This window comes from Dendrobates tinctorius, unplaced genomic scaffold (genome assembly GCF_039654945.1).
Source record: "Dendrobates tinctorius isolate UK_male_01 unplaced genomic scaffold, ASM3965494v1 ptg000113l, whole genome shotgun sequence".
Lineage (NCBI taxonomy): Eukaryota > Metazoa > Chordata > Amphibia > Anura > Dendrobatidae > Dendrobates > Dendrobates tinctorius.
Window position 1 is genome coordinate 16,757,089 of NW_027361781.1, and position 130,412 is coordinate 16,887,500.

General features: G+C 46.3%; 1 protein-coding gene and 2 non-coding genes across 12 annotated transcripts; all 3 read right to left on the bottom strand.

Moving 5' to 3' along the window:
• Positions 1 to 56,095: 56,095 nt before the first annotated feature.
• UBAP2 (ubiquitin associated protein 2) lies at positions 56,096 to 121,376 on the bottom strand. 10 transcript variants are annotated; one of them, XM_073589818.1, is made up of 27 exons: positions 121,214 to 121,376; positions 119,363 to 119,440; positions 117,972 to 118,082; positions 117,655 to 117,808; positions 117,489 to 117,566; positions 111,350 to 111,407; positions 111,162 to 111,265; positions 110,818 to 110,867; positions 104,032 to 104,099; positions 103,718 to 103,904; positions 102,394 to 102,595; positions 99,055 to 99,329; positions 97,574 to 97,743; positions 89,077 to 89,293; positions 86,389 to 86,428; positions 85,333 to 85,525; positions 85,088 to 85,154; positions 84,815 to 85,016; positions 82,982 to 83,073; positions 82,603 to 82,650; positions 61,849 to 61,927; positions 60,238 to 60,452; positions 60,036 to 60,135; positions 59,839 to 59,961; positions 58,559 to 58,626; positions 58,273 to 58,464; positions 56,096 to 56,887 (listed from the first exon to the last, which is right to left on the bottom strand). In XM_073589818.1, the coding sequence occupies exons 1-27, from the start codon at positions 121,304 to 121,306 to the stop codon at positions 56,792 to 56,794; spliced, it is 3,360 nt and encodes a 1,119-aa protein (XP_073445919.1). In that variant the 5' UTR covers positions 121,307 to 121,376; the 3' UTR covers positions 56,096 to 56,791. The 10 variants fall into 10 exon arrangements, with proteins under 10 accessions (XP_073445919.1, XP_073445913.1, XP_073445916.1 ...); XM_073589812.1 differs by having other exon boundaries at positions 58,222 to 58,464; positions 82,603 to 82,653; XM_073589815.1 differs by having other exon boundaries at positions 58,222 to 58,464; positions 82,603 to 82,653; positions 89,092 to 89,293; positions 110,818 to 110,870.
• LOC141101031 (small nucleolar RNA SNORD121A) lies at positions 98,787 to 98,869 on the bottom strand. The gene has a single exon (XR_012234860.1). It is a non-coding gene; the product is annotated as a small nucleolar RNA SNORD121A (small nucleolar RNA).
• On the bottom strand, positions 101,957 to 102,039 carry LOC141101030 (small nucleolar RNA SNORD121A). Its single transcript, XR_012234859.1, has one exon. It is a non-coding gene; the product is annotated as a small nucleolar RNA SNORD121A (small nucleolar RNA).
• Positions 121,377 to 130,412: the final 9,036 nt, after the last annotated feature.

The window sequence follows — 130,412 nt, forward strand, 5'->3', positions numbered from 1 at the left end:
TGCTGATTCTATGATTCTACATATCAAACAGGCGGGAAGCTGTAAGACGAAAAGCTGTAAGAGCCTTTTTTGAGGCCTTAGGAAGCGTCACAGAACCCGGAAAGAATAGTGGTGCAGATTTTGGAGATCTGCTGAGCAATCTAATATATAAAGCTCAAGTGTGTGTATGTGTGTGTGTGTGTGTGTGTGTGTGTGTGTGTGTGTGTGTGTGTGTGTGTGTGTGTATATATGTGTGTATGTCCGGGATTGGCATCCGCACCGTCGCAGCTACAGCCACAAAATTTGGCACAGTCACACATCTGGACCCCGAGAGTGTCCTAGGCTATGTTGTGAGGCGAAATTTTAACCCCGCGCATTCCAATTAACCAAACAATTTTGCCCCTATCTACATAATGGGGAAAAAGTGTGTGTGTTTCAAGCCCCGCCCCTCATTATGATGTCATAATGGTTGCCATGACGACGCTGATGTCACCATAGGTTGCAAGCCCCGCTGCTCATTATGATGTCATAATGGTTGACTATGGAATGGAGGATGTGTGATGGGTATATGGGCACTGGACTATGGGATGGAGGATATGTATGCTGGGTATTTGGGCATGGGACTATGGGATGGAGGATATGTATGATGGGTATATGGGCACGGGACTATGGGATGGTGGATGTGTGATGGGTATATGGGCACGGGACTATGGGATGGTGGATGTGTGATGGGTATATAGGCACTGGACTATGGGATGGAGGATATGTATGATGGGTATATGGGCATGGGACTATGGGATGGAGGATGTGTGATGAGTATATGGGCATGGAACTATGGGATGGAGGATGTGTGATGGGCATATGGGCACTCGACTATGGGATGGAAGATATGTATGATGGGTATATGGGCACGGGCCTATGGGATTGTGGATATGAATGATGGGTATATGGGCACGGGACTATGGATGGAGGATAATTATAATTTGCTATAACTAACCACAGTTAGTTACTATGCCCGGGCAGCGCCGGGCTCTTCAGCTAGTGTCTGATAAATTCTCGAAAGGCATGCCAAAGAGAATTGTGCCCCAAAGTTTAGCCCAGCTCGTAATGGCCTTCTTGACTCAGCAATTGGCAAACATTGGCTTGAGAGCCGATGCAGCCGCATCAAAAGAAGGTTTTTCATCGGATACAATCTTTTGCAGGTACTGGAAGTACATTACATCTGCATTGGGTAATGTGGGTTTCGCCAGTTGTGAAACTGGAGTGTCTACTACTGATTATGACAATCAACTTTCTAGCTCATTTTGCAGGCAGGGATACATGATGTTTAAACATTTTGGGTTTGGAAACTACTTTTCTTAGAATTTCAAATCATTAGGAAAATCCATTGTCAATATGAGCCAGTATGGAAAAAATACTTGGAACTCCATGAGGACGCTGAAAATAAATGATCTAACAAGGAGGCATCAACTTCAGTAATATTCAGGCTCTTCTTTACAGCCGTTGTAAGGCTTTGTCAACCATGGAGGTCAGCATGAGAAGCCTGTTCCTTATTCAAGTTAGTCTAACCAGGGCATTTCTGCTTGGAGATGTCCTCTACTCTGAACAAATAATCTGAGCATTGTACTACATTGGGAGATGGCAAAGAGGTAATAGATGCCAATGGCTGGCAACAATGGGAGGACCTCTTCAGTTTTCAGGATTTACCACATGATCCTCACGCGGGAGATAACCGCTTCAATATATGAGAGACATGTCCATGATGGATTTAGACACCTTAAGGAGGTTTGAAACTTCAGACACCATTGAGCGGCCCCATAACCTTGCCCTGAGGTTCTCACACTGTAATGCAACATAGACTGATGTCACTTCCTCTGATCCCAGTGCTTGGGCTACCGAATCTTTAATTCTTTCTTAGACTGTGTACACAGTAATCACTACTGAACACTGTAGTGCATGCAACGGAATACGGCATGACGCTGGCTAGTGCCAGCTTCGGAACAGTCAATGTGTCAGAGGTGGGTCACTTTGTGCTCCAGTCCCTCTACTATGATGTTTGTAATGTTTTCCATGTGATATATCTGCAACAGTTCCAGTGTATTCTATGTGTTGTATATACACCTTCCTCAGTGTATCCTATGTCATGTACAGTATATACACCAGCCTCAATGTATTGTATGTGATGTACATACAGCAGAGTCCCAGTTTCTCCTAAATGATGTATATACAACAGTCTCAGTCACCTGTGATGTATACAGTAGTGTCTCAGTGTCACCAATGTGATGTATATAGCAGTCTCAGTGCCTTCTATGTGATGTGTAGACAGCAGTCTCTGTCTCTCATGTGATGTATATACAGCAGTCCGAATGTCTCTTATGTGATGCATAGACCTCAGTATCAGTGTCACCAATGTGATGTATATAGCAGTCTCCATGTCTTCTATGTGATGTATAGACCGCAGTTTCCATGTCTCCTATGTGATGTATATACAGCAGTCTGAGTGTTTCCCATGTGATGTGTAGACAGCAGTCTCAGTGTCTCCTATGTGATGTACATACAGCAGTCTCAGTGTATCTTATGTGATGTATAGACCGCAGTCTCATTGTCTCCTATGTGATATATATATACAGCAGTCTGAGTGTCTCTAATGTGAGGTATAGACAGCAGTCTCGGTGTCGCCTCTATGATGTATATACAGCAGTCTGAGTGCTTCTTATGTGATGTATAGACAGCAATCTCGTTTTTTCCTATGTGATGTATATACAGCAGTCTGAGTGTATCTTATGTGATGTATAGACAGCAGTCTCTGTGTCTCCAATGTGATGTATATACAGCAGTCTGAGTGTATCTTATGTGATGTGTTGTGAATTCGCTTTCTGGCCTCCCTCTGGTTATTGCTGAAGGTAGTGGAGCTGGTCAAATTGACAGAGGGGTTGCGAGTTCCCTTTCTGGGCTCCCTCTGGTGATTACTGGAGGTAATGGAGCTCATCTGATTAACAGAGGCTTGCCACCTGATAATGAGGACGACGATTGGAGATCTGGGGTTTCAGACAGGGATTTAAGACAGCCGACTCCCTCTAACCCTGCTGGTGATTTTCTTCCTGCCTCCTGAGGTCTTAGTTTCCAGCTCAGTCCCTGCATGTTCAGCTAAGTGTTCATTTGCTATTCTGTTTACATTTGATCTGGTTTTGTCTATCTCAGTTTCGTATGGGTCAGCCAGCTCCGGCTGGGGCTGTGCTGAATCACCATCCATATGTTACTGCTTGTGCCAGTTTGTTTTTGTCCCTTATTAGAGTGGCCTCTTTTTGCTCTGCTTTCAGTATATACCAGAGTGCTGATATAGTGGGCGAAGTCGTGCGACTTCAGTATTTTTTGCATCAGTCGTGTTGGACTTTTTTGCAGGGTTTTTGCATGATTGCAGACAGTGTTTTTCCTTTCCTATCCTGTCTAGTCAGTGTGGGCCCCATCATTGCTCAGTCTATTTTCCTGCCTGCGTTTGTGTTTTCATCTTGTCTCGCCGACAATATATGTTTGGGGGCTATCTATTCCTTTGGGGTCTGCTCTGGGGCAGTTTAGAGTTCCCCTTTCTTGATTTAGGCTTAGTTAGCTCTCTGGCTGTGCCGAGGCGTCTAGGATCATTGTAGGCACGCTCCACGGCTACTGCTAGTTGTGTGGATAGGATTAGGGGTCTGCAATCCGCTTAGTTACCAACCTCTCTGGTTTTCTGTGGCTTAGCATGGGCTTGCTCTCCTCCTCGGTGACCCAATCATAACAGAATCACCAGCCTAACCGCAGACTCTAGGGTACTCAAAAGAAGGAAAGAATTGTTAAAAAAAAAAAAAAAAAAGTGTCAGATTTTTTTATATATTTTTTCCTGTTTTTCTCTGGGGCAGTAGGAGGATTTTTTCTTTAATGGAGATTAAACAATTGTCCGATCGTTTTGAGCAGCTCGCTGCTGAAGTGCGAGGAATTTCTGCCTATCTCACTCAATCATCTGCTGTTGAACCAAAAATCTCTACTCCTGATATGTTTTCTGGGGATCGGTCTAAATTTTTGAATTTATGAATAATTGTAAACTATTTCTTGCCTTGAAACCTAACTCATCGGGGAGCTCTGTGCAACAGGTTAAGATTGTCATTTCCCTGCTGCGCGGCAATCCCCCTCCGGGCCTTTTCTTTGACACCCGGAGATCCTATTCTGGCCAATGTGGATGCATTTTTTCAAGCCTTGGGGTTGTTGTATGATGAACCTAATGCTATTCATCAAGCTGAGAAAACCTTATTGACATTGAACCAGGGTCAGGATTCTGCAGAGTTATATTGTCAAAAATTCTGAAAGTGGGCGGTCCTTACTACATGGAATGACGGTGCCCTAGCAGCTCTCTTTCGGAAGGGTTTGGCAGAAACCGTAAAAGATGTTATGGTGGGATTTCCTGTTCCTTCTGGTCTTGACGATTCTATGTCATTGGCCATTCAAGTTGATCGGCATTTACGTGAACGTAAAACTACACGAGAGGCGTTGCCGCCTTTTGAATGAACATCTGAACCCATGTAACGTGATAGAGTTTTGTCTAGGGAGCAACATCAGGAGTTTAGAAGGCGTAATAAGCTGTGTTTTTCTGTGGGGACACCTATCATACTATTTCTGTCTGCCCTAAACGAGGAAGCCATTTTGCTCACACATTTGCTGTGAGCAGTGTACAGCCTAAGTTCCTTTTGGCAATTACCCTGATCTGCTCCTTGTCTACATTTTCTGCTAAGGCTTTTGTAGATTCAGGAGCAGCTTTGAATGTGATGGATTTAGACTTTGATAAACGTTGCGGACTCCTATCCCTTTGAGGGGTATTGATGCTACTCCTTTAGCGGAGAATAAACCCCAGTTTTGGACCCAGGTGATATTGCGGGTCGCCCCGGACCACCAAGAAAATTGTAAATTTTTGGTGTTGCACAATTTGCATGATACTATTGTTCTGGGTTTTCCCTGGTTGCAAGCTCATAATCCTGTTTTGGATTGGAAATCTGTGTCTGTGGTGAGTTGGGGTTGTCAGTGTGTTCTTAGTGACACTTCTGTTTTCTCCACCTCTCCTCAGTCTCATGATATTCCTGATTATTTGGCTGATTTTTCTGATGTATTCAGAGAGAGTAAGTCTGCGTCTTTATGACTGCAATTGAGTTAATGCCCGGGTGTAAATTTCCCAAGGGTCAGCTTTTCAACTTATCGGTACCCGAACATGATGCTATGAGATCTTATATCAAGGAGTCGTTGGAGAAGGGTCATATTAGATCATCCTCTTCACCTTTAGGTGCTGTTTTTTTTTGTGGCCAAGAAAGATGGTTCATTAAGGCCATGTATTGACTATCGTTGCAAGAGAAAAAAAAAGTGTTCAGCTCACCTTCATGATCTGATAATGAAGACAAATCCTGTAAATTATCTGTAGATACATCGGATGTATCCGGGTCAGAGGAGGAAAAAGTGTCTTGATTTTTCTGAGAGGAAAAAAAAAGTGCGGGTTCGTTTTTTCAAGATAAATTTAGGGAAAGAACCAGATCTTTCCCATCTGCCCCAATCATAACTTTGATTGTTTGCATAGTCAAATGCATCTCTGTTAAATTTTTTCTTTTTTCTTCGTTTTCGTCTGACAGCAAAACTATGTGTTTTTTGGATCTGTGTTTAGTAGGAACACCTTCTTGTACTATTGCCAGTTCTACTTATCGAAAAAAAAACTGCAGGAAACGCCATTCTGCATGCAGACAGTTTCCACCCTGTTCACACTATTAATTCAATCCCTGTTGGTGAGCTCATTCGAGCAAAACGCAATTGCAGTAACTCTTTCTCTTATGAACAGGAAAGTGTCTGCATTCAGAACAGACTGAGGAATCGCAATTATCCCAAATGGTCTCTTCATAGAGCACATAAAATTGTGGAAGAAAAACCCCGTGATTCTCTTTTAATTGTTGAACCAAGTTCACATGATGCATCTTTGTCTAATGAAGGAAACAGATCTGACTCTGGATCTAACTCTAGGTCTAAGAACAATAGCCCCACTCTAGTGCTTACTTACAGCACTTTTTTTAAGTCCATCTCAGATATAGTATCTCGCAATCTGAATTTACTCAGAAGTGATGATACTATGGACAAAATTCTAGCAAATGGGATTCAAATTGTTTCCGGAAGGGCTCCCACACTCGGTAATTTTCTGTCACCTAGTCTCCTCAGATCCAATAGGCGCACTAAAACAAATTGGCTGACAACCAAGGGTTTTTTTAGATGCGGTTTTTTTTCCATGTAAAACCTGTTCACACTCAACTAAAACGCTGTCTTTTTCTAATTGTTTAACCAAAAAAAGTTTTTTTCATTAACGATTACTTGAATTGTAACACAGATCATGTAGTGTATGTTATAGAATGCAAACAATGCAATTTACAATATGTAGGTTCCACCATCAGAAAATTAAAGGAACGTGTCCGAGAACACATCTACGATATTATTAACCCTACGGTGCGCAGCATATCTAATGCTTCCAAACACTTTATTATGTCACACAGTAGAGATTTGTCTTTTGTCAATGTTTTTGCTATTGAACAGGTAAAGAGACACATTCGTGGAGGAAATAGAGAAAAACAACTACGGGACAAAGAAGCCTTATGGATTCTTCTTCTAGATGCATCTGTTGCCACTGGATTGAATTTACGGAAAGAACTCATGTTGCATTATTGATTGTGTTTGTTTTATTTGATGGTTTTAAATATGTATCACATGTTAATTAGTGCCACCTGTGTGTACTAGTTATATTCTCACACCCCTTCCCTTGGAGCTATACTGAGTTTAAGAACTTTTCGTTCGAAACGAGTACAGTGTCTCCTCCACCTTGCCTCCGGTTTTCCGGTCGAGTTTATGCATTTTTGTATTTTGCATACCTATTTTATGGATATCTAAATAAAATGTTTTGGATTTTACCCTTTTGAGCTGGACCGTCTTTTCCATATATTGACTATCGCTCCCTTAACAAGATCACTGTTAAATATCAGTACCCGTTACCTCTGTCTGATTTATTCTCCAGAGTTAAAGGTGCTTGTTGGTTTACCAAGCTTGACCTCAGGGGGCATATAATCTTATTTGCATCAAGCATGGGGATGCATGGAAGACGGCGTTTAATACTCCGGAGGGACATTTTGAGTACCTGGTGATGCCTTTTGGGCTCACTAATGCCCCTTCTGTCTTCCAATCTTCCAATCTTTTATGAATGATATTTTCCGGGACTTTGTGGTCAAGTTTTCGATCATTTATCTGGATGATATTTTGATCTTTTCCAGTGATTGGGATTCTCATGTGGAACATGTCCGGACTGTGTTCCGGATTTTAAGGGAAAATTCTATGTATGTTAAGGGATCGAAGTGCCTTTTTGGTGTACAGAGGATTTCATTTTTGGGATTCATTTTGTCCCCGTCGGCTATTGAAATGGACCCGGCCAAGATACCGGCCATATATGATTGGGTTCAGCCCACTTCTTTGAAGGCTCTCCAGAGGTTTTTGAGTTTTGCTAATTTCTACCGTAAATTTATAAGTAATTTTTCTGGTATTGTCAAACCACTGAATGATCTGATCAAAAAGGGCGCTGATGTGGTGAATTCGTCTCCAGAGGCAGTCTCGGCATTTCAGGAGCTTAAGCGGAGATTAACTTCTGCTCCAGTTGTACGGCAACCTGATGACTCACTCCCATTTCAGGTGGAGGTAGATGCTTCTGAGATTGGTGCAGGAGCCGTTTTGTCCCAAAAAGATCCGGTGACTTCTAAGATGAATCCCTGTGCCTTCTTTTCTCAAAAATTCCCCCCATCTGAATGTAACTGACGTGGGGAATCGGGAATTGTTGGCCATGAAATGGGCATTTGAAGAGTGGAGACATTGGTTGGAGGGAGCTAGACATGAAGTTGTGGTCCTCACCGACCACAAGAAATTGATTTATCTTGAATCAGCCAAACGCTTGAATCCTAGACAGGCTAGGTGGGCCTTGTTTTTCACGCGTTTTAATTTTGTGGTCTCTTTTCTTCCAGGCACTAAGAATGTTATGGCGGATGCCCTTTCTAGGAGTTTCTTTGTGGATTCTCTTATTGTGACCGAGCCTATTACCATCCTAGGTGAGGGGGTAGTTCTTTCTGCCATTTCGCCCGATTTGAGACGCACCCTTGAGAAATTTCAGGAGGACAAACCTGAGCGTTGTCCTATGGGAAAATTGTATGTCCCTGACCAGTGGAGGAAGAGAGTGATGTCTGAATTTCATTGCTCCGCGTTGGCTGGTCATCCAGGTATTTTTGGTACCAGAGATTTGGTGAGTCAATCTTTTTGGTGGCCTGCCTTATCTCATAATGTCAGGAATTTTGTGCAGTCCTGTGGGAATTGTTCTCGGTCCAAGCCCTGTTCTCGTTCTAGTGGGTTGTTGATGCCCCTGCCGGTGCCCAGGAGGCCATGGACCCATATCTCAATGGATTTTATTTCCGATCTTCCTGTCTCTCAGAGAATGACTTATCTGGGTGATTTGTGATAGATTTTCTAAGATGATCCATCTTGTACCACTCCCAAAGTTGCCATCTTTGGTGCCCTTGTTTTTACAACAGGTGGTTCGGTTGCACCGGATTCCTGAGAACATTGTGTCGGACGGAGGAGTCCAGTTTGTTTCCAGATTTTGGAGAGCTTTTTGTTCCAAATTAGGAATTCAGTTATCTTTCTCCTGTGCATTTCATCCTCAGACCAATGGGCAGACTGAGAGAACAAACCAGACTTTGGAGTCCTATTTGAGATGTTTCATATCTGCTGATCAGGATGACTGGGTCTCATTTTTGCCCTTGGCCGAATTCGCGCTAAACAATAGAGCTAGTTCTGCCACTTTGATGTCGCCCTTTTTCTGTAAATTTGGGTTTCATCCTCGATATTCTTCAGGGCAGGTGGAATCTTTGACCTGGCCAAGTGTGGACACTGTGGTAGAGAGAATGCAGCAGATTTGGGTCCAAGTGGTGGATAAGTTGTCCCTCTCTCAGGAAAAAGCCCAACGGTTTTCCAACCGGCATAGGACCATTGGTCCCCGGTTTAAAGTGGGTGATATGGTTTGGTTGTCGTCAAAGAATATTCCTATGAAGGTTGCGTCTCCAAAATTGAAGCCAAGATTCATTGGACCTTATAAGATTTTGGAGATCCTTAATCTTGTTTCTTTTCGATTGGCTCTTCCAGTTATGTTTAAGATCCATAACGTGTTTCATAAATCTTTCTTGACGAGGTTTGTGGAGCCAGTAGTTCCTATGGCGGCACCTCCTGACCCGGTATTGGTTTAATGCAATGTGGAATATGAGGTAGAGAAAATATTGGATTCTCGTTTGGTTAGACGGAGACTCCAGTACTTGGTCAAATGACAGGGTTATGGCCAGGAGGATAATTCTTGGGTCTCTGCTTCTGACATTCATGCCAAAAGATTGGTTCGTGCTTTTCACCGGGCCCATCCTGGTCGGCCTGGTGGCGTGGATGAGGGTTCGGTGACCCCTCCTCAAGGGGGGGTACTGTTGTGAATTCACTTTCTGGCCTCCCTCTGGTTATTGCTGAAGGTAGTGGAGCTGGTCAAATTGACAGAGGGGTTGCAAGTTCCCTTTCTGGGCTCCCTCTGGTGGTTACTGGAGGTAATGGAGCTGATCTGATTAACAGAGGCTTGCCACCTGATAATGAGGATGACAATTGGAGATCTGGGGTTTCAGACTGGGATTTAAGACAGCCGACTCCCTCTATCCCTGCTGGTGATTTTCTTCCTGCCTCCTGAGGTCTTAGTTTCGAGCTCAGTCCCTGCAAGTTCAGCTAAGTGTTCATTTGCTATTCTGTTTACATTTGATCTGGTTTTGTCTATCTCAGTTTTGTGTGGTCAGCCAGCTCCGGCTGGGGCTGTGCTGAATCACCATCCATATGTTACTGCTTGTGCCAGTTTGTTTTTGTCCCTTATTAGATTGGCCTCTTTTTGCTCTGCTTTCAGAATATACCAGAGTGCTGATATAGTGGGCGAAGTCGTGCGACTTCAGTATTTTTTGCATCAGTCGTGTTGGACTTTTTTGCAGGGTATTTGCATGATTGCAGACAGTGTTTTTCCTTTCCTATCCTGTCTAGTCAGTGTGGGCCCCATCATTTGCTCAGTCTATTTTCCTGCCTGTGTTTGTGTTTTCATCTTGTCTCGCCGACAATATATGTTTGGGGTCTATCTATTCCTTTGGGGTCCGCTCTGGGGCAGTTTAGATTTCCCCTTTCTTGCTTTAGGCTTATTTAGCTCTCTGGCTGTGCCGAGGCATCTAGGATCATCGTAGGCACGCTCCACGGCTACTGCTAGTTGTGTGGATAGGATTAGGGGTCTGCAATCCGCTTAGTTACCATCTCTCTGGTTTTCTGTGGCTTAGCTTGGGCTTGCTCTCCTCCTCGGTGACCCAGTCATAACAGTGATGTATAGACAGCAGTCTCGGTGTCTCCTATGTGATGTATTTAGCAGACCTCTTACTGCTTTAGTTCTATAGATGTCACGTGAGCAGTGATTTCCCATCTTGAAGAACATGCAGTGAATTATTCATCTGTGTTTGGTACAACTTACTACTTTGAGCTGTTCTTTACAAAACTTATCATTGTAAAAAGGTGATTGCAGACCAATCGATGCAAACCTGGACAAGCAGTTGTGAGTACCAACATCATCAATACCAACTAACATCACACCTCATCAGAGAGAAGCAATTCCAGCCATCATATTAGGGGTGAGTTAAAGATGAAAAAAAATACGTTTTTTCACTCGTCCCTCTATTATTATTTTTTTTTTAAATAAAAAGAATATTATACTCATAAAGATACCTTTGCTATGTTACTTTCTAAGCCAGCAGGTCCTCACACAAGCAACTCACAGCACAGGTGCGGAGAAAATGGAGAAATTAATTTCTGCATTGTCAGAGTCAGTGAATGTTGGACTGCACTTGGATGACATCCAAGTGCAGTCTGATGTTTTGCATGCACCCCTAGACTTCAATGGGTGCACGTGATCCACTTTATGGAGCCACTCGCAGCATGCTCTGATTTTTTTCTCATGCAGCATTGGTATAAGAAAAAAAAAAACAGATCTGCTCTGACCTATAGTATAACATCGGTCCAAATGCTGTCCAATAAACCAAGTCCTTAGAGCTGGAACCTCTCAAGAAATAACTTCTGAGTCCAACTATTTAAATCTAGCCTGTGGTGCAGTGACCACTCTGACAGCTAGGGGGGCGCTGTATGGGTCATGCACATTGTGGCAATAGAGATAGGAAGAGCTGCAGGATGCTGAATGACCTTTATGTATCCCAAAGTGGGTGGCCTTGGGATGAAGGCTTGATTATGTGTTGATCAGCAGAGGTATTGCTGATGTTCAGTTACAGTGTATTAGGGAAGCCTTCAAGTGGCTGGTGAGACGGGTGGGACCAGTCGCCTACAAACCCACCCAGGGGTGTGTGTCTAAAATGCCTATAGTAAAGCCTATGTGTGTATGGTTGTAGGACCTGCGATGAGGTCATAGCCATGTGATCCGGTGGGCGTGGCTACGGACCATATAGGGTGACCAGGGTAGGTCACATGAGTGAGTGCCTGGATCTGGTTGGAGCACGTGTGGAAGGTCCCGAAGGCCGACATGCTAGAGTGTCTGCTGCCCTCCTGAACAGCACATGCTGAGGCCGTGGACCTGGTGAGGCCTGTGTATATTTGCCTGCTTTGTGTGGGATAGTCCCCAGGAAGGAATGGGCGTCCTGAATGAGAAAGCAACTAAGAAGGTATCCCGGACAGGGTGAGCTTACTGTGTTTTAGGCAAGAGCCTGCATACCGGACATAACAGCCTGTGTGACCCCAGGGTTACCAGAGCGGAGCTCTGTCATGAACGTTATGCTGTTTGATATGAAAAGCAGCGGCGTACCATCAATAGTAGCAGGCAACGCAGCTACTATGGGGCCCAGACAGGTGAGGGGGCCCGGATGGGTGAGGGGCCCACTACGGCTGCTGCGGTTTGGCAGCTGTGCTGTGCTGACACAGTACTATCTCCTTTAATTAAATGTAAGCGCCGGCCGCTGTATACCCCCTGGCCCCTTGAAGCTCCCCTTTCCTTGTTTCCTGGTCAGCAGTTGGCTGAAGTCTATGGCTTGATTTGCATAAGAACACCACGCCTCTTGGCAGCCAGAGAGCAGCACACGTGCATTGCAGGAAGCAGAAAACATTCATGTCATGAGCCTCTCTCACTCAGGGAGAGGGACACACACAAGACGGTGAGCCCGGCTGGGGGTGGATGTTTTTTTGTTAAATGTGTCCCCTCACTGTGCTGGCAGCCTGGCACTTTACATTTACAATGGCTCTGGCTGCACTTTCCCTTTAGGGAGGGGGCCGGCTGCACGCACTGTGGAGGGTGGAGGGGGCCCTGCATGCACTGCAGGGGTGTGTGTGTGAATGTGTGTGTATATATATATACATACACACACACACCACTGAGCCACCAATGATTTATTCTGCCTTGCTAAATGTCTGTGATATATATTGACAATCAATCAGCTACTTGCTGGCCAATAGCTGATAGCCCATTTTGGCATTTCTTATGCTCACAGGATGATCAGTATAGATTGTTTTGTGTGCATAGATTATTATTGTTCTCAGCAGCACTTACTGGTTACAAAGAAGGATGTGTTACTGAGTGGGATTATTTTTAAGCCAGATTGGAAATCATTTTAGTCAAGCATTGTTTTGTTCATTGTTTGGGTGACCGGCTGTCTGTTTACACACCGATTATTGGGCAATAAGCAGTTCGAGGAATCCTGCAGTGTAAATCCAGCGCTCTACAAAAAGTGACCCTATGTATTCCAGGATGGTTGCAGGCAGTCACACCGCTCAGGGATCATCCCAAGTTACAGTTCTATGTGTACGCTTGGTTGGTAATGCTTTTGTAGATGTGTGATTTTAGAATAACCTGAAATAAATAATCTTACATCATAACTTCGTATTTTCCACCAGATAAGACTACGTGTTCAAGACACATTGTAGATACAGATTTTTTACTACCATCTGCTATGTAAGGAAATGCAGTTTTAAATATTTCATAAGTTTATGCATCTTCTAATATTCTTACCATTTTAGGCCATTTCTTACCGTGGCCTTTCAACAGTCATAGCCCAATATAGAAACAAAATGAGAATATACCCTGCTATAAATAATAATAGTACATATAAATAACATAAGGTACTTAGTAAACACTGTTTTTGATCAAAAAAGCAGAAAAGTCATCGCACCATGACAAGGTATAGCCCAGTTGGTGCACCTATGCTATGTATATCTACTATTACTATTTACTTAACTACAGCAGGGAGTATACGCATTGTGCTTCTATCTTGGGTTTTTTCAATTCAGTGCATGTTCAAAAGCAGCAGCATCATGGAGGCTGTTATACAGCAGTAGTAGGGTAGCTGTGATTGAATCCAGCCATGCAAGCAGCCAAATTACCGTATTTTTCGCTTTATAAGACTCACTTTTTTACTCATACATTTGGGGGGAAAATAGGGGTGCATCTTAGAAAGCGAAATCACCTTACCGGCTGCAGTGGAGCAGGGTGCCAGAGATGTGGACGGGGTCAGGACGGACTGTTTGGAGGCAGCGGCTGTAGGCCTCATGTTGTCAGCCTAGTTCTGCACTGGAGGTGTCCGGTGGTGCAGGGACTCCGCCGACATCTTGTGGCAGCCGGAGCCCAGCACCTTCCATTCTGTCCTATGCAGTGGACCCCAGGAAAATGGCCGCTGGAGGTGGCGCATGCTAAGATTGTGATCTCGGCGCATTTAATAAATGCAGGAGACAGGTTGAAGCAGGAATGTCTGATAAGTGGAGAAGGAAGCATGTTTCTGATTAAATATATTCGTGTTTCCTATTTTTCTGTACTATTGATTTATGCAAAGTATATTGGTTAGACAGTGACCATATATACAACACAAAATATATACGGTATGTTCCTGAATCCACACTACTTTAGTTGGTTCAATTTCTAAAAGAATCCATAACAATGTTCTCATGTTCTCACTTATAGAATCATAGAATCAGATTGGGCTGTCACATTGTAGAAGGATCATCTTTATTCTCATTTGCACAAGGAAAGACTAGAAGCAATGGGATGAAACTGAATGGGAGGAGACACAATTAGATATTAGAAAAAACTTTTTGACAGAGTGATCAATGAGTGGAACAGGCTGCCACGAGAGGTGGTGAGTTCTCCTTCAATGGAAGTCTTCAAACAGAGGCTGGACAGACATCTGACTGGGATGATTTAGCGAATCCTGCTTTGAGCAGGGGGTTGGACCAGATGGCCCAGGAGGTCCCTTCCAACTCTACGATTCTATGATTCTATGAATTTTTTTCTTTTTATACAACAGCAGGAGCTTTTGGACACCATTGACTTAAATTAGAACCTGGCATTTGCCATTTTCTTGGGTGGTTTCTGTCATTTTTACAAGTTTAATAGTGCAACCTGCTGCTCCTATTCATATTGTGAAATGCATGAGGCTGCCAATAAAGACTGACCTAAATCTTTGAGTCTGTGTGAATAGAGCGTTATAGACTATAATTATTGAATATAGACACATTCAGCTTTTATCCCAGTGTAAAGTATGCATTTATATATAATCTCACCCTTCTTGCCCTACAGATCAAGCGTTATCTGCTTACCATGTCCATTTACCAACATCAAAGTGGCGCTCAAAAGCGTAAAAAAAAAGGGAGGAAAGCCAAAAAACAGGGAAACTCTCTAAAATTAATCATTGATAAACAATGATACAAATAAAATATAGAGCAATTATAAGAGGTTTCACAAAAATAATAATAACATGATAAATGATACATAATGGTGGAGAACATACACTTATAGACAATCATTTTATATGAAATCCTAAGAACTGGAAGCAAAAGCGAAGACAAAAATGAAAAAGAAGAGAGAGGAAAAAAAAAAAAAAAATTATTTTTTCCAAGTTTTTTCTCCTTTCTCCTTATTTCTTCCCTCTCTTCTAGTCATCTTGGATGAGTATGAACAAAGTCCCATAGTGGTCAATCCCGATATTGAAGACATATTCCTTTCTCAAAAAGTTTTTCCAGATAAATCATTGTGGAAATGTCCAAACCACCGCAGGCAAATGTGAACAAAGTCCTGCAACAATTTGCTCCCAACATTAAAGACAAAATCTCCATAAAAGTCTTCCAAACCGAATGTGATCACAATGTCAAGTGATCATGGATAGACATAGATAAAATCCTATAGCACTTAATTTAAGGATCATTTCCATGATTAGAAAAAACCAATAATGTTTTCACGTGTATACCTATAAAATGCAAAAATAGTTGGTTATAAGCGAAGTCATATTAGTGAGCACTGCCATGAAATATAGTGCCAAAGTTGATCATAAAAAAAAAAAAAGGAAAAAAAAATATTTTCTACAGTCACTGCACAACCACACATATTGTCGTAGTGATTGAAACTCTAGCACCTGAATATATCAATACATAATCAAGTTCACCAAAATAAGCTGCACGATAAACCCAGTTAGATGATCACAGAATTTAAATGGATTTATGTTAAAATCAAATAATGACAGTGCAAGGCTTAATATAGACATAATACCAAACAAATTGTTATTGCGATAACTAATAATGCAACATAATATCTCGTCTAAGATTCAATCCTTGTGGGACTCTGGTGTCCAATTGAAAAATCCACCAAGCCTCCCTATTTCTCAAATCATTTAGATTGAAACCATGTCTAGATTTTTTATGAAGTTTTTCAATCGCATATGCAGAAAAAAATTCAATTGTTTTGTCATGTATTTGAACAAAATGTTTAGAAGCCTGTGATATATTTTTTACCGGGTTGTATTTAACAATATCATGGAGATGCTCCTTAATTCGGGTACAAACTGAACGTTTTGTACTACCAACATATTTAAGATTGCATTTGGTGGGTTTATCGTGCAGCTTATTTTGGTGAACTTGATTATGTATTGATATATTCAGGTGCTAGAGTTTCAATCACTACGACAATATGTGTGGTTGTGCAGTGACTGTAGAAAATATTTTTTTTTCCTTTTTTTTTTTTTTATGATCAACTTTGGCACTATATTTCATGGCAGTGCTCACTAATATGACTTCGCTTATAACCAACTATTTTTGCATTTTATAGGTATACACGTGAAAACATTATTGTTTTTTTCTAATCATGGAAATGATCCTTAAATTAAGTGCTATAGGATTTTATCTATGTCTATCCATGATCACTTGACATTGTGATCACATTCGGTTTGGAAGACTTTTATGGAGATCTTGTCTTTAATGTTGGGAGCGAATTGTTGCAGGACTTTGTTCACATTTGCCTGCGGTGGTTTGGACATTTCCACAATGATTGATCTGGAAAAACTTTTTGAGAAAGGAATATGTCTTCAATATCGGGATTGACCACTATGGGACTTTGTTCATACTCATCCAAGATGACTAGAAGAAAGGGAAGAAATAAGGAGAAAGGAGAAAAAACTTGGAAAAAATAATTTATTTTTATTTATTTTTTTCCCTCTCTCTTCTTTTTCATTTTTGTCTTCGCTTTTGCTTCCAGTTCTTAGGATTTCATATATAATGATTGTCTATAAGTGTATGTTTTCCACCATTATGTATCATTTATCATGTTGATATTATTTTTGTGAAACCTCTTATAATTGCTCTATATTTTATTTGTATAATTGTTTATCAATGATTAATAACATGAACCATAAAAATTATAAAAATTATGAATTTAATGACTCATAAAATATATTTGTCATCATATATATATTCATTTAGAACAAATCTCAGTTGAGTTTTTTGTTATATATAATCTGAAAGAGCATTATATGTGGTTCCAGTAGACACTTTTTATTTTATTTTCATGGTTTTTGTTTTTTCACTTATTAATTTTTGTATAATCCAGCATTATCTGCTGACACATATGTTCCCACTTGCACTTAATTTCCCCTACTGAAGAGGGGGGTATATAGTGGAACGGGCAACATTCACTAGTTGTTATGATTAAGGGCGTTTAGCCAGAAACGCGTCAACAATGTTCTGTTGTCTGAACAGCACTCAATAAATCACCAGAGCACTTCAGCTGGATCATTTCTTCTTTTATTACTGCTGTGCGGCCAGGGCAGGGCCGGATCCGAGTCTGAGGTGCGGTGAGGTCAGACGTGGGTGAGCTGGTCTTTCAAACCAAACTCTCTGCAATAAATTTAAACACTGAAAATGTTGAAAGTTTGCCAGAAAGTCCCTCAGCTGCAGAATCCATAGTGCAGGAATCTTTACAGTTCAATGAACCAACTACTTCACAGGAAATGCTATGCATCACAGAAGTAAAAACTCCAGAACTTTTGGAGAGAGAGGCAGATGATCGTGTATTTTCTAAAAGTGACATGGCCGATGATGTAGGATTTGATACACGCGATATAAATGTTACCCTTGCTTCACACAAATATAAGACAGATAGAGGACACTTCCCTGTAACAATTACTGATGCTAGTTTGAAGAGAATTATAATTTCCCATGGCCCTTGTAGACCTCCTGGACCTTTCCCAAGAGATAATGATGAACAGAAAAGATGCTTTTCTGAAACATATTATCAAAGAGTAACCAAAAATGGCCTTAAATTTCCCATTACTTGGCTCTGTTACTCTCCAAAATTAAATGCAGCATACTGTGAACCCTGCAGGTTATTTGGTGACCGCCAAAAATTGGGCGGCATATCTCCAGCTTGGGCCAAAGGTATAAGCAATTGGAAAAGATTATCTAACAAGATACAGGTTCATGAAAGTGCACAGACTCACATTGAAGCTTGTGTTGTCTAGGATCAGTGGCGAAGGAATGAAACAATTGACCAAGAGAGTGAAAAGCAAATTCGTAAAGAAAAACAATTCTGGAGACAAGTTTTAAAAAGAATAGTTAATGTCACTTTAACAATGGCAAATATTGCCTTTCGCGGTCATAGAGAAAAAATTGGGAAACGCAACAGTGGTTACTAGCGGAGTATGATCCTCTTCTTAAGCAGTTGCTACAGTTACCTGAACGCACAGCAAAATATCTAAGTCCGCAAATTCAAAATGAATTAATTGGAATATTATCCAACCAAGTTAAAATGAGATGTTATTAGACGTTAGTAAAGCTAATTTTTATTCATTGATTATGGACACTACACAAGACATTGCAAAAGTGGACCAGACGAGTCAGATGATCAGATATGTGTCTGTAGAGAGAGATACAAATCTGAGAGCCACAAAAGTCTCTATAGTGGAAAGTTTTCTTGGCTTCCAAGCTGTGCATGACCAAAGTGCTACTGGTATAGAAAAAGAGATCTGGCATGCGTTGAGAGCCATGGTCTTTCATTAGATAAGTGCCGTGGTCAGGGCTATGATGGAGCTGCCACAATGAGTGGTATCTATACTGGCGTGCAGTCTCAAATTTTACAAAAAGAAGGAAATGCACTCTATATTCATTGTGCAGCGCATAATTTGAATTTAGTGCTTCAGGATGCTGTTTCAGAAATTACTGAAATTTCCAGCTTTAGCAATGTTCTTCAAAGTGTCTAAGTTTTTTGGGGAAAGCGTCAGGCGTTGGGAAATGCTATCTTCATTCACAAGCCAGTCTTCTGTGACTTTGAAAAAATTGTGTCCAACCTGTTGGTCTTCACGATGCGAAGCATTGCTTGCCCTACGTTTTCGCTTTCCAGATGTTTTGAAAGCATTGTCAAAACTCATCCTTGTGTCATCCAAAAAGAGTGAAAGAGATGAGGCAGTGAGACTCAAAAAGAAAATGGAGTCATTTCAATTTGTTTTCTTGATTGTGCTTCAGACTAAAGTATACCAGTGTATTAATGCTGGGTCTCTAAGGCTCCAAGCTCAAAGCATGGATTTATCTAAAGCAACACATTTAATTAAAAATATATCTGAGGATCTTTCAAACTATAGAAACAATTTTGAAATGGCCAAAGAAACTGCTGTTTCCTTGGCAAGTACTTGGAAAATTCAACCGCAATTTGCTGAAAAATGAATCCCAAAAAGTAAAAATTCATTTTGATGAAATTTGTGTTGACGAGAGATTGGAAAATCCAGATCAAGAGGTTCAAAGTAAATGTTTTTTAGAACTGCATAGATATAATTATAAATCAGCTGGGAAACAGATACAAAGGAATGAATGAGGTTGTTGAGAGATTTTATGTAATTCAACCAGCGGTTTTAGCTTCTGTATCAGATGAGGCGTTGTTTGAAGGAGCGTCAAGTTTGTAGCAAAAATATGAAAAAGATCTATCCACAGCTTTTCCAGGACAACGTCTTAGCTTTAGATCTGCACTTAAAAATGAAGTACAGAAGTCCCTGTCGGTGAAAGAACTTGCAGATTTGCTAATAGTGGAGAGCAATGTGCTCTCATCTAATTTACCAGTTGTGTGCATAGCTTTTCTTTTGTTCTTGACTCTACCTGTCACTGTGGCTTCTGCAGAAAGGTCCTTCTCAAAGCTGAAGTTGATTAAAAATTATTGGAGAAGCACAATGTCTGAGCAAAGACTTTCTGGCCTTGCAATCCGAACAGGCCCGGATTGGCAATATAACCAACCGGGCATTTTCCCGCTGGGCCGCTGTCACGTGGGCCGCGGGCGGCAGCGACCGATCATCTGGCCGCTTGCCAGCTGCTGCGGCCACTGTTGCTCCTGCCGCCGGCCCTCTGCAGCATGGCGGTGATAGTTTCAAGTTCCTCCCGCACTGCAGGGAGATAAGCCGCCACGCACCCCATCCTCGCCTTAGCATGAGACTCCCTCCCCCCCGCAGCCACTCACAGCGTCGCACTCGCTTGCCTGCTCGCTCTGTTCGCAGGACCTGTGATGAGGTCACAGGAGGGGAGGAGTCAGGGGGTCACATGATCAGGAGCCTTTGTCCAGACCCCCCGATCATGTCACCCCTGACTCCGCCCCTCCTGTGACCTCATCACAGGTCCTGTGCGCTCAGCCTTGCCTCTACCGTCTGTAAGACTCTGCTTTGCTGTTGTCATGGTGCTGGTTGAGGTAAGTATCTGTGGGGTCAGGATTTACAGTGTGGATGTAGCAGAGCTGTGTGTGTATGAGGTGTACGGAGCGGAGCCGTGTGTACGAGGAGGAGCTGCGCGTGTACGAGGTGTACGGAGCGGAGCAGTGTGTACGAGGTGTACGGAGCGGAGCCCTGTGTGTACGAGGTGTACGGAGAGGAGCCACGCGTGTACGAGGTGTACGGAGCGGAGCAGTGTGTACGAGGTGTACGGAGCGGAGCCGCGTGTGTACGAGGTGTACGGAGAGGAGCCGCGCGTGTACGAGGTGTACGGAGCGGAGCCGCGCGTGTACGAGGTGTACGGAGCGGAGCCGCGTATGTACGAGGTGTACGGAGCGAAGCCCGTGTGTACGAGGTGTACGGGGCGGAGCCGTGTGTGTACGAGGTGTATGGAGCGGAGCCCTGTGTGTATGAGGTGTACGGAGCGGAGCCCTGTGTGTATGAGGTGTACGGAGCGGAGCCCTGTGTGTATGAGGTGTACGGAGCTGAGCCGTGTGTACGAGGTGTACGGAGCTGAGCCGTGTGTACGAGGTGTACGGAGCGGAGCCCTGTGTGTATGAGGTGTACGGAGCTGAGCCGTGTGTACGAGGTGTACGGAGCTGAGCCGTGTGTACGAGGTGTACGGAGCGGAGACGCGTGTGTACGAGGTGTACGGAGAGGAGCCGTGTGTACGAGGTGTACGGAGCGGAGCTGCGTGTGTACGAGGTGGACGGAGTGGAGCCGTGTGTGTATGGAGTGGAGCCATATGTGTATGGGATTTACGGAGCGGAGCCAAGTGTGTACAAAGCATACAAAGCAGGCTTTTCCCACAGACACAGGAGTACACAGCGGAGCCCCGAGGAGCATTTTAAAACACACACATGATGTTCCACCTGAAGTGATGTGCTGGAAGCTGACCGGTTATGAGATAATTTCTTGAGGCGATTGTGACGGAACCAGGAATGCTTCAGATCCATCACCGTGTCCTCCTCCGACAGCGCAGACAGCAGAATCGCCTTGGAATCGGGGATGCCGGCCATGTGAGCGGATCATGATAGGTCCTGCACCGGGAGGCTCAGGTGGGCACTACAATGGGAGCCGGGCTGCTATAGTATCTTTGTAGAATCTTTCTTTATTTCTTTCTTTCTCTGTTCTTTCATTCTCTGTTCTGTCTTTCCCTCATTTTCTTTCTCTCTCTGTTCTTTCTTTCTTTTTCTTTCCTCTCTTTCTCTCTGTTCTTTCTTTCTTTTCTTTACTTCTTTCTTTCTCTCTCTGTTCTTTCTCTGTCTCTCTCTGTTCTTTCTTTCTTTCCCCTCTTTCTTTCTCTCTCTGTTCTTTCTCTGGTCTCTCACTGTTCTTTCTTTGTCTCTCACTGTTCTTTCTTTCTTTCCCCTTTCTTTCTCTCTGTTCTTTCTTCTTTCTCTCCGTGTTCTTTCTTTTTTCTCTCTCTGTTTTCTCTCTTCCTTAGTGCCAGTCAGTGTGCCCATAATGCCAGCCACTGTGCCCTCAGTACCAGTCAGTGTGATCAGCAGTGCTGAATGGGTGCGATTAGGTGTGGACATGGGTGTGACTAGTTGTGAAATGGGTGTGGCTGGGCGTGGCCAAAATTTGCAGCGGCGCGGTCTTTGTCCATCTTTCTCTTCTTCAAAAGATGGGAGGTATGATAGGGGCGGCTATGACCAGGGGGTCTGGTTGCCCAATAGAGAGCAGTTCTGCCAGGAATTCTGTAATCATGCATACAAAAGGGGACAGAGATTTGGGAGGAGTACTGTACCTAAAAGCAATAAATAGGACTGAGCTGAAATACTGGGCACAGCTGTGACTACATGTTATATAGTCGTGTTAATCTCCTCTCACTTCTTGTAAACTACAAGTGTACAAAGATATTATATAGTCACCATGTGACTAGTGGGCCTGTGTAACTTCAAATGCCAGGGCTGAATTTTAGTCCCAGTTCGGCCCTGAATCCGAAGCATAGAAAATGCAAGGGCAAAAAAACTGGACATAGACGGTATTATTGACACATTTGCAGAAAGCAAGGCCAGTAGACGTCAATTCTAAAACATATTACATGGCGTGAGTATGCAAGTTGGAACAAGTTGGAAACATTTTATAGAAATGGGTGACTTTACTAGATCATGTACAGTCAGATTTTAAGCAAATACATGTGTTTGACCTGTATTTACTTAAAGGGAATCTGTCAGCAAGTTTTTGGTATGTAATCTGAAGACAGCATGAGTTCGGGTTAAAACACAGATTTCAGGGATTCCTTTATCAATCTCCATATTTTGTTTAAAGGGCCTGTCACACTAAGCGATATCTCTAGCAATATCGCTATAACGTCACTGGTTTTTGTGACGTTATAGCGATATCACTAGCGATATCGCTGTGTCTGATACTTACATCCGACCGCTCCCCCTCTGGTTATTGCTGATCACGCGAGAACGTCCTGGACCGTTTCTCGTCGTCAGCTTCCTGCTGGGCTTCCTGCTGTGGAGACGAGCGACGTGTGGACGCGGGTGGGAGGACGTCAGGATCGCCTCGTCTGACAGGTAAGTAGCGACCCCCGACCCCTGCGATGTCGCTGGTGAGATCTGCCTGTTTGGCAGCTCACTAGCCACCACTTAGCGATGCACCAGCGATCCTGACCGCGTCATATCGCTGGTCGGGATCGCTGGTGCATCGCTAAGTGTGACAGTACCTTTACTGTAATGATTCTTTTAGTACCAGGAGCTTATCATTGCTGTGACATAGCTTTCTCAGCTCTGCTGTATTGCTAAATCTAAAAGAACAGATTGTGTCAGAACAGCTGCACCCAGTAATCTAAAGTGGGAGTCACACATAGCAATCTCGCTAGCGAGATCGCTGCTGAGTCACAAGTTTTGTGACACAACAGCGATCTCACCAGCGAGATCGCTGTGTGTGACAGCGATCAGCGACCGGCCCCCCTGCCGGTATCGCTAGTCGCTGCAAGAAACCTCTGGACGTATTTTTCATCGCTGGTCTCCCGCTGGCCAGCACGCATCGCTGCGTGTGACAGGCGGGAGACCAGTGATCAGCTGTAAAAAATAATAAAAAAAAAATATATATATTGTTATTCTCACCTTACGACGTCCCGCGCAGCCATCCCGCCTCTTTCCACGCTCCCAATCCCAGTGATCCTTTGCACGAATGACCCCCAGACATCGCGCTTCCGCGAAACCGTGACCTTCTCGCGGTCATTCTCGCAAAGGATTACTGGGACCGGGTGCGTGGAGAGAGGCGGGACGGCTGCGCGGGACGTCGGAAGGTGAGAATAACAATATTTTTTATTTTAATTCTATTTTTTACATGAATATGGCATCAGCGCTAACGAACACAGCGATGCCGGGCGCTCGGCGTTGCTGTGCTAATCGCTGGTGAAGCTGTCTGTGTGACAGCTCACCAGCGATCACATAGCGACTTACCAGCGATCCTGACACGTTGATATCGTTGTCGGGATCGCTGGTAAGTCGCTATGTGTGACTCCAGCTTAAGTGATACATCCTTGGTTTCAGAGTCTCTTTGCCTACATCATGCTGCTATCAGTCAGATGAGGCAGCAGAAACCTGCTAACAGATTCCCTTTAACCCCTTCACTACCAAGGGTGGTTTGCACGTTAACTACCGGGCCAATTTTTACAATTCTGACCACTGTACCTTTATGAGGTCATAACTCTGGAACGCTTCTATGGATCCCGGTGATTCTGACATTGTTTTCTCGTGACATATTGTACTTCATGTTAGTGGTAAAATTGCATTCAAATAACTTGCGTTTATTTGTGAAAAAAACGGAAATTTGGCGAAAATTTTGAAAATTTCGCAATTTTCCAACTTTGAATTTTTATGCCCTTAAATCACAGCGATACGGCACACAAAAAACTTAATACATAACATTTCCCACATGTTTACTTTACATCAGCACAGTTTTGGAACCAAAATTTTTTTTTGTTAGGAAGTTATAAGGGTTAAAAATTGACCAGCGATTTCTCATTTTTGCAACACCATTTTATTTTTAGGGACCACTTCACATTTGAAGCCACTTTGAGGGGTCTATATGATAGAAAATACCCAAAAGTGACACCATTCTAAAAACTGCACCCCTTAAGGTGCTTAAAACCACATTCAAGAAGTTTATTAACCCTTTAGGTGCGTCACAGGAATTTTTTGAATATTAAAAAAAAAATGAACATTTAACTTTTTTTCACAAAAAAAATACTTCAGGTTCAATTTTCTTTATATTACCAAGGGTAACAGGAGAAATTGGACTGCAAGACTTATTGTGCAATTTGTCCTGAGTATGCTGATACCTGATATGTGGGGGGGAACCACTGTTTCGGCGCATGGCAGAGCTCAGAATGGAAGGAGCGCCGTTTGACTTTTTAAATGCAAAATTGGCTGGAATTCAGATCGGACGCCATGTCACGTTTGGCGAGCCCCTGATGTACCTAAACAGTGGAAACCCCCCCCAAGTGACCCCATTTTGGAAACTAGACCCCCCAAGGAACTTATCTAGATATGTGGTGAGAACTTTGAACCCACAAGGGCTTCACAGAAGTTTATAACGTACAGCGGTACAATTAAAAAATCATATTTTTTCCACAAAAATGATCTTTTCACCCCCAATTTTTATTTTTCCAAGGGTAACAGGACCCTAAAAGTTATTGTGCAATTTGTCCTGAGTACGCTGATACCCCATATGTGGGTGTAAATGACTATTTGGGCGCATAGCAGAGCTCGGAAGGGAAGCAGCGCCATTTGACGTTTTTGGCTAGAATTGAGATCGGACACCATGTCACGATTGGAAAACCCCTGATGTACCAAAACAGTGGAAACCCCCCACAAATGACACCATTTTGGAATCTAGACCCCCCAAGGAACTTATCTAGATGTGTGGTGAGAACTTTGAACCCCCAAGGGCTTCACAGAAGTTTATAACGTACAGCAGTACAATTAAAAAATCATATTTTTTCCACAAAAATGATCTTTTCACCCTCAATTCTTATTTTTCCAAAAGTAACAGGACCCTAAAAGATATTGTGCAATTTATCCTGAGTACGCTGATACCCCACATGTGGGGGTAAACCACTATTTGGGCGTATGGCAGAGCTCGGAAGGGAAGCAGCGCCATTTGACGTTTTTGGCTGGAATTGAGATCGGACACCATGTCGCGTTAGGAAAGCCCCTGATGTACCAAAACAGTAGAAACCCCCCACAAATGACACCATTTTGGAAACTAGACCCCCCAAGGAACTTATCTAGATGTGTGGTGAGCACTTTGAACCCCCCAGTGCTTCACTGAAGTTTATAACGTCCGGGCGTGAAAATAAAAAAATCGTATTTTTTCCACAAACATGATCTTTTAGTCCCCATTTTTTTATTTTCCCAAGGGTAACAGGAGAAATTGGACCCCAAAAGTTGTTGTCCAATTTGTCCTGAGTACGCTGATACCTCATATGTGGGAGAAAACTACTGTATGGGCACACGTCGGGGCTCGGAAGGGAAGTAGTGACATTTTGGAATGCAGACTTTGATGGAATGGTCTGCGGGTGTCATGTTGCGTTTGGAGAGCCCCTGATGTACCTAAATAGTGGAAACCCCCCACAAGTGACCCCATTTTGGAAACTAGACCCCCTAATGAACTTATCTAGATGTGTGGTGAGCACTTTGAACCCCCCAGTGCTTCACAGAAGTTTATAACGACCGGGCGTGAAAATAAAAATATCGTATTTTTTCAACAAACATCATCTTTTAGTCCCCATTTTTTATTTTCCCAAGGGTAACAGGAGAAATTGGACCCCAAAAGTTGTTGTCCAATTTGTCCTGAGTACGCTGATACCTCATATGTGGGAGAAAACTACTGTATGGGCACACGTCGGGGCTCGGAAGGGAAGTAGTGACGTTTTGGAATGCAGACTTTGATGGAATGGTCTGCGGGTGTCATGTTGCGTTTGGAGAGCCCCTGATGTACCTAAACAGTGGAAACCCCCCACAAGTGACCCCATTTTGGAAACTAGACCCCCTAATGAACTTATCTAGATGTGTGGTGAGCACTTTGAACCCCCCAGTGCTTCACAGAAGTTTATAACGACCGGGCGTGAAAATAAAAATATCGTATTTTTTCAACAAACATCATCTTTTAGTCCCCATTTTTTTTATTTTCCCAAGGGTAACAGGAGAAATTGGACCCCAAAAGTTGTTGTCCAATTTGTCCTGAGTACGCTGATACCTCATATGTGGGAGAAAACTACTGTATGGGCACACGTCGGGGCTCGGAAGGGAAGTAGTGACGTTTTGGAATGCAGACTTTGATGGATTGGTATGCGGGTGTCATATGCGTTTGGAGAGCCCCTAATGTACCTAAACTATTGAAACTCCCTACAAGTGACCCCATTTTGGAAACTAGACCCCCCACGGAGCTTATCTAGATGTGTGGAGAGCACTTTGAACCCCCAAGTGCTTCACAGAAGTTTATAACGCCTGGGCGTGAAAATAAAAAAAACATTTTTTTCCGCAAAATTATATTTTTGCCCCCAATTTTTTATTTTCCTAAAGGTAACAGGAGAAATTGGACCCCAAAAGTTGTTTTGTAATTTGTCCTGAGTAGGCTGATACCCTACATGTGGGGGTAAAACACTGTTTGGGCACATGGCAGAGCTTGGAAGGGAAGGAGCACCATTTGACTTTTTCAACGCAGAATTGGCTGGAATTGAGATCAGACGCCATGTTGCCTTTGGAGAGCACCTGATGTGCCCAAACAGTGGAAACCCCTAATTATAACTCCAACCCGAACCTCAACACACCCCTAACCCTAATCTGAGCCCTAGCCCTAACCCTAGCCCTAACCCTAGCCCTAACCCTAACCCTAACCCTAGCCCTAACCCTAACCCTAGCCCTAACCCTACCGGGAAAATGGAAATAAATACATTTTCTTTTAGTTTTATTATTTTTCCCTAACTAAGGGGGTGATAACGGGGGGTTTGATTTACTGTTTATGGCGGTTTTTATGTTTGGCGGCTGTCGCACGCTAAAAGACGCTTTTTATTGTAAAAATAGTTTTTGCATCACCACATATTGTGAGCTATAATTTTTCCGTATTTTGACCCACCGAGTCATGTGAGGTCTTATTTTTTGCGGGACGAGTTGACGTTTTTATTGGTACCATTTTCGGGCACGTGACATTTTTTGATCGCTTTTTATTCCGATTTTTGGGACGCAGAATGAACAAAAACCAGCGTTTCATGAATTTCTTTTGGGGGGGTGCGTTTACACCGTTCCGCGTGCGGTAAAATTGATAAAGCGGTTTTATTCTTCGGGTCAGTACGGTTACAGCGATACCTCATTTAGGTCGTTTTTTTATGTTTTGTCGTTTTTTTGCAATGAAAACTATTTTATATAAAAAATAATTATTTTTGTATCGCTTTATTCTGCGAGCTATAACTTTTTTATTTTTTTGCGGATGATGCTGTATGGTGGATCGTTTTTTGCGGGACAAGATGACGTTTTCAGCGGTACCATGCATATTTATATGCGTCTTTTTGATCGCGCGTTATTGCACTTTTTGTTCGGTGGTATGATAATAAATCATTATTTTTTGCTTCGTTTTTTATTTTTATTTTTTAAGGGGTTCGCTAAAGGGGTTAACTAATGGGACAGTTTTATAGGGCAGGTCATTACGGACGCGGCGATACCAAATATGTGTACTTTTATTGTTTTTGGTTTTTTTTATTTTGAAAAAATGGATTTATTGGGGAATATTTTTTTTTTTTTTACTGATTTATTTAGCGATTTTTTTTTAATTATTTTTAACACTTTTTTTTTTTTTTTTTTTACTTTATTACCTTGTCCCAGGTGGGACATCACTGTCCTGTGACAGATCGCTGATCTGTCACATCACAGATCACTGTGACAGATCAGCGATCTGTCACAGGCACTGCTGCAGACTTCCTCATGCCTGCGCTTTGCAGGCAGTGAGGAAGTCAGCTCCCTGCAGGCCCCCGTCGCCATCTTGGATCCGGGGGCCTGTAGGGAAAGAGCCCCCCGCAGCAGCGCTGCACATTGCGCTGCCGTGGGGGGCTCAGGGAAGCACGGAGGGAGCCCCCTCCCTGCCGATGCTTCCCTTTAACCCCCGGTACACCGCGATCGCGTTTGATCGCGGTGTGCAAGGGGTTAACGTGTCGGGGGCGGTCCGTGACCGCCCCTGACACATTGTGCCGGGTGTCAGCTATGATAATTAGCTGACACTCGGCCGCGATCAGCGGCGCTCACCACGTGGGCGCCGCTGATCGCGATGACGTAATATTCCGTCCATGGTAATTAGGTCCATGGACACATGGACGGAATATTACGTCAATTGTAGGTAAGGGGTTAATGTTATACCGGGATAAATGGAGAAAAAAAATTGAGTGTTTCATTTTTTGCATGGACTTTTGCTATTGATGTTAAAGCCCACATTATTTTATCCAGTCACATAAGATTCGAGTAGAAAAAGTTGGAGATTCCCTGGTTTAAACTATTTACTAACATATCCTTGCCCAGAGATGTGTACGGCTGTAGTAAGAGCCTATCATCATGCTCATGCATTATCTTTTTCACTATTTTGCCATGTCATATGTAATATAAGTTGCGAACTGCAGTTTTAACATGCCTTTTGTTGCATGTGACAAAATTGTGACAAAGATGATCTTTAAACACAAACCCATTCATCCATATGGATCTCTTCATGGTATTAATCTGTAGATGTGATTTACTAAACACATTTTTACATAAAATATTAATAGTTGGCTGTGAAGTACAGAAAAGCATAAACACCCAGCCTGCAAAAAAATAAAAATTTCCGGAATATTGATTTAAAGTTGAAAAATATTTGTTTTAGGTCTAAAATAAAAGCTTTGTCAATTAAGGCCTGTTTCACACTTACGTTTTTTCTGGCCGTTGAAATCCGATAAAAATGGCGGAAAACGGATCCGTCTGGGTACGGATAAACGTGTGGCACCGGACCGCTACGGTTCACGGATCCGCGGTAGGATGAAATTTAAAGGAGCCGGGACATCATCGCGATGGAGGCAAGGAGATCATGCGATGGAGGACGTCATCGCGATGGAGGAAGGCGAGGAGATCGCGCGATGGAGGAAGGCGAGGAGATCGCGCGATGGAGGAAGGCGAGGAGATCGCGCGATGGAGGAAGGCGAGGAGATCGCGCGATGGAGGAAGGCGAGGAGATCGCGTGATGGAGGAAGGCGAGGAGATCGCGTGATGGAGGAAGGCGAGGAGATCGCGCGATGGAGGAAGGCGAGGAGATCGCGCGATGGAGGAAGGCGAGGAGATCGCGTGATGGAGGAAGGCGAGGAGATCGCGCGATGGAGGAAGGCGAGGAGATCGCGCGATGGAGGAAGGCGAGGAGATCGCGTGATGGAGGAAGGCGAGGAGATCGCGTGATGGAGGAAGGCGAGGAGATCGCGCGATGGAGGAAGGCGAGGAGATCGCGTGATGGAGGAAGGCGAGGAGATCGCGCGATGGAGGAAGGCGAGGAGATCGCGCGATGGAGGAAGGCAAAGAGATCGCGCGATGGAGGAAGTCATCGCGATGGAGGAAGGCGAGGAGATCGCGCGATGGAGGAAGGTGAGGAGATCGCGCGATGGAGGAAGGGAGAGAGAGATTCAGCGATCCAGCGATCCAGCAGCCAGAAGGAATTGCGGGTTAAATCTGTAGATAAACACAAAATGCGGATCCGGACAGAGAAAAAACGTTGCATGGTCCGTTCGGTGATGTCAGCGGATGCCAAAATTTTGGCAGATCCGCAGACATACGGATGCAACGGACGTCCATCAGTCAAAATCCGCCGATAATGCAAGTCAATGGGGAAAAAAAGATCCGCCAAGAAAAATGGCGGATCCGTTTTTAAAGCAAAACGGCGGATTTTGACTGATGGTGACAAACGGATGTGTGAAACAGGCCTAAGAGGTTTGTGGTGATAGGGTATACCATCACTGTACACACAAGTGGTGAAAAAAAATACAATGGCAAATACTAATCTGTCAATTCTATTATAGATTGGAATAACTACTGTTTGAAAGTTTTGTTTCTGGATCATTTAAAAACAAGTTTAAAGTTTGATTTTTGGATACAAAGTCTCATTTGCACTGGGGAATTCACCAGCTATTACTGTAAGTATTCTGAGTTTAACATAACATACATTTCCTGTTTAAAAATAAAAAAAATATCTATTTTTCATTTTAAGGTTGTTACACTGTTAATTTTCACCCTACAGGCACTATTTGCAATTGGCTTTGAACTAGTGTCTCCCATACAAATTATTTTAGCTCTTCCTTGGGTAGAACAGAGGTATGAAGGAAATTATATAGCAGTACTGAGCATTGTAGCTGGGAATTCAGCTTTGGTATAAGCTAATAAACCTGCAGGAGAATGTTTTTTGTGCTTCCTCCTGGCTTTGCTCCTCCTCTCTCTCCTAATTTGTGAAATTATTGTGCTGATCAAGACTGACTTGAACAGTTATTAAGAGTAAATGAGTTTGAGACGGGGAGGGGAAAAATTGACTCATAAGAATAGAATGAAACTATATATTATATTCCTGAGAAGATATTACAAAGTTTCTTACATTCACGTATACTATTGATTTAGGCAGTTTTTTTGAAGGTACACTTGTTATGTAAAGTAATTATTTTATATCTGTTTTGCTGTTTCAGGTTGTCCTGCTTAGGCCTGTTTCACACTTCAGTTGTTTCAAATCAGTCAAAATCCGCCAAAAAGTGAAAATGGCGGATCCGCTTTTTTGGTTGCGGATCCGCCATTTTTTCCCATTGAGATACATTAGTGGTGGATTTTGGCGGATGGTCGTCCGTTACGTCCGCTATTCGTCGGATCCGCCATATTCCTGGCGGATTCTGTCTGAGGTGGACGGAGCTTGCAACGTTTTTTGCACCGTCAAAATGGCGGACAACGGCGGAATGGGCGCCTATGGGCGGCGGACCCGCTATTTTGCGGAATCCGCCGTCGGAATCCGCTAAATCGCACTGAGCATGCTCAGAAAAAAAGATACTTTTCCAGACAGTCCCAAAACTATATAAGGTGGGCTAATTAATCATTGGGCCCATATGCAAAAACATGTAAATCAACAGCCGCGGAGACACCATCACATGTTTCTCAACGCAAGCAATGACTAGCCAGGTCTTTCACCGGGAAGGAACAACCACGGGAAGGGCAGTCTCCAATGAAGGAAACCACCTATGCCAAAACATGGTATCCATCCACAGACAGCTGTTTCGGGGTATTGCCCCTCATCAGTGTGGAGTAGGAAACTGGCTATTTCCCATAAGGGATGGGGGCATTGCTCTAGCAGTGTTGGATGTTGATCTCCATGAGGTCATTCATCCTCATTTTTCACAGTCTTTACTAGGCACTGCTCCTACTAGCCAGTTTCCTACTCCACACTGATGAGGGGCAATGCCAGCACCTGCCCAGCTGCCCAGCAACAAGCCAGGACAGTGAGGCCTGCTACCAAGCCACCAAAGCCTGCAATTGTGTGAGCATTAAAACTATTTGTGTGGGGCATGTCTGTGTGTGTCTGTGGCTTGTCTGCCTGTGTGTGTGTAGCCTGTCTGTGTGTGTGTGACCTGCGTGTTTATGTGTGTGTGTGGTCTGCCTTCCTGCATGTGTGTTCATGGCCTCCCAGTGTTGCATGTCTGTGTGTGTGTATTTTTATTATGCTTTTTTTTCATACTTTAATTTTTTTTTCTGTTGCATGTGTACTGCATTTTATTTTCATACTGCTGTAATTTTATTTTAATATTTGCAAGTATGCTGGGATTGTGTTCTGTGTGCATTGTATGTGGTGTAACTGGTATTGTATGTGGTGTAATTAGGCCCAGACATCCGGCACCAGCCACACTGAAGACACAGAGCCAGACATCCGGCACCAGCCAGACTGATAGAAGGAGACCGAGCTAGAGCTATAAAATCTGCCTGCCCAGCTGTAAGACTTCCACCTGCAAGACCCATGGAGCATGTCTGTGGCTTGTGTGTGTGTGTGGCCTGTCTGTGTTTGTGTGGCTTGTGTGTGGTCTGCCTTCCTGCATGTATGTTCGTGGCCTCTGTTATGAATGAGTCACCGGAGGAGGAAAAAACAAAAATACAAGCTAAGTCCAGAAAACCGGAGAGGTTGGTAGCTAGCGGATTGCAGACCCCTGATCATATTCACAACAACTAACAGTAGCCGTGGGGTGTTCCTACGGTGGTCCTAGACACAGCCGGAGAACTAAATAAACCTATCCTGACCCTGGCTCAATGCCAACAGGGCTTTCTCAGCTTGATCAATAGCATTAGGTTCATCATACAACAACCCCAAGGCTTGAAAAAATGCGTCCACATTAGTTAGAATAGGATCATCAGGTGTCAAAGAAAACGCCCAATCCTGGGGATCGCCGCGCAGCAAAGAGATGACAATTTTATCCTGCTGCGCAGAGCTCCCCGATGAGGTAGGCTTCAAGGCAAGAAATAATTTACAATTATTCTTAAAATCCAAAAATTTAGACCGATCCCCAAAAAACACATCAGGAGTAGGAATCTTTGGTTCAGCAGCATGTGAATGAGCAAGATAGGCGGAAATTCCCCGCACTTCAGCAGCCAGCTGCTCCAAACGATCAGACAATTACTTAATCTCCATTAAGAAAATTCCTCCTACGGCCCCAGAGAAAAAAGGGAAACATAAATACATAAAAAAAAACTCTGATACTTTTTTTTTCACAATTCTTTCCTGCTATTGAGTACCCTAGAATCTGCGGTATGGCTGGTGATTCTGTTATGAATGAGTCACCGGAGGAGGAAAACACAAAAATACAAGCTAAGTCCAGAAAACTGGAGAGGTTGGAAGCTAGCGGATTGCAGACCCCTGATCCTATTCACAACAACTAACAGTAGCCATGGGGTGTTCCTATGGTGGTTCTAGACACCTCGTTCACAGCCGGAGAACTAAATAAACCTAAAGAAAGAAAGGGGAAATTGTTATGATCGAGTCACCGTAGGAGGCAAAAACCAGAAATGCTAGCTAAGTCCTGAAAACCAGAGAAGTTGGCAACTATCAGATTGCAGACCCCTGAACCTATCAACACAACTAGCAGTAGCCGTGGGGGGTTCCTACGATGACCTAGACCCCTCGATCACAGCCGGAGAGATACATAGGCCTAAAGAAGGAAAGGGGAAATCTAACTGCCCCAGAGCAGACCCCAAAGCAATAGGCAGCCCCCCACATATAATGACGGTGAAGCAAGATGAAAACACTTACACAGACAGAAAGACAGGCTGAGCAAAGAAGGGGCCCAAAAACTACCTAGATAGGAACAGATAGGAAGGCTGCTGTCTGCAATCTGCCAAAACCCTATCAGAGACAAAAGCCAACAAGCTGATATAAAAATGGCCCTGAAGCAACTAAGCTTCCAAAACTAAATCAGCACTCAGGTACATTCAGAAGACAGAGCTCATGGGACACTGCACACTCCAGCAGGGAGTGGCAGAATCCAAAAAGCAAGAAAAACAAAAACAAATCTTAGATGCAAAAAGGCAAAACAGAAAACTTAGCTTTAGGAGAGCAGGAATCAGACTGGAGTCCAAGAGTCCACAGAGAAATCACCCGCAGGGCAGAAAGGGCGTAGGCTGCCTTAAATCCAGTCAGTGACTCCACTCAGCCAATCGTCCTCATCAGTCCCAGGTGTCTGATAATCAGGCTCACTACCTTCCTTCACCAGAATAGGGAGTTCACCAGGCCTCAGTGACGGAGGGGAAAATGAACTCACAACAGGAAATCTAAACTGCCCCAGAGCAGACCCCAAAGCAATAGACAGCCCCCAACATGTATTGACGGTGAAAACAGAGGAAAACACAAACACAGAAAGGCAGGCTGAGCAAACGATGGGGCCCTCACTAACTAGATAGGACAGGAAAGAAAAGCAACTGTCTGCAATCACGCAAAAACCCTGCCAAAAAAAATGTCCAACACGTCTGATAGAAAAGGCCCTGAAGTCACTAGACTTCAAAATCACTGTATCAGCACTCAGGTATATTCTGAAAACAGAGCAAAGAGATCAACTGATCAGAGACAAAAATGGAGTTCAGCCAGTCCCAACCAGGGCTGGCTGATCACAAACACTAAGTAAACCAGACAAAATCTCATGGAACAACAGCAGAGCAAAAACTTAGCTTTAGTAGACAGGACTAAACTGGAGGCCAGAGCTCAGAGCAGAGAGGATCACCAGCAACCCAGCAGGGCGTCGGCGGCCTTATATCCACTCAGAGATTCCGGATGTCCAATCACACTCCACCTGTTCAGATGACAGGTTTTTCCCATCCAAATCAATTTCACTACCTTCTTTCACCAGCAGAGGGAGTTCATCGGACATCAAAGGTGAAGGAGAAAATGAACTCATAACAGTACTTCCCCCTTGAGGAGGGGTCACCGAACCCTCATCCACGCCACCAGGGCGATCAGGATGGGGCCTATGAAAAGCACGAACCAATCTTTCGGCATGAATATCGGATGCAGAGACCCAAGAATTATCCTCCTGGCCATAACCCTTCCACTTAACCAAATACTGGAGTCTCCGTCTAGCCAGACGAGAATCCAGTATCTTCTCAACCTCATATTCCACATTACCTTCAACCAATACAGGGTCAGGAGATGCCACCACAGGAACTACTGGCTCAACAAACCTCTTTAACAGAGACTTATGAAACACGTTATGGATCTTGAATGTAACAGGAAGAGCCAATCGAAAAGAGACCGGATTAAGAATCTCCAAAATCTTGTAAGGTCCAATAAATCTAGGTTTAATCTTTGAAGAAGCCACCTTCATAGAGATATTCTTTAATGACAACCAAACCATATCACCCACCTTAAACTGGGGACCAATGGTCCTATGCCGGTTGGAAAACCGCTGGGCCTTTTCCTGGGAGAGAGACAACTTATCCACCACTTGGTCCCAGATCTGGTGCATTCTCTCCACCACAGTGTCAACACCTGGACAGGCAGAAGACTCCACCTGCCCTGAAGAGAATCGAGGATGAAACCCAAAGTTACAAAAAAAAGTGACATCAAAGTGGCAGAACTAGCTCTATTATTTAAAGCAAATTCGGCCAAGGGCAAAAATGAAACCCAATCATCCTGATCAGCAGAAATAAAACATCTCAAATAAGATTCCAAAGTCTGGTTTGTTCTCTCCGTCTGCCCATTGGTCTGAGGGTGAAACGTAGAGGAGAAGGACAACTGAATTCCCAGCTTGGAACAAAAAGTCGTCCAAAATCTAGAAACAAACTGAACTCCTCTGTCAGACACACTATTCTCAGGAATCCCATGCAAGCGAACCACCTGTTGCAAAAATAAGGGCACCAACTCTGAGGAAGATGGCAACTTAGGGAGTGGTACAAGATGAACCATCTTAGAGAATCTATCACAAATTACCCAAATAACAGTCATTCTCTGAGAGACAGGCATATCAGAAATAAAATCCATTGAAATATGGGTCCATGGCCTCTTGGGGACAGGCAAAGGCATCAGCAACCCACTAGAGCGAGAACACGATTTAGATCGGGAGCAAGTCCCACAGGACTGCACAAAATTCCTGACATCACAAGACAAGGCGGGCCACCAAAAAGACCGACTCACCAAATCTCTAGTACCAAAAATACCTGGATGACCAGCCAATACGGAGCAATGAACTTCAGACATTACTCTCTTCCTTCACTGGTCAGGAACATAAAATTTTCCAATGGGACAACGCTCAGGTTTGTCCTCCTGAAACTCTTCCAGAGCACGTCTCAAATCGGGCGAGATGGCAGAAAGAACTACCCCCTCACCTAAGATGGTAGCAGGCTTGGTCACAATAGGAGAATCAGCAAAGAAACTCCTAGAGAGGCCGTCTGCCTTGACATTCTTAGTGACCGGAAGAAAAGAGACCACAAAATCAAAACGTGTGAAAAACAAGGCCCACCTAGCCTGTCTAGGATTCAAGCGTTTGGCTGACTCAAGGTAAATCAAATTCCTGTGGTCAGTAAGGACCATGACTTGATGTTTAGCTCCCTCCAACCAATGTCTCCACTCCTCAAATGCCCATTTCATGGCTAACAGTTCCCAATTCCCCACATGATAGTTGCGTTCGGATGGGGAGAACTTTCGGGAAAAGAAAGCACAGGGATTCATTTTAGATGTTACCGGATCTTTTTGGGACAAAACAGCTCCTGCACCAATCTCAGAAGCATCCACCTCTACCTGAAACGGGAGTGAGACATCAGGTTGCCGCAAAACCGGAGCAGAAGTGAACCTCCGCTTCAGCTCCTGAAAGGAAGAAACAGCCTCTGGAGACCAATTCAGCACATCAGCACCCTTCTTAGTCAAATCAGTCAATGGTTTGGCAATACCAGAAAAATTAGCCATAAATTTACGATAAAAATTAGCAAAACCCAAAAACTTCTGGAGGGCCTTCAAAGAAGTGGGCTGAACCCAATCATAAATGGCCTGTACCTTGGCCGGGTCCATTTCAATAGTTGACGGAGACAAAATAAATCCCAAAAATGAAATCCTCTGTACACCAAAAAGGCATTTTGATCCCTTAACATACAGGAAATTCTCCCTCAAAATCCAGAACACAGTCCGAACATATTCCACATGAGATTCCCAATCCCTGGAAAAGATCAAAATATCATCCAGATAGATGATCAAAAATTTATCCACAAAGTCCCGGAAAATATCATTCATGAAGCACTGGAAGACAGAAATGGCATTAGCGAGCCCAAAAGGCATCACCAGGTACTCAAAATGTCCCTCCGGAGTATTAAACGCCGTCTTCCATTCATCCCCATGCTTAATGCAAATAAGATTATACGCCCCCTGAGGTCAAGCTTGGTAAACCAGCAAGCACCTTTACCTCTGGAGAATAGATCAGAAATCAGGGGTAACGGATACTGATATTTAACAGTAATTTTGTTGAGGGAACGATAGTCAATACAAGGCCTTAATGAACCATCTTTCTTGGCCACGAAAAAAAACCCAGCACCCAAAGGGTGAAGAGGATGGTCTAATATGACCCTTCTCCAACGACTCCTTAATATAACATCGCACAGCCTCGCTCGGGTACAGATAAATTGAAAAGTCGACCCTTGGGAAATTTACACCCAGGGCTCAACGCAATTGCACAGTCATAACTCCTATGAGGAGGCAAAGACGCAGACTTATTCACACTAAATACATCATAAAAATCAGCCAAATAGTCAGGAACATCATGCGACTGGGGAGAGGTGGAGAAAACAGGAGCGTCACCAAGAGCACACCGACAACCCCAACTCACCACAGACACAGATTTCCAATCCAAAACTGGATTATGGATTTGCAACCAGGGAAATCCCAGAACAATGGTATCATGCAAATTATGCAACACCAAAAATCTGCAATTTTCTTGATGGTCTGGGGCGACCCGCATTACCACCTGGGTCCAAAACTGAGGTTTATTCTTTGCCAAAGGAGTAGCATCAATACCCCTCAAAGGGATAGGCATCCGCAGAGGTGTCATAGGAAACCCACAACGTTTAGCAAAATCCAAGTCCATCAGGTTCAGAGCTGCTCCCAAATCCACAAAAGCCTTAGCGGAAAATGTGGACAGGGAGCAGATCAGAGTAATTGCTAGAAGAAACTTAGGTTGAACACCACCCACAGCAAATGTGTGTACAAAACGTTTCTCTCGTTTAGGGCAGACCGAAATCATATGAGAGGCATCTCCACAGAAAAAATACAGCTTATTACGCCTTCTGAACTCCTGACATTGTGCCCTAGACAAAACTCTATCGCATTGCATAGTTTCAGACATTTGTTCAACAGGTGGCAACATTTCTCGTGTACTTTTACGTTCACGTAAACGCCGATCAACCTGAATGGCTAATGACATAGAATCGTCAAGACCAGAGGGAACAGGAAATCCCACCATAGTATCTTTTACGGTTTCTGACAAACCCTTCCGAAAGAGAGCTGCCAAGGCACCATCATTCCAGGTAGTAAGGACCGCCCACTTTCAGAATTTTTGACAGTATAACTCTGCAGAATCCTGACCCTGGCTCAATGCCAACAGGGCTTTCTCAGCTTGATCAATAGCAGTAGGTTCATCATACAACAACCCCAAGGCTTGAAAAAATGCATCCACATTAGTTAGAATAGGATCATCAGGTGTCAAAGAAAACGCCCAATCCTGGGGATCGCCGCGCAGCAAAGAGATGACAATTTTAACCTGCTGCGCAGAGCTCCCCGATGAGTTAGGCTTCAAGGCAAGAAATAATTTACAATTATTCTTAAAATCCAAAAATTTAGACCGATCCCCAAAAAACACATCAGGAGTAGGAATCTTTGGTTCAGCAGCATGTGAATGAGCAAGATAGGTGGAAATTCCCCGCACTTCAGCAGCCAGCTGCTCCACACGATCAGACAATTACTTAATTTCCATTAAGGAAATTCCTCCTACGGCCCCAGAGAAAAAGAGGAAAAAACATACATAAAAAAAACCTCTGACACTTTTTTTTTTGCAATTCTTTCCTGCTATTGAGTACCCTAGAATCTGCGGTATGGCTGGTGATTCTGTTATGAATGAGTCACCGGAGGAGGAAAACACAAAAATACAAGCTAAGTCCAGAAAACTGGAGAGGTTGGAGGCTAGCGGATTGCAGACCCCTGATCCTATTCACAACAACTAACAGTAGCTGTGGGGTGTTCCTACGGTGGTCCTAGACACCTCGTTCACAGCCGGAGAACTAAATAAACCTAAAGAAAGAAAGGGGAAATCTAAACTGCCCCAGAGCAGACCCCAAAGCAATAGACAGCCCCCAACATGTATTGACGGTGAAAACAGAGGAAAGCACAAACACAGAGAGAAAGACAGGCTGAGCAAACGATGGGGCCCTCACTAACTAGATAGGACAGGAAAGAAAAGCAACTGTCTGCAATCACGCAAAAACTCTGCCAAAAATAACATCCAACACGTCTGATAGAAAAGGCCCTGAAGTCACTAGACTTCAAAATCAGTATATCAGCACTCAGGTATATTCTGAAAACATAGCAAAGAGATCAACTGATCAGAGACAAAAATGGAGTTCAGCCAGTCCCAACCAGGGCTGGCTGAACACAAACACTAAGTAAACCAGACAAAATCTCATGGAACAAAAGCAGAGCAAAAACTTAGCTTTAGTAGACAGGACTAAACTGGAGGCCAGAGCTCAGAGCAGAGAGGATCACCAGCAACCCAGCAGGGCGTCGGCGGCCTTCTATCCACTCTATCCAATCACACTCCACCTGTTCAGATGACAGGTTTTTCCTATCCAAATCAATTTCACTACCTCCTTTCACCAGCAGAGGGAGTTCATCGGACATCAAAGGTGAAGGAGAAAATGAGCTCATAGCAGGCCTCCCAGTGTTGCATATCTGTGTGTGTGTGTGTGTGTGTATTTTTAGTTGGATTTTTTATTCATATTTTAATTGTTTTTCTGTTGAATGTGTACTGAATTTTATTTTAATATTTGCAATTGTGCTGTGATTGTGTTGTGTATTGTATGTGGTGTTTCTCTTGTATATCAGTGTTTTTTTATTTTTCATTTATTGTGGTATTTAAAATAAAGAGCAGAGTAGCTCCTATTTGTATAAAAAAATATAAACTAAAAATTTTTTTTTAATAAAAACTGTTTTGAAAAACTCTCTGTAGCATCATTTTAAAACCAGGTAAAATTAAGTATGGTTATGTACCAAAAAGGTACATTAATTTTTGGGTTTTGGTATACAAGTGTGGTTATACTCTCAAGTGAGAGATTGGAATTTACACATTCAAACACTTAGGTTTACTCTCGGTGAGAGATTTTCATGGAATTCACACATGCAAACACAAAGTGTGGGTATACACAGGAATTACACACCTTCAATCACTGTGGTTACACTCTCAGTGAGAGTTTTTCAGGGAATTCACACATGCAAACACACAGTGTGGGTATACACAGGAACTACACACCTGCAATCACAGTGTGGTTACACTCTCAGTGAGAGTTTTTCAGGGAATTCAAACACATGCAAACACAAAGTGTGGGTATACACAGGAATTATACACCTGCAATCAGTGTGGTTACACTCTCAGTGAGAGATTGTAAGGGAATTTACACACATGCAAACACTTAAAAATGTGCGTATACTCAGTTTCAGGGAATTACACACATTAAATACCAATGAAGATTTTTTTTTTGTTATTAAAATTTTGTTTACACTTTCATATCATTTCAGGAAGAACCGCACACATGCCAGTATGCAGCAGACGCACCACGCTGCAGCAAACCCACCAACCGCAGCAGACCCACACAAAAGAGTGAAATTTGCTCAGTAAGTATAAAGGCCTGAAAGCTTTGGTTATCCTTTGTATAGTAGCTTAACAAGTGTCTTTATACTTGCAGATCACTTCAGGAACAACTGCAGAACAGCAGCAGCAGCCACACCGCAGCAGACCCGCAAGCCAGACCGCAGGAATGCCTTCTTCTGAAAGCTCCCCCTCACATCATCAGCGAACTGAGGTAAATAATTTTTTTTTTTTTTTTTACTCTTATTTACATTTTTTTTTTAACCCTATATCCATGTATTATGTTTTCACAGGAAGCTGATTCAGAGGAGCTTCCAGGAGGAGATATGCAGGGTGGAGAGACGCAAGGAGGGGGCGCGCAGAGTGTAAGTTTAGCACATACAGACATACATAATGCCACACCCAACACAAACATTCATCACAGCGCACACACAATAACTACGCATCCATCCAAACCAAAAATTTTTTTTTTTTTTTTTTTACAGTCTACACAATCTGATGCCTGCACAAGAGCGACTCCCAGGACATCCCAGCGTCGTCGAGGTGATGCCTCTGGTGGTTGGCAAACGGTAAGTAACCCTATTTGGATAATTGAGTAATGAACATCATGTGTTTGAATTGAATGTAATTTTTTTTTTTTGTTATTTTTTTTCTTCACAGGTTTCACAGCGTGCTCCCCGGAGACCAATTGAGGAGGGTCTCATAATAGACACTGACAACCTCATCCATGAGGTTGAAACACGGGAGCCGCTGTGGAGCATGGAAAACCGTTTGCATGCTGACCAACCGACCACCCGACGGCTCTGGGATGAGGTGTGTTCCGTGGTTTTAGAGAACTGGGAGGAGCTCGATGCGAGGGCCAGGGATTTAGTGCGTAAGTATTAAAATTTCAGTAACTTATATTCCAGCATGTGAAGTATTGAATACTAACCACTTTGGTTTTTTTTCTTCACAGGTGGCAGGGTTATCACATGATGGTGGTCGCTCAGGGATCGCTTCAAGAGGGACTTCAACAAGGAAATGCAGGCTCCGAGTGGATTGGGAGGACACCGGGGAGCCCAGTATAAAAACTACAGAGCCCTGGGGTTCCTCCGGTCGACGATGGTGTCCAGAAGGTAAATATTCCACAAACCATTTCTGTAGTACAAATGTTTACATGTTTAACCATTTTTTTTTTCAGCACAGTTAAATTAAATATCAATATCTTTAATATATTTTTTTTCTTTTTTTTTAGCACCGTCTGCAGCACTCGGGAACCTGCATCTGAGTTGCCTCCCTCTGGAGTGATCCCTTGTGAGACCGCCCCCGGTGACCACACCGAGGTATCCGACCCCTCTCTACCTTCCCTCTTGTCTCATCCCTCTATCCCTTCCACCAGCACTGGAGCAGCAGGGCAGACTTCATAAAATGAAGCTGCTGGTGACGACTTGTACCCTGTTCCCCACCCCTCAGACACTGCCGCAACATCTCGACTAACTTTTGGTTCTGGCCGGCAGTGTCTGAGAGGTCAGGAAAGGATGACCTTGTCTGACTGAGTCTGAACTCATCTGTCCAGCATAGTTTCCACACTCCTGGACAACAGTTATCTTCTGGGTTGACCATGATCAATCAAAGTATCATGGAACTCAGAAGATATGTGGCGCCCCTGAGGCTTCAGTCGCCACAGAGGTACTGCACATTCTCCTAAGGTGTGGTGCCCCACCATCCAGGTAGGGTGGGAACTCTCTTCCACATTCCAACACCTGCACCCCACACACAGGATAGTTCAGCAGGGACCCATCCATGCTTTAAGCTGGAAAGGTCATAGGATGCCTTTTGTGGTCCCTGGCTTCGTAACACGAGAGGTGCTGGGGAGGCGGGTGGAGTTAGATATAAAAGAGAGGGAAGGTGTAGGATTTCAGGTCAGTCCGCAGAAGAAGGCAGGCGGAGTAGGAGAGGACAGCCACTCAGTGAGGAGTGGGGATCCCTGGAAGAAGGGATGGAGGAAGGAGTGCTGCAGCTGCCCCAGTGAACTGGGCCAGCTGGCACAGGAAGGAAGAGAAGGAGAAAGAGACGTAGACTGGAGACTACAGATTCCATAAGAGAGATAGAACAGATCGGAACGAAGGAGAATAGAAGGACGGTGGGAAGCAGGTTGAGAAAGAGAGAGAACCCTTCCAGTCCAGAGCGCAAAGGCCGGGGCCCGGTCCCCGAGGTTGATTGGATCTTTATGTCCGGCAACAGACACCGGAGGAGTAGTGAGCCACTAACGCCTTACTCCCATCATAGACTTGGGACACAACAGCAATTGAATTGAGAGCCGGGACGCAGTGAGGAGTCCCCGAAGCAGGCTACACCTGTCTGTCATACAAGTAGAGACTAGGAACACCTAGAGAGAGGCATTCCAGGGTAACTAAGTACTGGAGTGCTTCGCACCTAAAGGCGCATTGGAGGAGTCGTTCAGTAAGGTACATATTGGCGGAGTGTGGAGGGGAGAATCCTATCCTGCCTGGAGGTTGGCTGGGGCCCTGACCTGAAGAACACAGTGTGGAGGCAGGCAGTGGTGTGAGCTGCAAACAGTGAGTAAAGCTTTGGAACCGCATACTCTGGTGTCCTCCAGTTATTCCAGCACCACTACACCTGAGTCCCAGCACCTATACCATTCTGTGCCTCTCCTCATCCATTACACCTACACTGCCTGGGACTACAGCCCCACCTGTGGGGAGCTACACCATCTTTGCTGCACCACACCATCAGTCTCAGTGGATCTGCATGCGGCGTTAGCTTAACATCTTGCTAGCCAAACACCACAGGTGGCGTCATGAACATCACCGCCATTGATATTGGGCGCCCAGGGCCACGGACCGGGTCACCGCTGCTGTGACACATTCCCCCTTACACCAGCCCGGTACCGAGTACCCCGCTGCCCTGGGTGTGAGGGGCGACCCAGATACATGGAACAGATGAATTCAGAGTCAAACCAGACGCCGAGACATATTTTTTTTTCAATCAGTTGTCCTGCAAATGGAAGGTTTAAGTACTCACCAACAGATGCATATGATGCAAGCCTGTCACAATGCTCTAGTGGAAGTATTGTCCCAAGCATCCCAACCTCCCCCTGTCCATCCTCCCTCTGTCCATCCTTCCCCTGTCTATCCTTCCACCGTCCATCCTTCCACCGTCCATCCTTCCACCGTCCATCCTTCCACCCTTCCACCGTCCATCCTTCCACCGTCCATCCTTCCACCGTCCATCCTTCCACCACCATCCATCATACAACCATCCTTCCTCCTACCACTCCCTCTCCTTTCTCTAGTTCCCCATTCCGTTCTTCCCAGTACCTTCCTTCCCCATTGCATTATACCCCAATGCCCTCACCATACCCACCCCCACACACACCTTCAATGTTCCCACAAACCTCGTCTGTCCATCCACTCCCGTCCCAACCTCGTGTTTTCAACCCCCCTTCCACTTCTGATTCTCACCAACTCCGTTCCCAGTCCTCCACCCCACCCCCATCCACAGTCTCTGTTTTCATTTTTATGGCCGTTAACAGGACTCTCCATTTGGCAGTTAAAATCCCAAAAGTGCACTCCACCACTCTTCACGCTCTGGTCAATAGATAGTTATATATTTTTTTGCAGTGTGTCAATCCACAACTACCATATGGCTTGAGTATGTGTTTGGACAGCTGAAATGCGTCGCCACCAACGCACACAAATGGCATTGGTGGGCCTGTTGTTCCAGGGAGTGGTTTTGGAAATGGGAAGTAAAAATTGTCTCCATACAAACGACGGCCCATTGCGGACATCTTGAAGACCTGAGAGTCATTTGAACGCCCATACGCACCAATGTCCACAGCAATAAATTTGCAGTTGGCATCTGCAATGGCCATAAGTACAATGGAGAAGAATTTTTGTAGTTGTAAAATTAAGATCCAGATCCGATGGGTTTCACAATCCTGATATGCTTCCCATCCACGGCACCAATGCAGTTTGGAAACTGACAGATTTGTTGAAAGTTGTCGGCAATCTCCAGCCACCTCTCCTGTGTTGGCTGTGGGATGTATTCCTCGTGTAGACAATCCCACAATGCCCGGCAGGTCTGTTGTACAATTCCAGATATAGTTGAAATTCCAAGCCGGAACTGGTAATGGAGGGAGGTGAAGGATTCTCCAGTTGCCAGGAAACTTGTAAAAAAAGGGAAAAAAGTAAAATTAATACAAACTACAAGCCATAACATAACAATAAGAGTCTGCAGAATCTGAAACCTTTTAAAAAATAGATAACTTACCGAAGGGTCACAATCAAACGCTCCGCAGGTGAAATAGAAAACAGCATGTAGGTGTCCCTTTTCCGGATTTGTTCTCCAACACGCTCCACCAGTAGCTCAAACAAGTCCTGCCTCATGCGCACATAGTTGAAGAGCTTGTCCGGATTATCCGTCAATTCCAGGTATAGTGTAGAAAACACACCACGGGTAAACCTCTGCGCATTTATTGGATGAATCCACTTCCATAGTCTCCTCAGACGCAGGATTCGCAGTCTTCTTTTCTCCCTCTAGAGAGCAATAATTGCCAACCGATTGCAGTGAAGATCAAATTCCACACAGAAGCTGTTAATACTCGCAATAACGCTTTCCATCGCTGCCTCTAGCTCTACAACCTTTCAAAGATTTTGTATTACAACACCCTAGATATAGTTTTCCCTAGTTTCCAGTATCCAATCACATTTGGGAGCATTCTCCAAGAGCCAATCATATTTGAGAGCATCCCATTTTGGAGGTGTGGAAAAACGGATCCGCAAGAAAACGGATCCAACGGATGGAAAAAACGGATGCCAGCGGATGGGACGGATCCGCTTTTTGACGGATCCATACAAAAATCCGTATAGCGGATCCGTAAAAAAACGGATCCGTACCATCAGCTTGCATCCGTTTTTACACATTTTTTGCGGATCCGCCATTTTCACTTTTTGGTGGATTTTGACTGATTTAAAAAAACTGATGTGTGAAACAGGCCTTAATCTTCTATTTTGACTTTTACAAGGAATATATCAAATTGGATGTAAGTGTTTTACTTTTTCTTTTATTCAAATGAGAAAAAAATCAAAGACTAGCTATAAAATTAAATGTTAGACCTATAACATGCATGCCTGGAGTTAAGAGCACCTGTTGATTTTTTTTTTTTCGGGGTGGGGGCCCATGCAGACTTTTGCTATGCGGCCCCATGATTTCTATGTACGCCCCTGATGAAAAGCCTATTGCTGTTTAAGGTTTATGCTGCCTAATAAACCACATAGACTGATTTATGTTGAAAAACCCATGCCGGACCTGGTTAATCGGCTGCCAAGAGAGTGTCCCCAACATGAACACTGGGCGCTACCTTACAATTGGTGGAGAATGCTAAGGGCAGTGTTGTAGCCTTGTTGCTAGGGGCAATGGATGAGTTCTGCAAAACTCGGTTGCTAAGGGCAACGGTTCCAAGAAGCACATGTTGCAGGGCTGGCGACTCTGAGCCAGGAGAGTGGACGGTCTTGAAAACCATGTGGTATGCTGACCGGGGTCAGTGAGAGATTTGTAGGACACCTCTGCGGTAGAGGGGTCCGAGAACCTGAGTGGCCGGCGGGTGACGGTCTTGAAAACCATGTGTAATGCTGACCGGGGTCAGAGAAAGAGTCTGTTGATTGCTTGTGGGATACCGCTGTGGAAAAGAGGCGTCCGGGAACCTGTGTGGCCGACACCAGCAGGTAACGGACAGGTGTCCGTGTTGTACTGACCGGTGTCAGTGAGAAAGACTGTGTACCTGGATGGTTCAGCGTGCAAGGTCCTGGAGGGTCAGTGTTGGGAGATTCTGGAAGAAGAATCGGATCCCTGGAGCACGTGCAGCGACCTTGGACCTGGTGAGGCGTGGGTGTTGGACAGTCTCAGGTGGAGATGGATATCCTGAATAGCACCTGCTGAGCCCCTGGACCTGGTGAGACCGGTGTGTTGGGAAACCCTGGGAGGAGGGTCGGATCCCTGAATAGCACCCGGTGAGGCCTGTGTGTTGGACTGTCTCAAGAGGAGATGGACGTCCTGAATAGCACACAGACAGGCCACGTGTGTTTTGTGTTGTTTTTTTTCCTCCCTCTCAAGTCAGCTTGCGGTGGCTCAGTGGGGTTACAAAGGTGACAAGTGGCTTGCTGTAACTCGGCAGGGTTACGAAGGTGACAAGCGGCTTGCTGTAACTAGGCAGGGTTACGAAAGTTGCTGTGGATCGGTGGGTCCACAAATACAGTGCAGCAGGAGCTGCAGTGATGCCAGCAGCTGTTTGTGAGCAGCAGCCGGAGGTGCCGGTGATTGGCGGCTACAGCAGGAGCTGTGGCAGTACCAGTAGGAGCTGGTGTGGTATCGTAAGAGGACATTAGAGTATTTGTCTTTCTTAAAGGGCCAGTATAAGCCAAAAGACAAACTGTATAGTGTGAACTTTGGACTAAGAAGGTCTGTAGAAGGGACACGGGGAAATCCCGAAAGGGGGCGGTGACCCAAATCAGGGTGGTAACCCAGAAAGGGGTGGAGTCCCAGGGGGAGGCAAAATCCTGAAAGGGGGCGGTAATCCAAAAAGGGGTGGAGTCCCTGGGGGAGGCAGAGTCCAAAAAGGAGATAGTGGCTCAAGAGGGGGAGGGGCATCCCAACGTGAAGGGGATGGGACAGATAAACTATTGCCAGGAGCAAATGTCCTGTCTGTCCAATCTGCCTGGTGAACTACCCAGCTGGCACAATGCTACGAGGGTGTGGCCTCCAGATAAATAACAAAGACATGGTTGGTCTGGTCGACCCTGAGAGCCCGATGACTCTACTGAGGGTTACTGCTGAGATACCCGGCAGAAAGGTTGTAATCACGTGCAACCACGGGGGCACTAAGGATTGTCCAGTGGCCAGGGTAGTCTTTGGGACAGGCTGGGACATTGCGGGACAGGATGTCGCGATAGTCCCGAATCTGTCCTGTCCAATGGTTATAGGCCAGGACTCTAGACTGTTCTCTGGCTTGTGGGAGAGGGGAGTTCCTCTACAGCAGGGGGATGGAGACCTTTCTACTGTTGGGCTAGCAGACATTGAGATGGTGATGCCTCTTAAAGTAAACAGGTTAGATGTAGAAGTGACCGGAAGAAGGGGTACGCCTGCCCAACTTATGGACCTGATGTCTCGTGACATGACTGATGGTAAGCTGGTAGATAAGATGGCTGGAGCGTACACACGGTTAGAGGGTAACTGGAGGGTTCACTCGGCTGATCGGGGTGACTCGGACTCTAGGGGTGACTGTGGCTCTGAGAGAGAAAGGGGCACAAAGTAGATGAGCTAGAGAAGGAAGTCTCTGAGCTCAAAATTCACCTGTCAATGTGGCAAATTCTGAATAAGACCCTCAGAGAAGAGGTAGAAGTGCTTAAAGAAACAGTACGAGGTCTTCTGCAGGAAAGAAGGTGGTGGACGAAGAATTACAGCAGCTGAGCCCGAGAGATAACAAAACGGAACTGCCAGTGCCCATCTTGGCAAGCGGTCTCGAAGAGGTGAAATCTTATGCAGATGTTGAGCTAAGAGCTGAAGAAGACGGTCACCCGGTCGGGACAAATGTAAACCTGGAGCCATCTGTCCAGGAAGAGAGCGAGCCCAAGATCTTCAAGTGTGTGATCGACGTACCCAAAGACGTGCAAGAAGCCTGTACCAGTGAAGGTGTGCATGAGGCTTTTAAAAAGGCGGTCCAAGCATGTAGTGTGAACTGGGCACCAGAAACAAAACAGTTGGTGGTATTATCAACCAGGGAAGACACAGCAAAGCGGGTAGCTGTCCTGACAGATATACATCTGCAATTTCTCCACGCTAAACAGATGTTCATGTGGAGTAATCGGAAAGCTGCTCGACACCTAGAGCTGGCAAGAGAGCTAAGGATCGGCTGGGTTTGGGGGAAGACGTAATTCCGGTGCCCAAATATCTGATCGAGTCGTTGGAAGGCTCGGGAAGGTGATGCAAGACCTTGTAAATATCTCCGGTGTGGCAAGGGTGAGAATCCCTCCTGATGGTGAAGTCCAGGTATCCGGTGAAGGGGGCATGATTCCCATCATTGTGGTTGGCTCGATGGAAAGCCTGAGGAACTTCCGGATGCTCCTGGAGTATCGAGTGACATACCTGCAGGAGATGGAGCAGTTGAGACTGGACCGACTGCGGATTAATAAAGAGGTGCGGAATATCAGGTGGCGGCCGCCTTCAACCCAAGATGTAAGGACCCGAAGGGTCCCTCCAAGTAGTGAAATGGCAGGTGGCCGAAGACTGTCAACAAGGCAAGGACATCAAAAATCTGCAAGTGGCAGTTCGACTGGCAGTACGTGGCTGAGAAACCTTAGCTCTAGTACGATACTCAATGGGTCAGACTCAGGCCGGACAGTTGACGCGACTGTAAGGGAGACTTCTGACTGTACCCACCGGGAGAGCCGGCCCATGAGAGAAAGGTCGGGTGACAGAGCGTACTGCAGAAAGGTGGAGACTAAAGAGTGTCCGGTCACGCAGACGGACGTTGACTGGATGGCCAAAGCCCAAGGCCGATATACTGACCGCTGGGGGCGGGGGAGGCCTAACGTAGATATGATGCCGTATGACAAAACAGACAGAGAAGGTACTCTCGACTTGTAGGACAAGGTGACATGGGTGCCCAGTCTCGAGATCCCTGGATGATGTCATGTGTTCAACCCCACAAGTTTGAACAGAGGGGGGAGGTATGTGGTGCAGTGACCACACTGACAGCTAGGGGGCCCTGTATGGGTCATGCACATTGTGGCAATAGAGATAGGAGCGGCAGGATGCTGAATGACCATTATGTATCCCTAGGTGGGTGGCCTTGGGATGAAGGCTTGATTATGTGATCAGCAGAGGTATTGCTGATGTTCTGTTACAGTGTGTTAGGGAAGCCTTCAGGCGGCTGGTGAGATGGATGGGACCAGTCGCCTATAAACCCACCCAGGGGCGTGTCTAAAACGCCCATAGTAAAGCCTATGTGTGTATGGTTGTAGGACCTGCGATGAGGTCATAGCTATGTGATCCGTTGGGCGTGGCTACGGACCATGTAAAGTGACCAGGGGAGGTCACATGAGTGAGTGCCTGGATCTAATTGGAGCACGTGTGGAAGGTCCCAAAGGCTGACGTGTTAGAGAGTCTGCTGCCCTCCTGAACAGCACATGCTGAGGCCATGGACCTGGTGAGGCCTGTGTATATTTGCCTGCTTTGTGTGGGACAGTCCCCAGGAAGGAATGGACGTCCTGAATGAGAAAGCAACTAAGAAGGTAACCTGGACAGGGTGAGCTTACTGTGTTTTAGGCGAGAGCCTGCGTACCGGACATAACACAGCCTGTGTGACCCCAGGGTTAACAGAGCGGAGCTCTGTCATGAATGTTATGCTGTTTGATATGAAAAGCCTGTTGCTGTTTATGGTTTATGCTGCCTAATAAACCACATACACTGATTTATGTTGAAAAACCAGTGCCGGACCTGGTTAATCGGCTGCCAAGCGAGTGTCCCCAACATGAACACTGGGCGCTACCTTACAAGCCACAGGGTCAAACTTTTGGGCACAGTCTCATGTTTTTATATTGTAAACAAATAGAGAACTGATCAGTTGGGAAACTAATGTATTGTAAGGCAAGAATATCAGATTTTTTTTTTTAATGAGTTTGAGTGCCAAAAGATCACATGACATTATATAACATAAAAAAGGGATGCAAACGTAAGAAAACACATTTGGATCCATCTTCCATAAACTGCAATGTTATAGAACTGATCAGTTTTTTTCAAAGGATAAAAAAATAAACAAGTTTTTCACATTCTGTAAAAAAATAAATGTGTATAAATGTAAATCAAACAGACGGGAATTTGACATGTTTTCTCTATTCCATGTAACTACAAACATTCATTTACTTTTTTCTTTTTACAGGCCAGTGTCTGATGAAGAAACACTGGAGGTTCAGGATAAACTATGCATTTCTGGGGAAAACAGTAAAGACTTTCTAATTTTAGATGAGTTCTCAGAATATTTACTTACAGGAACAATTCCATCAGAAGAGGAATCTCTAGAATCACTGCTCCATATAGTTGAATAAGGGCGTGTTCACACAATGAGATAATGTTGTGTCATTTACTGCGTTTCTACAGGTTTAGATCACAGTAAAAAGTTTTTTTTTTAAATACAAATGTACAGTATAAACTGTCAGACAAGGGATCTGATACAAGACCTGAATATCTTTTCTTTTTATAAGGAGAGCCTGTTATTTCCTGTAGTGTCAGCGTTCCAAACAAGAGAAGAATTCAGAGACAAAAGTAGACTGATTCCCGACAAATCAAAGTCCTGCCCCACTCAGCCCCACTGGCCCAGACAGGTGATTGTTGGGAGGACCTTAAAAATCTGGCTCTTTCCGATTTCAGACTGACAATCCTTTTAAAGGGAACCTGTCACCCCCTCCAGGCGTTTTTAAGTAAAAGAGCCACCTTGTGCAGCACTAATGCTGCATTGTCAAGGTGACTCTTTTACTTAGCGCCCCTTCCACCGCAGAAATAATCGTTTTTAAAATTGTTAAAAAATACCTGAAATTTGACAAGGGGGCAGGTCTTTCCCCCTCTGACAGACGCCTCGCATCCATCAGTCATTTCGTATTTGGCGCCGCCTCCTCAGTGTTCTCTTGAAATGTTGGCGCCTGCGCTGTACTATAGTTTCGTGGGCATGCGCAGTTTGCGCTGCCCGATGTGACCGAGCGCTGAGATCACATCCTGGCCTGGAAAGACGCCCCACATGTCCATCTCATCGGGGAAGCTGCAGGAATCTGTGGACGCATAGTGGGCATGGGATTTCTTGAAATGCCATCCACTATGCTGTAACATCGTGCCGCTGCGGGTTGGACACTGCGGATGTATGCAGCACCCATGCCACAGCGTTTATGGACAGTGGTAACATACCCGTAGAGTACTTGCCTGTCACTGATCCTTGGAAAAAGGATATAATTCCTTATTCGTGTCCTTCCAGGGGGCTAGAAAGGGTCTTGGGGTTTCAAGAAGCACTTTAGCTATATGGAATAGGGAGGCTATATCATTAGCTTATATGTCAAGTGGCAATGTCGGGGTCGTAAACGACAATGAATCCTCATTCACCAGTCATTCCAAATCATTGTGCGAGCGCAAAACATCTGGTACCGATTAAGAATGACTCAGACACGCAGCTGATTCAGTCTTAGCTAATGTCCCGCATCCACACCTGTCAGGAGCAGTACAACAACTGGCTTTTATTTACAAATACACAATACTATATTGAGTGTTAGGGGAAGGTGTGCATTAGGCGGGGTTTATGCAGTATACATCTAGTGTCCAGTCTCTCTCTGATTCGTCAAAACGTCTCCCGATGGTTACTTCTTCTTCACATTCCTGAGTTATCTTTTTTAGGAGAAATGAAACTTAACTCTTTAGACACTGAATTTAAGTGAAAGTGAACACTGGCAGCCATCTTTAATACAGTTACATTTGCATTAGCAAGCAATTAGGAAAAACTTATTGTTTCACAGTATAAAAATATAAAAGTTATATAAGAAAATATATTTTCACCTTGACAGCAAGACATCGCCAGAAGGTCTGATGGCTCACTCCACAAAAGCCATGGCAGCCTCCTGGGCAGAAAGATCGGATGTCTCAATCGAGCAGATATGTAAGGCAGCTACATTGTCTTCCCCTTCCACCTTTTATTAACATTATAGGCTGTATACGAGTGCCTCTTCTGAGATCACATTTGGGTTAAGGGTGCTTCAGGCTGTAGTCCCTCGCTAAATTGCTTACCTCTGTAATTCTCTCATGGGAGACCGAATAAAGTCTTAGTTACTTACTGATAACAGTATTTTTCGGAGCCCAGGACAGCACCCTTATATTCCCTCCCTTCATGTGGGGGTGAGTACTTCTTCCACTTGTAAGTATTCACAATTGTGAAATAGTCTGGTGTTAGGTGTATTGTATGTTTTTGCTATTAACCATGGGAGGTCCTCTTGTGCTCTGTAATCCAACTGATGCATGGGAGAGGTGCAGCCCTTTGATGTCTGTAGGTTTCCTGTCTTAGAAGGGCAAACCCACTCTCGTGGTGCTGTCATGGGCTCCAAAAAATACCATTACTGGTAAGTAACTAAGGGTACCGTTTCACTTAGCGATGCACCAGCGATCCCGACGATACGACCTGGTAGGGATAGCTGGTGGGTCGCTAAATGATCGTTAGTAAGCTGCCAAACAGGCAGATCTCTTCAGTGATGCAGCAACGATCCAGCGATCAAACACAGCAATGCTTGCTAGCCAGTGGGTAGCCGACGACAAAAAAAACGGCCCAGGACATTCCTGCACAATCAGCGATATCCAGCAGGGGGGCCGGTCGCTGCTGCTGCTGCATGTCACATGTGGTGAGATCGCTGTTGCGTCACAAAATCGGTGAGGCATTAGCGATCTCGCTATGTGAGACGGGGCCTTAAGACTTTTTTCCTTCTACATTGCTTTCCTATGAAGCACCTACAGGGTTAATAAACTTCTTGAATGTGGTTTTCAGCGCTTTAAGAGGTGGTTTTAAAACGGTCTCACATAAGCCGCACAAAGTAATTCAAATGTGATGTGGTACCCTAAAGATTGTATTTGTAAATTTTTTGGGATAAATGTAAAATGCCGATAAACTTTTTAACCTTTCTAATTTACTGACAAAAAAAAATTATGATTGGGAATTTTTTTTTTTACTATTTTGTATGGTATAACGATCTAATTTAAAGGCAAAAAAATTCAATGTTTGAAAATTGCAAAATTTTCTAATTGTCAAATTTTCATAAATGCAAATCATATGGACCAAAATTTACTGCTAAGGCTGGTTTCACATTTGCGTTGAAACAACGCTGCGCCCTGCGTCATTAAGCCCCGCCCCGAGCCGGCTCCCTGCCCGCCCCATCCGGGATCACCGCCTACTTTCGCATTTGCACGCATGCGATCGGCGCACCCTATCTTTAGCATAGGGTGCGCAGATCATGCGCTGCCAGTGTGAAAGTAGCGTGCTGCGCACTTTTGACGGTGCGCCGTGCGCGCCGAAATGCAACATGCTGCATTTCGGCGTGCACGGCGCACCGTCAAAAGTGCGCAGCACGCTACTTTCACACTGGCAGCGCATGATCTGCGCACCCTATGCTAAAGATAGGGTGCGCCGATCGCATGCGTGCAAATGCGAAAGTAGGCGGTGATCCCGGATGGGGCGGGCAGGGAGCCGGCTCGGGGCGGGGCTTAACGACGCAGGGCGCAGCGTTGTTTTAACGCAAATGTGAAACCAGCCTATCATGAAATACAATGTGTCATTTAAAATCAGTATTAGAATCACAGGGATATGTTGAAGCATTCCAGAGTTATTACCTTATTAAAGGGACTCAGGTCAGAGGTTGTGGAATTGCAGCCATTTTTCTACAAAGCTTCCACATTTCAGGAGCTCAAAAGTAGTTTGACAAATTAACTTTGCTATAAATAAAATGTTCATTTTTAACACTTTGCATTGAATCCTTTGCAGGTAATGACCGCCTGAAGTCTGGAAGCCATAGACGTCACCTGACTCCGGGTTTCCTCCTTTGTGACACTTTGCCAGCCATTACAGTCGCTGACTTCAGTTGTGTCTTGTTTGTGGGTCTTTCTGCCTTACGTTTCATCTTAAGCATGTGAAATGCAGCTCTATGGGGCTGAGATCTGGTGAGGACTCATCCACTGTAGATTATTCCTCCTCTTATAGAACTCCCGTGTTGCTTTCGCAGTATGTTTTAGCTCATTGTCAATCTGTACACTGAAGCGCCATCCTATAAACCTTGTTCCATTTGGTAAAATTGGAGTAGAATGTATCGCCCTGTACACATCAGAATTCATCCGGCTGCTTCTGTCTTCAGTCACATCAACAAACACTAGTGACCTGGTGCCATTGGACGCCATACATGCCCGCGCCACCACACTGCCTCCACCAAGTGTTACAGGCAATGTGCTGTGCTTTGGATAATGAGCCGTTCCAAGCCTTCTCCATACTTTCTACTTCCCATCATTCTGGTACAGGTTCATCTTAGATTCATCTGTCCAATGAATGCCTTTCCAGAACTGGACGGCTTTGTTAGATTATTTTTGGCAAAGTCCAATCTGGCCTATTTTTTAAAGTGGTTGTCCACTACTTGGGTAACCACGTCTTGATCAATCTGTTTGGGACAGATAAAAAGCTTATACTCCCTTTCCGTGTCGCTGCTGTTCCAGCGGTGTCAGCACTCTTGGTCCAGAGGCTGTCGTGCAATTGCTGAGACATGTGACCCCGGTGTCCAATCAGTGCTGGTGTCACTGTCCCCGCCTTCAGACAAATCAAACATGAAGAGGAAGTCCGGGCTGCAGCTGCTCTCGCACTTCCTCATGTTCAATTCAACAGGAGGCAGGGACAGTGACGCCAGTGCTGACAGGGTACCAGGGTCACATGTCACAACAACCAAACGGGAGCCCCGAGGAGAACAAGTGCCAACATCGCGGGAATAGCGCCAGCATGGGGAGTATAAGCTTTTTGTATCTTAATCGAGGTCAAGCGAGGGGTATGACAAGTTGTCGTTGAAATAGTGGACAACTTCTTTAAGAGCGATTAATGGTTTGCACCTTCTGATGGATCAACTATGTTCTCATGAAGTTCTCTATATGGTAGACTTAGATACTCAGACACAGACTTCCTTGAGAGTGTTCTTCACTTGATTGAATGTCGTGAAGATATTTTTCTTGGAAAGGATTCTGTGATCATCCACCACTGTTGCCTAACTAATGATTTGACCAAGTCTAACATTTCTGCTCTCTCTGATGGACTTTTTTTTTCAGTTTAATGATTGGCTGTTTCTCTTCCAATGAGGTCCTTTGACTACATAGAGTGGGTTCACAGCACCAGCTTCCAAATGCAAATTCCACACCGGGAAGAGGCTCCAGACCGTTTACCTGCTTAATTGATGGATTAATGAGGGAATAAAACTATGCAGCCCATTAAAGAGCTTTTGAGATAACACAGTCACAGTCTCTAGGGATAGTGCTGGATGAGGTCACTTTGGCTTAGTACCAACATAGTTAAAGTGTTCTCACGTGTCCACTTCAGCTTCACCAATTTTCACCATCTGACGCTGCTGCCTCGCCTATGTAAGAACAGGAGGGTAGAGGTGCAAGACACAGCATAGACTTTATTTAAGAAACTGATATACAGTCGAAACTTCTAATAACAAGTCCTCTAGACAGTAAACTCCGGTTCTGTTGTGACAGAAGAAAGTTGTAAAACTTATACAAATGTTTTTGTTGTTTTGCTTATTTTTTTTTCTTGCTGCTATCTGGGATCTTTCTACTTTTGCTTGACTGTGTATTCCGGATCATTATTTTACAGTTTGGGTGTTAAGGGGGGATGGGGGGAATTAATTAAAAAACAAACAAAAAAAAAAAAACACGAAGTGACAATAATGGCCAAAAGTAAATAAATCATCTGGGGAGGGGGAACAGCGTTGCCTCTTCTATAAACAACAAAGTGCAAAGTTCATGCAGAGATCGGCACCAACATTAAGACGTACAGAGGAGCTGCAGATGATGCTTAGGTTTTATTAAAATAAAAATAATAAGATGTCATGATAGTGATAACAAACAGAACTGTATGGAGTCCACCTTTTTTTTTTTTTTCCAATATAAACATGGTTCCAAATTAATGGTTTGCTTTTTTTAGCCGATGAGAGATGAATAATGAAAAATAAAATGTCAGGAGAGGGAGATGAAATGCAAATATGAGACAGAAACGTAGAGATTCAGCTTTTTTGTTAGAACAGTAACATTTATCAGACTTAAATAAGTGGGGAGGGGGGCTGTTCAGTTTTTTTTTTTTCTTTTAAAAATGGCACTTTTCTTACAAACCAATGAGCTTAAAATAAAACAAAAAAAATAGATATATATTATATTATATATTTCTTGCACAGATGCAGATGTTAATTGAATGCCCCCTAAAAAAAAAAAAAAGGAAGGAAAAAAAAAAAGGACGACTGCAAAATGCAGAAAACCACATTTAGGCTCTATTACATTTACAAATACATACATAAATATATTACATACACCAGCAAACCAAAAATAAAGCGGGTAAGTGTCGCACTACGGACATGTTCGCGGACCGCTCCCGCACAGGTATTTTGGCTGATCACAGTTGTCTTTTCTGTAAAGTATTCAAATTATTGGTGGGGTCCAGGAATGCGCAGTAGCATACTCTTCCTCTGGGCTGCCGTGAAACCCGTCAGTTTGTCCAGTATGGGGAACTGGTGTAGGCCGTCTTGTTTGCCTGAGTCTTCTGCTGCATGGAGTTTGGTTGGCTGCGTTGGCCAGACCCACCCTGGTGGTTAGAAGCAATAAAATAATGTGTAATACAACGACATACACACAGACTATATTACAGCCCCTGGAAATCAGAAAGCCACCAAAATAGACATTTAGTGAGACGTGCAAGCAGAAGGCCGGAGATAAATCTATACTATTTCTCTAGTCATATAGTCGTCCCACAATTTGGCCATGGCTGGCGATGGTCAGGATATCTTGCCCATCTCCCCTGGTAGGATCGTTGGGCGTCTCCCCCTCAGGGGCAGTACACATTGCAAGTCAGTAACTTGCTAGAAGCGCCTTATAATTTACATATAATGACTGTATGACTAATATTTGCACTATGTAAGGGCCAGTGTAGTTGTGGGGTGTCAAGGTCTCATCTGCACCTGTCACCGGTGTGACAGCCAGTCATCCTGGATCTGGCTGTAGAAGGTCATTGTTAGCTCTACAAGCACCTTCTTGATTTTTGCATCTGTTATGGAGTGATATCATTATCCCTCTAGGACCTAGTAGTTACCTCCACCTCTGCTGCTAATTAACACACCCTTGCTGAAGGTTTAAATACCTTCAGTCTCTTCAGCAAGGTGCTGTTAGCTAAATTTCCCTCTGTTTGGCTAGAAGTACTAGCAGTCGGCTAGTGTCGTCTTGGAGGACTACTGGTGTGATACCTCGGTGATCTTCTCAAGCTAAGTGTATCACCTCGTTTGTCAACTCGCTCTGTGTTTAGTTGTAATGGAGGCCGACTTGCGATCACCCCATCCCATCCTTATCCAGGGCCTATTGCTAGGGTCAAGCAGGGATTACGTTCCTGCTCGGCAATATGTGCGGAACCTATTTAGGAACGTTATGCGAGAGACAGGGTGTTGTTAGATCTGCCTAGGGGTCTCCACCCCCCTCTTCCCTATTGTTTGGTCTTCCACTTCCTCATCCAATTGTTGTGCACCTTGCTTCTCCTTCACCCAGTGTGACAGCATCAGAATCTGCATTGCATAGTATGTTACAATGGAACGAAAATGCTGCATTATACCCCCCACGTGTCCGGCCCAAAACATACAATTGCACTCTGCTGGTCAAAACAATTTTGTGGCAGTTTTCAAGCAAATGTTTAACACTTTTTTTTCACTGCAAAAGTGCAATTTTGTACTTAAAGATGCAACTGCAGTTTTACATGCATTTTTTCAGGCATGTAACAAAAACATGGCATTTCCACATCATCTTTCAACACAAAGGGCACAAGTTTTCATGAAATTGTATCATATTGCTGCAATACGCAGCTGATTTGTCACTCAACCCCCCCATTATTTTTTTTTTTTTACAAAAGGAGCACATTTGGGGTGCAGCACGTACCGGAGCGTTCTGGGACAACAGGATCTGGTACATGCTGGGAGGACTTCTCACCTGTCCATCCTGCTGAATGTGGTGATGTAGCAGCTGGGAGTGAGGCTGTTGATGAGCAGGGAGAATATGCAGGAAAGGGGCTGGCGCATAACCTGCAGCAGCTCCAGGGTTTAAGGGCCCAGTGGATCCAAGAGCAGATGGGAGACTGAAGGGAGGTGGCGTGGCTGCGTGGAATCCCTGCTTGTCAAACGTCTGTGAAATACAAGGATAAAGAAATTGGTTTTATGTTGGGAGGGGAACCTGCCCTGTGTGGTCAATAGTGTCCGAGAGACTGACAGACACTCACCTGAGTCTTGTTATATACTGAGCCGCTGATATCGGGCACTCCGCTGTTACTGGAGCTCACAGAGACACCTGCGTCAGAGAGCAACATGGTTACTACAAAAAGGTTTACTATGGATCCTGGCACATCACTGGTCAATGACCCAACTGACCTCTGAGACCCCAAATACCTAGAACACAGGAGACCCCTGCACTAATTAAGGGCCAAATTTTGTTTCTCTCTGACAAACACCAAAAGGCTGTATCTGGTAATGCAAACTCCTTGTGTTATGCCGCTTTCACGCATCCGCCATTCATAGACCTTCCACAGGTCTACAAACCCGAACTCAACAGCTTCATATGCATTTATGAGGTTAAGTTGGGGTCTGGAGATCCAAGGCGAATTGTGGACCACACAGACCGTAATGCAAGGATGACTTAGGCTAGTTTCACACTAGCGTTTATGAGCGCAGCGACGGCCTGCGCACGGCCGCCGCTAAGCCCCGCCCCCTGCAGCGCCTCCGCCGGTAGCTCCGCCTACCGGCGCATGACGCTGCATGCGTCCTGCGTCCCCTATCTTTATCACTGGGGGCGCAGGCCGTGCGCAATATGCGATTGGCGGCGCATGCGTCCTTTTGACGGTGCGCCGACCTGCGCCAAACGCAACCTGCTGCATTTTGGTTGCGCCGGCGCACCGTCAAAAATGCGCATGCGCCGCCAAACGCATATTGCGCACGGCCTGCGCCCCCAGTGATAAAGATAGGGGACGCAGGACGCATGCAGCGTCATGCGCCGGTAGGCGGAGGTACCGGCGGAGGCGCGGCAGGGGGCGGGGCTTAGCAGCGGCCGTGCGCAGGCCGTCGCTGCGCTCATAAACGCTAGTGTGAAACTAGCCTTACACTGTAATTTTCTGCAGATTTTCCCATGTATGTAGCCTTTAAAAGGGGTATCTCCATCTCAGATTTCCTGTCCCAATATGTAGTAGGGGTAATATCATCAAATTAAAAATGTAGTATAGTTCTTCTGATTAGCTAGGTCACTTACATTATATGCGGGCACTGCAGTAGCTTAGGTATCGATGGTTACAACCACTAACAAATGTTACTATGTGAGTGGTCATAACCCATGGATATCTAAAGCTACTGCAATGCCCCGCACATGGGGTAAGAAACATAGCGAATCAGAAGAACTGTACTATATTTCTAATTACAGGCACTGACTAATATTATTATTGCACCTACTACAGATTAGGATATGACTATGGAGACGAGAATTACTTTTACTCCTCTGCAAAAAGTTACTAACCTTTTCCTGGCCCTGCTCCTGCAGCCTTGCTTTGTGCTTGCGCTGACGCACTGTATCCACCTTTACTGTAATCTCCGGCTGTTGTTCCCTGGGCCAGGTCATCGTAACCTGTTGGAAAATGGACTAATCACATACACATAATGTGTAAGGATCAGTAAGAAACACAAGCCTGGGCCGGACGACCGATTGATCGTTACCTGCACTGTAGCTGTGTTGACCGTACCCTCCAGCCTGTTGAAAAGGCGTGGACGCTGTGTTTAGATTAACCCCATGTTGCTTGGCTGATGCAGGAGGCACCTAAGGAAGGGAACAATTACAAAAAAAAGTGTGAGCACCTGGTGCCTCCATAGTTCATCAATCACGAGGTGCATTATGTCCACAACTTGTGCCGATACTTACGAACATGGTGGGACCATACTGGAAAGCACTTGGCACTCCTGGTACCCCGGCGTAATAAGGTAATCCTGTGTAGCTGTAGCCAGGTGGGAGTGTGGGGTTCAGGAACGGCTGCTGAGCCGTGTGGTGTGTTTGCGTCTGATTTTGCTGAGGTTGGGCTAACGTTGTTGCAGGCGCAGGAGAAGCGGAGTCAGCCCGGCCAAACTTAGCTACATCACCTGCAATAGAAAAAGAAAAAAAAAACGTAAACCAGCAAATAATGCATGGTATCGGAATTATCAAGTCACCTACGGCTACTGGAGAAGGGTCTCCCATTGAAACATAAATAGTTTGAGTAGCAATTAATGTTAAGAGAAGCGGGTAGGTGGGAGCTGGGTAGTAGCCCCTGATGTACCACCAGCAATCCCTAAGGTATAGAGAACACGTCATAAAGGAAATCCATACACGCAACACTGGGATTTTTTCTTTTTATCAACAGCCTTTTAATAGCCCCCGGGGGAGATCTTAAAGGGAATCTGTCACCCTTTTTTTCGGCTTGCAGCTGCCGGTATAGACATCAGGGGCTTATCTACAGCATTCTGTAATGCTGTAGATAAGCCTCCGATGTAACCTGAAAGAGAAGAAAAACACGTTATATTATACTCACCGGGGTGGGCGTTGCGGTCCAGTCCAACACCTCCCTTCTTCATGCGATGACATCCTCTTCTCCCGTCCTGTAATGGCTGCGGCGCAAGCGCATTGCTCTGCCCTGTTGAGGGCAGAGCAGAATTCTGCAGTGCGCAGGCGCCGGACCTCTCCCGACGCCTGCACACTGCAGGACTCTGCTCTGCCCTCAACAGGGCAGAGCAGTGCGCTTGCGCCGCAGCCATTACAGGACGGGAGAAGAGGACGTCATCGCATGAAGAAGGGAGGCGTTGGACCGGACCGCAACGCCCACCGGACCGGACCGCCCACCCCGGTGAGTATAATATAACGTGTTTTTCTTCTCTTTCAGGTTACATCGGAGGCTTATCTACAGCATTACAGAATGCTGTAGATAAGCCCCCGATGTCTATACTGGCAGCTGCAAGCCGAAAAAAAGGGTGACAGATTCCCTTTAAAGGGGGTAGTTCTAACTTACAAGTTATTACTTATCCACAGAAGAGGTAATAAGTTACAATCGCTGGGACAATCACTAATACCAAAAAGGGGGATCTGATGTGAATGAAGAATATACTGTATTCATTGTCCATGGGACTTGCTGGTCCCATAGTGAATGAAACGTCGAATAATGATGTGCATGCACTGTCTTCACCCTATTCCAACAGGGCACTTCAACACCCCCTTCTCATGGCCCAGGCGATCAGCAAATTATCACCTATCTTGTAGGTAAGTTCCTTTAAAGTCCCTGAAATGTAAATAATTACTTGTCCCATCATTGTCAGGAATCTGGGCGACAATGAAAGAACAGGAAGAGAATTCTGTGGATTTGATAGCATGAAGCCCTCCGTGAATAATTACATGCTCCCAAGTTTGCGGCAAAGGTCGAGGAACTGAACGATGTCGAGAAGCAGCACATACAGGAACGTGACAACAGGCAAGAGAGCGGATTCTCCTTTTATGCCGTCAACCAACCTGAGTATGGGTTGCTTGCGAGTCCTCCATCTCTACCAGTAAGCGTTGCTGGGGCAGGGAATGTGATTCCGTAGTAGTCCTATGGAAAACAGAATAGGTGCAGAGTATTTAAAGGAGAGGTCTCAAGTATGTACATTTTCCTAAAAGAGCACATGGATTAGATGTGCACTCGTAGGAAATCCATTTTTTTGGACTCTTAAAGGGGTTGTCCGGGCTTTCTGTATAAAGTGTGTGTACCTAGGAAGCAGAATGGTGACAGTTTGTAATATAATTAAGCATAAGTTTCCCAAAATAGGCATCACAAATTCATAAAGACAACTCTCAACTACTCAACTAGCACAAAAAAACCTTTTCTGACTGTGGAAATCACAAGAAGAGGTCAAAGAGTGTTTTCATACAACTTATCAAAGTGTATTAATTAAAAAAATAATAATTAAAAAAATTATTTTAAAAAAATTATATGAAATCATAGTTACACATTCATAAAGCAGGGAATCGGGGAATATTAATTCAGGAGCATAGTTGAAATACATATTTTATCCTAGTGAAATCGCACACAAAGGACTAAAATGAAAGTATTGTATATCACGCACAAAGTCATACAAGGAGTCCGTCTGTTTCTTCCATTTCCTCTGTATCATGTAATGTGCCCTCTATTCATGAACATGAATATGGCAATCCTACACGAATTAAAACTCGATTCGGAGGAAAAAATGAACACCAATAGAGACAGGGGTCCAGTAATGGTAATAGGCGTAATGATCATCCACAGGTATTTAATTTATCTTCTCATGTACTTTCTAATGAACATATAACATTACTGGAAAAAGGTCTAACCTTCTCTCCTCCCCAACCTTTAGACGTCTTCACGACAATAAAGGACATTCATCTTTTTGCAAGAAAGCTTATTCTGAAAAGATTTCATGAAAAATCTGATATGGGGATACCACTGAACGCCAAAGAAGAAAAGGAGGCCCTTGCAATTCTTGAATCATTGGCTGATGAGAACAATTTTTTAGACTCAGTGAGCACCTTCCAAAATTTTCTTTTTAATAAATCCAAAAAAACATCCTAATATCAACTCTTGCTCAGCGGTGGAAATTTTTGTTAAATTAGTGACTGAGGATATAGAAAAAATAAGCCGTAAATACTACCTTGGGCCTGATGACCTTAAAGATAGATAAACTATTAAAAAGTTGCAAGGATGGAGGGGTGTCACCTTTAAAAGAGCAGAAAAAGGGGGAAATTTGGTCATCTGGCCTAACGAACTATATGAAAAACAAGCCTTTAAGTTACTCTCAGATAGCCAATGCTATTAGAGATTGACTTATATCCCCCTGCAACAATTCCAAAAATAACTTGTTTGCATTCTCATGGAAGCCTTTGAGGAAGGGATTATTCTAAAAAAAACTGTTGGAAGTTACAGAAACTTTGAAACCAAAATTACCAACTGTCTATCTTCTCCCGAAATTATAAGAATGCCTTGGACCCACCAGGCCGTCCTATTGTGTCAGGCAATGAGGGCCTTACTGAAACCATATGTAGAATAATTGATTACTACCTAAAACCAATTGTTACTACTTTGCCGTCTTATATCCTAGATACAACAGCGGCACTCAAAAGACTAGACCAGCTCCACCTCAACTACAATATGATCCTTGTTAAAGCGGACGTTGAGGGACTTTATACGTCTATTAAACATACTCAAGGTATAGCAGCAGCGTCTTGGTTTCTACACAATAGCAATCTGGATGGCACCTTGATTACACTCTTAGAATTTGTCCTAACAAATAATTGTTTCACCTTTAAAGATCAAGTGTTCATCCAATTACAGGGCACAGCAATGGGGGCGGCTTGTACCCCCTCATATGCAAATTTATTTTTAGTTTTTTTTTGGAGTGTGACATCTTCCAATGTTCCATTATTCCTGGAATTGATGCAAGATCCAAAACTGCATAAGATATATTAACGACATCATGTTTGTATGGGAGGGGACCATTGAAGAACTTAAAAAATTTGATCTCTATATTCAATAATAACGACATGAATATTCTTTTGACTTATTCCTATGGACATAAAGCTACCTTCCTAGACATTGTTGTCTCAATTAATAATTATGGCTCCATTCTCACTATTTTTAGAAAACCTACTGCCACCAACTCTATTCTGCACGCAAAATCTTTTCATCTGCCCTCTACAATTCGATCAATTCCAGTAGGACAATACCCAAGAGCGAAAAGGATCTGCTCTATGGAAACAAGCCTATCATGAACAAGCTAAAAATCTATACTCTAGGTTTCGAGAGAGGGGCTACGGGCATAGAAGAATTCGATACGCGTACAGAAGAGCACAAGAAGTTGCAAGAAACCAACTGCTATACCAAAGTAAGACCAAGGAAAAGGCATCTGACACATCCAAGGTGAGGTTAATCACACCTTTTAACAGCCAATGGAAAGAACTAATGGAAATTATCCACATCAGGTGGAATGTTTTGCTTGTTGTCCAGATTCTAAAGAAGACCCTTACTTCCAAACTACTCATAACAGCCAAAATATCTAAGAACCTAGCAGAAGTCAGTATTCTCCTACTAAACCATCTCAGAAAAGTCTTCTCTGAGAAATACAGGGATTTTTTCCATGTAAAAGATGTAAAGGTTGCACCAATATGATTAAAAGTAAAGAATGTTATAATTATATGTTATAGATTTCAGAAAGGCAGATTTTAAGGGATTCAGAAAGAGAATTGGAGGGATCCAATGGCTGGATATCCTTAAAGACAAAAATGTCCAGGAAGGATGGGATATCTTGAAAAATGAAATTCTCAAAGCACAGTTGTTAACAATTCCGAAAAGAGGGAAGAATAGGAAGCAATTAAGGAAACCAGGATGGATGAACACAGAACTTAAGCACATGCTAAAAAGGAAGAAAAAAATGTTTATAAAATGGAAAGAGGGAGGCATATCTAAAGAAGAATATAATGCTGTCTGCAGAACCTGCAGGGCACAAATCAGATTAGTAAAGCTGAAAATGAATTGAGGCTTGCAAGAGATGTCAAAAACAATAATAAAGGATTTTGGGGATATGTCAAAAGTAAAAGAAAAGCCAAAGATGCTATAGGATTTTTACAGGATGAAAATGATGAAATGGTAAGACAGGATGCTGAGAAGGCTGAACTTTTCAATTCCTATTTTGCATCTGTTTTCTCTCAGAAAGGAAATGTAACATCAACTGTTCTTCACTGTCCTATTAAGGGAATAGAAGAATCCAGGATATCTATAAACAGAAAGATAGTGAGGAAACACTTAGCTAACCTAAATGAATTCAAGTCTCCAGGTCCAGATGAATTACACCCCAGAGTACTGAAGGAGATAGCAGAAGAAATTTTTGAACCCCTCTCCATAATCTTTGAAAATTCTTGGAGAACAGGAGAAGTGCCAGAAGACTGGAGAAGAGCAAATGTTGTTCCTATCTTGAAAAAGGGGAAGAAGGTGGACCCAGGCAACTATAGGCCAGTAAGTCTGACTTCTATACCAGGAAAGATCTTTGAACAAATTATTAAACAACATGTATGTCAGTACCCGGATAAGAATGAAGTGATTAAACAGAGTCAGCATGGGTTTGTAACTAATAAGTCATGTCAGACTAACTTAATTTCCTTCTATGACGGAATCACTGATTGGGTGGATAAAGGAAATGCTGTAGATATAGTATATCTTGACTTCAGCAAAGCATTTGACAAAGTATCTCATACAATCCTTATTGAAAAAATGACTAAGTATGGAATGGACAAGGCAACTGTTAGGTGGATTCATAACTGGCTTAGTGATCGGACCCAAAGAGTGGTCGTAAATGGCTGCACATCCAGTTGGAAGAATGTCTCAAGTGGGGTACCACAGGGCTCTGTCCTGGGCCCTGTATTGTTCAACATCTTTATCAACGATTTAGATGAAGGAATTGAGGGTAAACTGATTAAATTTGCTGATGACACAAAGCTAGGAGGGATAGCTAATACTAGAGAAGAGAGAGAGAGGATTCAAAAAGATATAAATAAAGTGGAGCAGTGGGCAGCAACTAACAGAATGGTTTTTAACAGGGAAAAATGCAAAGTACTACATCTGGGCAATAAAAATGAAAAGAGCATATACAGAATTGGAGGAATAGGGCTAAGCAACAGCACATGTGAAAAAGATTTGGGTATACTAATAGATCACAGACTGAATATGAGTCAACAGTGTGATGCAGCAGCAAAAAAGGCAAATGCAATTCTAGGATGTATTAACAGAAGCATACAGTCTAGATCACGTGAAGTCATTATTTCCCTCTACTCCTCTTTGGTCAGACCTCATCTGGAATATTGTGTCCAGTTTTGGGCACCACATTTTAAAAAAGACATCAACAAACTGGAGCAAGTTCAGAAAAGAGCGACCAGAATGGTGACCGGTCTGCAAACCCTGTCTTATGAGGAAAGGTTGCAGGATTTGGGAATGTTTAGTTTGCAAAAGAGAAGACTGAGAGGAGACTTAATAGCTGTCTACAAATATCTAAAGGGCTGTCACATTGTAGAAGGATCAACTTTATTCTCATTTGCACAAGGAAAGACTAGAAGCAATGGGATGAAACTGAATGGGAGGAGACAGATTAGATATTAGAAAAAACTTTTTGACAGTTAGAGTGATCAATGAGTGGAACAGGCTGCCACGAGAAGTGGTGAGTTCTCCTTCAATGGAAGTCTTCAAACAGAGGCTGGACAGACATCTGACTGGGATGATTTAGCAAATCCTGCTTTGAGCAGGGGGTTGGACCAGATGGCCCAGGAGGTCCCTTCCAACTCTACGATTCTATGATTCAGACCAAACTCAAAGATTACAAATTAAAAAATATCTTACCTGTACATCGCAAGGAGTCCTTTATTTTGCAGGCTGCACATGCAATAAAATTTATATTGGCATGACAAGCAGAGAACTCCGCAAAAGAATAAGAGAACATGTGTGAGACATAGAAAAATTTAAAGAGGCCAAGCAAGGTGAACAATTTAAAGGGAATCTGTCACCCTATCAGCTGCCAGCACCGCCATCAGGGGCTTATCTACAGCACTCTGTAAAGCTGAAAGATAAGAAAAACAAGTTATATACTCACCCTGGCGTCCGGTCCAGTCTGGCGCCTCCCATCTTCATACAATGCCGTCCTCCTTCTTACTTCTGCCGTGGCTCCGGCGCAGGCGTACTTTATCTGCCCTGTTGAGGGCATAGAAAAGTACTGCAGTGCGCAGGCATCGGGAAAGGTCAGAGAGGTCCGTCGCCTGCGCACTGCAGTACTTTACTCTGCCCTCAACAGGGCAGATAAAGTACACCTGCACCGGAGCCGTGACAGAAGTAAGAAGGAGGACAGCATTGTATGAAGGTGGGAGGCGCTGGACTGGACCGTGACACCCACTGCACCGGACCACGCCCACCAGTGAGTATAATCTAACTTGTTTTTCTTATCTTTCAGGTTACATCGGGGGCTTATCTACAGAATGCTGTAGATAAGCCCCTGATGGTGGTGCCGGCAGCTGATAGGGCTAACATGGAGTGACAGATTCCTTTTAAAACTCTCCCAACACTTTAAGGCAGTTGATAACTCGGATGCAAGAGGGCTTCAAATTTTGGCCATAGACCAGGTAACAGATCTGCAGTGCCAAAGCTTGGTGACGGACAGCCCACGAAGCCCCTACAGCACGGGTGGAGCGGGCTCTCACTCCCGGAGGAGGCAGTTTGTCCCGAACATGGTAGGCTTCCAGTATAGCAGAACGAATCCAGCGAGCGATTGTGGATTTGGAAGCCGGAAGTCACGTCCGGCGACCTTCAGAGATGACAAGCAGCGCATCGGATTGATGAAGAGAGGCTGTCCTAGAAAGATAGACTCAAATGGCTCTGATGACATCAGCTTGTGGAGAGACTTCTCCAGCGAGTGAACAGGTGAAGGACAAAAGGAGGGAAGGACGATATCCTCGTTAATGTGGAAAGAGGTTACCACTTTGGGAAGGAAAGAATGAACGGGCCTGAGAACAACCTTATCCTGATGAAGAACCAGGTACGGGGAACGACAGAATAAAGCCGCTAGCTCCGAGACTCTCCTAATGGACGTAATGGCAAAAAGGAAGGTCACTTTCCATGACAGGAGGGAAAGAGGAATGTCCTGAATGGGCTCAAAAGGCACACTTTGGAGAGCGCTAAAGACGAGGTTAAGTTCCCACGAATCAATCAAAGGATGGTGAGGAGGGGCCAGGAGGGAAACTCCCTGGAGAAAGGTCTTAGAGGACATAGAGGACTATGCTGTGGCATAGAGGACAGATCCCTCTGGAAAAGAATAGACAGAGCTGAGACCTGTCCCTTCAGGGTACTGAGGGACAGGCCCGAGTCTAGGCCGGACTGAAGGAAGCCAAGGATGGACGGAAGGGAGGACATTGGAAACCACCATGGTTACTTACCGGTAGCCGGTTTTTCCAGAACCCATGACAGCACCACCTGAGAGAGGGATCCGCCCCGCCAGGACAGGAACCTACTGAGACATAGGGGGCGGCACCTCTGCCCCGCTTCAGTTGGGTTACAGAGCATTGAGAGGACTTCCCGGTTAGTTACATGTTTAATCCAACACCACAACACTCAAAAACACCCTACTAATTGTGCACACCCATACGGTGAAAAGGGGGGGGGGGGAATTTACGGGTGCTGTCATGGGTTCCGGAAAAACCGGCTACCGGTAAGTAATCATGGTGGTTTTCCCTTCACCCATGACAGCACCACCTGAGAGATTTTTGGAGACTTCGAAACACCTTAGGGAGGGACCACCGCTTGCAGCACCCTTCTACCGAAGGTTAAGTCAGCAGAGGAGGATAGATTTAACCTATAGTGCTTAAAGAAGGTTGAAGGTGAGGCCCAGGTAGCGGCCTTACAAATCTGTTCAATCGATACCTCTGCCTTTTCAGCCCAGGAGGTCGCCACGGCTCTGATGGAATGAGCCTTGATGCTGTCAGGAATCGGGATACCACTAGCTGTGTAGGCTACACTAATGGCCTCCCTAATCCATCTAGCAATAGTCCCTTTTGAAACCCCATAGCCTTTCCTGGCACCCTGAAAAGCTACGAATAGGGACTGGGACCCCCTCCACTGGCTAGTGACAGATATGTATTCTACGAGAGCTCTCTTAACATCCAGACTATGGAATTTTTTCTCCCCCAGATTTTTTGGGTTCTCGCAGAAAGATGGAAGGACAATTTCCTGACTCCGATGGAAATCTGATGCTACTTTGGGCAGATAAGCGGGGTCTGTTCTTAACACTACCCTATCCTGAAAGACATGCGTATAAGGTGGATTTACTGAGAGAGCCTGTAAGTCGCTTATTCTGCGGGCTGACGTAAGGGCCACTAACAGGATCGTTTTTAGGGTCAGAAACTTTAGGGGTAGCTGATGTAATGGTTCATACGGTTCTTTTGTAAGGGCTTCTAGCACCAGGTTTAAATCCCAGGGGGCTATCCGGGGTATTGGGATAGGCCTAGCTCTATGGCAGGATTTAATAAATCTGGCTACCCACCTATTTGATGCCAATTTGCAGTTGTAGAGCGCCCCTAGTGCAGACATCTGAACTTTAAGTGTGTTCACTGCTAACCCCATCTGCAACCCCGATTGTAAGAACTCCAGGATGGCATTAATCGGGGGTTCCTTTCCTAACGGCTTACCTAAGAACTGCAGGAACTTATCCAATGTTCTGCCATAGATGTTAGTCGTCACTGGTTTCCTGCTCTTTAGCAGAGTGGCCTCCAGCCCGGGGGAAAACTCTCTATCCGTTAAAAGCGACCTTTCAAATTCCACGCCGTCTGATGGAATCCTTTGACCTGAGCGTGGAATATTGGACCCTGAGCTAGTAGGTCCGGGATTTCTGGCAGAACCCATGGATCGGAGAGGGACATCCTTCGTAGCAGAGCAAACCAGGGCCTTTTGGGCCAAAATGGAGCTATTAGAATCACCCTGGCTTGATCGTGTCTGATTTTTCTGACAACTGTTGGGATCAGAGCCACTGGGGGGAACGCATAAGCCAGCCTGAAGTTCCACTGGATGTGCAACGAGTCCAGTGCCCATGGCTTTTCTCTCGGGTTTAGAGAGCAGAACCTTTCTGTTTGCCTGTTGTGCTTGTTGGCAAAGAGGTCTATCACCGGTTTCCCCCAAAGCGGAGTTATTTTTTGAAAAATGGACCGGTTTAGCGCCCATTCCCCTTGCTTCAGGGTATTGCGACTCAGGAAATCTGCCTCTATGTTTTCTGCCCCTTTTATATGTAAGGCTGTCAAGGAGTGTAGGTGTTCCTCTGCTGAGAATGTCTGTCGCCGCTTCCATTAAGGAGTGTGATCTTGTCCCTCCTGGTGGTTGATGTATGCCACTGCTACCTTGTTGTCTCACATGATGCGTACATTTCGACCCTGGAGTAGCGGAATTAAGTGACTTAGGGCCTTGCTCACTGCCCACAGTTCTCTCAGGTTGGAGGATGCTTCCCTTTCTTGAGGCGTCCAGGAACCCTGACCTATGATGCCCCTTAGGTGTGCCCCCCACCTCGAGGAGCTTGCATCTGTTAAAATTATATCTGACGTCTGTCTGTCCCACGGTATTCCCAAGGTCAGATTTGTCTTGTCCAGCCACCAGTTGAGAGAGTCTCTGGTTTTTAAGGAAAACTCCAGCTTTCCTTCTAAACGCCCTCTTAGTGATCTTTGTGCTGTTAGTATCTCCCCCTGGAGTTGCCGGGTGTGAAACTGAGCCCACCTGACCGCCGGAATACAGGATGTTAGGGTACCTAGCAGGGACATTGCTCTTCTTAATTTCATACGTGGTTGGTTTCGGCCCGTCAAGGCCAGATTTTGCACCTTCTCTATTTTGGACTCTGGGAGCAGACACTCTTGCCTTTCTGAGGCTAGTATAACTCCTAGGAAGGTCTGTTTTTTTAGGGGTTGCAATTTTGATTTTTTGAAATTGACTATCCACCCTAATTCCTGCAAGGTGTTGATCACCCGGGTCAACTGCGCTGGACATTGGTCATCTGAGCTGCCCACTATAAGAAAATCGTCCAGGTATGGTATTATGACCGTATCGTGAATCCGGAGAAAGGCTGTCACTTCCGCTATGACCTTGGTGAAAACTCTCGGGGCTATAGATATGCCAAACGGAAGAGCCCTGAACTGAAAGTGCCTTAGTATGCCTTCAATATAAAGTGCTACCCTCAAGTATTTCTGGTAATCTGGGTGGATAGGGATGTGATAATACGCATCCTTTAAATCGACTACGGCCATGAAGCAATCTTGATGTAGCAGCTTCACCGCCGTAGTTACTGATTCCATCTTGAAGGTCGGGTTCCTTATCCATAGATTGAGCCGTTTGAGATTGTCCTGAATGTTTGATCTGGTTTGTTTTTTTAATCAGAAAAAGGGGTGAATAGAACCCCTTTCCTTCCTGTATGTGTGGTACCTCGGAGAGTACCCGCTTGTCTATCAGGCTCAGGATCTCTGTTTCTAAGGCCACCTGCTCTTCGGTCACCTTCCTGATGGGTGTGATGACGACCACGGGTTTTGGCTGACGAATAAAGGGGATTTTCAGGCCTTCTGTTAGGATGGTCAGGATCCAGGTATTGGAGGAGATCTTTTCCCAAGCCTGGAAAAAGAGTGCCAATCTCCCCCCCACTGGAATATTGGCATCATTGTGGCGACTTCTTTGAGGTGGAGGTGCCTCCACCAAACATAAACCCCAATTCTTTTTTTCTCTTATCCTCCTATCTTCTCCTGTCAGCGGGAGGACGCCCCCTATTGAATCTCTCCCTCCGAAAGGGCTGTCTCCTCTGATCCATAGGGAATCTGGGGAAGCCTTTTTTCTTATCGCCTGCTTTCTCCAGAATATCGTCCAAGTTCTTGCCGAACAAGAATCGACCATCGCAGGGGAGAGAGCACAATTTGGCCTTGGACTGAAGGTCACCCGGACAGCCCTTAAGCCATAACGCGCGTCTAGCAGCATTTGATAGTGACGCTGCCCTGGCTGTCATCCGCATAGAGTCCGCCGAGGTATCTGCCAAAAAAGCTGCTGCCCCAAGCAAGAGATACATATCCGATAAGATTTTCTCTCTTGGGACCCTTGAAGCCAGCTTTTCTTCTAACTGCTGCAGCCAGATCATGAGGGAGCGTGCCGTGCAAGTGCCCGCTATCGCCGGCTTTAGTCCTCCTGCTGTCGCTTCCCATGCGTGCCTCAAATGAGTCCGCTTTCTTGTCTAGTGGGTCTCTAAGAACCCCAGCGTCTTCCAGGGGCAGGGCCAACCTCTTGGAGGACCTGGACACTGCTGCATCTATTTTGGGGATTTTGTCCCATATCTCCACATCCTTATGATCAAAAGGATATTGTCTCTTAGAGGTGGATGGAAGGGCCCCCAATTTTTCGGGCTTTTTCCACTCTTTCTCAATAAGTGCCTGGATTTTCTCGTTTACTGGAAAGGTTCGTTTTTTCCTCTTCTGAAGCCCCCCAAACATGACGTCCTCTAGGGTTTTAGTCGCCCTTTCTTCCTGTAGGCCCATTGTGGTTCTAATGGCCTTTAGGAGGGCGTCTGTGTCTTCTACTGGGAAACATGGTTTACCCCCCGTGTCACTGTCTGAGGAGGATGATTTTTCCGCCTGAGATGACTGACGCGGAATCCGAGGGGGAACTAGGGGGATCCTTCCTGCTTTTTTTCCCTCTTTTCAACAGGGACTTAATTGAGCCTTCCATTTCTGACCTTAGGGCAGATATCAGATTGGCTGCGAAACTAGGCGCTTCCTCCGCCATAGTCCGCTGAATGCACGAAGCACAGAGATCTTTTTGCCAATCTCTTGCTAGGGGAGATTTACATATAGCACAATCCCTATTGTTCTTCTTGCTTCCCGCTTTTCTGGGCCTTTCCTACAGGGTGAAGCATATAACAGAAGCCCCTATTAACATAATGCTAACATTCACGAAGATCACTCATCACCCGAAATCAAGGCTACTGGACTCGGAGGCTACGTCGGAGCACGTGACCTGCGCTCTTTGGATCTTGAGGAGTCCCCCGACCTGTGGCTGGGGCGACAGCTGCTTGAATGGCTTCCATGCTTTCTGCCAGAGGGCTGAGAGGGAGGCAGGGACGCTGAACGTTCCTGCTCTGACTCCATGTTGCACCGCCGATTTGCTGCTGCCTCCTCTTTTTAAATGACGCGCCTCCGCTCTGGTGAGCGTGTCTCCCTCCTGCGACCGCCGGCCGACCGCTTCAGAAAACCGGCCGGCGTCATTACACAGTCGCCTTTTGCTGACGTCAGCCGGCGCACCCAGCATCCAACGCGCCGCTGACGTCAGCGGCCGGAAGAAGCCAGCGTCTCTCCCCTGCTATGGGGATCGAGATGCGGCGTGCGCGAGGGGAGGGCGGCACGGTGGGGACTTCCCGCAGACCCCCGGGGATCCCACCAGCGCCCACACGAACCCGGAACCCCCAGGGACTGTGCGTCCAGGACCCGACGCTACAGGTGAGACACCTGTTCTTCCCGCGCCGGGACGGGGCTGGGTTCCTTTTCTTTTCTTTGCCCATGACAGGCACCGCCGACAGTGGGGTTCCTTCCAGGACAGGAACCCAACTGAAGCGGGGGAGAGGTGCCGCCCCTTATGTCTCAGTAGGTTCCTGTCCTGGTGGGGTGGATCCCTCTCTCAGGTGGTGCTGTCATGGGTGAAGGGAAAATACACGATTGTCGTCGCACCATCGGAAAAAGGCCTTCCAGTACCTATGGTAAATGCGGGAAGACGCAGGTTTTCTAGCTCTGATCATGGTCTGAATGACTTGGTGGGAAAGACACGAGTCCCTCAAAACCGCAGCTTCAACGGCCATGCCGTTAAAACTCAGAGACTGAGAACTCTGGTGGTAGAGGGGGCCTTGCGAGAGAAGATCCGGACGGTCTGGAAGCCTCCAGGGGAGGGCCCTCTGACATTTTTTTTACCACTCTTGGAATCAAGGCAAGGGGTGGGAACAGATAAGGGAGTCGAAATTGGGACCACGGAATCACCAGTGCGTCGCAACCGATGGCCAGAGGGCCCCTGGACCTGGCTACGAAGCGTGGGACCTTGTGGTTCATCAGAGACGCCATGAGGTCGACGTCCGGTGTGCCCCAACGCTGACAGATCTGGCTGAAGGTCATGGGGTGGAGAGACCACTCGCCTGATGCTAGGCCCTGGTGGCTTAGGAAGTCGGTCACCCAATTTTCCACCCCCGGAATGTGAACAGCTGAGATGGCTGGAACGTGACTTTCTGCCCAGTGCAGGATCTTTGCAACTTCTGCCATTACTTGTTTGCTGTGAGTTCCACCCTGGTGATTTATGTACGCCACAGCCGTGGCGTTGTCTGATTGTATGCGGACTGGTTTGCCCGCGAGAAGAGACTGCCAGCCGAGAGAGCAATGAAGATTTCCCTGATTTCCAGAAGGTTGATGGGAAGAAGGGCTTCCTGGACATTCTAGCGCTCTTGCGCTGGTTTTTAATGGAAAACCGCTCCCCACCCGAGAAGGCTGGCGTCTGTGGTGATGACCTGCCACTGAAGAGGGAGAAATGATCTCCCGTGCAGGATTGACTAAGGAAGCGTCCACCAGGAGAGGCAGAATGGAGCAGTCCAGAGAGACTGAAGTCTTGTCCCAGGCAGAAAGGATGGATTGCTGAAGAGGACGGGTATGGAACTGGGCAAAGGGGACGGCTTCCATGGAGGCCATCATCCTCCCCAGGATTCTCATACAGAACCGAAGGGGAATGGGGAGTGGACAATTCAGGGATCGGATTCCCTTCGAGAGAGCGGCAACCTTGTCCTTCGGAAGGAACACCCAGGCCAGGTTCGTGTCGAACTCCATCCCCAGGAAAGCTAGTCGCCGAGTGGGGTACAGAGTGGACTTATCCGTGTTGATTAGCCAGCCGAGGCGGGTCAGAGTGTCGAGGGTGATCTGAAGACTGTGAAGGCAATCTCAACGGGATGTGCCCTTGATTAATAGATTGTCCAGGTAAGGGATTATCAGAATCCCCCTGGACCGAAGGATGGCCATGATGGCTGCCATGACCTTCGTGAAGACCCTGGGAGCCGATGCTAGGCCGAAGGGGAGAGCTGTGAATTGATAGTGATTGTCCTGGATCGCAAATCGAAGGAACCTTTGGTGCTGCACACAGATAGGGATGTGGAGATACGCATCCTGAATGTCTACGGAGCAGAGGTATTCTCTCGGTTCCATGGAGGCGATCACTGAGCGTAGGGACTCCATCCTGAAGTGGCGGATTCGAACGTGCCGATTCAGAAGTTAGAGGTATAAGATTGGATGGAGCGAGCAGTCTTTTCTCAGGACTACGAAGAGATTCGAGTAGAAACCCGAAAACCATTTGTCCTGATGAATGGGTACAATTACCCCGGTGGATAGGAGGGAAGAGACGGCCTGGAGGAACCCTGGAGTCTGAGAAGGCTGTTTCGGAGGACGAGACAGAAAGAAGCGTCTCTCTGGGAGGGAAGAAAATTCGATTTTGTAACCTGACGTAATGATTTCCCTTATCCAGGCGTTGTCGACAAACCGACAGCCACTCGTCCCTGAAGGAAACAAGTCTGCCTCCCACCCTGGAGAAATTTCCAGGTCAAGGTGACCCATCACTTGGAAGAAAATCTGTTGGAACGGGAACCAGAGGGCTTGGGGGTCCTGCCCTTTGGTCTCCAGTGGTGCGAGGGTTGGAATGATGGTCTCCTCTGCTCTCCGGAGGTAGAGGGGCGGTCCTGGTGTGAGGAACCTTCTGAAGGAGGGAAGGGTCGAAATGACCTAAACGGCCGGTGAGGCTTTCTGTTAAAGAAGCGCTTAGGTCTAGACTGAGGAAGCGAGGTGCTCTTACCTCCAGTCGCATCAGATATTATCTGGTCTAGCCTGGCTGAATGCTAGGTTAGTGAGCTACTTCAAGAGTTGGTGTCTGCATTCCATGACTTCAACCAAAGCATGCGGCGTATGGACACGCTGTTGCTGTTTGCTCTTGCGGAGCACCCAGCGGCATCCAGGGAGGCAGCTAGAAGGTATTTGCCTGCATGATCAATTTGATCTGCTAATTCTGCTAGCTCATCTTGAGGAGCTGATGCTAAAATGCCCTTACGAAGTATCTTTGCCCAGGCTGAGATGGCTTTCGCCACCCAAGTGGAGGCGAAGCTGAGGCAGAGAGAGGCGCCAGTCGCCTCAAAAATGGATTTCGTCAGTGATTTGATCTGCCTGTCCGTCGGAGTCCTTAAGTGACGCACCGTTCGGTAGAGATAGAACTGTCTTGGAAGACAGACGAGAAACCAGCGGATCCACCTTAGGGGACTCGGCCCACTCTGTGAGAAGGTCCGAGTTAAAGGAATATAGCACGCCCAGCTTCTTGCATCCTGAAAAACACTTTTCTAGGTGTTCCCAGTGCTTGGTTAAGGTAGCATCTAACTCTGTTTGGGAAAGGTTCGGGTGGGAGGCCTTGCACGTTTAAATGAGACAGGAGTCCTGTGTAGGTATCCCATCTTCCTTTAACCTTAGCGTTTGAGTCTTTATCTGAGTCTGACCCAGACTGTAAATCTGACCCAAGTTCCTCCTCCTCCGAGGGGAGCTGTCACAAAGAAAGCAGCCTGGATGTTGCGGAGGGTCCTGGTGAGCTGGAAGAAGAGCCAGACAGAACCCGCTTCCTTGAACTCCGACCCAGCCTGTCACTTTGGAGGTTGCGGTCAGGTGCTGGCGGCTCGCCGTGAGAGGCGGTCGGAGCACTGGTGGCTGTAGACGGCTGTGGAAGTCGTTCTAAAACCTGGACCAGGGACTGGGATACCACTTTAGTCAGGTCTGCGACCGACTGAGACACTGTAACCGCCCACTCCGGTGGAGGGGGGAGTGCTCTCATCCCGGAAGTCAGTGTGCTCCTGTGGGGCAGACATGGTGGAGGTACTGCAGGACGGGCAGAGAGGATAAGACCGATCTGAGATCCACTTTTTCTTACAGCGAGCACAGGCGTAATGAGTTACGGTAGGCCTAGCGAGGGGAGCCCTTGTGGAGTTGGGCATATGTAGAGAGTAACACACTCTAGTGAGGTAAAGATACTGCACGGGAGCGAGTAACGCTCTCTGGTGAGGTAAAGATACTGCAGGGGAGTGCTATAAGGTGGCCCAGGGAGAAGGATAGAGCCTACCCGTTACCAGCGATCCGCAGCAAGCAGGAGCGTGACTGTGTCCCCCGAATAGTAAGTCCGCATGCTGCCAAGGCAGTGCACAAGGTGCTGGGCAGCGTTATGATGCTGGAGCAGTGAAGGACCTTAGCGTGGGCGTGGCTAGAGTCCGACTTGCGTGATAGGCTGTTGTCAGAAAATGGGGCGTTGTTACACAAAGCGCCCCCACGATTGGCTGGGCTGAGGAGAGTGGCGTGCCTCATGCGGACTTCCAGGCCTGTCTATGAAGGAAAAATAAGAGCCAAAAAAGCGCACGCTGAACAGGAAAAACACCTGTAAAAATGAAAGCGAAGCCGCCAATGCCTGACAGGAAAAGCGCTATGTACTAGAGTGAAGCTGATACCCCGGAGAGGAGGGGGGTTGGTGATAGCAGTGGGGACACCGCAGGGCCCGGGCGCTGAGTGAAGTATGAAGCTGCTATTAATAAAGTGCGCGCCCATGAGGGGTTGTGGTACCGTAGACTTCTATGTGGAGCGTCCGTCTTCTTTTCCAACTTGGTATATAATGAGGAGGCATACCGCAGGGTCCCCTGGATGGAGAGGGTCACTGGGAGACAATATCATCCGTCCCACACTGTCCCTACAGTGCAGAAAACGGCGTCAACCACTTCAGCGAAGAAGGGAGGTCACCGCCGGTGACCACCGTCTTCCTCTCAGCCCTGTCCGGAGAGAGGGGTGAGGAGGGGAATCGGCAAGGACTAGCCACCAGTTATCGCCCAGAAGCACCCATGAGAGTGGTAGGGGGATAGAGTCCTGCCTGCGGCCTGAGGGATGTGATGTGGGCGACACCACATTGCTAGCTCAGCCGCATAATATGGGAAGGCAGGGTTGAGAATTTATATTTTCCATGCTTATTTGCACATTATTCACTACTGCACCTTTTATATTACTGCTACTACATTTTCAAAAGCCCCATCTTATTTAAGCATTACCTTTTATGAGACCGTATGGTACGCCGATGCAATTGCGGTTTATATATAAATTATGGTGCGTGATATACAATACTTTCATTTTAGTCCTTTAGGTGTGATTTCACTAGGATAAAATATATATTTCAGCTATGCTCCTGAATTAATATTCCCAGATCCCCTGCTTTATGAAAGTGTTACTCTAATTTGATATAATTTTAATAATTTTTTTGAATAAACTTTGATAATTTGTACGAATACACTCTTTGACCTCTTCTTGTGATTTCCAGAATCAGAAAAGGGTTTTTGTGCCAGTTTGAAATATACTCACTGTCAGCATTCTGCATGGTGTCCTATAGATATCACGCTTTGTCTGGGGAGCAGCTGTCTCCTGATTCTGGAGCTGCTCACTCCCCATCTACAGTTTTCCATTCTGGCGCAGAGTGGTCCTAACCGCAGAGCCTCCTCGCGCAGCACACAGTGCAAGGCAGCAGGGGAATGGCTCAGCTGATTGGGCGAACCGAGAAGGAAAAGGCTTCTACGTAGGTGAGTATAATGCGGTGTGCATCCATCCCTCTCTCATCCACAAATCCCTCCCTCCATCCACACACACACACACACCACTATAGACTGAGGCTCTGCAGCAGCTGAAGTGTATTAAGTAGTATATATGTAGATATATACACTCCTCACTATAGACTCTTCAACTCACAGATCTCGTATGTCAGGGGTAATGAGGGAACATGTGACACTATCACCACTGTGGATGTGATGTGGGGACATGTGAAGCTCTGTCACCACTGTGGATGTAATGTGGGGACATGTGAAGCTCTGTCACCACTGTGGATGTAATGTGGGGACATGTGAAGCTCTATCACCACTGTGAATGTGATGTGGGGACATGTGAAGCTCTGTCACCACTGTGGATGTGATGTGGGGACATGTGAAGCTCTATCACCACTGTGAATGTGATGTGGGGACATGTGAAGCTCTATCACCACTGTGAATGTGATGTGGGGACATGTGAAGCTCTATCACCACTGTGGATGAGATATGGAGACATGGGATGCTCCATCACCACTGTGAATGTGATGTGGGGACATGTGAAGCTCTATCACCACTGTGGATGAGATGTGGAGACATGTGAAGCTCTATCACCACTGTGGATGAGATGTGGAGACATGGGATGCTCTATCACCACTGTGGATGAGATGTGGGGACATGTGAAGCTCTATCACCACTGTGGATGAGATGTGGAGACATGGGATGCTCTATCACCACTGTGAATGTGATGTGGGGACATGTGAAGCTCTATCACCACTGTGGATGAGATGTGGAGACATGTGAAGCTCTATCACCACTGTGAATGTGATGTGGGGACATGTAAAGCTCTATCACCACTGTGAATGTGATGTGGGGACATGTGAAGCTCAATCACTACTGTGGATGAGATGTGGAGACATGGGATGCTCTATCACCACTGTGGATGAGATGTGGAGAAATGGGATGCTCTATCACCACTGTGGATGTGATGTGGGGACATGTGAAGCTCTGTCACTACTGTGGATGTGATGTGGGGACATGTGAAGCTCTGTCACCACTGTGGATGTGATGTGGGGACATGTGAAGCTCTATCACCACTGTGGATGTAATGTGGGGACATGTGAAGCTCTGTCACCACTGTGGATGTGATGTGGGGACATGTGAAGCTCTGTCACCACTGTGGATGTAATGTGGGGACATGTGAAGCTCTATCACCACTGTGGATGTGATGTGGGGACATGTGAAGCTCTGTCACCACTGTGGATGTGATGTGGGGACATGTGAAGCTCTATCACCACTGTGGATGTGATGTGGGGACATGTGAAGCTCTATCACCACTGTGGATGTGATGTGGGGACATGTGAAGCTCTGTCACCACTGTGGATGTGATGTGGGGACATGTGAAGCTCTGTCACCACTGTGGATGTAATGTGGGGACATGTGAAGCTCTGTCACCACTGTGGATGTGATGTGGGGACATGTGAAGCTCTGTCACCACTGTGGATGTAATGTGGGGACATGTGAAGCTCTATCACCACTGTGGATGTGATGTGGGGACATGTGAAGTTCTGTCACCACTGTGGATGAGATGTGGGGACATGTGAAGCTCTATCACCACTGTGGATGTGATGTGGGGACATGTGAAGCTCTATCACCACTGTGAATGTGATGTGGGGACATGTGAAGCTCTATCACCACTGTGGATGAGATGTGGAGACATGGGATGCTCTATCACCACTGTGAATGTGATGTGGGGACATGTGAGGCTCTATCACCACTGTGGATGAGATGTGGAGACATGGGATGCTCTATCACCACTGTGGATGTGATGTGGGGACATGTGAAGCTCTGTCACTACTGTGGATGTGATGTTGGGACATGTGAAGCTCTATCACCACTGTGGATGTGATGTGGGGACATGTGAAGCTCTATCACCACTGTGGATGTGATGTGGGGACATGTGAAGCTCTATCACCACTGTGAATGTTATGTGGGGACATGTGAAGCTCTATCACCACTGTGGATGTGATGTGGGGACATGTGAAGCTCTATCACCACTGTGGATGTGATGTGGGGACATGTGAAGCTATCACCACTGTGGATGTAATGCGCACGTATGCGCAAAAAAAGGCATGCGCTTTTTTTTATTTTTTTTAAAAATGCACCAAAACCCGCAAAAAAACGCACACAAACGCATGATGCTTTTTTTTTCATGCATTTGTGTGTGCAAAAAACGCGCAGCAAAAGAAAAGCAAGTGTGAAAGTAGGCTTAGATAATAAAGCACAGGGAGCGGTCAAGTGTGGCAGAGACGCAGGTAAACAAAAGCGGTGTAGGGAAATGAAATTCAGGAAGAACGAAAGGAGGAAAGAAAAAAACAAAATGTATAGTGGTGATGTACATCACAATACAGCACACAAGGAGAAAAAAAAAAAACTTCTTTAACCCCTTCATGTCCTTTTTTGCGTCATCTTGCAGTAGGGACCCAGGAGTCTTCATCGCAGGGGCTGGTTTGGCCCCACAACCCGTGACTACAATTCTGAACAGCCAATCACAGTGTATCAGGTATATTGCCTGTAACACTGATGCCCAGCCTACAATCGGCTGTGTAAGAGGACTGATCATAGGCTTGAGCCTAGAAACGCTAGGATCACTGATTGTCATCGTCGATTGCACCCCTCTGTGCTTCCTCTTTTCGGGCTCCAGACGTGAGGAGAGTGGTCACAGAGAGACCAGCTGTGCTGGGCCTTGTGGTGCCACTTGCTTTGTAAAGCCTGTGCCACCACTGCTAGTGTTGCTGCTGCTTGTGAACAAAGAAGAAGAGTTCCTGATCTTTCCTAATCATTCCCAATCCCCCTCTCACCCCTTCTGCTACAGTAGTTGATCGCTCGATTTTGGCAGGTTCTTTGTTTCTCCTGCAGCCGCCAAGCGCTGATCGGTGACACAAATCACTGATCCGCACTCACCACAAAAATAGGGAATTTACAATTTTTTGTAAAGCACCTGGGGGGATCAAGGTGCTCACCAAACGTCTAGATAAATTCTTTGAGGGGGGGGTCTAGCTTTCAAAATGGGGTAAATTGTGTGTGTGTGTGTGTGGGGGGGGGGGGGGTTGTTTCCACTGTTTAGCTACATCAGGGGCTCTGCAAACATGATCTGGTGTCCGCTGTAAATTCCAGCCAATTCTAAGTTCAAAGAGTCAAACAGTGCTCCTTCCCTTCAAAGCCCTGCCGTGCACCCAAACAGTGGTTTTCCGCCACATATGGGGTATGGGCATGTTCAGGAGAAATTGAACTACAAATTTTGGGTACTATTTTCTCCTCTAACCCTTGGAAAAATAAAAAAATGTGGGTCTAAAGTAAAATTTTAGTGAAAAAAAGTTATTAAATGTTCATTTTTTTTCCTTCCACATTGCTTCAGTTCCTGTGAAGCACCTGAAGGGTTAACAAACTTCTTGAATGTGGTTTTTAGCACCTTGAGGGGGTGCATTTTTTAGAACAGGGTCACGTTTGGGTGTGTTCTGTCATACAAAGAAGACTGACTTTAAATGTGATGTGGTCCCTAAGAAAATGGTTGTGTAGATTTTGTTGGAAAAATGACAAATCGCTGGTCAACATTTAACCCTTATAACTTCCTAACAAAAAAAAGGTTAAAAAATTGTGCTGATGTAAAGTAGACATGTGGGATTTGTTATCAACTATTTTGTTTGACAAAACTCTGATTTAAGGGGATAAGAATTCAAAAAGTTTTACATTTTCCAAATTTTCAGAATTTTTGCCAAATTTTCCTTTTTTTCACAATTAAAACAAGTCATACAGAAGAAAATTTTACCACTATCATGAAGTACAATATGTAACGAAAAAATAATCTCAGAATCGGTGGGATACACTGAAGCGTTCCAGTTATTACCTCATAAAGGAACAGGTGTCAGAATGGTAAAATTTGACCTGGTCATGAAGGTGCAAAAACCCTTGGAGGGTGAGGGGGGTTAATTAAAAAAAAAAAGCACACTTATCTACATGTTCTGTGGATGGCTGCGCATTTGACATCACTACTCACCATTGGCAATCTGGATTGAAGCATCTGGAGATCATCATATCCATAGATCTGCTTAAAAGTAACAGCACAGAATCAAGAGTGGGCATAATGGGGTGTCAGGTCATTTAACAAAAAAACAAACAAACATACATGGGATGATTTAGCGAATCCTGCTTTGAGCAGGGGGTTGGACCAGATGGCCCAGGAGGTCCCTTCCAACTCTACGATTCTATGATTCTATTTTTCTCCTAATGATTGCACACACAGTCTTTATGAAATATGTATTTGAATCAGACATAGAACATGAATGAGAAACAAAAAGGCAAAAGCAGACACACGGCATCTACATCCGTGCCACAACAGTAAACTCATCATCACGACACACAACGACTGGGCTTACTGGGTATGCAGGCAGGAGACCTCCAGGTCCTACTATGTACTGATTGTGTAACAAAGGGGGCACTCCCTGCGGCAGGTTGGGGGGAGCTTTTCCTGGTAAAGGAAGAAAAAAAAACAAAAAAAAAAAACCATATATAAATTGGAATATCTATTGCAACATTAGCTCATGTCATGTGTTATGAAACCTCTACAAAACAAGGACCAGATATATCTATAGACTTCTATAAATATGCAGAACCTATGAGCATTTTAATGGATGCAATCTCCATTGCATTTTACATGTCCCGGGCTCAGAGACAAGTAATTACTTGCTGGAAAGTGTTGGTCATCTGATAAAAACGAAGATCTTTGCAACGGCAAGAAGGTTGAGCTGCAAACGTGGTGCATCAGCAAGACTCATTTAATCACCCTAGCAGCTTTTTTTCTGCACTGACGCTGTACGCAGAGTATGCACCAACCAAAACCATGATAGCATAGTGATTGCTAACTGCTCAGTAAGAGAGATAAAAGGTCTATATGACAATGCAACATTTAAAGCAACATTGAAGTGCACACCATTAGTGCACACCATTATAGTGGCAGGAGGGGTGCACGCCATTACAGCGGCAAGAGGGGTGCACGCCATTACAGCGGCAAGAGGGGTGCACGCCATTACAGTGGCAAGAGGGGTGCACGCCATTACAGTGGCAAGAGGGGTGCACGCCATTACAGTGGCAAGAGGGGTGCACGCCATTACAGTGGCAAGAGGGGTGCACGCCATTACAGTGGCAAGAGGGGTGCACGCCATTACAGTGGCAAGAGGGGTGCACGCCATTACAGTGGCAAGAGGGGTGCACGCCATTACAGTGGCAAGAGGGGTGCACGCCATTACAGTGGCAAGAGGGGTGCACGCCATTACAGTGGCAAGAGGGGTGCACGCCATTACAGTGGCAAGAGGGGTGCACGCCATTACAGTGGCAAGAGGGGTGCACGCCATTACAGTGGCAAGAGGGGTGCACGCCATTACAGTGGCAAGAGGGGTGCACGCCATTACAGTGGCAAGAGGGGTGCACGCCATTACAGTGGCAAGAGGGGTGCACGCCATTACAGTGGCAAGAGGGGTGCACGCCATTACAGTGGCAAGAGGGGTGCACGCCATTACAGTGGCAAGAGGGGTGCACACCATTACAGTGGCAAGAGGGGTGCACACCATTACAGTGGCAAGAGGGGTGCACACCATTACAGTGGCAAGAGGGGTGCACACCATTACAGTGGCAAGAGGGGTGCACACCATTACAGTGGCAAGAGGGGTGCACACCATTACAGTGGCAAGAGGGGTGCACACCATTACAGTGGCAAGAGGGGTGCACACCATTACAGTGGCAAGAGGGGTGCACACCATTACAGTGGCAGGAGGGGTGCACACCATTACAGTGGCAGGAGGGGTGCACACCATTACAGTGGCAGGAGGGGTGCACACCATTACAGTGGCAGGAGGGGTGCACACCATTATAGTGGCAAGAGGGGTGCACACCATTATAGTGGCAAGAGGGGTGTACACCATTATAGTGGCAAGAGGGTGCACACCATTATAGTGGCAAGAGGGTGCACACTATTATAGTGGCAAGAGGGGTGCATACCATTATAGTGGAAAGAGGGGTGCACACCACTATAGTGGCAAGAGGGGTGCACACCACTATAGTGGCAAGAGGGGTGCATACCATTATAGTGGAAAGAGGGGTGCACACCACTATAGTGGCAAGAGGGGTGCACACCATTATAGTGGCAAGAGGGGTGCACACCACTATAGTGGCAAGAGGGATGCACACTATTGTAAACGGCCATAGCTGCTTACCTGAAGACACAAGTGGAGCAGTTCTGGTGTTGGCGGCAGCTGCTGGCACACTGACACTGGGAACGCTCAGGCCCAAGCTGTTTGTAGTGTTCATACTGCTGGCCAGGCTGACGACAGAAGAGGTGGTGCTTGTCGCAGACGTCTGGGCCGTAGAGAACGTTGTGCTGGGCTGGAGCGACACTGTGTTCTCCACACTCGTATGCTATAAAGTGTAAAAAGTTTAGATTCCTGGAATAATTACACAGCTAAGTCACTGAAAATGAGAGAACTTACTGTGTGGGAAACTGCCGTGGACAATACAGACGCTGTAGGAAGGCTGTTCTGGTGCCCGGACAAAGTGCTACGGGAAGAATTATAGACACGGTTTTACAATTACAAACTGTAGCAGTGAAAAGCCTTGTGTGAACAGTTTCTGCAAGACTCAGTCATAAAGATCTCCAAATGCAAGGTCAGATGTGTGCTTGGTTACCATCACCGTCTGCTGCTCTTACTGCCGGACAAACTTATTGGGTTTATACCTGTTGATTTGGGCTAGAGAGCTACTTGAGAGGTCGCTGGGCTGTGGTAAGCTGGAGAGAGACACAGCCGACGTGTGCTGCTGAGACACTGCTGGAAGGAGAGGGGAGGCGGTGGAGGCCGGACTGGACAGAGACACTACAGAAGACAGGCTCTGCGAGTTCTCAGACTTCAAGGATGGTACAGAAGAAGTAGCTGTAACAAGAGGACACACAAAATTATGGCTTTATTTAGCTAGACAGCCAATCGCTCCCAGACATATGGGAAATCTTACATTTACATACAGGAGCCATCCAGTTAAAAGACAGTTTGTTATACTCACCCTGAGAAACCGCGACTTTCTGACCATGAGTACTCGGATTCTGCAGCCAGTCAGTGGCTGCAGCCTTCAGATGACCGGTGGTCGTGACATCATGATTTGCAGTCTGACAGAGCGTCAGACCAGTAGTGCTAAAGCGGATTTCTGGAGCAAGTATAATTTTTTTTTTTATCTGGACGGCTCCCTAATGCAATATCGTAAAGAAGGCATCGGGGCAGTGATTAGTCAACGATCTGTAGTCATTACCCTTGCACCCTGCGAGGGAGAATTCATCTATATTTTTTGCCTGCAGACGCTCTTCCGGTTAGATGACCAAACATGCAGATTACCACTGTGACTACAGGTAAATTACTTTTTTTTTTTTTTTAAAGCCGATTGTTTCAATTCTGGCATAATGGGACCCCATTACCTATAGCATTTAATGACTTCATTTCTCAGTAATGTAGCCTGAATGATGGTCAATAGGAGACATGTGGCAGCTGCGGGCTGAAGACTATTATAACAAAAAGATGGCTTGCTAGGGATTAGGAGGCGATTGTGTCAGCCGGAATGGGCATAAGAATCAGTAAGTTGCTGTCCACACATTCATTAGGACATGTGCTTGGAATGAAGCATCATTGCCTTGTTACATAGACCTGGGGAGAGCCGGCACCCGCAAGGAAGGCTGCAGTTAGGAGCACATGTTGCATGTATCAGGAGGAAAGAAAACTCTGGTGATGATCACTGAGCAAGTACTTACTGTTCAAAGACACTTGTGCCCGAATCCCATTGTGTCCGTTCTAAAATGGAGAGAAAAAATAAGAGCTCAGAACAATGACCAGTGGCAAGTCAGACACTTCTGCGTTATTGTAGCCGTGCAGTTTTTATTCTGAAAATTCAGAGAAGACTGTTTTAAAAGCCATCCGGGAACCATGCTACACCTTGCTCCCTTAAACACACACATAAGGAGAGACCTGTCAGTTTAGGGGAGAGGAACTGGTAGATGCCACATGGTCCTTGCAGGCTTTTCACAAGGTAAATAGTAAAATAACTATTATTCATCTATTCAGTCCCTCACCTAAATGACTGTTGAAGCGTCCTCGTATGTATTTAAAGATTTCCCCTGACCCACTTCTATTTATCACGGGACGCTGAAACTGCACAGGTATAATGATATAAGTCTCTATAGGTTACGTGCCAATTTGCAACTCAGGACTGATAACGGACTTGATTTTACAGGTGCTGAAGTGGTGTGAGGTTTGATAATGACCCCAGTGGAATACAGAGCAGTCATCAAGTTCCTTTACTTGAAAGGCTGCACACCAAAGGAGACGCTCGATGAGATGAAAGAGGTTTATGGCGATGATTCCCCATCATATAATGCAGACAAGAACTGGCATCATCAATTCCAATATGGTCGGACTTTGGTGCAAACAGCTCCAATTCCAGGGCGACCCCACTCTCCTATTGATGAACGCACCATCCAGCAAGTGGAGGTTGCCATTTTGGAAAATCGCTGTTTAAGGGCCCCGTCACACATAGCGACGCACCAGCGATCCCGACAACGATATTACCTTGTCAGGATCGCTGGTGTGTCGCTACATGATCGCTGGTGAGCTGCCAAACAGGCAGCTTCACCAGCGATCAGCACCAGCGACACGCGGGTAACAAGCGACGCTCGTCCCTTAGTTACCAGCGCGCTGGTGCAGGGAGCTGGTAACTAAGGTACACATCGGGTTTCTAAGCAGCGCACAGCAGAAACCTGATGTGTACCTTGGCTACCAGCTCCCTGCACCAGTGTGCCACTTAGAAACCCGACGTTTACCTTAGTTACCAGCGCGCTGATCGCTGGTCTCCCGCTTGTCACACGCAGCGATGCGTGCTGGTCAGCTGGAAACCAGCGATCACAAAAATGTCCTGGCCATTCCAGGACAATCAGCAATACCCGGCAGGGGGGCCGGTCGCTGGTCAGTGTCACACACAGCGATCTCGCTGGTGAGATCGCTGTTGCGTCACAAAACTTGTGACTCAGCAGCGATCTTGCTAGCGAGATTGCTATGTGTGACGGGGCTTAACAACTCGACACCTAGCCCAAAATGCCAAGATCAGTGTTGGGCCTGTGGAAAAAATCATCCAAAACCATCTTTACATGGCTAAGGTACATGCTTGGTAGGTTCCCCGGCTGCTCACACCTTTCCAAAAGCAGGAATGAGTTGAATGCTCTCAGGCTCTATTGACGATGTGCCATGGAAACCAGGAGGAATTTAACAGACTGATCACACAGGATGAAAGCTGGGTCCATCACTATGATCCTGAGACTAAAGTCTAGTCAATCCAATTGAAGCATCATGACTTACCGCCTCCAAAGAAGGCACATGCCCAACTCTCGGCAGACAAGGTCATGCTCACAGTATTTTGGGACCAGCACGGAGTACTGATGGATTTCCTAGCAAAGGTTACCATGATCACTGGGGCATACTATGCTTCACTGCTGCGGAAAGTGTGGGAGGCCCTCAAAACCAAGAGACGTGGCATGCTCATCAAAGGTGTCCACCTTCTGCAAGACAATACACCAGTTCACAACTCACATGTTGCCCAAATGGAAGCATGCTCCTGTGGTTTTGAAATATCACCGCATCCCCCTTATTCACCAGACCTTGCACCATCAGACTTCCACCTCTTTCCAACAATGAAGTTATTTTTGAAGGGAAAGCATTTTCTAGATGATGAGACTGATTTCCTAAGTCACAACGTGGCTTTTGGAGCAACCTGTCAACTTCTACAATCAACGTGTTTACAGTTGCTTAAAGAGATGGGAGAAGTGTGTGTCCCTAGGTGGCACGTTTCATTGCTCTCAGTCCACAGGAAGTGGGTCAGGGGAAATCTTTAATGAACGCCCCTCGTATTTTTCCCAAGATTCGGGTTAAAATCCTGAATTCTGCAATACCCCCTGATCCAAATATCAAGACTATGAAGAGCCATGTCCGACTTTTGCAGAGGTCCAACATGCGTTCCTCCAGTTCATTCATCCTTTCGTGCCGTGCGCAGCACGTATGTATCTTCAGCACTCCCATTGAGAATGAACAGTGGTGCGCATGATCGACCTCCGCCTACAAAACCCTGCTCTACCGATTGGTGGGGTCCTCCGTCCAAATAATCAGGAAGGATACCCTATCCCCTGGATAAGGGGTTAATTTCAATTTTGGAATAAAACCTTTAAATGTCATTATAATCCCATACTCCAGCACAATCTATCAAAATACGACCCATACAAGGGAAGGTGCTCCTGGGGAGCATTGAAGTGTCAGATATATATATCTAAGCCTTGGTTCCAAGGCAATGAGCGTCACCAAAAAATTTTTGCCCAATTTTTCTTCTTCAAGTTTTTTGGGGGTTCATTAGAAATTCACTCTAAAATTGTAAATTGCAGCATAAATTATGAGCTTACAGTGACAGGTACCACCTCAGAGGATGACATGGAGCTTTGGTATCCTATTCTGTTGTGCACAGACGTCTGGTCGTAAGAAGAGGAGGAGGAAGAGGAGATGGTGACCGGACTGGGGCTCTGCGTGGAGCTGCTGTGGCTGGACGTGGTGATTACTGGAGACGTGTAGCTGGGCTCCTGCACAGTACTGGATATTGGCAGAGAGGTATTCAGGGAGTCACTAGAAAGATAACACTAGTGTCACTTAAAAAGCAGGATTTATGGGTTGCTTACCGTAAAATCTGTTTCTCGAAGCCTTCATTGGGGGACACAGAAACCATGGGTGTATGCTGCTGCCACTAGGAGGCTGACACTATGTACAGAAAAAGGTTAGCTCCTCCTCCACAGTATACACCCCACCAACCGGCACTAATTTCCTCAGTTAGTGAGAAAGCAGTAGGAGAAGAAACAAAACAGAATGAAAACAGAACAGACAACTCAACTATAATCAACAAACAACATAAGAACAGGAGTTGCAGAACATGGGAGGGTGCTGTGTCCCCCAATGAAGGCTTCAAGAAACAGATTTTACAGTAAGCAACCCAAAAATCCTGTTTTCTCTATCGCTTCATTGGGGGACACAGAAACCATGGGACGTCCCAAAGCAGTCCCTGGGGAGGGAGAAGCAAACTTCCATTAGGTCTGAGGACTCACCACCTGCAGGATCCTTCTGCCTAGGCTGGCGTCCGCCGAAGTGTAGGTGTGGACCTTGTAAAATTTGGCAAAACGTGTGGATCGAAGACCAAGTTGCCGCTTTGCAGAGCTGCAGCGCGGAAGCTCTGTGGCGCACCGCCCAGGAGGCACCCACAGCCCGGGTAGAGTGAGCTCTATTTCCAGGAGGGGCACTCGATGCTTGACCCGGTAGGCTTCCAAAATGACCGATCTGATCCAGCGAGCAATGGTAGCCTTGAGAGGCCAGCTGACCTTTCCACGCACCATCTGGAATGATGAAAAGAGGTCTGTCTTCCGCAAGGGAGACATCCTAGCTAGATAAACCTTCATCGCCCTGACCAGGTCTAGCTTGTTCAAGGAGCGCTCCAGAGGGTAGATTGGACCCGGACAAAAGGACGGGAGAACAATGTCCTCATTTAGGTGGAAAGTGGACACGACCTTAGGAAGGAAGGCAGGGGCCGCAGGACCACCTTATCCTGGTGGAGTGACAAGACAGGGCCGCCAATTCCGACACGCGCTGGATGGAGGTGATGGCCACCAGAAAGGCTACTTTCCAGGAGAGAAGGGATAGGGAGACTTCCCTGAGCGGTTCAAAGGGTGACCGTTGAAGAGCCTCCAGGACCAGATTGAGATCCCATGGATCCACGGGAGCGTGGTATGGAGGTGCCGCATGAGCCACTCCCTGAAGAAAGGTCTTGACCTGTGGACGGGAGGCCAACGTCTTCTGAAAAAGAATGGAAAGCGCCGAGACTTGACCCTCCAAGGAGCTGAGGGCAAGGCCCGCATCTAGGCCTGCCTGGAGGAACGCCAGGAAAGAAGGGAGAGAAAAGGACATGGGCGGAACGTCATTAGCCTCACACCAAGTGAAATAGGCCTTCCACGTACGATAATACATTTTGGAAGACGATGGCTTTCTAGCCCGGATCATGGTGTGAATAACCCGATCCGAAAAACCTGACCGTTTCAGAACCGCGGTCTCAACAGCCACGCCGTTAAATTGAGCGGCAGAGAATTGGGGTGGCAGATTGGACCTTGAGACAGCAGATCTGCTCTGTCTGGAAGCTTCCAGGGGGCGTCCGCGAGAAGGTTAACGATGTCCGCGAACCAAGCCCTTCTGGGCCAATCTGGAGCGATGATGACTGGTACCCCTTCCGCCTTGATTTTCTTCCACAGCTTGGGAAGAAGAGGAAGGGGAGGGAACAGATAGGGGAGCTTGAACTGAGACCAGGGAATGGTCAGAGCATCGGCGTCCACTGCGAAAGGATCTCGGGCCCTGGATATGCACTGTGGGACCTTCCTGTTCAGGCGAGACGCCAGCAGATCCACGTCCGGAGTTCCCCAACGACGGCAAAGCTGATGTAAGACGTCCGGATGTAAGGACCACTCTCCCGCCGCGAGACCCTCGCGGCTGAGAAAATCGGCGACCCAGTTGTCCACGCCGGGAATGTGCACTGCGGATATCGCTGGGACCGATGCCTCTGCCCAGTGGAGAATCTTGGACACCTCCGCTAAAGCCGAGGAGCTCCGTGTCCCTCCTTAGTGGTTGACATATGCCACCGCTGTGGCACTGTCTGTCTGAATCCGGACCGGGAGACCCCTGAGAAGCCTTTCCCAGTGAATGAGAGACAGATAAATCGCCAGTATCTCGAGGATGTTGATTGGCAGAGTTGCCTCGAGTCGACCACCGACCCTGAACAGTCTGATTGCGAAACACTGCACCCCAGCCGAGAAGGCTGGCGTCCGTTGTCACAATCTGCCAGTGGATCGGAAGGAATGACCGGCCCGGGGAAACTAGAGGTGACGTCAGCCACCAATTGAGGGACTGTTTGACCCGGAACGAGATGCGAATTGGACGATCCAGGGAGAGAACGGACCTGTTCAATCGAGACAGGATGGCCTGTTGAAGCGGTCTCGTGTGAAATTGAGCAAAGGGAACCGCTTCGGTCGTCGCCACCATCTTTCCCAAGACTTTCATGGCTGACCGGAAGGATGGAAGCTTTGGGCTCTGCAGCGATCGTACATCTCGCCTCAGAGAGATCATCTTCTCTTTCGGAAGAAAGACCCTTGATTGACGGGTGTCGAACAATAAGCCTAGAAACACAAGACGTTGAGTCGGAACGAGGCAAGACTTTCTTTCGTTTACGAGCCACCCGAAACTGGACCGGGTGTCGAGAACGATGGTAAGGCTTTGGAGAGTCTGGTGAAAAGACGGAGCTTTGATTAGAATGTCGTCGAGGTACGGGAAGAAAACGAGACCTCTGATCCTCAACAGGGCCATCAATGCCGCCATGATCTTTGTGAACACTCTGGGCGCGGTGGCGAGACCGAACGGCAGGGCGACAAACTGGTAGTGGTCCTGATGAATCGCAAAACGGAATTTCTGATGCCCGTGAAAGATGGGGACATGCAGATAGGCGTCCTGAATGTCTATTGTGCACAAGAATTCCTGCGCCTCCATGGAAGCGATTACAGAACGAAGGGACTCCATCCTGAAATGTCGCAGGCGGACTCTCTTGTTCAGCAGTTTGAGGTCCAGAATGGGCCGAACCGCGCCGCCTTTTTTCGGCACCACAAACAGGGTTGAGTAAAATCCTGTGAATCGTTCCGTTTCGGGAACGGGCACAATCTCCCCGGAACTGAGAAGAGAGGCGATGGATGCAAAGAAGCCCGGAACTAAGGTGGGGTCTTTTGGAGGTCAGTACTCAAAGAAACGATCCTGGGGCCGAGAGACGAACTCTATCTTGTATCCTGAGGATACAACTTCCCTGACCCAAGCGTCTTCCACCGAGGCAAGCCAGACGTCTCTGAAAAAAAGGAGTCGCCCGCCCAGTTGGGGATGCGCCTCGGAACCTTGTTGATAGTCATGCAGATGTGGACCGTCCAGATCTGGATCTGAAGGATCTGCCCTCGGAGGAATAAGATCGCCAGGAGGGAGTAGGCCTAAAGGAGACCTTCTTCCTATCCTGGCGTGCCTGCGGCCTTTGTTGGTTGGAAAAAGTTTCCGTCGTCGCAACGCGGCGGAAGGGCCGAAACTGACGCCTTGGAGGGGGGTCTACGTGGCTTGGACTGAGGGAGAAGAGAGCTTGTTCCCCCAGTGGCGTCTTTAATAATCTGGTCCGAAGAGACGTGCTCCCTGAAAAGGCAGATTGGTAAGGGACTTTTTTGATGACAAATCCGCTTGCCAAGCCTTGAGCCAAATTATACGCCGGATTGCAACTACATTGCTGGACGCTTGAGCTGCACAAGACGCGGCGTCTATGCAGGCAGAGACCAAATATTCCCCTGCATGGGAGATCTCATTGGCCATCTCGGCCAGTCGCTCTGGCTGGGCTCCATCAAGAATGCCTTGGCGTAGATCCTCCGCCCAAGTAGCTATGGCCTTGGCTACCCAAGTGGAAGCAAAGGTTGGGCTTAGCACCGTCGCCGCCACTTCGAATGCTGACTTTGCTAAGGATTCTATGATCCTGTAGTTAGAATCTTTTAGAGACGCCACACCTGAAATTGGAAGGACCGTGTTCTTAGATAGTCTGGACACAGGAGCGTCTACAGAGGGGGAAGCCAACCAGTTGTCGGTGAGCTCTTGAGAAAATGGATACAGCACGCCGAGATGCTTCCCTCTTTGAAAGCGCCTGGTCGGATTTTCTCTTTCCCTGGTAAGGAGCTTATCAAACTCAGAGTGGGGAGCGAAGACTCTGGAAGGTGCTTCTGCCCGTCTGAACGAAACCTCCCGATCCGAGGGTTTCGCATGGGAGTCTGTGATCTCGAAAGTGTGGTTACTCGCTGCAATGAGGTTCTGCACCGTAACCTTCATGTCCACGGCATGGTCCGAATCCAGCTCTAAGACCTCTTTGGATGGCGCATCCAAGAACGCTTGGCCTGACTCGGGTGAGGAAGGACGGGAAGGAGACTGCTGGGGAGGACTATGAGGAGAGATGGGGCGAGGGGAGGAATCTGGCCGGAGATCCTGCCTGGGCCTTTTGCGGCTTATGCTGGCTGGCTCAGAAGGAGCCTCTTGAGCCCTGCTGGACCCTGCAGAAGTGTCCAGGGGCAACCTATCAAGCACGGCCACAAGGAACTGAGAGACCCTGGTGAGATCTGCCACAGATTGAGATAGAGAAGAAGCCCAGCCGGGAATGGGGGATTCACGCTCACGTGTTACATTAGGGGCGGCGGGCTCAATGGGATTCCTGCAGTCTAGGCAGAGGGGAGTGGACTGACATGAGGGAAGTTTGCGATTGCAAGAAGAGCATGCAAAATACTTGACTAAGGTGCAGGAGGAGGAGCACGGACAGACTTAGAGTTAGCCACGACGGAAAGTCACTGAAGCAGTGCCGGAAGGTTGGGGGACAGGAGACAGAGGAGGGTGTCAGTCAGCAGTTGCAGAGCTACTCACGCTCCGGTGTCCTGTAGCTGCTTCCAGCAATTGAAGATGCACGGCTCGTCTGGGCTTGCAGGGGCATGGCAGAGGGGACAGCGTCCGGCTGACAGGCTGAGGAAACGGCGGCAGCCTGAGAGGAGCAGAGTAGGAAGCGTGCGCTTTTCTGCAGAGACCGAGGAAGAGGATGGGCGGGGCTAACCGCCGATGCTAAAGATGGCGCCGCCCGCTGGAAGTAGCCAGGCTGGGGGTGGGTGGAGTGAGCGCCACCTCAGGGACGCCTAACATGAGGGGAGAAGGTGGTGGGCGGGCATAGAGCAGGTGGGAGAGAAGCCCGCCTAAGAAAGAAGGCGGGGGGCGTGGCCGCGACGCAGGACAAGGCCCAAAATGAAGCCGGGGCCTGGATTAAATGTGGCGGCCGCCGGGAAGCGCGGGGCGGTGCGGAGGCCTCGCAGCACAGCCGCGGCGACCGCACCCACAGAAACCCTGCCTGAAGCCTGGCTGCAGGGTAAATAAGTAAGAGCAGCCAGGGGAAAAAACGGGGGCAGGGTGAAAAGAAGCTGACAAAGGGAGACACCCTGGTGCTGGAGATAGGAGCCGTGATCCTTTATAGCGCTTCTATACTTCTTGATCCGTCTTCTGAACAAGCCTGGAAAGGAAAGTACCTTGAATATCCAGCGTACATGATTCCTGTAGAGGGATGTCCGCGTCTCTTCCTAACCGACAGGCTCTGGTAGGCGAGTGGGTGGGAGACGGGGGACGAGGACCATATCGCTGACACACACCTGTTAGGCTCTTGGTCCTGCTGTGGAGAGCTGTGAGGATACGGGGTGGCAGTACACGCCGTACTCTCAGTCTCTGAGTGGGACTACAGACGTGACCATTCACTCTGTATCCCTCCGGAAACCTGAAAAGGAACGACGCACATTGAGGTAGATATGGGTCTAATGAAAGACTTGTGTCCACCTCCTACTGACACTAAGCTAAATTAGTGCCGCTTGGTGGGATGTATACTGCGGAGGAGCTAACCTTTTTCTGTACATAGTGTCAGCCTCCTAGTGGCAGCAGCATACACCCATGGTTTCTGTGTCCCCAATGAAGCGATAGAGAAACAGGATTTTTGGGTTGCTTACCGTAAAATCTGTTTCTCGGAGCCTTCATTGGGGGACACAGGAACCATGGTGGCTGTCATCACCTCATCTCCCAGGGTCGGTCCTTCCTTCCGGTACACTGGCAAGTGGGGTCGACGGACGCCAGCTTTCTTGGCTGGGGCACGGTGTTTCGCCATCTGACCGTCCAGGGTTGTTGGTCGGCGCAGGAGGCTGCTCTGCCGATAAACGTCCTAGAGATACAGGCAAATTTTCTGTCCCTACTGCGAGAGGATCGCGGGCCCTGGAAACGAACCGTGGAATTTTCCTGTTCAGACGGGACGCCATGAGGTCCACATCCGGGGACCCCTCATCGAAGGCAAATTTGATGGAAGACCTCCTGATGCAGGGACCATTCCCCTGCCGCAAAGCCCTCGCGGCTGAGAAAGCCGGCGGCCCGTTGTCCACGCCAGGAATGTGTACCGCGGATATCGCTGGAACTGACAACTCAGCCCAATGAAGGATTTGGAGACTTCGGCCAACGCCAAAGAACTCAGAGTTCCTCCCTGGTGGTTGACGTATGCCACGGCTGCGGCCTTGTCCGTCTGGATCCGAATTGGTCGACCCTTGAGCAGTTTGCTCCAATGAAGTAGGGACAGAAAATTTGCCTGTATCTCTAGGACGTTGATCGGCAGAGCAGCCTCCTGCGCCGACCAACAACCCTGGACGGTCAGATGGCGAAACACCGCACCCCAGCCAAGAAGGCTGGCGTCCGTCAACCCCACTTGCCAGTGTACCGGAAGGAAGGACTGGCCCTGGGAGATGAGAGGTGATGACAGCCACCATGGTTCCTGTGTCCCCCGATGAAGCGATGGCGAAAGCAACATTTCACAATTCGTATTCAAAATACATTAAAAAAATCTAATATATTAACAATAAATATATATAAATAAAAATCTTCTTTTGTCAAAAAATTTAAAGAGAGGATGAAATTAGGGCCAATACTAGGACCTGGGGGGTCTTATTAGGGTATGGTAACATGTGTCATATCCACACCCACATTGTGGGAGGAAGATCTGCAGGATAATACAGTAGCAGATAAGTGGGCAAGACATCAGATCTCGTTCACATATAGCTGGAGAAAAATATAGAAAAAAAAACAGCAGTGAAAATATATTTACTATGCTTTCCAATATGGCGCCAACATATTCCACGGCGATTTGCAGACACTGTCATCACTGTCCCCATTAGAGCTCACATCATAATATAAATGTCCCATCAAGCGTGTGTCTTTGGAAATTGACCAGAAATTCCCATTTTACATTCACAGGAAAATTCATGACAAATCCATATTGGAGGTAGCAATCCTAAAACTCAATATAGACCCTTTAACAAGCATTGCCATGTGACGAGGGTTAAAAAGTCAAACAAACCACTTCTTTTGCAGACACGAGTTCCGGGGTACTGGATTCAACAGCACAAAGCAGAAAGTCTGATTTGGCTGTATGAGAGGCCTCTGACATGGGGTCTATGGGAAAATGTTTCTTCCTGTGGAAAGAGCCAAGCTGGCGCAAGATTTATATGCCATGCAATGCTCCTCTCTGAATTTTAATCTGCAAATGTCCTCACTGAAGAGGATGAGGACAGGAACGCTAATATCTATTGGATGTATCAATCCTCAAGAGTTAATATTGACCCTTTAACAAGCCTTTCGACATGACTTAGGATAAAAGGAGAAACATTCCCTCCAAGGCCGAAAGTCAGAGAGCTCTCACCTAGCCAAATCAGACCTCCTGCTTTGCACTGATGAGGGGCAAACACCGCAAAACACCTGTCTACAAATGGAGTGTCTGGGTTGGCTTTTTAGCCCAAATCATGTGGCATAGCTTGTTTAAGATTCACTGACTTTTAGGACGACTATATCCTAGAGGTAGTGCTAGAGCCCTAAACCTTGCCCGCTCTAAAGTGAATATTTGCATATTTAAATCCATTTTGTAACACATTTGGATTTTGAAGAGGCGTTGATGTTGATCCACAGAGTAATATCTGTAAGTACTCAAAGAATTTTATGCTGCCAAAACTCAGATCAGTGAAGCTTCATTATAAATAAAGGGGGATTGCACTAAGACCACCTGATGGGGGGTCTTAATTCTTAGGATTAGAAGGGTGCTAGTTCACTGTGTAAAGAAAAAAAAAAATGAAGCGTGAATATTAGCATTAATGCCAAGCAAAACGTCATTAGCAGCTATCATTTACTTTTGGCAATTTGAACAATGGATGAAAATGGCATATTGAGATGTGATGGAGCTGTGGACGTTTTCCTCACCTTGTACTTTTTGAAAACAAGTTGTTTGGTGTCTGGCTTGCAATATCAGGACTTGTGTTAGAGCCAAACTCCGGTAAAGAGGGCTCTGATCCGAACTCCAGGGCCCCAAACTGAACATTTAATCCTGTGACGTCGGCTGATCCTGGCATCTCGACCGCAGATGAGGGGATCTGAGGGGAAATCACAGGCATTAATCCCGAGGGCAGCAGTGGGTCAGAAGTATGTGTAGTCACAGCCAAGGAATTCAGTCCTCAAGATCTTTTCCTTACGAGAGATCTCCTCCTAAAAATTTCTGTCTCATTGCCAACAGACAATACTTTCCACGATATAGAGTAAAGCTGGCATGCGTGAACAGGGGGACAGCAAAGACCCCAGAGCTGTTGCAAAAGCATTTAGGATGGCAATATGGCTGCGCAGGGTTATCAACTCGTTGGCACTTATTATAGAGATTTCAGAAGACGTGGTCTGTATGGCATTAAAACTAAATTAGTGTCTATATTTAAAAGGGGTTTTGCACTTTCAGAAGACTGGACCCCAAAAGCTTAAATAACAAACACAGTAGGTTACTCACCCAGCCGGGGTTCATCAATGGCTCCCCGCAGCTACTCGGTGCTTAGGCTGCAGCGGTGACATCACTTGAACAGCACGAATCACCGTTGTAGCCAATCATCGAGCTCGACGGCTGTTGCGAGGTAGACTGAAAGAGCCGATGAGCTCAGCGATTGGCTACAGAGATGATTCATGCTGCCAACGTGAAGTCACGTTTGACCCAGGAGGCCAAGTATCTGCTATTTTTTCGTTAGTTAGGAGTCCACTTTTCTGAAATTAAACACCTTGTAGTGTAACCATTTGCTAAATGTTGGATGGGAGTAGGGGGTCATGCATTATTTGTCATATGTAAGCGCTGAGTGAGAAATCTGAGTGTAAGGCCACGTTCACATGCTCAGTATTTGGTCAGTATTTTACATCCGTATTTTTAAGCTAAAATCAGGAGTGGGTGAAATATGCAGAAGTGGTGACGGGTTTCTGTTCTACTTTTCCTCCGCATGTTCCCTATACTGATGTACAATACTGAACGTTGTGAATGTGGCCTAATAGAGGATGGGACAGGTCTGAGTACAGGACGGTATACGTGGACATATGGCTGCAGTTGTGCATCATCCAAAGGCCACAAACTGTATACGATGGAATAATCCTATAAGTGAATGGAGTCTAACAGATCACTCAGACTTGTTGCTCTTCACAAACAGAATTCAGTCGTGTGCTTGGAAAAACGATCATCATTGTGCTCTGCTAAGACCATAGAAACATAGAAAACGGAACTTGGGTAAACCGATTTATCTTATTGGAGAAACGTTTCTTTTTTTGTTTTAAACTGAAAAGTGTATAAAAATGGAAAGAAAAAAAAAAGTTATAAACCATGCACTAACCAATGAACTGCAGCTTGCGGAATAAAAACGTGTGCTGTGCAGGATGCTGACCTTTGAGGTGGGTGGTGTCCTCCGTTTCTGGGGTTTTAGGTGTTTCTGCTGCTGTGTCTGCTGTACAGACATTGCCTGGGAGTCCAGGGACAGGTTGGGGAGCTGAATCATTTTGCTGACATTGGAGGTGGTGTCCACTGGAGACGTCTCCCGCAGTTTCGCCTGTGAGAAGGACTCCAGGCCAGGAGGTGGCGCTGTGACTGGCTGGATTTGATGCTGCTGCCGCTGTGCGAGCTGACTCAGCACGGGTGAGGGCTCTGGCTGCGATTTGAAGTCTAAATTGAGAGAGGAAAAAAAAAAATAAGGCTAGGCTCATATACACTTATTTTTTTATACAAATGTAAAAAAAACAAACAAACCACAAAGCAACATCTCTCGTATTCTTCAGGCGATTATTAACCTTAATTTCTCCTCAGCAAATGAAGCATGACACTGGGATACTTGATTATCTCTGAATCCCCGTGTCACGCTCCACCTCCTGCGGCCCTTTATTTTGTATTAGATTCCCTTTACAGAACCTGTCAGTAAGATCAATCCCCCCAACTTCAAACCATACATATGGGAACACAGGTCTTTAAAAGCAAGATCCATCCACACCTTTAAACCTTTTATCTGTTGCTGCATTCCCGAAAAATCAGTGCTTTATGCAAAATGAGGTGACAAGTGCTCTGGGTGTGACAGAGCACTTCCAGGCCTCCTGTCCTCGTTTCCCCACACATTACCAGCGTCTTTAGCTTTATTGATAGCGCAACTGTCTGTGTGAAGTCTGTCAAGGAAATCATCAGATGGCGAGACTGATGCTGAGCAGGGAAACAACCTTGTAAAACAAAGGCTTGTTAACAGTTCTTCCACACCCACAGCACTTTATGCCTCATTTGCATATAACTGAAAACACTAATTTCTTAGGAATGCAGCAACAGAAAGAAGATATAAAAGGTGTAGATGGATTTATATTGCAAAGACCTGCATGCCCAAATATGCAGTTCAGAGGGTGTTACTGAGGGATTCACTTTAAGGGGGATTCTATAAATACAGGGGGCTGTCGGCACAGAATGATTTGACTTAAACCATGTACAGGTGCTACATTTACATGTGCACCTTCCCCCCTACTTGTTTTCTATCCATCTCCGCCCTTCTCTGGCTCTATGAAGCCCAAGCTGTCAAATCAAAGAAGCGGATTCCTGAGACAGAAGGAAAACTAGTAGGTGGAAAGGTACACTGAACTACATGGCCCCGCCGCGGTGCACCGAGCTCCTGTAATTGGTTTGGGCAGTCATTCTGTGATGACAGAGTCCCTTTATATACAGTTCAGACGGCCAAAAGAAGGGAGATGAGGTAGTATTGTGCAAGTCTGATTGTGTGTCTCAGCAAAAATTGGAGAGCAGTACTAAATTAATGTAGCTATTTTGTGTAGGGGATGTGATCAACATTTTTAAAGGGTTATTCCTAGCATTGTATGTGACCACTTATCCACCAGATAACTGGCTGATTGGTGGGGGGAGTCTGACCCAAGAACAGGGCTCAGAAGTTCTCCATCGGAAAGAAGCATTGGTCACACAGGTGCCCTGCATGGTTATATTCATAGGTAATGAACGGAGCAAAGGGGTCCATTTCCCAGTAATAGCGTGGAGGGTCCGATCAGTCAGATGCTGGACAGGTGATAAACTAATGTTGGGAATGAGCCTTTAAATAGGTTATAAGCTTACATAAAATCAGTAATGAGTCAAATGGGGGAGAACAGGTGATATAATCTTACGGAAGGTGCGATACATGCTTGAAATAAACTTCCAGCAGATGTGGTTGCCAAACTAATCTATCCAAAGACAAAAGGAAATACGTCCTTGTGGTGCAGTCAGACGACAGAATAAATCGGACTGCAATGTACAGACTGGCCGGCAAGTCTCCCAACCAAGAGCGACAGCTTCATGGACCCGCCGGTCAGTCCGTTCCATCGCACAATTCCTCCGCTGTGTACGCGAAGACCTGGTTTATAGGAGAAGCATTAGGCCTTTTCCTGGAGTAACACATATTTCTAACTTCTTTTCTAGTGTAAAAGGAAAACTTGTCACACGCGAAAAAAAAAATCAGCCATAGGAAATAATGAGGTTGAATGATGACAACAGACTGTAACCAGCAGTCACACGGCTTCTGGGTATTAATACCCCGGTCTATTCCAGTTACTGGGCTTTAGACTCAATGCCACCAAATCTTTAGATTGAAAAACACCACTGCATTACTTATTTTGCACCGTGCCAGAATGACACACTGCATTATGCTCCAGAGCTGTAAGCAATCTTGCTTGCCATTTATGGCCCCTCCAATAAGCAAGCAGCCGTGATGCAGAGCACATTTATTTTCATACATTACCTAACAAAAGACGAATACAAATGTCTAAAGCAAGCACTGAAAAAGCAAGGTATGCTGGGCGATGCCTGCTCTGAAGACTACAGGATGGTGAATGCAGCGCTAAATCATAACACCGGCTGTAACTCAGCCCCATATTACCTTTGACTGCATCTCAGCTAGATTGATGGGTGGTCTCCCCTGTCCAATGCAGTAAGTCGAATAGACCAGACGACGGTAACAATGGTCCTCCAGCAAGAACCTTCCTATGGCTGACCCATGAGTGTACTGGACACAGGGTGGAGGCCGGGCTCCCTATAAGCTTCTGTAGAGGAGGGCAACAATCTCTGACCCTCGCTATGGTTTTCTAGTCTAGAGGTTTGGGGAAAAAGGTTTGTTTGGGGCCTCTCTCCTTTCACAAAGGGTTTGCGATAAACCACATTTTGTTTGCACCAACACTAAAGTCACATTCACAGGCTTTGAATAAATGGGGGGGGGAGAAATTTTCAAAATATGTTAATGCTACATATAAATTGTGACACGGCGACCATAAGGTGGTATCCAGATCACTCAGAATCATTGTTCTCCTCAGACACAGTTCAGACGTGTGCTTGGAAAGATTAACATCATTGCGATCCGGTTAGACCACCAATACTTTACTATCCACTTGGTATTAGAAGCTGTCCCCCTTTATACAATGGCCGTGATGGCAAGTACTTGTAGGACCGGACTGCGTGATACTGCAGATTGCAAGGGTCAATGAAGAAAGATTTTCAGGTACGATGAAATATACCAAGCATTGAACTCAACGTAAAAGGCTTACCACAGAGAATTACAACAAGCCACAAATTAGTGTGTTAGGAGCCTTTCAGATGTCTTCATGAGCCCACTTGTATACAGGTGGTGATAATACCTGGAGGTCTGAATGCACAACCAGTAACAGGGGAAGTTTCAAGGCAACAAGGGGATATTGTGGAGGTGTGAGGATGCTCTTACCAAACTGAGAAAGGACCGATGGCTGCGGCACGGGTTTTATGTCCCATGAAGAGGAGGCCGTGGTACTGGCACTCTGTTGAGAGCTTGGGGTTGCGAATTGCCCCAGACCCGGGTTCTTCAGCTGTTCTAGTATCTGGGCCCCTGCAGAATTTGTCAGTTTTGTAGACCCGATCTCACCAAACCCAGATCCGAGGACAGAAGACTACACAAAAGAGAATAGCGAAAGAAGGGGGGGGGGGGGGGGGAGAAAGACAGTCATACAGGAGTGCAAACTGTCAGCACCAAGGTTAACGGGGATTTCAGAAAACTGTTCACCCCTGACACAGTTAAACAAAAAACAAAAGAATAAAACATAACACGAACTGAGCATTACTCAGTGTCCTCACGTGCAGTGAAAAGTCTGTGCTGCTGCTCCTGATGACTATAATTGTCTGCAGTCAGTGAACTCAGCGGCTCTTACTGTCAACTCAAGCAGAGGCACCAATGTCACCGATTGGCTGCAGCGTTGTTGACATGATGGCAATAATATACACTAAGAGCAGCAGTTGTTTGTTTTTTTAAACAAGCTAAACTGAGGCAGAAAGATTTTTCTAAACCTGAAAAAGACCCTTTAATATATATCTATCATCCAATGAGTGTGTGATGTCACTTTTCTGTGGGATACATTTGCTACAATTAATGAACTGAATGTAAAAGTAGTCTGACAAGTGGTTAATAATGTTTCAACGTTTACTCCTCCTGTGTTATGGTGCAGCTTTCACAATTTAAAAAAAAAAAAAGGAAAAAACTTCTTAAAAAGTTGCAAACGTTTAAACCCTTTACCAATTGGTTCCAACTAGGCAGAGGATCAAGTTGGAGGGAAAAGAGTCATAAAAACAGCAAACAGAAATGATGGGATTTTTCTCCTGCGCCTCATTGGGGGACACAGACAATGGGAGCGAAGGGGGTGACAGGCGAGTACGCTGAGTATACCTCCCCATACACTTTCCTGCGACGACTGGGGCTGATTTTTCTGGCGATGGTTCCTTTACGGTCCCGGTACCGCACACGGATACGAGGGCAAGCGCACGGAACTCACGGAGAAGACTTGACCAGCGCTTTCAGATGCCCTGAATCAGCCCCATAGCTCTCCATCCCCCTGCCCATAGGGTGGATCGATTGAACAATACCCCCTCTAACAACCTCTCCGACTGTGTCCCCCAATGATTGGCTCGGAGAAAAGGATTTTATGGTGAGTACACAAAAATCCCTATTTTACAAGAGGACGATGTATGAATTCCCCCATATATCGGCTGTCATACAACTGGATTAGGATGTGACGTACCAGACTAGGTGGAGTGAAGCTGCTGATCGCAGTGGCACTGCTGCCTGCGGGCGTGATCTGAGAGCTGTGCTGGGAATTCGTGAACACCAGCGCCTGCCCGAAATTCTGCTGCTGAGTAGACTCAAACCCTGCAGAACCGGGATCACTGTTTTGCTGCGGTTTCTGGAGCAGGGCTACCAGGTCGATGCTGAACACAAAAGTAAAGTCAAAACGCCACAAATAAGAACGACAGAAGTTATTGTGTAGATTCATGTCCAATCCTAATCACTACCGGTGAATGAAGGGTGATAACCCTCAGCTCCTATGTCACGTACCTTTGCCCGGGTGTAATGTGGTTTTCTGTGGGTACAGACGATGCAGTGAAGACTTTTGTTTCAGAAAGCTGCAAGAAAAAGACAAAAATGATCAAAACAGAACTTCAATAGATGTTAACCTGAAAAGAGTTACTTTGTAAATACAAGATGCTCTTCTTTAACTGATCCAGAGTTATTGACTATTCTAATCCAGAGCTGCATTCACAATTCTGCTGTGTATTACTGGAAACATCAGTAAACTTGTTGACAATCCCCTAAAATCTTAACAGTAACTTTTTCCTATATTTCTAAAGATTAAACCAACTCAGTATCAGGGCAAGCTATGTGCACAGACTAAAGGATCAGGAAATGCTGGGGGGAGTTCTGCAGTTGTGAACTCTGCATTATACAGACTGGAGGTCAAACAGGCAGAAATATGGAATTTTCTCTATTGCTTCAATGGGGGACACGGGAAACCATGGAGTGTATGCTGCTGACATTAGGCAAAAAAGTTAGCTTCCCCCAGCAGGGTACACCCACTGACTGGAGCCAAACCCATCCGTTTAGCTTAGTGTTGGTAGGAGGTGGGCACAAGTCTCTCATTAGACCCATATCTAACTCAGTTTTTGTCTTTTTCCAGTAATGTTTTCCCATTTCTTTTTCAGAAGGTTTCCTCTTCTATCTCCTGGAGGGAAACCGTGTTAACAGTTTCTCTGTAGTCCCACGTAGAGACAGCGGGTACGGCATGGACTGACACCCCCCTCCTGTGTAGTCGGCAGGACCCTAACACACCAAGAGAGTGCCGGTAACCCAGAGGACGGCCCTGGCCTCCCACTCTTGCCCGATCGCCTACCAGAGCCAGCCGGCGTCAGTAGTTCCTCAAGGGTAACACTTACGCCTGCCATGCACCACCCACCCTCCCAGAGCCAGATCTGCAGGGTGGCAAGACAGAACCCGTATCCACCAACCGCCCGACAGACAACATCGGGATGTTGGATAACCATCTTCCCCACAGTTTTGCGAAGATGGATGCCAGGGCCTACAGGACAGGCATCCATCTCCATGGGTTCTGAGGAAAGTAAAGGGGTGGAGGGTTCTTATAAATTATATATATAGTGAGGGGCTTTTTACTTTGTATGCCTTTTACAGCCGCAGCGTTCAGTACCATGGCGTCCTCGCCGCTCTGCTTTTCCCCAGCGGCCGGGTTTCTAAATTTACTTCCCGGCTCTCGCAGCCTGGATACATCCCCGGCAATTCATCCAATCAGTCATGTGGGCTTTCCTGTGTTCTCTGCCTTCAACCAACCACAACGCGCCTTACTTCCCAGGCATGTGGGGATCCAGTGTGTTTTGTTTTCCTTTGCTTGCCGCCCCTTCCTCCTCAGCGCCATCTTCTTCCTCTGAGGCCAGCTTTATCTCGAAAAAGGGGCATAGGCGCGCAGCTGCTCGTCCGCATACATACATTCAAGGACTCGCTTCCTTCCAAGATCACTATCCTGGTCAAAAACTGGCGAAGGCATCTGGTCTTGGTTTGATCAATGTTTGCGGATTCGTCCACAGTAAACTATGTTATAACGACTTCCTAATCCTCTTAAAGGTCTTCAACGGAGATGGGATGTCTCACCAGACAGCGCTCCGATTTGTTTCATCACAAGGTTCTAATCCGCAGTTGTTTATGACAGAGCATATCCCATATTGCCCAGTATAGTTCCAGATTGTATACAAAGGTTCTCAGGTCACTTCCAGATTCCGTGACTCTGCGATTATTCAACACTTTCGCAGTTGCCTAAACTCAATTTCCTCCCCCTTCTTTTAGCAGGGAGGTTTGTTTACATCCTTACAGTATCCTCTGGGAAACTTCTATATCTGTTTTCCAGATCCAACTTCTGCGCTATGTCGATGTGACTATTCACGTTTTCTAGGCCTGCTCATGGAACGCAGCATCGAAGCTCCGGTTCCTCTGTTCACGGCGTGATTACGATCTGTATAGGGAAACCCCCCTATTCTTCCCCTCCTCTTCTTCCCTGTTTTTGCTGCTTGAGTCTAGTTTGCTCCTCAGTGCGCTAGGTGTGCAGGTTTCTACCTCCCTTTCAGGGAAACTAGTTTTTCCATTTCATTTAGTCAAGTTTCCCTGTGGGGTGCACACGCTTACTAAATCTTTAACGGCCTCCCGTGTGCTTTGGGGGTGCCGCCTCTGGGTGTAGAATACGCTAAAGCAGGGCTGTGGAGTCGGAGTCGTGGAGTCGGTGCTCATTTTGGTGGAGTCGGAGTCGGAGTTGGAGTTGGTATAAAATGGACCGACTCCGACTCCTAAAATATATCATAAATTGGGTACAGTAATTCAATGCAGGATGTGCTGAATATTTTTTCATAGGAGTTTGGGAAAGTTATGAAATGTCCTATAAATGGCTGTTATATTCCTGATCTAAGGCTACATTCACACACAGCGTTTTTCCTGTGTTTTTTGAGGATACGTTTTTCAGCTGCAAAAGTTGATCATCTTTTTAAAAAACTGCATCACCTGAAAGGTTTTTGAGCTCATAGATAATGTTACTCAATAGCAAAAGCAGATTAGAAATCTGCTCTATCCATCCATTTATCCATATCTGTCTATCCATATCGTATCTGTACCAAAAAGAATGAAAACCGGGTAGTACACCAATATATATTCTGTTCTATCTAAATATCTTGATTATTGGATCATAAAAATGATTAAAATGTCTGAGGTTCACATTGTACTACAATAAATTTTTCACTTAAATATAAGCAATATGTGTGGGAGTCGGAGTCGTGGAGTCGGAGTCGGTGTAAGGGAAATTGAGGAGTCGGAGTCGCAGGTTTGGCTTACCGACTCCACAGCCCTGCGCTAAAGTGTTCTTTTCTAACTTCCTTTTTTCCATCATCCTCGCTTAGTTCTCCTCCTCCTATCGGTCTTGGATATATTGTTAGGGTGTGTGTACACGGTGCGGATTTTGCTGCGGATCCGCTGTAGATCCGCAAGCAAGGTACAGTACAATGCAAATCAATGGCTTTTAAAAACCACAGTGCACACATGCTGCAGATTTGCTGCGGTTTTAAATTCGCAGCCAGGAAATTCTTTCTGCGGATTCCGCAGCGGTTTGACACCTGTTCCATTGTACAGGTGTCAAAACGCAGGGGCAAACCGCAGGCCATTTTACCTGTTGTTTTACTTGCAAATCCGCGCGGAAAAATCCACAGCCGAATCCGCACTGTGTGCACTCACCCTCAGGCCATGCGCACACATTGCGGATTCTGCTGCGGATCCGCAGTGTTTCTGGCCCTGCGGGTCCGCAGCAGATTTAGGTGCGTTGTACAGTACAGCACAGGAGGGATGTAGCAGAGCTGTGTGTGTATGAGGTGTACAGAGCAGAGATATGCATGTATGAGGTGTACAGAGGAGCGGAGCCGCGTGTGTATGGGGTGAGCGGAGCAGTTTGTGTACGGAGCGGAGCCAAGTGTGTGTACGGAGTAGAGCCGTGTTTGTGCGGGGTGTGTGGAGCAGAGCCGTGTTTGTGCGGGGTATACGGAGCAGAGCCACGTGTGTACGGGGTGTAGGGAGCAGGGCCGCGTGTGTACAGCGTGCACGTAGCAGAGGCGCGTGTGTACAGCGTGCACGTAGCAGAGGCGCGTGTGTACAGCGTGCACGTAGCAGAGGCGCGTGTGTACAGCGTGCACGTAGCAGAGGCGCGTGTGTACAGCGTGCACGTAGCAGAGGCGCGTGTGTACAGCGTGCACGTAGCAGAGGCGCGTGTGTACAGCGTGCACGTAGCAGAGGCGCGTGTGTACAGCGTGCACGTAGCAGAGGCGCGTGTGTACAGCGTGCACGTAGCAGAGGCGCGTGTGTACAGCGTGCACGTAGCAGAGGCGCGTGTGTACAGCGTGCACGTAGCAGAGGCGCGTGTGTACAGCGTGTACGTAGCAGAGGTGCGTGTGTACAAGGTGTACGGAACAGAGCCGTGTGTGTATAGGGGGTGTGGAGCAGAGCCGTGTGTGTATAGGGGGTATCAGGTGCAGTAATAAGGACACACGGCAGCAGAGGCTCAGTATTGGGATATCAGGTGTAGTAATAGGGACACATACGGCAGCAGCGGCTCAGCATTGGGGTATCAGGTGCAGTAATAGGGACACATACGGCAGCAGCGGCTCAGTATTGGGGTATCAGGTGCAGTAATAGGGACACATACGGCAGCAGCGGCTCAGCATTGGGGTATCAGCAGGATGAGGGGTTTGTGCAGGTTGGAGATAGATGGTGATGGGGCTGGAATATGAGAAGTGAAACGTGTCGTTGTTGTATTCTCTGTAGCAGAGTCGTGGCTGGAGGAGTTGTCATGTTGGTCTGGGCCAGATGGAAAAGACGTGAAAAGTGACCGATTCCATCAGAAAGAACGTCAGACACCAACTATACCTGTGCAGTAATCACATATGTTTTGTAGGACTGGTATTTACCACTGACCATATTGCAGTAATATCCATGTTGGTCTTTATATAGGGATTATTTTCAGTAACAGCGCAGCATCTCCTACATCCACTATTAGGGGGCGTCAACGAGTTGTAATCACAGTTACCTAGTTAGGGGCCCACTCAGAAGTTTCGCACCCCTGAACCGAAACCCTAGCTATGCCTCTGTAAGAAAGCAAAACCTTAATACATTTCCTGAGACCACCAATAGCTCAAAAGGTTACTCAGAAGTGTGTAGCTCAGGAGCCAGAAGCTCTCAAGCTCCTGCTTGATTGGACTACAGACCTATAGTCTATTGAGCCCAAACACTGTGCACCTTTGCATGGCACACCCTTGCACTTCTTAGGCTACTGAACTATTTGGTTGGTCTTGTGGCTCAGACTCCAACCTGCAGGGGATTTAAAGGGAAGGTGCCATCCAAAAAAATTTTTTTCAGCAATTGAAAAAAATGGAAAGAATTAATGTTTACATTTTCTTAAAAAATATTATCGTTTGTTTTTAATTTTGCAAAATATGAAAAATAATTTTAAAAAGTTTGGCATTTCCACTTGTTAACACTAGGGGGAGCAGCTACTGAAATCTGGCACAAAAACCTATGACATCTATAGACACAGTGAGCAGCCATTTTGATGGGGCTTGCAAAGTTACTGACTGTCTTTGCATGTAAAGTCTGGATCAGAACAGGCCATCAATCAGCAGACATGTTTCCTGGATTTCTGTGGAGCAGACAAGCAGACGGTCCATCCATGTGAATAAAACACAGCGCTCTTTGTACAATCCCTGGCACCGAACAGGGCGCCCCCCACAGACCAGCACACTGCTCTCCTGAAATACTCTGTGCTGCTGTCGCCCTGCTCCTTCCACCATACATCAGGCCCCTGTCCCCTCGGTTTCACACATCGCCAGGACGGGATCTGAGGAGAGGAATGGGGTCTTCGGTCACCGAGGATGGCAGGCAGCAAGGATTCTGGGAGCAGAGTGACAGCAGCACAGAGTATTTCAGGAGAGCAGTATCACACGAGATAGGATTAGATACACGGCTCAGCAGTCAGCATCACACAGAAGAGGATTAGATGCACGGCTCAGCAGGCAGCATCACACAGAAGAGGATTAGATGCACGGCTCAGCAGGCAGTATCACACAGAAGAGGATTAGATGCACGGCTCAGCAGGCAGTATCACACAGAAGAGGATTAGATGCACGGCTCAGCAGGCAGTATCACACAGAAGAGCATTAGATGCACGGCTCAGCAGGCAGTATCACACAGGATAGGATTAGATACACGGCTCAGCAGTCAGTAGCACACATGATAGGATTAGATACACGGCTCAGCAGGCAGTATCACACAGGATAGGATTAGATACACGGCTCAGCAGGCAGCATCACACAGGATAGGATTAGATACACGGCTCAGCAGGCAGTATCACACAGAAGAGGATTAGATGCACGGCTCAGCAGGCAGTATCACACAGGATAGGATTAGATACACGGCTCAGCAGGCAGTATCACACAGGAGAGGATTAGATACACGACTCAGCAGACAGTATTACAGATATGCCCACACTGGTGAAACTTCCAGCCCCCCCCCCCCCCCAATTATACACAAGACTATGGGCTGTATAAGTCACTGTCCTCCTCAGACAGCCATAAAAGCAAAGGTGTCAGATTACCGGAGATCACTGGGGCTGTGAGTGAGGAGGCGGAGACAGAGCAGGAGGACGCTGGAGCAGGAAGCACAGGGCTGAGCCTGGAGTAAGCAGGACAGAGGAGCATAGATGAAAGTCACCCGCACTCACCACTCTCCATCCTCCGGCTCCAGTGAGCGCTTCTCTCCTCTGCTGACCACCTTCTCCTTTTCTTCAGCCTCTCCTCACAACACAGGACCTGTTATGCCACAAGTGGTCCTGTGATAGAGGCGGGTAAGTGGAGCTCAGCAGATAGCACTGGGCTACAGTAAAATGGCGCCCAGCCACACCTACAGCAGTGAATGGTGCAGCCCACAGGGGCGTGCCCAGTTCTCTGCTACTGAGGCTGCAATGTGCGGTCGGAAGCCGACCGCAGTTTCCTATGTGCAGGGACGGCCATGTTTGCAGACTGTATGAGTCCTCCACAGATCTGCAAATCAAGATGTCAGCGCCCAGTGGCTACATGAAAACATTATTACAAACAAACCATAAATCCTGGTTAGTACAACATTTGCTGAAACAACATGTTTTGTAACTTACTATTTTTTTGCAAATTATATAAAATTGCGGCACCTTCCCTTTAAGGCTTACAAATAAAATACTATCAGAGCCCCTCAAACCATAGCAATGCCAGCAGCACTCACATCTTCGTTCCAGTCTTCCGCTGTCCACTCTTCAATTGAATTTCTCCATGCTCCTTGTAAAAAGCAGTAAATAAAAGTCCTAAGTAACGCATGAACACATAGGGACTAATACCATTTTACCACTTTCAAACAAGAGAAAAAAAAAAAACAAAGGACATTACAAAGACAATTTTCAAATCTAAAATTGAGAAAACAAGACAAAAAGATCAGTTGCCTCCTGCTAATCTCACATATAAAAAGAACGTACAAAATATCTCTACTAATATAAAAGCTGAAGTGTCAAAATTAATTGATGGCAACAAGATATTAACCATAGAAAACCCCTAATATTAAACAAAGCTTACCAGTCCCATCATCTCCGTCGCTCTGACCCGTCTCCCACACCTCTGCTTTTACACCGAAGCCATCATTAGTGCTGGGCTCGGTGTAGTCTGCAGGGTTGAACGTCCTGCAATGAAGAATAATATTGCTCTCAGCAAAGTAACTACAACAATTGCAGCCATTCACATCACATTGTGTGTCCATTACCTACCCCATGCCCTGTGCTGAAAACCTTCCTGCCCCTCTACCTCGTCCACGGCCTCCAAATCCTGGGGGGAAAAAACATGGATTTTTGTGAGTACTCACCGTAAAATCCTTTTCTCCGAGACGCTCATTGGGGGACACAGAGACTGTGGGTGTGTGCTTCTGCCGTCTGGAGGCCGACACTAAGTGTACAAAAAAAGAGTTAGCTCCTCCTCCGCCGCATACACCCTCGCCCCTAGGCCGGGCGTAACTCAGTTTAGTGCATAAGCAGTAGGAGAACGCGCCTTAAACTCAGGCAAGAAACTATATGTCTGAAAAAGGGGGCCACCCTAAACCTTGTACAAGGATTTGTATAACTCAAAATAAGTAAATGCCAACTGGCTGATAGGGTGGGTGCTGTGTCCCCCAATGAGCGTCTCGGAGAAAAGGATTTTACGGTGAGTACTCACAAAAATCCATGTTTCTCCTTCGTCTCATTGGGGGACACAGAGACTGTGGGACGTTCTAAAGCAGTCCTCTGGGCGGGATCTTAGCTCACCCAATCCATGCTAATTTGCGCCCCTGATTAGAGGTGCGCAACTGCTGCCTGGAGAATCTTTCTTCCCAGGCTTGCATCCGAGGATGCCTGGGTATGTACGTTATAATGTTTGACAAACGTATGCACACTGGACCAGGTAGCTGCTTTGCATACCTGCTCCGCTGAAGCCTGGTGTCGCAGTGCCCATGAGGCACCCACTGCCCGTGCCGAGTGAGCCTTGATCCCTGCCGGAACCGGCGTGCCACTGATTTGATAAGCTTCTTGGACCGTCAGGCGAACCCATCTGGCCAAAGTCGCTCTGGACGCAGCGAGCCCCTTCCGCCGCCCCTCTGGAACCACGAATAGAGAGTCTGTCTGGCGGAATGGCGCTGTCCTTGTCACATACCTTCTAAGAGCTCTTACCAGATCCAGGGTGTGCAAAGCCTTCTCTACCCTGTGCACCGGTGCCGGGCAAAACGAGGGTAAGACAATGTCTTCGTTGATATGAAATGCAGACACAACCTTCGGCAAGAAGGGAGGAGCTGGCCTTAAAACTACCTTATCTTTATAAAAGGTCAGGAACGGCGGTTTACAAGATAAGGCCGCCAATTCCGAAACCCGCCTAATAGACGTTATAGCTACTAGAAAAACGACCTTTCTGGACAGGTAAGGCAAGGAGACCTCCTGCAATGGTTCGAAAGGAGCCTCCTGAAGGGCCCTGAGCACCAAGTTCAGGTCCCATGATTCCGTCGGCGCCTTATAGGGGGGTACTAAATGTGCGACCCCTTGCATAAACGTCCTAACCTGCCAGACGGAAGCGACTTTTCGTTGGAAAAGCACCGACAGGGCCGAGATTTGCGTTCTGAGCGAACTCGGAGCCAACCCTGCGTCCAGCCCTGCCTGTAGAAAAGCCAGTACGTTGGGGATCGAAAAAACCAGAGGAGCCACTTCACGATCCCTACACCAACGGAAAAAAACTTCCCAAGTTCGATGATATACTCTCGCCGAGGAAGGCTTTCGGGCACTCACCATCGTGGCCGCCACATCGCGCCTGAATCCTGCCTGTGTTAACAGCCAAGATTCAATGGCCACGCCGTCAAACACAGGGCCCCTAAGTTCGGATGGCAGATCGGCCCCTGGGACAGTAAGTCCGGCCGATCTGGAAGACGCCAGGGTACGTCCACCACTAGTTGGACCAGATCTGCATACCAGGCCCGCCGGGGCCAGTCCGGGGCCAGCAGAATTGCTGGAACCTTCTCTCTCCTTATTTTCCTGATAACTCTTGGAAGCAGCGGCAGCGGGGGGAACAAGTACGGGAGACGAAACTGGCTCCACGGGAGCACCAGAGCATCTGCTGAGATTGCCTGCGGATCGAGGGATCGAGCGACAAACCTTTGTACTTTGGCATTCTCTCTGGATGCCATAAGGTCCACGTCTGGTGTCCCCCACCGTTGGCAGATCTGCTGAAAGATCTCGGGGTGCAGGGACCATTCCCCTGCCGCGACCCCCTGTCGGCTGAGAAAATCTGCCGCCCAGTTTTCGACTCCTGGAATGTGCACCGCTGAAATTACCACGCGGTTCTTCTCTGCCCAACGCAGTACCAGTCCGACCTCGCGCATGGCTGCCTGGCTGCGCGTGCCCCCTTGATGGTTGACATATGCTACTGCTGTAGCATTGTCCGACTGGATGCGCACCGGCCGGTGTCTCAGGAAACACTGGAAATGTTGCAGGGCCAATCGTATTGCCCGTATCTCCAGAATGTTGATCGGGAGAACTATCTCCTGAACGGACCACCGCCCCTGGGCTATGTGACTCTGGAAAACTGCTCCCCAACCTTGCAGGCTTGCATCGGTCGTCACCACCAACCATTGTTCCGGGGGAAAGGGTTTCCCCTGGACCAGAGACGAGTCGCGAGTCCACCACCGGAGTGAACCTCGTACCAGCGGAGACAACTTGCACCGATGACAGAGACAGCAGCCTCCGGTCCCATGCTGTCAAGAGCGCATGCTGAAGCGGACGGAGATGGAACTGGGCAAACGGGATTGCTTCCATCGCCGCCACCATTCTGCCCAACACACTCATGCCGTACCGGATGGATCTGGTGCCCGGCTGTAGAAGGTTCCGTACCCCTTGCTTGATTTTTTGCGCCTTGTCCTGAGGGAGGATCACCAGCCCCCGGGAGGTGTCGAAAATCATGCCTAGGAACACTATTCTTTGGGCTGGAACCAAGGACGACTTGCTCCGATTGATCAACCAGCCCAGACGGGCCAGGGTATCCAGAGTGATACTGACATTGTCCTGGCACTCCTGAAACGACGGCCCCTTTACCAAAAGGTCGTCCAGGTAAGGTAACACCGTTATGCCCCGTGCATGCAGGATGGCCATAACCACCGCCATTATCTTTGTAAAGACTCTGGGGGCAGTGGCTAAGCCGAAGGGCAGAGCCACAAATTGGAAATGACGTCCTCCGATCGCAAATCGCAGGAACCTCTGGTGTGGGGGAAATATCGGAATATGCAGATATGCATCCTGCACATCGATCGAGGCCAGGAATTCCCCTGGATCCATGGCTGCAATGACCGAGCGGAGGGACTCCATCCGGAATCGCCTGACCCTGATGAATCTGTTCAGGATCTTTAGATCCAGTACTGGCCTCACAGTCCCGTCTTTTTTGGGGACCGAAAACAGATTGGAGTAAAACCCCTGCGACTCTTCGCCCTGCGGCACTGGGGCGATGACCCCTTTGCGCTGTAGCGTCATTATAGCCTGTAACAAACTCTCCGCCTGCAAATCTGTCTTGGAAAGTCGGGAACGGAAGAATCGCTGTGGTGGCCGTCCGACAAACTCTATCTTGTACCCGGACGATATTAGTTCTGCCACCCAAGTGTCGCGTGTCACTGCGACCCAAACGTGGCTGAACCCTAGTAGGCGTCCGCCCACTCTGTCGTCCGTAGGTACGGAGCGCCTCCAGTCATTTAGCTGGAGGTTTTTGGGACCTGGCCCCCCTCGCTCTGGGCAAACGGCCTCGGCCTCTACCCAGCGGATTGGCCCTGTAAGAGGCTTGCTTTTCCCTACTCTGGCCATCGTTTGCGGAGGAGTATGCCCTGGCCGAAGTCCCCCCCCAGGGGCTACGAAAGGGTCGAAAACGCCTCTGCGTTTGCCTGAATGCCGGGCAACTTCTCTGCTGCGGGAGGAAACTACTTCTCCCCCCTGTGGCTTCTGAGATAAGCCTATCCAGCTTCTCACCGAACAGCCGATTGCCCTGAAAAGGCAATGAGGTTAAGGATTTTTTAGAGATAGAATCCGCTTTCCACAGCCTCAGCCCTTTTTGCATTGCAAAACGCTTATCCGGGTGTTCTCTATGTTTCTGGACTAGCTCCTCAAACTCCGGATGCGTGGCAAACCTTCTATGTGGTCGCCTGGATTTCTTGAAAGAGACCTTGTGACCTGAGGCTGTGGGCACATCGTCCTCGATCTCTAATGTCTGGTTGACTGCCTCAATGAGACTGTCCACCGAGTCCTGGAACCCCAGGCTTTCTAGATTCCAGGCCTCCTCCTCCTCTCCTTCATCCTGATCGCTCCCTGAGCTCAGCGACGGGGAACGGGATGCCCTAATACCCGCCGCCGAAGCCCCGGAGGGCCCGGCCGACGGGGAACGAGCCCTTTTGATATGAGCTTCCCTGGTACTGGAGCGACCTCTAATGGTTGGAGGGTCCTGAGACGAGGACGAGCTCTCTTCCGCTGGCAGACCACCATCCTTGTTCCTGCCCGGGCCTTGAAGGGATTCAATTGCCCTTGTAAGGGACAGCATAGAATGCGATAAGGACACCGCCCATTCCGGGGGGTCCTGACCCCTGGGTTCAGAAACAGTGGGGGGCTCCTGGGCGCGCTCCGACTCGCAGGCTTCACAATATTTACCCGCCTGTGCCTTTGGCAGCCTGACCCCACAGGACACGCAAACCGCGTAAAGGAAAGAGTGAGCTTTCCCTTTGGCAGACATACTTGCACAGGCTGAAGGCAGGGTAGAAGGAGGAGGAGGGTAACCCCTTCCCTGACAACCAGTGCGGTTCTCCAAACGGAGTTACACTCACCCACCGGGAGGGTCCCACTCCTGTTTGAAGTACCCCGGGAAGCTCCGGATGCGTGGACGCGAGGTGGTAGGGCGGAAGTCTCCTCTCCGGGACCTGTGCGCCCGCCGTTTTCCACCCCTTGACCTCCAGGCCTCCTGCTCCTATACAGCGCGTCTCCCCGACGTCAGTGGGCGGGACTTCCGGCTACCACCGGAAGTCGGCGCGCGGCCTCGCGCGATACTCACGGACCTCCTCCTGCAGCGGGGCCGCGGCCGCCGGCGGGCTTCCGGCCGCACTCCGGTACACGCGGTGTGCGGCGTCCGGGTGCAACGCCACTCTGGCTACCGTTACTCACCGGGGCAAACTTGCGGTGCGCTCCAGGAGCGGATCCCCCAAATATTAAAGGTGAGCAGGGCCATCCGCCGTGGGCTCCATCCCCGGCAGGGGGGGGGGGGGGACTTCTGGTACCGGTTTCTTCCCCCTGTACTCGCCACGTCCACAAACTAGATCGGCTCACCTGCGCCTCCAATTCAGCCCCTGGACTCACTACCAAGGGGTGGAAGGGGCCTCCATACATTGTTATTGTAGGAGAGGAACAACGTGGAGGCTGACCCCTGGTTCTGCTCACACGTGCTCGCCTGATGAAGTTATGGGGAAACCGAATCCTCTTATCAGGACGCGTTGCCCCTCTTTTAAAAAATAGTTGTCTGGCAAAAAGTCCCAGATGTGTCCCTCGGTGCGGGAGAGGACACGTGGAGGGTTACTCACACGTGGTCGCCCGTTGATGATTTGGGGAGATCGGATCCTCTCTATAGGATCCGTCGCCCCTGTCTTATCTTCATAGAAAAAAAGGGAAAAAAAAAAAAAAAATCTAGTCTGGAGCTCCAGACTGCGTGTGCCTCCATCAGACACTAAGCAAAAACTGAGTTACGCCCGGCCTAGGGGCGAGGGTGTATGCGGCGGAGGAGGAGCTAACTCTTTTTTTGTACACTTAGTGTCGGCCTCCAGACGGCAGAAGCACACACCCACAGTCTCTGTGTCCCCCAATGAGACGAAGGAGAAAACAAAGAAGCTGTTGGCAGATCAAATGCAAGAATAACTAGAGGGGACTACATAGCAAATAAGCTGTAGTAGTGTCAATACAATAAGTGACAATTCTATATTTTTAATTTTGGCTGGATGGAGCTGAGTATTTGCATTTAAAGATGACGGCACCAGAATCCCCTTCGGCCTACACTGGTGATGTGTGATCAAGACGATTCTCTACGTTAGCAGATTCTGCCCTAGGGTTCAAATTATTATTCTGGAACAAAAGAGTCAATTGGATTTCCAGTGACATCAGTGCACATGTAGGATCACAGATTGCACCATCTTGTGCCTCAGTAAGAGGGCCATAATGCAGCTACACATTGCATCCATGGTACGGATGTAAATCATAGCCTACCAGTCTATCGACCAGAGCAAACAACATCATACTGTTAGTTCGGGTCACAAGACTCAAGGCTGGGTCTTGGTGCTGTAATATGGATGCTAAGAGCAGCAAACAAAAACTACAGTACCTCTTCCACGTCCCCGTCTTCCACGGTCAGCAGGTCTGTCCCCAGGGCCGCTGTCTACTCCATTTTCTTCTACTCTAACTGCATTGAAAAAAAAAAAAAATATCCTCAGTAGACATCATCTACAATTCCACCGTACCGTACAGAACGACCATAGCAGGCAGCTTACACTCTCTACCACGGCTTCCTCCTCGGCCACGTCTGTTGGAGGTGCCACGGCCACGACTTGCTTCTCTGTCTCCCCTCTTTTCCCGATTCTCTTTGTTTTCAGAGCTCTCTTTTCCAATGCTTTTCTTTTTGCCGCCGACTGTCTCCCAGGAAGTCTACAGAGACAAAAACAAGACAAGTCAAATCAATCACTCTCAGGACAACCAACCGCACAGGACAGTTCTAGCACCGTACGTAGACTTGTTTTATTCACTGCCGTACACAATCGATGCCACAATCCACAGTACAGCAAGCCACTATAAAAGGCGTCAGTCTCACCGTGTCAGAGTTTCCTTCCAAGAGTATATTAATGGCTCTGTTCACGTCTCCATTGCAGTCATGAAGTGCCACTATACACTCATCCTGGTTTTTTCCTGTCACTTCCATTAGCTGCAAGAAAAAACAAATCTTAGCAAAGACTAAATCTATTATTTAATGTGACATCTTTTGTGCCTAACTCATTGTAAAATTCCTCTGAAAAGTCATGCCCGAGATCTAACCAAAGGTCGGTATGCTTTTGCGATTTAATCTGAGAGCAGCATGATGTAAGGGCTGAGAACCCGACTCCGGCAATGTGTCACTTATTGGGCTACTTGCTGTAGTTGTGATAGATTCCCGAAATGTGGTTACAGCGCCCCAAAATATACCGATGTGGATCCTTACAGGCATGGCTACCAGTGAATAATCAGTGTGCGTCATCAGTGTCCATTTTTAAACATCAGCGTGTTTTGTTTTTTTTCATGGACGGGTAAAGTAGTAAATTGCAAAGCTTCTCTTATTCTTTGCAATGTTAAAGGGTTTTTTCAAGACATTTATACAATTTTTACTATGGGCGTAAAAACTGACAGGAAGGTAGGTAGTTAGTTACTACCTACATGCCTGTTGTGCCCGGCGACGATCTCTGCCAGCACAGAGCGGTCACAGGCCGCTCCGGACGGCAATTCAGGGGTTTCCTTCCTGCTCCGTTGATGCAGCGTCAGTGCGGATGACATGATGATTGGCAGCTGAAGCCCTGCTGCCTAACTGCGGGAAACCAGCTGTCAATCACCACGATGTCTGCAGTCACGTCCAGTCGGCAGAGCCACTGAATTGTCAGCAGGAGCGGTCAATGAACAATTACCTGCTTGTTAGCTTTTACGCCAAGATTAAAGAAAAAAAAAAATCCTGCCTACGCCTTTTAAATATGGGCATAACCCGAACCATACACCGATGCCACTGAACGTGTTTCTCACGGACCCATAAACTTGTATGGTCACTTTTCATCTGTGATTCCGGAGAAAATCGGACATGTCTTGGACAGTGTCCGTGAAAAAACACGTGTTTGAATAGGATCATAGATAATATACACGTGTACTATCCGTGAAAAACAACATACAACACGGTCGTCTGAATGACACCTTATGAGCGGTGTACTAGAGCATGTGGAGGCCGACGTTGCTTCAGAGCACATGGTTTCAGACTGACGTGACCAATTTATAGCTGTGGGGAGAGAGGACAGCTTACACGGCCCCCTACATAAAGCCCTGGCAGCTGTTCACCGACCAGCCATGCAGCCTGACACATGCAAATCACCACCTGCCATCCGAGTAGGTCTGTTCAGATGGCAGGAAAAGCTGCACAAACTTTCTCTTCCAAAAATGGGTCTACAAGTGAAGAAAGCTTCAACGTACTTGTTTCACCTTATCCTCAAAGTCTGCATCGTTTTTGTCGTATATCATCTGTGCGAGGCGGATCTGCTCAGCTGTTGCCTGCAAACACAAAACGTGCAAAGTTACCCCGAAGGCGAAGGAAGATTAGCAGCCTCTCTACAAGCATGGCTGACGCCACAGCAGGCTGGAAATATCTCAGCCGTCAGCAGGAATGGGACAGAGCAAGAAGTCAGCATGTTATAGAGCTTCAGTAAAGGGGCTAAAGATAGAAAACGGTATACATGCGGCAAACACACCGTCACACTGCTGCTGCACCATGCCGGGACGGCACATATGTGAAAGGCACATTATCAGGAATTAAGCAGAAATATTCCATTATCCGTTCTTGATTATTAATGAAATTGCTCTAAAGTGGCCTCTAGCACAACGTAATGTGGAATGAGACCAGAAGACTAAAAGACAATAAGGAGGTTTCCAATCTTGGGCTCCTTCTTAATTCATTTTTAATGCAGCCATTACACATTTTTCCACTAATTTCCTGTTCTTCCTGCAATGCCCATAACTTTCTTACTTTTCCATCTACATAACCCAAAAGAGGGATTATTATCTCTTTTGTGGAACGTCTAGTTTTGAATTACCGTACATCGTTTACTTTACCATATAATGTCCTGAAATGCAGCAAGAAATCCCAAGCTGAGGCTGGTTTCACACGAGCGTTTTTTTGTGCTGCGCTGCGTGCGCATACATGCGCCCCTATGTTTTACATGGGTGCACATTGTCTAGCGTTTGTATGCGTTCTTTGCAGTGTGCGCCTATGCGCACTGGACGCACCGTTGCATTTTTTGTGCGCCCAACCTGTGTCAAAAAACGCATGCGAAAAATGCGCACGGAATGTGCAAAGAAAATCACATTACAGTCTATGGGAACGCTGGCGTGCGCATGGACATGCGCATGTCAGCGTTTAAAATCGCATGTATTTTTAGAGTCAAACTGGTTAAAACGCATGCGCATAAAATAAGCAAACGCATGCAAAGAGCATGATGCGTTTTTTGTATGTGCTTGGACTGCGCACTCAGCGCAAAAAACGCTAGTGTGAAACTAGCCTAACAGTTATAAAAAAAAAAAAAAAAAAAAAAAAAAATTCCACCATTATTTTAGGGATTTTAATAGCATACATTGTCCAGTATATATATATATTCCCCCCACCCCAGGAAACATGATCCTGCAATCATTGGACTCTTGAACCACAGTATATACGGCAACTCTTTCATCATTGCAATATATAGAGGAAGCAAATAAAAAAAAAAGAAAATCAACAATTATGTATGATCAGCGGCATCTAAGTAGTTAATCAGCAGTGAACAAAGTCAGCTCTGGTGCTGCTGTTAGAGGCAGGCACTGGCTGTATAACACAGCGGGCTCCTGAGCCCGCTCCATACACCTGGACTCGATAAGGTATTAAAGGGGTTGTCCACTACAATTTTTTTTTTTTTTTACAGACTGTCACTTCCAACTTTACCGAAATGTCACCACGGAAGCCAATGATTGGCTGTTGATTAGATGTAGTGGAACCTCCAAAAAAGAAAACATTGAGACTGACAGGGATCATGGCCAGTGTTGCATAGACTGAGGTGAGAGTTTTTATTAATTTATTTATACTTTTGCCCTACCTTTCGCCAAATTAAAATATGAAATTAGTAGAAAAAAAAAAACCTCTTAGGTGTTTTTTAGCCATAACTTTTTATTTATTTATTTTTTTTAAATAATGGTCTGAAAAACGTATAATATTGAGTTTGACTTTAAAGATTAAAGAGCATAAGCGAATGAAAAAACAAAAACCAGACATGAAGGTGTATGACAGCGGACACTTACCTGTACCTGTTTCTGTGGTTGTGTCTGTGGAGTTGTTATCTGTGTTTTTTCCCGAGTGCCCCGGGTACGTTCATTTCCCACCGAAGTCATCATATACAGTATATACAAAACAATGTATGTACAAAATAGAAAATCTGCAAGAAAAAAAAAAATACGATGAGACATTATCCTACAAATCAGTTACAAAAAAAGCAACCCCAAAGCAATCCTACAAAGATCCACTCCTCGAAGGCCGCTTTCAAAGACGAATCTTGCTCAGATTGGAAGACCCGGTCGGACCACTCGGTCTCCAGCGCTTTCAGCCCGAGCTTTCCTACATACTGCTTTTTAAACCAAGAAAATCCACATCAAAATGTTCCTTGTGAAAATACTCTAAAGCGAGCCATACACATCAGACCTCTCAGCTGACTCTCCCATACACAGGAGCGCTCAATAAGTCAAGAGGGCTTTTTTTTTTTGTTCTCTAAGAGAAAACTGTTCTCCGGAAGAACGACGCGCTTGACAGTCCGAAATCGGACACACACGATCGACATCTCTCCTAACCAACAGTCAGCCGGCTTCCCCATAGACATTAGACAGGCGTCGTGCGAACCTTTCGATATCGGCGGGTTCAGCTGACATTGGTGTAAAGTCTATGAACGATAGTTAATACAATTTATTCTGGATCCATGTGTACGATACAATTAGTCACTGATGAGCATTTTGCTTCTTCATTGGCGGAATGTTTACATGTTAGGAACAAACGATTTTATGAGCACCGCTTCACCTTTATTAACCCATGTAAATGGAGTTTTAATAAATTATTAAAAACGAGTCATTTTTCCTGTATCATCCTCGAAAAAAGAAAAAAAAAAAGAAAAAAAAAAGGTCTGCATGTCCAAAAATAGTAGAAACTACAGACCATCTTGCAAAAATGAGCCTTTATATAGAGACAACGGCAGGAGTATACAAAAACGTTATGGGGCTCCCAGAGCGCAGTGATACAAACACCCTTTTTTTTGGGGGGTCGCACAACAACCATCCCAGTTTCCCTTGCCCCAGTATTGATAGCATAGTCATCGGTCCGGCAAGCATGGGAACCGAAAGCCTGAGACATCCATTCCCCCTGCTAATCTCAGCCAGGGAAATCAGGTGAGCGGCCACAATGCAACACCAGGATTTTCATCAACTGCTCCAGTCCTGGCAACATGGGAGTCAATAACCAAACAAAGGGACGGACGCGGAAATCAATACCAAGACGACAGAAAGGGAGAAGGCTGCAGAGGACACTGAGGATTGGGGGGGAACATGAAGCCAGCACAGCACAGACGAAAGAACTGCTGCAAAAATTCCAATTAGCGGTCAAAGTACTGTGTGAACTTGGTGATGGATGAGCGCTTTCACCATATATCTATCACGGTATACTGTATGCTTAAGGACTTGTTCACAAATAGCGGTTTTATTTTTTTATGAGCATTTTTCAGTAGCAGCAAAATTTTCATCTTTTTCCGTCTTGCACTTTTGCTGCGCAAAAAAAAAAAAAAAAGCAGCATGTCAATTCTTTCAGTTCATGTTCCCACATGGCATAAATTCTGCTGTTTTTTTTTTCAGCTGCATTTTTTTTTTATGCAGAAAATCTGCTGCTTTTAACTTTCCAAGCAAAATGGATGTGATTTCTTAAAAACTCCAGCCCATGGAGCGGATAGGAATACTGCTGAAATATGCGTTTTTTTTTTAATGCATTTTCTTTTTCTGAAAACAAAAAAACGCAGCTGCGTTTAAGCGCGTAAGCTTTTCTGTTATTAAAAGGAAAATGCATTAAAAAAAATGCGGTTTTAAATCTGTATGAACAATGAATCAAACACAGGGGAAACACAATAAGGCTATGTTCACACGCTGCATTTTTGCATGTAACTTTCACCCAACGAAAGTAATAAGTGCAAAAAAGCAGCAAAAACAGTGCCATTAGTTTTTGCTGCATTATGGTAAAGAAAAACGCAGGTACAGCAAGATGTGAAACCCATTAGCTTTTGTGATTTTCCCCACACATAAACCATATTGTCTTGGTGTCCTCACATGAGTATGGATGTTACTATGAATACAGATTAAATTAAATTTGCGAAATTTGTGAAAGAAAACAATGCCCAACCAACACAATTCCCTGCCAATATGTAAAAGTAAATAATGCACTGACAATGTGTAAAAGTAAACAATGCCCAACCAACTCAATGCCCTACCAAGATGTAAAAGTAAACAATGCGCAATCAACTCAAAGCCCTGCCAATGTGTAACAGTAAACAATATCCAACCAACTCAATGCCCTGCCAATATGCAAACGTAAACAATGCCCTGCCAATGTGTAAAAGTAAACAATGCCCAAACAACTCAATGCCCTACCAAGATGTAAAAGTAAACAATGCCCCACCAACTCAATGCCCTGCCAAAGTGTAACAGTAAACAATGTCCAACCAACTCAATGCCCTGCCAATATGGAAACGTAAACAATGCCCTGCCAATGTGTAAAAGTAAACAATGCCCAAACAACTCAATGCCCTGCCAACAAGTAAAAGTAAACAATGCGCAATCAACTCAAAGCCCTGCCAATGTGTAAAAGTAAACAATGCCCAAACAACTCAATGCCCTGCCAGTGTGTAAAAGTAAACAATGCCCAAACAACGCAATGCCCTGCCAATGTATTAGGTAAACTATGTCCAACCAATTCAACTTCCCCCTATTGGTTTTAGATTTGCAACTGTGTATTTTTATTTTTATTAAGTGTCACATGTAGCGAGATCGCTAGCGATATCGCTGTTGCGTCACAAAATCGGTGACGCTTTAGCGATATCGCTATGTGTAAAAGGCCCTAAGTCCTAAAGCCACTATGAAAGCAGCAGGGCCCCAGATTCCCCCATCAATACGTTCTCTACAACCAGGAACTCTGTAGCTTTGCATGCAACTTTACAGTAAACAGGAACAACTTTCTGCCTCCTCAAAAAGTAACCCACAAGTGGGGAAGAATCCGAAAACAAGGCATCAGATTTCTAGATTTTGTGTGCTATGATGAAATTGTACCCTGAGAAAAAAAATAAATAAAAAAAATAAATATAATATATATATATATATATATATATATATATATACATACATACATATACATACACACACACATACATACACACACAGACCAAAAGTTTGGACACACCTTCTCATTCAAAGAGTTTTCTTTAACACATTTAACACATGTGGAATTATAGAATTAACAAAAAAGTGTGAAACAACTGAAAATGCTGTATGTCTTATATTCTAGGTTCTTCAAAGTAGCCACCTTTTGTTTTGATTACTGCTTTGCACACTCTTGGCATTCGCTTGATGAGCTAGAATATAAGACATATTTTCAGTTGTTTCACACTTTTTTGTTAATTTTATAATTCCACATGTGTTACTTCATAGTTTTGATGCCTTCAGAGCGAATCTACAATTTTCATAGTTATAAAAACACAGAAAACTCTTTGAATGAGAAGGTGTGTCCAAAGTTTTGGTCTATATATATTTTACAGAAATGTGCAGTACAAATCAGCATGCAGTGATAAGGTAGGGGGGGATTGTATCACTTATTGCCCTAGCAGCAGAATAAGGGATGAGCTGGTCACCGATCTATGAATACATAGAAGCACTGCCAGGCTTTGCCATGAAAAATAAATAACAAAAAAAAATTGCAACGATTTATAAGCATACGGTGCATTTCTCCAGAAAAGCATAGATACAGGGTAAAGCACACATTACACATTCTCCCTGGTGACCCCTCACTGCAGACTGCTCAGATCCTCTGGCCCAAGCACAGGCCGGAAATGAAAGGCTCGGAAAGCAGGAGACATCCCGAAATAACCCATCCAGAGGCTTCCTATACCGGCACTGATGTAGCCTGGTGCTGTGTTTCAGTGGTGAAGCCAGGCGATTCATAGCCTGTAGCTTGGGCAGTTTTCATTTTCTTCCCACTGCATTCAGCTATGTGCAGGTTAGTAACGCTATTAATCTGCAGATTAACTCCATATCTGCAGTTTCATAGCGTTCTCTCTGGTGACTGGTAAAATCTGGCTTCAATGATTACACAATTTCCCATTACTGAGATAGGAGATGACAGCTGGTGCTCATAAAGTTCTATGGAGAACTGTGACTGACATTCCAGGAGAACTTGTGGCGGAGTGTCTGTCTACTCTAGAAAGTGCCATCTCCTATCCCTGGAATGGGAGGACCTGACTTCACAAAATACCGATTTTCTCCATGCGCTGACAGCAAAAGATCAGTCCACAAGGAGAACGAAGCAGATTTCTCTGCTCAGATACTTTACAAAGTTGCTTATTTTCATGTCAACTACTGACTTATTCATTATTTTTAAGCCAAAACCATGGGTGGGTGATAATTGCAGAAGTGGAGAAGGTTTTTCGGTTATATTTTTTCTCTGAGGGTAACTGCAGACGATCAATAAGTGCTGCGGGTTGGACGCTGCGTACTTGTGCAGCGTCCAGATGTTATAGCATAGAGGATGGGAATTCAAGAAATCCCACACCCACTATGCATCCAGAAACGCCTGCGGATCACCTGCTGAGACGGACATGTGACGCTATCCTTTTCACCCATACATTGAACTGGACGCCGAGAATCCGGATGGCTCAGTGAAAAGATGTGGATTCACCTGTGTTCAATAGCCGGCAGCGCTTTCGATGCAGCGAACCTGCACTGCGTCCAAAGCGCTGCCACTTCCGCATCGCCTGCACATACCGACTGTTCCACTCCTGGTTTTGGCTTACAATCACATGGACCTGGTCTGCAGCAAGGTTTTGGTTGTACCATTCACTTGCATTTTTGCCCCTTCCCCCCCTCAGCACATGTGGAGATGGTAATGAGAAGTTTATAAGAGACCACCCTTGGTGCTGACACTTGGTGACAACACTGGAGACATTAGCAGCCAACTCCAGGACATGCAAATCATGTATTGTGATTAGGGCCATCATTGAGGTTTCTAAGGGTACCATACATGCACAAAGTTTTTTTTTTTTCATTTATTTTCTTAAAGCTTTTTAGAGCAGGTTCACTCTAAAGATAGCCTGACAAATTGTCAAACAGTTGAAACGGCTCTCCCTATTTATTTCTATGACAAAACCAATTTGTTGGTCATAGGCTCAGTCTTTTCAGCTTTTTTTTTTCCCCACGTTGAGGTTTTGAAAAAAAACATCTAGAGAGAAAACGTGCATAAAACCAAGTTCAAACTAGGCAATCAGAAAGCTGCGAACATACCGCTTCAGGGGAAAAAAAAAAATTTCCATAACGCTTAAAAACAAGAAATAAACTCCCCCAAAACAGGCATTTCCTAATGCAATCTCCACTAAATCACTTTAAAAAAAAAAAATATCTGAGTGCACACCCCCCGATGCAGTCAGTTTGATAAGAGAGAACGTACCTCATAGCACATGGGCCTATAGTTCCTCTAAAAAGCAGGGAATACCCAGCCCCCCACCTCCCCGGAAGGTCGAAATCTGAGCGTGGGTTTCATAAGGGACTGTTCACATGTTTAAAACGGAAAAAGTCCCCCTCATTGCTGCCGCTCAGCTCGAATTTCTCCTCTAAAAGCAGCAGCTGTTTTCCCCACCCAGACTGACCTCAATCCCGGACAACGACCCCCTGAGCGTGAGCAACGCATTAGAGCACAATGCATGGCGCATGTACAGGTTAACCCATTATCAGTAAGGATACGTGCACACGCTGCGGATTGGTCTGCGGATTTGGTAAAATCCGCAGGTCAAAAGACGTGTGGTTTATCTGCGGATTAGCCCTGCGGTTTATCACCTCTACAATGGAGGAGATGGTAAACCGCTGCGGAATCCGCAGAAAGCATTGACATGTCAATTCTATCTGCGCATTTGAAACCGCGGAAAAATCTGCAGCGTGTGCACTGCGGTTTCCATTTTCCATAGGTTATAATGGTACTGTACACCGCAGCAAAAACTGCTGCAGACCCGCAGGGCCGGATCCGCAGCGTGTGCACATAGCCTAAGGTGGGCAGCTCCCAGGGAAGCGGGGCCTCATGGATCTGGATCCCTGCGATTCCCTTTGTTTGGGCCTGCTGCAGTAGACAAGACGTCCTGCAACGTGAACTCCGCACCAGCAATACAAGATACAAAGACCCATTAGACATCTATTCAGGGTGCTACAGGTATACGGCCGGTATATAGGGTGGTGTCCATACATTACAATTTGCTCAGGGCACAGCGCATTTAAAGAGTAAGTTCACACTAAGTGTTTTTTTTCAGCTGGAAACAAACATGTTTTCCTTTTTCTTGTGTTTTTTTTGCTGCTGTTTTAGCATGTTAGATTTGTTTCTTGTGCATGCTGATAAAGTTTAGTGTTGGAAAAAGTTCTATATTCAGATTTTGGCACAAAAAAACGCAGCAAAACCTGATACTTGCGGTTTTTCACCACCCATTCATTTTAATGGGTGAAAAACGCTGAAAGTGACCTGCTCCATTGTGCAAAAAACCCTGCAAAGCACAAAATGCTGATGACAAATAGACCAATCTGTGAGCATGAGATTTCTGAAATCCCATAGACTTTGCTGGAACTGTAAACCGCAACTGAAAATATGCATAAAAAAAACACGCTGCAAAAACACCTAGTGTGAACTTAGCCTAAAGGGTCATTAAAGTTTAAAAACCCCAAACACTTTAGACAGCTGTTCGCCGAATGATCATCCAACTGAGTGTTACCTCACATGACTCTCCCCATACACCGGGGCACTTGGCAGCCCAAAGGGGAGACCCCAACCAATCTACAATTTAACACCTCTGGATAAGTGATAACTTGATTAAAGGGGGTTGGCAAGTGTAAAGAAGTTATCACTCACCAATTATATAGGTGACAGCAGTTTAGAACGGGGGACACGAGTCCATGGTTCTGGTGATCAGCGGGGGTCCCAGTAGTGGCATCCAACAGTGGATAGGTGATAACATACTTATACTGGTCTGTATAAAGCTGATTCATGACTTGCTCCTCATACACATACAGGTCACTTCCTAAACCACAACACCCTCATCATCAGAATGTACCTCTCTCTTGGTAGTATCAGACCGACGCAGATAATTATCAGGCCAGAAAATCTCAATGAATACTTGTCAGACACATGACGTCGTGTTGACCCAGCTACCCACAGAACAAAGAGGCGAACCTGAAAAAACAAAAACTGTACTCGACTATACCAAGACACCTGTGAAGGTCCTGGCACTAATGGGGCTGGACAAGTGCCGGATCATTAAAGGGATTGTCTGGGACTTTAATATTGATGGCCTAGTCTTAAGATAGGCCAGGGATGCACAACTCCAATCCGCAAGGGCCACCAACAGGCCATGTTTTCAGGATTTACTTAGCACTGCACATCGTGTTGGAATCATTACTAGTGATGAGCGAACATGCTCCAATAAGGTGTTATCTCAGCATAATAATAATAATACATTTTATTTTTATAGCGCCGACATATTCCGCAGCACTTCAGCATGCTCGTTTGCCAACAGAGTGTCTTTGTCGTGCTTGAAAACTATGTTTGAGATGCCGCAGCTGCATCTCTTGCACCTGTAAGACAGCAAAACTCAAACAGTTTTCGAGCACAGAGAAAACACTCAGCAGAAGAGCAGGCTCCAGTAACACCTTACCTGAGCACTTTCACGCATCTTTAATCATTACCTGTGCAATACTAAGGAGATCTTGAGAACATGACCTGTTGGTAGCCCTTGAGTGCTGGAGTTGTGCACCCCTGTGATAGGTCATTGATGTCTCGGGGGGTGTCACACCCTCACCTATCAGCTGTTCCTGATGTTGGCGGCCATTTGAAAGGCTCCGTTGAGGTTGTCAACAGAATAGTGGCCATGGACAATACTGCATATCTAGCCCGTACTGGTTCAGAGATGTAGTACCCGGCTGCGGACACTATACAATTGACAGATCGGCGCTGTGCGTGATGGATTTCAGCATTGTCTCAGTAGGTTATTCCCCTCTCATGATTGTAGGTTCTGCAGGTGAGGACCACAGACCACATTTCAGTACCAATGCTTTCTGGCTGATGTTTTGGTCACTTTTGAATGTTAGTTGTGCTTTCACACTCGTGGTAGCATGAGACACTCTACAACCCACACAAGTGGCTCAGGTAGTGCAGTTCATCCAGGATGGCACATCAATGCGAACTGTAGCAAGGTTTGCTGTGTTTGCCAGCATAGTGTCCAGAGGCTGGAGGCGCTTACCAGGAGACAGGCCAGAACACCAGGAGATGTAAATGGGGCCGTAGGAGGGCAACAACCAAGAAACAGGACCGCTACCTCAGCCTTTGTGCAAGGAGGCACAGGAAGAGCGCTGCCAGAGCCCTGCAAAATGATCTCCAGAAGCCCACAAATGTGCATGAGTCTGCACAAACACAAACCGACTCCATGAGGATGGTCCGAGGGCCCGACGTCCACAGATGGGGGTTGTGCTCACACTCCAACACCATGCAGGATGCTTGGCATTTGCTGCAGAACACCAGGATTGGCAAATTCGCCACTGGCGCCCTGTGCTCTTCACAGATGAAAGCAGGTTCACACTGAGCACATGTGACAGAGTCTGGAGACGCCGTGGAGAGCGATCTGCTGCCTGCAATATCCTTCAGCATGACCGGTTTGGCAGTGGGTCAGTAACGGTGTGGGGTGGCAATTCTTTGGAGTGCCGCACGGTGTTGGGTTGTGAACACAACCTCCATCTGTGGACGTCGGGCCCTAAGACCCATCCTCATAGAGTCGGTTTCTAACCGTTTGTGAAGACACATGCACATTTGTGGCCTGCGGGAGGTCATTTTGCAGGGCTCTGGCAGTGCTCCTCCTGTTCCTCCTTGCACAAAGGCTGAGGTAGCAGTCCTGCTGCTGGGTTCTTGCCCTCCTACAGCCCCCTCCACATCTCCTGGTGTACTGGCCTGTCTCCTGGTAGCACCTACAGCCTCTGGACACTATGCTGACAGTCACAGCAAACCTTCTTGCCACAGCGTGGATTGATGTGCCATCCTGGATGAGCTGCACTACCTGAGCCACTTGTGTGGGTTGTAGAGTCCGTCTCATGCTACCACGAGTGTGCAAGCACAACCAACATTCAAAAGTGACCAAAACATCAGCCAGAAAGCGAGAGAGAGAGAGAAAGCGAGAGAGAGAGA

Coding starts and splice junctions, on each gene's coding strand:
- UBAP2 (XM_073589810.1), bottom strand. CDS start 121,306: ATGATGACTTCGGTGGGAAATGAACGTACCCGGGGCACTCGGGAAAAA. Junction 97,744..99,054: donor GGACACCACCCACCTCAAAG/GTCAGCATCCTG, acceptor ATTTCCCCTCAG/ATCCCCTCATCTGCGGTCGA. Junction 89,294..97,573: donor TTGTTTTCAAAAAGTACAAG/GTGAGGAAAACG, acceptor TTATCTTTCTAG/TGACTCCCTGAATACCTCTC.